At 42.5% G+C, this 115,304-nt stretch overlaps 55 non-coding genes and 8 pseudogenes across 55 annotated transcripts; 24 read left to right on the top strand and 39 right to left on the bottom strand.

Moving 5' to 3' along the window:
- The first annotated feature begins 56,912 nt into the window (after positions 1 to 56,912).
- On the top strand, positions 56,913 to 57,076 carry LOC135040381 (U1 spliceosomal RNA). The gene has a single exon (XR_010234286.1). It is a non-coding gene; the product is annotated as a U1 spliceosomal RNA (small nuclear RNA).
- A 152-nt stretch (positions 57,077 to 57,228) lies between these two features.
- On the top strand, positions 57,229 to 57,391 carry LOC135040284 (U1 spliceosomal RNA). Its single transcript, XR_010234214.1, has one exon. It is a non-coding gene; the product is annotated as a U1 spliceosomal RNA (small nuclear RNA).
- Positions 57,392 to 58,064: 673 nt separating this feature from the next.
- LOC135040391 (U1 spliceosomal RNA) lies at positions 58,065 to 58,228 on the top strand. Its single transcript, XR_010234296.1, has one exon. It is a non-coding gene; the product is annotated as a U1 spliceosomal RNA (small nuclear RNA).
- A 152-nt stretch (positions 58,229 to 58,380) lies between these two features.
- On the top strand, positions 58,381 to 58,543 carry LOC135040290 (U1 spliceosomal RNA). Its single transcript, XR_010234220.1, has one exon. It is a non-coding gene; the product is annotated as a U1 spliceosomal RNA (small nuclear RNA).
- A 674-nt stretch (positions 58,544 to 59,217) lies between these two features.
- On the top strand, positions 59,218 to 59,381 carry LOC135040345 (U1 spliceosomal RNA). The gene has a single exon (XR_010234260.1). It is a non-coding gene; the product is annotated as a U1 spliceosomal RNA (small nuclear RNA).
- Positions 59,382 to 59,533: 152 nt separating this feature from the next.
- On the top strand, positions 59,534 to 59,669 carry LOC135040330 (U1 spliceosomal RNA; annotated as a pseudogene).
- Positions 59,670 to 60,504: 835 nt separating this feature from the next.
- LOC135040325 (U1 spliceosomal RNA) lies at positions 60,505 to 60,668 on the top strand. Its single transcript, XR_010234253.1, has one exon. It is a non-coding gene; the product is annotated as a U1 spliceosomal RNA (small nuclear RNA).
- Positions 60,669 to 61,338: 670 nt separating this feature from the next.
- Positions 61,339 to 61,502, top strand: LOC135040298 (U1 spliceosomal RNA). The gene has a single exon (XR_010234227.1). It is a non-coding gene; the product is annotated as a U1 spliceosomal RNA (small nuclear RNA).
- Positions 61,503 to 61,654: 152 nt separating this feature from the next.
- On the top strand, positions 61,655 to 61,818 carry LOC135040351 (U1 spliceosomal RNA). The gene has a single exon (XR_010234264.1). It is a non-coding gene; the product is annotated as a U1 spliceosomal RNA (small nuclear RNA).
- A 2,424-nt stretch (positions 61,819 to 64,242) lies between these two features.
- LOC135040333 (U1 spliceosomal RNA) lies at positions 64,243 to 64,406 on the top strand. Its single transcript, XR_010234255.1, has one exon. It is a non-coding gene; the product is annotated as a U1 spliceosomal RNA (small nuclear RNA).
- A 152-nt stretch (positions 64,407 to 64,558) lies between these two features.
- LOC135040289 (U1 spliceosomal RNA) lies at positions 64,559 to 64,721 on the top strand. Its single transcript, XR_010234219.1, has one exon. It is a non-coding gene; the product is annotated as a U1 spliceosomal RNA (small nuclear RNA).
- Positions 64,722 to 65,395: 674 nt separating this feature from the next.
- On the top strand, positions 65,396 to 65,559 carry LOC135040321 (U1 spliceosomal RNA). Its single transcript, XR_010234249.1, has one exon. It is a non-coding gene; the product is annotated as a U1 spliceosomal RNA (small nuclear RNA).
- Positions 65,560 to 65,711: 152 nt separating this feature from the next.
- LOC135040329 (U1 spliceosomal RNA) lies at positions 65,712 to 65,847 on the top strand (annotated as a pseudogene).
- A 701-nt stretch (positions 65,848 to 66,548) lies between these two features.
- Positions 66,549 to 66,712, top strand: LOC135040411 (U1 spliceosomal RNA). Its single transcript, XR_010234316.1, has one exon. It is a non-coding gene; the product is annotated as a U1 spliceosomal RNA (small nuclear RNA).
- A 152-nt stretch (positions 66,713 to 66,864) lies between these two features.
- On the top strand, positions 66,865 to 67,027 carry LOC135040324 (U1 spliceosomal RNA). The gene has a single exon (XR_010234252.1). It is a non-coding gene; the product is annotated as a U1 spliceosomal RNA (small nuclear RNA).
- Positions 67,028 to 67,701: 674 nt separating this feature from the next.
- On the top strand, positions 67,702 to 67,865 carry LOC135040404 (U1 spliceosomal RNA). The gene has a single exon (XR_010234309.1). It is a non-coding gene; the product is annotated as a U1 spliceosomal RNA (small nuclear RNA).
- A 151-nt stretch (positions 67,866 to 68,016) lies between these two features.
- LOC135040278 (U1 spliceosomal RNA) lies at positions 68,017 to 68,179 on the top strand. Its single transcript, XR_010234208.1, has one exon. It is a non-coding gene; the product is annotated as a U1 spliceosomal RNA (small nuclear RNA).
- A 674-nt stretch (positions 68,180 to 68,853) lies between these two features.
- Positions 68,854 to 69,017, top strand: LOC135040382 (U1 spliceosomal RNA). The gene has a single exon (XR_010234287.1). It is a non-coding gene; the product is annotated as a U1 spliceosomal RNA (small nuclear RNA).
- Positions 69,018 to 69,169: 152 nt separating this feature from the next.
- LOC135040339 (U1 spliceosomal RNA) lies at positions 69,170 to 69,332 on the top strand. Its single transcript, XR_010234259.1, has one exon. It is a non-coding gene; the product is annotated as a U1 spliceosomal RNA (small nuclear RNA).
- Positions 69,333 to 70,006: 674 nt separating this feature from the next.
- On the top strand, positions 70,007 to 70,170 carry LOC135040375 (U1 spliceosomal RNA). Its single transcript, XR_010234281.1, has one exon. It is a non-coding gene; the product is annotated as a U1 spliceosomal RNA (small nuclear RNA).
- A 152-nt stretch (positions 70,171 to 70,322) lies between these two features.
- On the top strand, positions 70,323 to 70,458 carry LOC135040335 (U1 spliceosomal RNA; annotated as a pseudogene).
- An 855-nt stretch (positions 70,459 to 71,313) lies between these two features.
- On the bottom strand, positions 71,314 to 71,476 carry LOC135040281 (U1 spliceosomal RNA). Its single transcript, XR_010234211.1, has one exon. It is a non-coding gene; the product is annotated as a U1 spliceosomal RNA (small nuclear RNA).
- A 468-nt stretch (positions 71,477 to 71,944) lies between these two features.
- On the top strand, positions 71,945 to 72,107 carry LOC135040305 (U1 spliceosomal RNA). Its single transcript, XR_010234234.1, has one exon. It is a non-coding gene; the product is annotated as a U1 spliceosomal RNA (small nuclear RNA).
- An 828-nt stretch (positions 72,108 to 72,935) lies between these two features.
- On the bottom strand, positions 72,936 to 73,098 carry LOC135040279 (U1 spliceosomal RNA). Its single transcript, XR_010234209.1, has one exon. It is a non-coding gene; the product is annotated as a U1 spliceosomal RNA (small nuclear RNA).
- A 468-nt stretch (positions 73,099 to 73,566) lies between these two features.
- Positions 73,567 to 73,729, top strand: LOC135040304 (U1 spliceosomal RNA). The gene has a single exon (XR_010234233.1). It is a non-coding gene; the product is annotated as a U1 spliceosomal RNA (small nuclear RNA).
- An 828-nt stretch (positions 73,730 to 74,557) lies between these two features.
- Positions 74,558 to 74,720, bottom strand: LOC135040293 (U1 spliceosomal RNA). Its single transcript, XR_010234223.1, has one exon. It is a non-coding gene; the product is annotated as a U1 spliceosomal RNA (small nuclear RNA).
- A 152-nt stretch (positions 74,721 to 74,872) lies between these two features.
- Positions 74,873 to 75,036, bottom strand: LOC135040397 (U1 spliceosomal RNA). Its single transcript, XR_010234302.1, has one exon. It is a non-coding gene; the product is annotated as a U1 spliceosomal RNA (small nuclear RNA).
- Positions 75,037 to 75,710: 674 nt separating this feature from the next.
- LOC135040283 (U1 spliceosomal RNA) lies at positions 75,711 to 75,873 on the bottom strand. Its single transcript, XR_010234213.1, has one exon. It is a non-coding gene; the product is annotated as a U1 spliceosomal RNA (small nuclear RNA).
- Positions 75,874 to 76,015: 142 nt separating this feature from the next.
- On the bottom strand, positions 76,016 to 76,179 carry LOC135040400 (U1 spliceosomal RNA). Its single transcript, XR_010234305.1, has one exon. It is a non-coding gene; the product is annotated as a U1 spliceosomal RNA (small nuclear RNA).
- A 674-nt stretch (positions 76,180 to 76,853) lies between these two features.
- LOC135040334 (U1 spliceosomal RNA) lies at positions 76,854 to 77,016 on the bottom strand. The gene has a single exon (XR_010234256.1). It is a non-coding gene; the product is annotated as a U1 spliceosomal RNA (small nuclear RNA).
- Positions 77,017 to 77,168: 152 nt separating this feature from the next.
- LOC135040273 (U1 spliceosomal RNA) lies at positions 77,169 to 77,332 on the bottom strand. The gene has a single exon (XR_010234203.1). It is a non-coding gene; the product is annotated as a U1 spliceosomal RNA (small nuclear RNA).
- A 674-nt stretch (positions 77,333 to 78,006) lies between these two features.
- On the bottom strand, positions 78,007 to 78,169 carry LOC135040303 (U1 spliceosomal RNA). Its single transcript, XR_010234232.1, has one exon. It is a non-coding gene; the product is annotated as a U1 spliceosomal RNA (small nuclear RNA).
- Positions 78,170 to 78,321: 152 nt separating this feature from the next.
- LOC135040405 (U1 spliceosomal RNA) lies at positions 78,322 to 78,485 on the bottom strand. Its single transcript, XR_010234310.1, has one exon. It is a non-coding gene; the product is annotated as a U1 spliceosomal RNA (small nuclear RNA).
- A 698-nt stretch (positions 78,486 to 79,183) lies between these two features.
- On the bottom strand, positions 79,184 to 79,319 carry LOC135040348 (U1 spliceosomal RNA; annotated as a pseudogene).
- Positions 79,320 to 79,471: 152 nt separating this feature from the next.
- Positions 79,472 to 79,635, bottom strand: LOC135040410 (U1 spliceosomal RNA). The gene has a single exon (XR_010234315.1). It is a non-coding gene; the product is annotated as a U1 spliceosomal RNA (small nuclear RNA).
- Positions 79,636 to 80,309: 674 nt separating this feature from the next.
- On the bottom strand, positions 80,310 to 80,472 carry LOC135040320 (U1 spliceosomal RNA). Its single transcript, XR_010234248.1, has one exon. It is a non-coding gene; the product is annotated as a U1 spliceosomal RNA (small nuclear RNA).
- Positions 80,473 to 80,624: 152 nt separating this feature from the next.
- Positions 80,625 to 80,788, bottom strand: LOC135040372 (U1 spliceosomal RNA). The gene has a single exon (XR_010234278.1). It is a non-coding gene; the product is annotated as a U1 spliceosomal RNA (small nuclear RNA).
- Positions 80,789 to 81,462: 674 nt separating this feature from the next.
- On the bottom strand, positions 81,463 to 81,625 carry LOC135040300 (U1 spliceosomal RNA). Its single transcript, XR_010234229.1, has one exon. It is a non-coding gene; the product is annotated as a U1 spliceosomal RNA (small nuclear RNA).
- A 152-nt stretch (positions 81,626 to 81,777) lies between these two features.
- Positions 81,778 to 81,941, bottom strand: LOC135040387 (U1 spliceosomal RNA). Its single transcript, XR_010234292.1, has one exon. It is a non-coding gene; the product is annotated as a U1 spliceosomal RNA (small nuclear RNA).
- A 698-nt stretch (positions 81,942 to 82,639) lies between these two features.
- On the bottom strand, positions 82,640 to 82,775 carry LOC135040328 (U1 spliceosomal RNA; annotated as a pseudogene).
- Positions 82,776 to 82,927: 152 nt separating this feature from the next.
- LOC135040383 (U1 spliceosomal RNA) lies at positions 82,928 to 83,091 on the bottom strand. The gene has a single exon (XR_010234288.1). It is a non-coding gene; the product is annotated as a U1 spliceosomal RNA (small nuclear RNA).
- Positions 83,092 to 86,330: 3,239 nt separating this feature from the next.
- On the bottom strand, positions 86,331 to 86,494 carry LOC135040269 (U1 spliceosomal RNA). The gene has a single exon (XR_010234199.1). It is a non-coding gene; the product is annotated as a U1 spliceosomal RNA (small nuclear RNA).
- Positions 86,495 to 87,164: 670 nt separating this feature from the next.
- On the bottom strand, positions 87,165 to 87,327 carry LOC135040282 (U1 spliceosomal RNA). Its single transcript, XR_010234212.1, has one exon. It is a non-coding gene; the product is annotated as a U1 spliceosomal RNA (small nuclear RNA).
- A 142-nt stretch (positions 87,328 to 87,469) lies between these two features.
- Positions 87,470 to 87,633, bottom strand: LOC135040399 (U1 spliceosomal RNA). Its single transcript, XR_010234304.1, has one exon. It is a non-coding gene; the product is annotated as a U1 spliceosomal RNA (small nuclear RNA).
- Positions 87,634 to 88,307: 674 nt separating this feature from the next.
- On the bottom strand, positions 88,308 to 88,470 carry LOC135040337 (U1 spliceosomal RNA). The gene has a single exon (XR_010234257.1). It is a non-coding gene; the product is annotated as a U1 spliceosomal RNA (small nuclear RNA).
- A 152-nt stretch (positions 88,471 to 88,622) lies between these two features.
- LOC135040409 (U1 spliceosomal RNA) lies at positions 88,623 to 88,786 on the bottom strand. Its single transcript, XR_010234314.1, has one exon. It is a non-coding gene; the product is annotated as a U1 spliceosomal RNA (small nuclear RNA).
- Positions 88,787 to 89,460: 674 nt separating this feature from the next.
- On the bottom strand, positions 89,461 to 89,623 carry LOC135040313 (U1 spliceosomal RNA). The gene has a single exon (XR_010234241.1). It is a non-coding gene; the product is annotated as a U1 spliceosomal RNA (small nuclear RNA).
- Positions 89,624 to 89,775: 152 nt separating this feature from the next.
- On the bottom strand, positions 89,776 to 89,939 carry LOC135040272 (U1 spliceosomal RNA). The gene has a single exon (XR_010234202.1). It is a non-coding gene; the product is annotated as a U1 spliceosomal RNA (small nuclear RNA).
- Positions 89,940 to 90,637: 698 nt separating this feature from the next.
- LOC135040340 (U1 spliceosomal RNA) lies at positions 90,638 to 90,774 on the bottom strand (annotated as a pseudogene).
- Positions 90,775 to 90,926: 152 nt separating this feature from the next.
- Positions 90,927 to 91,090, bottom strand: LOC135040407 (U1 spliceosomal RNA). Its single transcript, XR_010234312.1, has one exon. It is a non-coding gene; the product is annotated as a U1 spliceosomal RNA (small nuclear RNA).
- Positions 91,091 to 91,764: 674 nt separating this feature from the next.
- Positions 91,765 to 91,927, bottom strand: LOC135040319 (U1 spliceosomal RNA). Its single transcript, XR_010234247.1, has one exon. It is a non-coding gene; the product is annotated as a U1 spliceosomal RNA (small nuclear RNA).
- Positions 91,928 to 92,079: 152 nt separating this feature from the next.
- LOC135040378 (U1 spliceosomal RNA) lies at positions 92,080 to 92,243 on the bottom strand. Its single transcript, XR_010234284.1, has one exon. It is a non-coding gene; the product is annotated as a U1 spliceosomal RNA (small nuclear RNA).
- Positions 92,244 to 92,917: 674 nt separating this feature from the next.
- LOC135040299 (U1 spliceosomal RNA) lies at positions 92,918 to 93,080 on the bottom strand. The gene has a single exon (XR_010234228.1). It is a non-coding gene; the product is annotated as a U1 spliceosomal RNA (small nuclear RNA).
- Positions 93,081 to 93,232: 152 nt separating this feature from the next.
- LOC135040385 (U1 spliceosomal RNA) lies at positions 93,233 to 93,396 on the bottom strand. Its single transcript, XR_010234290.1, has one exon. It is a non-coding gene; the product is annotated as a U1 spliceosomal RNA (small nuclear RNA).
- Positions 93,397 to 94,094: 698 nt separating this feature from the next.
- Positions 94,095 to 94,230, bottom strand: LOC135040344 (U1 spliceosomal RNA; annotated as a pseudogene).
- Positions 94,231 to 94,382: 152 nt separating this feature from the next.
- LOC135040392 (U1 spliceosomal RNA) lies at positions 94,383 to 94,546 on the bottom strand. Its single transcript, XR_010234297.1, has one exon. It is a non-coding gene; the product is annotated as a U1 spliceosomal RNA (small nuclear RNA).
- Positions 94,547 to 97,491: 2,945 nt separating this feature from the next.
- LOC135040350 (U1 spliceosomal RNA) lies at positions 97,492 to 97,655 on the bottom strand. The gene has a single exon (XR_010234263.1). It is a non-coding gene; the product is annotated as a U1 spliceosomal RNA (small nuclear RNA).
- A 151-nt stretch (positions 97,656 to 97,806) lies between these two features.
- LOC135040286 (U1 spliceosomal RNA) lies at positions 97,807 to 97,970 on the bottom strand. Its single transcript, XR_010234216.1, has one exon. It is a non-coding gene; the product is annotated as a U1 spliceosomal RNA (small nuclear RNA).
- Positions 97,971 to 98,634: 664 nt separating this feature from the next.
- On the bottom strand, positions 98,635 to 98,798 carry LOC135040317 (U1 spliceosomal RNA). Its single transcript, XR_010234245.1, has one exon. It is a non-coding gene; the product is annotated as a U1 spliceosomal RNA (small nuclear RNA).
- Positions 98,799 to 98,950: 152 nt separating this feature from the next.
- Positions 98,951 to 99,114, bottom strand: LOC135040398 (U1 spliceosomal RNA). The gene has a single exon (XR_010234303.1). It is a non-coding gene; the product is annotated as a U1 spliceosomal RNA (small nuclear RNA).
- Positions 99,115 to 99,785: 671 nt separating this feature from the next.
- On the bottom strand, positions 99,786 to 99,948 carry LOC135040315 (U1 spliceosomal RNA). The gene has a single exon (XR_010234243.1). It is a non-coding gene; the product is annotated as a U1 spliceosomal RNA (small nuclear RNA).
- Positions 99,949 to 100,100: 152 nt separating this feature from the next.
- LOC135040271 (U1 spliceosomal RNA) lies at positions 100,101 to 100,264 on the bottom strand. Its single transcript, XR_010234201.1, has one exon. It is a non-coding gene; the product is annotated as a U1 spliceosomal RNA (small nuclear RNA).
- Positions 100,265 to 104,025: 3,761 nt separating this feature from the next.
- On the top strand, positions 104,026 to 104,204 carry LOC135040357 (U1 spliceosomal RNA; annotated as a pseudogene).
- Positions 104,205 to 115,304: the final 11,100 nt, after the last annotated feature.

Here is a 115,304-nt window from a genome sequence, read left to right as displayed (position 1 = left end):
AAGGAAAAGCTGTATTGTACCTTTGCATTTTTCTCCCAAACGAAAGACACTAGAATGAAAAATTTTAAAGCCTCCTGTTAGTGCTTCATATACACGTTATAGCCCTGAATTTTCCAATGCCTATCTCTTTGCAAAAGAGAGATATCGGCAAGGAAAAGCTGCATTGTACTTTTACATTTTTCTCCCAAACGAAAGACACTAGAATGAAAATTTTAAAGCCTCCTGTTAGTGCTTCATCTACACGTTATAGCCCTGAATTTTCCAATGCCTATCTCTTTGCAAAAGAGAGATATCGGCAAGGAAAAGCTGCATTGTACTTTTACATTTTTCTCCCAAACGAAAGACACTAGAATGAAAATTTTAAAGCCTCCTGTTAGTGCTTCATCTACACGTTATAGCCCTGAATTTTCCAATGCCTATCTCTTTGCAAAAGAGAGATATCGGCAAGGAAAAGCTGCATTGTACTTTTACATTTTTCTCCCAAACGAAAGACACTAGAATGAAAATTTTAAAGCCTCCTGTTAGTGCTTCATCTACACGTTATAGCCCTGAATTTTCCAATGCCTATCTCTTTGCAAAAGAGAGATATCGGCAAGGAAAAACTGTATTGTACCTTTGCATTTTTCTCCCAAACGAAAGACACTAGAATGTTCCAATGCCTAGCTCTTTGCAAAAGAGAGATATTGGCAAGGAAAAGCTGTATTGTACCTTTGCAGTTTTCTCCCAAACGAAAGACACTAGAATGAAAATTTTAAAGTCTGCTGTTAGTGCTTCATCTACACGTTATAGCCCTGAATTTTCCAATGCCTAGCTCTTTGCAAAAGAGAGATATCGGCAAGGAAAAGCTGTATTGTACCTTTGCATTTTTCTCCCAAACGAAAGACACTAGAATGAAAATTTTAAAGCCTCCTGTTAGTGCTTCATCTACACGTTATAGCCCTGAATTTTCCAATGCCTATCTCTTTGCAAAAGAGAGATATCGGCAAGGAAAAGCTGTATTGTACCTTTGCATTTTTCTCCCAAACGAAGGACACTAGAATGAAAATTTTAAAGCCTCCTATTAGTGCTTCATCTACACGTTATAGCCCTGAATTTTCCAATGCCTATCTCTTTGCAAAAGAGGGATATCGGCAAGGAAAAGCTGTATTGTACCTTTGCATTTTTCTCCCAAACGAAGGACACTAGAATGAAAATTTTAAAGCCTCCTGTTAGTGCTTCATCTACACGTTATAGCCCTGAATTTTCCAATGCCTATCTCTTAGCAAAAGAGAGATATCGGCAAGGAAAAGCTGTATTGTACCTTTGCATTTTTCTCCCAAACGAAAGACACTAGAATGAAAATTTTAAAGCCTCCTGTTAGTGCTTCATATACACGTTATAGCCCTGAATTTTCTCATGCCTATCTCTTTGCAAAAGAGAGATATCGGCAAGGAAATGCTGCATTGTACTTTTACATTTTTCTCCCAAACGAAAGACACTAGAATGAAAATTTTAAAGCATCCTGTTAGTGCTTCATCTACACGTTATAGCCCTGAATTTTCCAATGCCTATCTCTTTGCAAAAGAGAGATATCGGCAAGGAAAAGCTGCATTGTACTTTTACATTTTTCTCCCAAACGAAAGACACTAGAATGAAAATTTTAAAGCCTCCTTTTAGTGCTTCATCTACACGTAATAGCCCTGAATTTTCCAAAGCCTATCTCTTTGCAAAAGAGAGATATCGGCAAGGAAATGCTGTATTGTACCTTTGCATTTTTCTCCCAAACGAAATACACTAGAATGAAAATTTTAAAGCCTCCTGTTAGTGCTTCATCTACACGTTATAGCCCTGAATTTTCCAATGCCTAGCTCTTTGCAAAAGAGAGATATCGGCAAGGAAAAACTGTATTGTACCTTTGCATTTTTCTCCCAAACGAAAGACACTAGAATGAAAATTTTAAAGCCTCCTGTTAGTGCTTCATCTACACGTTATAGCCCTGAATTTTCCAATGCCTATCTCTTTGCAAAAGAGAGATATCGGCAAGGAAAAGCTGTATTGTACCTTTGCATTTTTCTCCCAAACGAAGGACACTAGAATGAAAATTTTAAAGCCTCCTATTAGTGCTTCATCTACACGTTATAGCCCTGAATTTTCCAATGCCTATCTCTTTGCAAAAGAGAGATATCGGCAAGGAAAAGCTGTATTGTACCTTTGCATTTTTCTCCCAAACGAAGGACACTAGAATGAAAATTTTAAAGCCTCCTTTTAGTGCTTCTTCTACACGTTATAGCCCTGAATTTTCCAATGCCTATCTCTTAGCAAAAGAGAGATATCGGCAAGGAAAAGCTGTATTGTACCTTTGCATTTTTCTCCCAAACGAAAGACACTAGAATGAAAATTTAAAAGCCTCCTGTTAGTGCTTCATATACACGTTATAGCCCTGAATTTTCCAATGCCTATCTCTTTGCAAAAGAGAGATATCGGCAAGGAAAAGCTGCATTGTACTTTTACATTTTTCTCCCAAACGAAAGACACTAGAATGAAAATTTTAAAGCCTCCTGTTAGTGCTTCATCTACACGTTATAGCCCTGAATTTTCCAATGCCTATCTCTTTGCAAAAGAGAGATATCGGCAAGGAAAAGCTGCATTGTACTTTTACATTTTTCTCCCAAACGAAAGACACTAGAATGAAAATTTTAAAGCCTCCTTTTAGTGCTTCATCTACACGTAATAGCCCTGAATTTTCCAATGCCTATCTCTTTGCAAAAGAGAGATATCGGCAAGGAAATGCTGTATTGTACCTTTGCATTTTTCTCCCAAACGAAAGACACTAGAATGAAAATTTTAAAGCCTCCTGTTAGTGCTTCATCTACACGTTATAGCCCTGAATTTTCCAATGCCTAGCTCTTTGCAACAGAGAGATATTGGCAAGGAAAAGCTGTATTGTACCTTTGCATTTTTCTCCCAAACGAAGGACACTAGAATGAAAATTTTAAAGCCTCCTGTTAGTGCTTCATCTACACGTTATAGCCCTGAATTTTCCAATGCCTATCTCTTTGCAAAAGAGAGATATCGGCAAGGAAAAGCTGTATTGTACCTTTGCATTTTTCTCCCAAACGAAGGACACTAGAATGAAAATTTTAAAGCCTCCTTTTAGTGCTTCATCTACACGTTATAGCCCTGAATTTTCCAATGCCTATCTCTTAGCAAAAGAGAGATATCGGCAAGGAAAAGCTGTATTGTACCTTTGCATTTTTCTCCCAAACGAAAGACACTAGAATGAAAATTTTAAAGTCTACTGTTAGTGCTTCATCTACACGTTATAGCCCTGAATTTTCAAATGCCTAGCTCTTTGCAAAAGAGAGATATCGGCAAGGAAAAGCTGTATTGTACCTTTGCATTTTTCTCCCAAACGAAAGACACTAGAATGAAAATTTTAAAGCCTCCTGTTAGTGCTTCATCTACACGTTATAGCCCTGAATTTTCCAATGCCTATCTCTTTGCAAAAGAGAGATATCGGCAAGGAAAAGCTGTATTGTACCTTTGCATTTTTCTCCCAAACGAAAGACACTAGAATGAAAAATTTTAAAGCCTCCTGTTAGTGCTTCATATACACGTTATAGCCCTGAATTTTCCAATGCCTATCTCTTTGCAAAAGAGAGATATCGGCAAGGAAAAGCTGCATTGTACTTTTACATTTTTCTCCCAAACGAAAGACACTAGAATGAAAATTTTAAAGCCTCCTGTTAGTGCTTCATCTACACGTTATAGCCCTGAATTTTCCAATGCCTATCTCTTTGCAAAAGAGAGATATCGGCAAGGAAAAGCTGCATTGTACTTTTACATTTTTCTCCCAAACGAAAGACACTAGAATGAAAATTTTAAAGCCTCCTTTTAGTGCTTCATCTACACGTAATACCCCTGAATTTTCCAATGCCTATCTCTTTGCAAAAGAGAGATATCGGCAAGGAAATGCTGTATTGTACCTTTGCATTTTTCTCCCAAACGAAAGACACTAGAATGAAAATTTTAAAGCCTCCTGTTAGTGCTTCATCTACACGTTATAGCCCTGAATTTTCCAATGCCTATCTCTTTGCAAAAGAGAGATATCGGCAAGGAAAAGCTGTATTGTACCTTTGCATTTTTCTCCCAAACGAAGGACACTAGAATGAAAATTTTAAAGCCTCCTTTTAGTGCTTCATCTACACGTTATAGCCCTGAATTTTCCAATGCCTATCTCTTAGCAAAAGAGAGATATCGGCAAGGAAAAGCTGTATTGTACCTTTGCATTTTTCTCCCAAACGAAAGACACTAGAATGAAAATTTTAAAGCCTCCTGTTAGTGCTTCATATACACGTTATAGCCCTGCATTTTCCAATGCCTATCTCTTTGCAAAAGAGAGATATCGGCAAGGAAAAGCTGTATTGTACCTTTGCATTTTTCTCCCAAACGAAGGACACTAGAATGAAAATTTTAAAGCCTCCTTTTAGTGCTTCATCTACACGTTATAGCCCTGAATTTTCCAATGCCTATCTCTTTGCAAAAGAGAGATATCGGCAAGGAAAAGCTGTATTGTACCTTTGCATTTTTCTCCCAAACGAAAGACACTAGAATGAAAATTTTAAAGCCTCCTGTTAGTGCTTCATATACACGTTATAGCCCTGCATTTTCCAATGCCTATCTCTTTGCAAAAGAGAGATATCGGCAAGGAAAAGCAGCATTGTACTTTTGCATTTTTCTCCCAAACGAAAGACACTAGAATGAAAATTTTAAAGCCTCCTGTTAGTGCTTCATCTACACGTTATAGCCCTGAATTTTCCAATGCCTATCTCTTTGCAAAAGAGAGATATCGGCAAGGAAAAACTGTATTGTACCTTTGCATTTTTCTCCCAAACGAAAGACACTAGAATGAAAATGTTAAAGCCTCAAGTTAGTGCTTCATCTACACGTTATAGCCCTGAATTTTCCAATGCCTATCTCTTTGCAAAAGAGAGATATCGGCAAGGAAAAGCTGCATTGTACTTTTACATTTTTCTCCCAAACGAAAGACACTAGAATGAAAATTTTAAAGCCTCCTTTTAGTGCTTCATCTACACGTAATAGCCCTGAATTTTCCAATGCCTATCTCTTTGCAAAAGAGAGATATCGGCAAGGAAATGCTGTGTTTTACCTTTGCATTTTTCTCCCAAACGAAAGACACTAGAATGAAAATTTTAAAGCCTCCTGTTAGTGCTTCATCTACACGTTATAGCCCTGAATTTTCCAATGCCTAGCTCTTTGCAAAAGAGAGATATTGGCAAGGAAAAGCTGTATTGTACCTTTGCATTTTTCTCCCAAACGAAAGACACTAGAATGAAAATTTTAAAGCCTCCTGTTAGTGCTTCATCTACACGTTATAGCCCTGAATTTTCCAATGCCTATCTCTTTGCAAAAGAGAGATATCGGCAAGGAAAAGCTGTAATGTACCTTTGCATTTTTCTCCCAAACGAAGGACACTAGAATGAAAATTTTAAAGCCTCCTGTTAGTGCTTCATCTACACGTTATAGCCCTGAATTTTCAAATGCCTATCTCTTTGCAAAAGAGAGATATCGGCAAGGAAAAACTGTATTGTACCTTTGCATTTTTCTCCCAAACGAAAGACACTAGAATGAAAATTTTAAAGCCTCCTGTTAGTGCTTCATCTACACGTTATAGCCCTGAATTTTCCAATGCCTAGCTCTTTGCAAAAGAGAGATATCGGCAAGGAAAAGCTGCATTGTACTTTTACATTTTTCTCCCAAACGAAAGACACTAGAATGAAAATTTTAAAGCCTCCTTTTAGTGCTTCATCTACACGTAATAGCCCTGAATTTTCCAATGCCTATCTCTTTGCAAAAGAGAGATATCGGCAAGGAAATGCTGTGTTTTACCTTTGCATTTTTCTCCCAAACGAAAGACACTAGAATGAAAATTTTAAAGCCTCCTGTTAGTGCTTCATCTACACGTTATAGCCCTGAATTTTCCAATGCCTAGCTCTTTGCAAAAGAGAGATATTGGCAAGGAAAAGCTGTATTGTACCTTTGCATTTTTCTCCCAAACGAAAGACACTAGAATGAAAATTTTAAAGCCTCCTGTTAGTGCTTCATCTACACGTTATAGCCCTGAATTTTCCAATGCCTATCTCTTTGCAAAAGAGAGATATCGGCAAGGAAAAGCTGTAATGTACCTTTGCATTTTTCTCCCAAACGAAGGACACTAGAATGAAAATTTTAAAGCCTCCTGTTAGTGCTTCATCTACACGTTATAGCCCTGAATTTTCAAATGCCTATCTCTTTGCAAAAGAGAGATATCGGCAAGGAAAAGCGGTATTGTACCTTTGCATTTTTCTCCCAAACGAAAGACACTAGAATGAAAATTTTAAAGCCTCCTGTTAGTGCTTCATCTAAACGTTATAGCCCTGAATTTTCCAATGCCTATCTCTTTGCAAAAGAGAGATATCGGCAAGGAAAAACTGTATTGTACCTTTGCATTTTTCTCCCAAACGAAAGACACTAGAATGAAAATTTTAAAGCCTCCTGTTAGTGCTTCATCTACACGTTATAGCCCTGAATTTTCCAATGCCTAGCTCTTTGCAAAAGAGAGATATTGGCAAGGAAAAGCTGTATTGTACCTTTGCATTTTTCTCCCAAACGAAAGACACTAGAATGAAAATGTTAAAGCCTACTGTTAGTGCTTCATCTACACGTTATAGCCCTGAATTTTCCAATGCCTATCTCTTTGCAAAAGAGAGATATCGGCAAGGAAAAGCTGTATTGTACCTTTGCATTTTTCTCCCAAACGAAGGACACTAGAATGAAAATTTTAAAGCCTCCTATTAGTGCTTCATCTACACGTTATAGCCCTGAATTTTCCAATGCCTATCTCTTTGCAAAAGAGAGATATCGGCAAGGAAAAGCTGTATTGTACCTTTGCATTTTTCTCCCAAACGAAGGACACTAGAATGAAAATTTTAAAGCCTCCTGTTAGTGCTTCATCTACACGTTATAGCCCTGAATTTTCCAATGCCTCTCTTAGCAAAAGAGAGATATCGGCAAGGAAAAGCTGTATTGTACCTTTGCATTTTTCTCCCAAACGAAAGACACTAGAATGAAAATTTTAAAGCCTCCTGTTAGTGCTTCATATACACGTTATAGCCCTGAATTTTCTCATGCCTATCTCTTTGCAAAAGAGAGATATCGGCAAGGAAAAGCTGTATTGTACCTTTGCATTTTTCTCCCAAACGAAAGACACTAGAATGAAAATTTTAAAGCCTCCTGTTAGTGCTTCATCTACACGTTATAGCCCTGAATTTTCCAATGCCTATCTCTTTGCAAAAGAGAGATATCGGCAAGGAAAAGCTGTATTGTACCTTTGCATTTTTCTCCCAAACGAAAGACACTAGAATGAAAATTTTAAAGCCTCCTGTTAGTGCTTCATCTACACGTTATAGCCCTGAATTTTCCAATGCCTATCTTTTTGCAAAAGAGAGATATCGGCAAGGAAAAGCTGTATTGTACCTTTGCATTTTTCTCCCAAACGAAGGACACTAGAATGAAAATTTTAAAGCCTCCTATTAGTGCTTCATCTACACGTTATAGCCCTGAATTTTCCAATGCCTATCTCTTTGCAAAAGAGAGATATCGGCAAGGAAAAACTGTATTGTACCTTTGCATTTTTCTCCCAAACGAAAGACACTAGAATGAAAATTTTAAAGCCTCCTGTTAGTGCTTCATCTACACGTTATAGCCCTGAATTTTCCAATGCCTATCTCTTTGCAAAAGAGAGATATCGGCAAGGAAAAGCTGCATTGTACTTTTACATTTTTCTCCCAAACGAAAGACACTAGAATGAAAATTTTAAAGCCTCCTTTTAGTGCTTCATCTACACGTAATAGCCCTGAATTTTCCAATGCCTATCTCTTTGCAAAAGAGAGATATCGGCAAGGAAATGCTGTATTGTACCTTTGCATTTTTCTCCCAAACGAGAGACACTAGAATGAAAATTTTAAAGCCTCCTGTTAGTGCTTCATCTACACGTTATAGCCCTGAATTTTCCAATGCCTATCTCTTTGCAAAAGAGAGATATCGGCAAGGAAAAGCTGTATTGTACCTTTGCATTTTTCTCCCAAACGAAAGACACTAGAATGAAAATTTTAAAGCCTCCTGTTAGTGCTTCATCTACACGTTATAGCCCTGAATTTTCCAATGCCTATCTTTTTGCAAAAGAGAGATATCGGCAAGGAAAAGCTGTATTGTACCTTTGCATTTTTCTCCCAAACGAAGGACACTAGAATGAAAATTTTAAAGCCTCCTATTAGTGCTTCATCTACACGTTATAGCCCTGAATTTTCCAATGCCTATCTCTTTGCAAAAGAGAGATATCGGCAAGGAAAAACTGTATTGTACCTTTGCATTTTTCTCCCAAACGAAAGACACTAGAATGAAAATTTTAAAGCCTCCTGTTAGTGCTTCATCTACACGTTATAGCCCTGAATTTTCCAATGCCTAGCTCTTTGCAAAAGAGAGATATTGGCAAGGAAAAGCTGTATTGTACCTTTGCATTTTTCTCCCAAACGAAAGACACTAGAATGAAAATTTTAAAGCCTCCTGTTAGTGCTTCATCTACACGTTATAGCCCTGAATTTTCCAATGCCTATCTCTTTGCAAAAGAGAGATATCGGCAAGGAAAAGCTGTATTGTACCTTTGCATGTTTCTCCCAAACGAAGGACACTAGAATGAAAATTTTAAAGCCTCCTATTAGTGCTTCATCTACACGTTATAGCCCTGAATTTTCCAATGCCTATCTCTTTGCAAAAGAGAGATATCGGCAAGGAAAAGCTGTATTGTACCTTTGCATTTTTCTCCCAAACGAAGGACACTAGAATGAAAATTTTAAAGCCTTCTGTTAATGCTTCATCTACACGTTATAGCCCTGAATTTTCAAATGCCTATCTCTTTGCAAAAGAGAGATATCGGCAAGGAAAAGCTGTATTGTACCTTTGCATTTTTCTCCCAAACGAAAGACACTAGAATGAAAATTTTAAAGCCTCCTGTTAGTGCTTCATCTACACGTTATAGCCCTGAATTTTCCAATGCCTAGCTCTTTGCAAAAGAGAGATATTGGCAAGGAAAAGCTGTATTGTACCTTTGCATTTTTCTCCCAAACGAAGGACACTAGAATGAAAATTTTAAAGCCTCCTGTTAGTGCTTCATCTACACGTTATAGCCCTGAATTTTCCAATGCCTATCTCTTTGCAAAAGAGAGATATCGGCAAGGAAAAGCAGCATTGTACTTTTGCATTTTTCTCCCAAACGAAAGACACTAGAATGAAAATTTTAAAGCCTCCTATTAGTGCTTCATCTACACGTTATAGCCCTGAATTTTCCAATGCCTATCTCTTTGCAAAAGAGAGATATCGGCAAGGAAAAGCTGTATTGTACCTTTGCATTTTTCTCCCAAACGAAGGACACTAGAATGAAAATTTTAAAGCCTTCTGTTAGTGCTTCATCTACACGTTATAGCCCTGAATTTTCCAATGCCTATCTCTTTGCAAAAGAGAGATATCGGCAAGGAAAAGCTGTATTGTACCTTTGCATTTTTCTCCCAAACGAAGGACACTAGAATGAAAATTTTAAAGCCTTCTGTTAGTGCTTCATCTACACGTTATAGCCCTGAATTTTCAAATGCCTATCTCTTTGCAAAAGAGAGATATCGGCAAGGAAAAGCTGTATTGTACCTTTGCATTTTTCTCCCAAACGAAAGACACTAGAATGAAAATTTTAAAGCCTCCTGTTAGTGCTTCATCTACACGTTATAGCCCTGAATTTTCCAATGCCTATCTCTTTGCAAAAGAGAGATATCGGCAAGGAAAAGCTGTATTGTACCTTTGCATTTTTCTCCCAAACGAAGGACACTAGAATGAAAATTTTAAAGCCTTCTGTTAGTGCTTCATCTACACGTTATAGCCCTGAATTTTCAAATGCCTATCTCTTTGCAAAAGAGAGATATCGGCAAGGAAAAGCTGTATTGTACCTTTGCATTTTTCTCCCAAACGAAAGACACTAGAATGAAAATTTTAAAGCCTCCTTTTAGTGCTTCATCTACACGTTATAGCCCTGAATTTTCCAATGCCTATCTCTTTGCAAAAGAGAGATATCGGCAAGGAAAAACTGTATTGTACCTTTGCATTTTTCTCCCAAACGAAAGACACTAGAATGAAAATTTTAAAGCCTCCTGTTAGTGCTTCATCTACACGTTATAGCCCTGAATTTTCCAATGCCTAGCTCTTTGCAAAAGAGAGATATCGGCAAGGAAAAACTGTATTGTACCTTTGCATTTTTCTCCCAAACGAAAGACACTAGAATGAAAATTTTAAAGCCTCCTGTTAGTGCTTCATCTACACGTTATAGCCCTGAATTTTCCAATGCCTATCTCTTTGCAAAAGAGAGATATCGGCAAGGAAAAGCTGTAATGTACCTTTGCATTTTTCTCCCAAACGAAGGACACTAGAATGAAAATTTTAAAGCCTCCTGTTAGTGCTTCATCTACACGTTATAGCCCTGAATTTTCAAATGCCTATCTCTTTGCAAAAGAGAGATATCGGCAAGGAAAAGCGGTATTGTACCTTTGCATTTTTCTCCCAAACGAAAGACACTAGAATGAAAATTTTAAAGCCTCCTGTTAGTGCTTCATCTAAACGTTATAGCCCTGAATTTTCCAATGCCTATCTCTTTGCAAAAGAGAGATATCGGCAAGGAAAAACTGTATTGTACCTTTGCATTTTTCTCCCAAACGAAAGACACTAGAATGAAAATTTTAAAGCCTCCTGTTAGTGCTTCATCTACACGTTATAGCCCTGAATTTTCCAATGCCTAGCTCTTTGCAAAAGAGAGATATTGGCAAGGAAAAGCTGTATTGTACCTTTGCATTTTTCTCCCAAACGAAAGACACTAGAATGAAAATGTTAAAGCCTACTGTTAGTGCTTCATCTACACGTTATAGCCCTGAATTTTCCAATGCCTAGCTCTTTGCAAAAGAGAGATATCGGCAAGGAAAAGCTGTATTGTACCTTTGCATTTTTCTCCCAAACGAAAGACACTAGAATGAAAATTTTAAAGCCTCCTGTTAGTGCTTCATCTACACGTTATAGCCCTGAATTTTCCAATGCCTATCTCTTTGCAAAAGAGAGATATCGGCAAGGAAAAGCTGTATTGTACCTTTGCATTTTTCTCCCAAACGAAGGACACTAGAATGAAAATTTTAAAGCCTCCTATTAGTGCTTCATCTACACGTTATAGCCCTGAATTTTCCAATGCCTATCTCTTTGCAAAAGAGAGATATCGGCAAGGAAAAGCTGTATTGTACCTTTGCATTTTTCTCCCAAACGAAGGACACTAGAATGAAAATTTTAAAGCCTCCTGTTAGTGCTTCATCTACACGTTATAGCCCTGAATTTTCCAATGCCTCTCTTAGCAAAAGAGAGATATCGGCAAGGAAAAGCTGTATTGTACCTTTGCATTTTTCTCCCAAACGAAAGACACTAGAATGAAAATTTTAAAGCCTCCTGTTAGTGCTTCATATACACGTTATAGCCCTGAATTTTCTCATGCCTATCTCTTTGCAAAAGAGAGATATCGGCAAGGAAAAGCTGTATTGTACCTTTGCATTTTTCTCCCAAACGAAAGACACTAGAATGAAAATTTTAAAGCCTCCTGTTAGTGCTTCATCTACACGTTATAGCCCTGAATTTTCCAATGCCTATCTCTTTGCAAAAGAGAGATATCGGCAAGGAAAAGCTGTATTGTACCTTTGCATTTTTCTCCCAAACGAAAGACACTAGAATGAAAATTTTAAAGCCTCCTGTTAGTGCTTCATCTACACGTTATAGCCCTGAATTTTCCAATGCCTATCTTTTTGCAAAAGAGAGATATCGGCAAGGAAAAGCTGTATTGTACCTTTGCATTTTTCTCCCAAACGAAGGACACTAGAATGAAAATTTTAAAGCCTCCTATTAGTGCTTCATCTACACGTTATAGCCCTGAATTTTCCAATGCCTATCTCTTTGCAAAAGAGAGATATCGGCAAGGAAAAACTGTATTGTACCTTTGCATTTTTCTCCCAAACGAAAGACACTAGAATGAAAATTTTAAAGCCTCCTGTTAGTGCTTCATCTACACGTTATAGCCCTGAATTTTCCAATGCCTATCTCTTTGCAAAAGAGAGATATCGGCAAGGAAAAGCTGCATTGTACTTTTACATTTTTCTCCCAAACGAAAGACACTAGAATGAAAATTTTAAAGCCTCCTTTTAGTGCTTCATCTACACGTAATAGCCCTGAATTTTCCAATGCCTATCTCTTTGCAAAAGAGAGATATCGGCAAGGAAATGCTGTATTGTACCTTTGCATTTTTCTCCCAAACGAGAGACACTAGAATGAAAATTTTAAAGCCTCCTGTTAGTGCTTCATCTACACGTTATAGCCCTGAATTTTCCAATGCCTATCTCTTTGCAAAAGAGAGATATCGGCAAGGAAAAGCTGTATTGTACCTTTGCATTTTTCTCCCAAACGAAAGACACTAGAATGAAAATTTTAAAGCCTCCTGTTAGTGCTTCATCTACACGTTATAGCCCTGAATTTTCCAATGCCTATCTTTTTGCAAAAGAGAGATATCGGCAAGGAAAAGCTGTATTGTACCTTTGCATTTTTCTCCCAAACGAAGGACACTAGAATGAAAATTTTAAAGCCTCCTATTAGTGCTTCATCTACACGTTATAGCCCTGAATTTTCCAATGCCTATCTCTTTGCAAAAGAGAGATATCGGCAAGGAAAAACTGTATTGTACCTTTGCATTTTTCTCCCAAACGAAAGACACTAGAATGAAAATTTTAAAGCCTCCTGTTAGTGCTTCATCTACACGTTATAGCCCTGAATTTTCCAATGCCTAGCTCTTTGCAAAAGAGAGATATTGGCAAGGAAAAGCTGTATTGTACCTTTGCATTTTTCTCCCAAACGAAAGACACTAGAATGAAAATTTTAAAGCCTCCTGTTAGTGCTTCATCTACACGTTATAGCCCTGAATTTTCCAATGCCTATCTCTTTGCAAAAGAGAGATATCGGCAAGGAAAAGCTGTATTGTACCTTTGCATTTTTCTCCCAAACGAAGGACACTAGAATGAAAATTTTAAAGCCTCCTATTAGTGCTTCATCTACACGTTATAGCCCTGAATTTTCCAATGCCTATCTCTTTGCAAAAGAGAGATATCGGCAAGGAAAAGCTGTATTGTACCTTTGCATTTTTCTCCCAAACGAAGGACACTAGAATGAAAATTTTAAAGCCTCCTGTTAGTGCTTCATCTACACGTTATAGCCCTGAATTTTCCAATGCCTCTCTTAGCAAAAGAGAGATATCGGCAAGGAAAAGCTGTATTGTACCTTTGCATTTTTCTCCCAAACGAAAGACACTAGAATGAAAATTTTAAAGCCTCCTGTTAGTGCTTCATATACACGTTATAGCCCTGAATTTTCTCATGCCTATCTCTTTGCAAAAGAGAGATATCGGCAAGGAAAAGCTGTATTGTACCTTTGCATTTTTCTCCCAAACGAAAGACACTAGAATGAAAATTTTAAAGCCTCCTGTTAGTGCTTCATCTACACGTTATAGCCCTGAATTTTCCAATGCCTATCTCTTTGCAAAAGAGAGATATCGGCAAGGAAAAGCTGTATTGTACCTTTGCATTTTTCTCCCAAACGAAAGACACTAGAATGAAAATTTTAAAGCCTCCTGTTAGTGCTTCATCTACACGTTATAGCCCTGAATTTTCCAATGCCTATCTCTTTGCAAAAGAGAGATATCGGCAAGGAAAAACTGTATTGTACCTTTGCATTTTTCTCCCAAACGAAAGACACTAGAATGAAAATTTTAAAGCCTCCTGTTAGTGCTTCATCTACACGTTATAGCCCTGAATTTTCCAATGCCTATCTCTTTGCAAAAGAGAGATATCGGCAAGGAAAAGCTGCATTGTACTTTTACATTTTTCTCCCAAACGAAAGACACTAGAATGAAAATTTTAAAGCCTCCTTTTAGTGCTTCATCTACACGTAATAGCCCTGAATTTTCCAATGCCTATCTCTTTGCAAAAGAGAGATATCGGCAAGGAAATGCTGTATTGTACCTTTGCATTTTTCTCCCAAACGAGAGACACTAGAATGAAAATTTTAAAGCCTCCTGTTAGTGCTTCATCTACACGTTATAGCCCTGAATTTTCCAATGCCTATCTCTTTGCAAAAGAGAGATATCGGCAAGGAAAAGCTGTATTGTACCTTTGCATTTTTCTCCCAAACGAAAGACACTAGAATGAAAATTTTAAAGCCTCCTGTTAGTGCTTCATCTACACGTTATAGCCCTGAATTTTCCAATGCCTATCTTTTTGCAAAAGAGAGATATCGGCAAGGAAAAGCTGTATTGTACCTTTGCATTTTTCTCCCAAACGAAGGACACTAGAATGAAAATTTTAAAGCCTCCTATTAGTGCTTCATCTACACGTTATAGCCCTGAATTTTCCAATGCCTATCTCTTTGCAAAAGAGAGATATCGGCAAGGAAAAACTGTATTGTACCTTTGCATTTTTCTCCCAAACGAAAGACACTAGAATGAAAATTTTAAAGCCTCCTGTTAGTGCTTCATCTACACGTTATAGCCCTGAATTTTCCAATGCCTAGCTCTTTGCAAAAGAGAGATATTGGCAAGGAAAAGCTGTATTGTACCTTTGCATTTTTCTCCCAAACGAAAGACACTAGAATGAAAATTTTAAAGCCTCCTGTTAGTGCTTCATCTACACGTTATAGCCCTGAATTTTCCAATGCCTATCTCTTTGCAAAAGAGAGATATCGGCAAGGAAAAGCTGTATTGTACCTTTGCATGTTTCTCCCAAACGAAGGACACTAGAATGAAAATTTTAAAGCCTCCTATTAGTGCTTCATCTACACGTTATAGCCCTGAATTTTCCAATGCCTATCTCTTTGCAAAAGAGAGATATCGGCAAGGAAAAGCTGTATTGTACCTTTGCATTTTTCTCCCAAACGAAGGACACTAGAATGAAAATTTTAAAGCCTTCTGTTAATGCTTCATCTACACGTTATAGCCCTGAATTTTCAAATGCCTATCTCTTTGCAAAAGAGAGATATCGGCAAGGAAAAGCTGTATTGTACCTTTGCATTTTTCTCCCAAACGAAAGACACTAGAATGAAAATTTTAAAGCCTCCTGTTAGTGCTTCATCTACACGTTATAGCCCTGAATTTTCCAATGCCTAGCTCTTTGCAAAAGAGAGATATTGGCAAGGAAAAGCTGTATTGTACCTTTGCATTTTTCTCCCAAACGAAGGACACTAGAATGAAAATTTTAAAGCCTCCTGTTAGTGCTTCATCTACACGTTATAGCCCTGAATTTTCCAATGCCTATCTCTTTGCAAAAGAGAGATATCGGCAAGGAAAAGCAGCATTGTACTTTTGCATTTTTCTCCCAAACGAAAGACACTAGAATGAAAATTTTAAAGCCTCCTATTAGTGCTTCATCTACACGTTATAGCCCTGAATTTTCCAATGCCTATCTCTTTGCAAAAGAGAGATATCGGCAAGGAAAAGCTGTATTGTACCTTTGCATTTTTCTCCCAAACGAAGGACACTAGAATGAAAATTTTAAAGCCTTCTGTTAGTGCTTCATCTACACGTTATAGCCCTGAATTTTCCAATGCCTATCTCTTTGCAAAAGAGAGATATCGGCAAGGAAAAGCTGTATTGTACCTTTGCATTTTTCTCCCAAACGAAGGACACTAGAATGAAAATTTTAAAGCCTTCTGTTAGTGCTTCATCTACACGTTATAGCCCTGAATTTTCAAATGCCTATCTCTTTGCAAAAGAGAGATATCGGCAAGGAAAAGCTGTATTGTACCTTTGCATTTTTCTCCCAAACGAAAGACACTAGAATGAAAATTTTAAAGCCTCCTGTTAGTGCTTCATCTACACGTTATAGCCCTGAATTTTCCAATGCCTATCTCTTTGCAAAAGAGAGATATCGGCAAGGAAAAGCTGTATTGTACCTTTGCATTTTTCTCCCAAACGAAGGACACTAGAATGAAAATTTTAAAGCCTTCTGTTAGTGCTTCATCTACACGTTATAGCCCTGAATTTTCAAATGCCTATCTCTTTGCAAAAGAGAGATATCGGCAAGGAAAAGCTGTATTGTACCTTTGCATTTTTCTCCCAAACGAAAGACACTAGAATGAAAATTTTAAAGCCTCCTTTTAGTGCTTCATCTACACGTTATAGCCCTGAATTTTCCAATGCCTATCTCTTTGCAAAAGAGAGATATCGGCAAGGAAAAACTGTATTGTACCTTTGCATTTTTCTCCCAAACGAAAGACACTAGAATGAAAATTTTAAAGCCTCCTGTTAGTGCTTCATCTACACGTTATAGCCCTGAATTTTCCAATGCCTAGCTCTTTGCAAAAGAGAGATATCGGCAAGGAAAAACTGTATTGTACCTTTGCATTTTTCTCCCAAACGAAAGACACTAGAATGAAAATTTTAAAGCCTCCTGTTAGTGCTTCATCTACACGTTATAGCCCTGAATTTTCCAATGCCTATCTCTTTGCAAAAGAGAGATATCGGCAAGGAAAAGCTGTATTGTACCTTTGCATTTTTCTCCCAAACGAAGGACACTAGAATGAAAATTTTAAAGCCTCCTATTAGTGCTTCATCTACACGTTATAGCCCTGAATTTTCCAATGCCTATCTCTTTGCAAAAGAGAGATATCGGCAAGGAAAAGCTGTATTGTACCTTTGCATTTTTCTCCCAAACGAAGGACACTAGAATGAAAATTTTAAAGCCTCCTTTTAGTGCTTCTTCTACACGTTATAGCGCTGAATTTTCCAATGCCTATCTCTTAGCAAAAGAGAGATATCGGCAAGGAAAAGCTGTATTGTACCTTTGCATTTTTCTCCCAAACGAAAGACACTAGAATGAAAATTTTAAAGCCTCCTGTTAGTGCTTCATATACACGTTATAGCCCTGAATTTTCCAATGCCTATCTCTTTGCAAAAGAGAGATATCGGCAAGGAAAAGCTGCATTGTACTTTTACATTTTTCTCCCAAACGAAAGACACTAGAATGAAAATTTTAAAGCCTCCTGTTAGTGCTTCATCTACACGTTATAGCCCTGAATTTTCCAATGCCTATCTCTTTGCAAAAGAGAGATATCGGCAAGGAAAAGCTGCATTGTACTTTTACATTTTTCTCCCAAACGAAAGACACTAGAATGAAAATTTTAAAGCCTCCTTTTAGTGCTTCATCTACACGTAATAGCCCTGAATTTTCCAATGCCTATCTCTTTGCAAAAGAGAGATATCGGCAAGGAAATGCTGTATTGTACCTTTGCATTTTTCTCCCAAACGAAAGACACTAGAATGAAAATTTTAAAGCCTCCTGTTAGTGCTTCATCTACACGTTATAGCCCTGAATTTTCCAATGCCTAGCTCTTTGCAACAGAGAGATATTGGCAAGGAAAAGCTGTATTGTACCTTTGCATTTTTCTCCCAAACGAAGGACACTAGAATGAAAATTTTAAAGCCTCCTGTTAGTGCTTCATCTACACGTTATAGCCCTGAATTTTCCAATGCCTATCTCTTTGCAAAAGAGAGATATCGGCAAGGAAAAGCTGTATTGTACCTTTGCATTTTTCTCCCAAACGAAGGACACTAGAATGAAAATTTTAAAGCCTCCTTTTAGTGCTTCATCTACACGTTATAGCCCTGAATTTTCCAATGCCTATCTCTTAGCAAAAGAGAGATATCGGCAAGGAAAAGCTGTATTGTACCTTTGCATTTTTCTCCCAAACGAAAGACACTAGAATGAAAATTTTAAAGTCTACTGTTAGTGCTTCATCTACACGTTATAGCCCTGAATTTTCAAATGCCTAGCTCTTTGCAAAAGAGAGATATCGGCAAGGAAAAGCTGTATTGTACCTTTGCATTTTTCTCCCAAACGAAAGACACTAGAATGAAAATTTTAAAGCCTCCTGTTAGTGCTTCATCTACACGTTATAGCCCTGAATTTTCCAATGCCTATCTCTTTGCAAAAGAGAGATATCGGCAAGGAAAAGCTGTATTGTACCTTTGCATTTTTCTCCCAAACGAAAGACACTAGAATGAAAAATTTTAAAGCCTCCTGTTAGTGCTTCATATACACGTTATAGCCCTGAATTTTCCAATGCCTATCTCTTTGCAAAAGAGAGATATCGGCAAGGAAAAGCTGCATTGTACTTTTACATTTTTCTCCCAAACGAAAGACACTAGAATGAAAATTTTAAAGCCTCCTGTTAGTGCTTCATCTACACGTTATAGCCCTGAATTTTCCAATGCCTATCTCTTTGCAAAAGAGAGATATCGGCAAGGAAAAGCTGCATTGTACTTTTACATTTTTCTCCCAAACGAAAGACACTAGAATGAAAATTGTAAAGCCTCCTTTTAGTGCTTCATCTACACGTAATACCCCTGAATTTTCCAATGCCTATCTCTTTGCAAAAGAGAGATATCGGCAAGGAAATGCTGTATTGTACCTTTGCATTTTTCTCCCAAACGAAAGACACTAGAATGAAAATTTTAAAGCCTCCTGTTAGTGCTTCATCTACACGTTATAGCCCTGAATTTTCCAATGCCTAGCTCTTTGCAACAGAGAGATATTGGCAAGGAAAAGCTGTATTGTACCTTTGCATTTTTCTCCCAAACGAAGGACACTAGAATGAAAATTTTAAAGCCTCCTGTTAGTGCTTCATCTACACGTTATAGCCCTGAATTTTCCAATGCCTATCTCTTTGCAAAAGAGAGATATCGGCAAGGAAAAGCTGTATTGTACCTTTGCATTTTTCTCCCAAACGAAGGACACTAGAATGAAAATTTTAAAGCCTCCTTTTAGTGCTTCATCTACACGTTATAGCCCTGAATTTTCCAATGCCTATCTCTTAGCAAAAGAGAGATATCGGCAAGGAAAAGCTGTATTGTACCTTTGCATTTTTCTCCCAAACGAAAGACACTAGAATGAAAATTTTAAAGTCTACTGTTAGTGCTTCATCTACACGTTATAGCCCTGAATTTTCAAATGCCTAGCTCTTTGCAAAAGAGAGATATCGGCAAGGAAAAGCTGTATTGTACCTTTGCATTTTTCTCCCAAACGAAAGACACTAGAATGAAAATTTTAAAGCCTCCTGTTAGTGCTTCATCTACACGTTATAGCCCTGAATTTTCCAATGCCTATCTCTTTGCAAAAGAGAGATATCGGCAAGGAAAAGCTGTATTGTACCTTTGCATTTTTCTCCCAAACGAAAGACACTAGAATGAAAAATTTTAAAGCCTCCTGTTAGTGCTTCATATACACGTTATAGCCCTGAATTTTCCAATGCCTATCTCTTTGCAAAAGAGAGATATCGGCAAGGAAAAGCTGCATTGTACTTTTACATTTTTCTCCCAAACGAAAGACACTAGAATGAAAATTTTAAAGCCTCCTGTTAGTGCTTCATCTACACGTTATAGCCCTGAATTTTCCAATGCCTATCTCTTTGCAAAAGAGAGATATCGGCAAGGAAAAGCTGCATTGTACTTTTACATTTTTCTCCCAAACGAAAGACACTAGAATGAAAATTTTAAAGCCTCCTTTTAGTGCTTCATCTACACGTAATACCCCTGAATTTTCCAATGCCTATCTCTTTGCAAAAGAGAGATATCGGCAAGGAAATGCTGTATTGTACCTTTGCATTTTTCTCCCAAACGAAAGACACTAGAATGAAAATTTTAAAGCCTCCTGTTAGTGCTTCATCTACACGTTATAGCCCTGAATTTTCCAATGCCTATCTCTTTGCAAAAGAGAGATATCGGCAAGGAAAAGCTGTATTGTACCTTTGCATTTTTCTCCCAAACGAAGGACACTAGAATGAAAATTTTAAAGCCTCCTTTTAGTGCTTCATCTACACGTTATAGCCCTGAATTTTCCAATGCCTATCTCTTAGCAAAAGAGAGATATCGGCAAGGAAAAGCTGTATTGTACCTTTGCATTTTTCTCCCAAACGAAAGACACTAGAATGAAAATTTTAAAGCCTCCTGTTAGTGCTTCATATACACGTTATAGCCCTGCATTTTCCAATGCCTATCTCTTTGCAAAAGAGAGATATCGGCAAGGAAAAGCTGTATTGTACCTTTGCATTTTTCTCCCAAACGAAGGACACTAGAATGAAAATTTTAAAGCCTCCTTTTAGTGCTTCATCTACACGTTATAGCCCTGAATTTTCCAATGCCTATCTCTTTGCAAAAGAGAGATATCGGCAAGGAAAAGCTGTATTGTACCTTTGCATTTTTCTCCCAAACGAAAGACACTAGAATGAAAATTTTAAAGCCTCCTGTTAGTGCTTCATATACACGTTATAGCCCTGCATTTTCCAATGCCTATCTCTTTGCAAAAGAGAGATATCGGCAAGGAAAAGCAGCATTGTACTTTTGCATTTTTCTCCCAAACGAAAGACACTAGAATGAAAATTTTAAAGCCTCCTGTTAGTGCTTCATCTACACGTTATAGCCCTGAATTTTCCAATGCCTATCTCTTTGCAAAAGAGAGATATCGGCAAGGAAAAACTGTATTGTACCTTTGCATTTTTCTCCCAAACGAAAGACACTAGAATGAAAATGTTAAAGCCTCCTGTTAGTGCTTCATCTACACGTTATAGCCCTGAATTTTCCAATGCCTATCTCTTTGCAAAAGAGAGATATCGGCAAGGAAAAGCTGCATTGTACTTTTACATTTTTCTCCCAAACGAAAGACACTAGAATGAAAATTTTAAAGCCTCCTTTTAGTGCTTCATCTACACGTAATAGCCCTGAATTTTCCAATGCCTATCTCTTTGCAAAAGAGAGATATCGGCAAGGAAATGCTGTGTTGTACCTTTGCATTTTTCTCCCAAACGAAAGACACTAGAATGAAAATTTTAAAGCCTCCTGTTAGTGCTTCATCTACACGTTATAGCCCTGAATTTTCCAATGCCTAGCTCTTTGCAAAAGAGAGATATTGGCAAGGAAAAGCTGTATTGTACCTTTGCATTTTTCTCCCAAACGAAAGACACTAGAATGAAAATTTTAAAGCCTCCTGTTAGTGCTTCATCTACACGTTATAGCCCTGAATTTTCCAATGCCTATCTCTTTGCAAAAGAGAGATATCGGCAAGGAAAAGCGGTATTGTACCTTTGCATTTTTCTCCCAAACGAAAGACACTAGAATGAAAATTTTAAAGCCTCCTGTTAGTGCTTCATCTAAACGTTATAGCCCTGAATTTTCCAATGCCTATCTCTTTGCAAAAGAGAGATATCGGCAAGGAAAAACTGTATTGTACCTTTGCATTTTTCTCCCAAACGAAAGACACTAGAATGAAAATTTTAAAGCCTCCTGTTAGTGCTTCATCTACACGTTATAGCCCTGAATTTTCCAATGCCTAGCTCTTTGCAAAAGAGAGATATTGGCAAGGAAAAGCTGTATTGTACCTTTGCATTTTTCTCCCAAACGAAAGACACTAGAATGAAAATTTTAAAGTCTACTGTTAGTGCTTCATCTACACGTTATAGCCCTGAATTTTCCAATGCCTAGCTCTTTGCAAAAGAGAGATATCGGCAAGGAAAAGCTGTATTGTACCTTTGCATTTTTCTCCCAAACGAAAGACACTAGAATGAAAATTTTAAAGCCTCCTGTTAGTGCTTCATCTACACGTTATAGCCCTGAATTTTCCAATGCCTATCTCTTTGCAAAAGAGAGATATCGGCAAGGAAAAGCTGTATTGTACCTTTGCATTTTTCTCCCAAACGAAGGACACTAGAATGAAAATTTTAAAGCCTCCTATTAGTGCTTCATCTACACGTTATAGCCCTGAATTTTCCAATGCCTATCTCTTTGCAAAAGAGAGATATCGGCAAGGAAAAGCTGTATTGTACCTTTGCATTTTTCTCCCAAACGAAGGACACTAGAATGAAAATTTTAAAGCCTCCTGTTAGTGCTTCATCTACACGTTATAGCCCTGAATTTTCCAATGCCTCTCTTAGCAAAAGAGAGATATCGGCAAGGAAAAGCTGTATTGTACCTTTGCATTTTTCTCCCAAACGAAAGACACTAGAATGAAAATTTTAAAGCCTCCTGTTAGTGCTTCATATACACGTTATAGCCCTGAATTTTCTCATGCCTATCTCTTTGCAAAAGAGAGATATCGGCAAGGAAAAGCTGTATTGTACCTTTGCATTTTTCTCCCAAACGAAAGACACTAGAATGAAAATTTTAAAGCCTCCTGTTAGTGCTTCATCTACACGTTATAGCCCTGAATTTTCCAATGCCTATCTCTTTGCAAAAGAGAGATATCGGCAAGGAAAAGCTGTATTGTACCTTTGCATTTTTCTCCCAAACGAAAGACACTAGAATGAAAATTTTAAAGCCTCCTGTTAGTGCTTCATATACACGTTATAGCCCTGAATTTTCTCATGCCTATCTCTTTGCAAAAGAGAGATATCGGCAAGGAAAAGCTGTATTGTACCTTTGCATTTTTCTCCCAAACGAAAGACACTAGAATGAAAATTTTAAAGCCTCCTGTTAGTGCTTCATCTACACGTTATAGCCCTGAATTTTCCAATGCCTCTCTTAGCAAAAGAGAGATATCGGCAAGGAAAAGCTGTATTGTACCTTTGCATTTTTCTCCCAAACGAAAGACACTAGAATGAAAATTTTAAAGCCTCCTGTTAGTGCTTCATCTACACGTTATAGCCCTGAATTTTCCAATGCCTATCTCTTTGCAAAAGAGAGATATCGGCAAGGAAAAGCTGCATTGTACTTTTACATTTTTCTCCCAAACGAAAGACACTAGAATGAAAATTTTAAAGCCTCCTTTTAGTGCTTCATCTACACGTAATAGCCCTGAATTTTCCAATGCCTATCTCTTTGCAAAAGAGAGATATCGGCAAGGAAATGCTGTATTGTACCTTTGCATTTTTCTCCCAAACGAGAGACACTAGAATGAAAATTTTAAAGCCTCCTGTTAGTGCTTCATCTACACGTTATAGCCCTGAATTTTCCAATGCCTATCTCTTTGCAAAAGAGAGATATCGGCAAGGAAAAGCTGTATTGTACCTTTGCATTTTTCTCCCAAACGAAAGACACTAGAATGAAAATTTTAAAGCCTCCTGTTAGTGCTTCATCTACACGTTATAGCCCTGAATTTTCCAATGCCTATCTTTTTGCAAAAGAGAGATATCGGCAAGGAAAAGCTGTATTGTACCTTTGCATTTTTCTCCCAAACGAAGGACACTAGAATGAAAATTTTAAAGCCTCCTATTAGTGCTTCATCTACACGTTATAGCCCTGAATTTTCCAATGCCTATCTCTTTGCAAAAGAGAGATATCGGCAAGGAAAAACTGTATTGTACCTTTGCATTTTTCTCCCAAACGAAAGACACTAGAATGAAAATTTTAAAGCCTCCTGTTAGTGCTTCATCTACACGTTATAGCCCTGAATTTTCCAATGCCTATCTCTTTGCAAAAGAGAGATATCGGCAAGGAAAAGCTGCATTGTACTTTTACATTTTTCTCCCAAACGAAAGACACTAGAATGAAAATTTTAAAGCCTCCTTTTAGTGCTTCATCTACACGTAATAGCCCTGAATTTTCCAATGCCTATCTCTTTGCAAAAGAGAGATATCGGCAAGGAAATGCTGTATTGTACCTTTGCATTTTTCTCCCAAACGAAAGACACTAGAATGAAAATTTTAAAGCCTCCTGTTAGTGCTTCATCTACACGTTATAGCCCTGAATTTTCCAATGCCTAGCTCTTTGCAAAAGAGAGATATTGGCAAGGAAAAGCTGTATTGTACCTTTGCATTTTTCTCCCAAACGAAAGACACTAGAATGAAAATTTTAAAGCCTCCTGTTAGTGCTTCATCTACACGTTATAGCCCTGAATTTTCCAATGCCTATCTCTTTGCAAAAGAGAGATATCGGCAAGGAAAAGCTGTAATGTACCTTTGCATTTTTCTCCCAAACGAAGGACACTAGAATGAAAATTTTAAAGCCTCCTGTTAGTGCTTCATCTACACGTTATAGCCCTGAATTTTCAAATGCCTATCTCTTTGCAAAAGAGAGATATCGGCAAGGAAAAGCTGTATTGTACCTTTGCATTTTTCTCCCAAACGAAAGACACTAGAATGAAAATTTTAAAGCCTCCTGTCAGTGCTTCATCTAAACGTTATAGCCCTGAATTTTCCAATGCCTATCTCTTTGCAAAAGAGAGATATCGGCAAGGAAAAACTGTATTGTACCTTTGCATTTTTCTCCCAAACGAAAGACACTAGAATGAAAATTTTAAAGCCTCCTGTTAGTGCTTCATCTACACGTTATAGCCCTGAATTTTCCAATGCCTAGCTCTTTGCAAAAGAGAGATATTGGCAAGGAAAAGCTGTATTGTACCTTTGCATTTTTCTCCCAAACGAAAGACACTAGAATGAAAATTTTAAAGCCTCCTGTTAGTGCTTCATCTACACGTTATAGCCCTGAATTTTCCAATGCCTATCTCTTTGCAAAAGAGAGATATCGGCAAGGAAAAGCTGTATTGTACCTTTGCATTTTTCTCCCAAACGAAGGACACTAGAATGAAAATTTTAAAGCCTCCTATTAGTGCTTCATCTACACGTTATAGCCCTGAATTTTCCAATGCCTATCTCTTTGCAAAAGAGAGATATCGGCAAGGAAAAGCTGTATTGTACCTTTGCATTTTTCTCCCAAACGAAGGACACTAGAATGAAAATTTTAAAGCCTCCTGTTAGTGCTTCATCTACACGTTATAGCCCTGAATTTTCCAATGCCTCTCTTAGCAAAAGAGAGATATCGGCAAGGAAAAGCTGTATTGTACCTTTGCATTTTTCTCCCAAACGAAAGACACTAGAATGAAAATTTTAAAGCCTCCTGTTAGTGCTTCATATACACGTTATAGCCCTGAATTTTCTCATGCCTATCTCTTTGCAAAAGAGAGATATCGGCAAGGAAAAGCTGTATTGTACCTTTGCATTTTTCTCCCAAACGAAAGACACTAGAATGAAAATTTTAAAGCCTCCTGTTAGTGCTTCATCTACACGTTATAGCCCTGAATTTTCCAATGCCTATCTCTTTGCAAAAGAGAGATATCGGCAAGGAAAAGCTGTATTGTACCTTTGCATTTTTCTCCCAAACGAAAGACACTAGAATGAAAATTTTAAAGCCTCCTGTTAGTGCTTCATCTACACGTTATAGCCCTGAATTTTCCAATGCCTATCTTTTTGCAAAAGAGAGATATCGGCAAGGAAAAGCTGTATTGTACCTTTGCATTTTTCTCCCAAACGAAGGACACTAGAATGAAAATTTTAAAGCCTCCTATTAGTGCTTCATCTACACGTTATAGCCCTGAATTTTCCAATGCCTATCTCTTTGCAAAAGAGAGATATCGGCAAGGAAAAACTGTATTGTACCTTTGCATTTTTCTCCCAAACGAAAGACACTAGAATGAAAATTTTAAAGCCTCCTGTTAGTGCTTCATCTACACGTTATAGCCCTGAATTTTCCAATGCCTATCTCTTTGCAAAAGAGAGATATCGGCAAGGAAAAGCTGCATTGTACTTTTACATTTTTCTCCCAAACGAAAGACACTAGAATGAAAATTTTAAAGCCTCCTTTTAGTGCTTCATCTACACGTAATAGCCCTGAATTTTCCAATGCCTATCTCTTTGCAAAAGAGAGATATCGGCAAGGAAAAGCTGTAATGTACCTTTGCATTTTTCTCCCAAACGAAGGACACTAGAATGAAAATTTTAAAGCCTCCTGTTAGTGCTTCATCTACACGTTATAGCCCTGAATTTTCAAATGCCTATCTCTTTGCAAAAGAGAGATATCGGCAAGGAAAAGCTGTATTGTACCTTTGCATTTTTCTCCCAAACGAAAGACACTAGAATGAAAATTTTAAAGCCTCCTGTCAGTGCTTCATCTAAACGTTATAGCCCTGAATTTTCCAATGCCTATCTCTTTGCAAAAGAGAGATATCGGCAAGGAAAAACTGTATTGTACCTTTGCATTTTTCTCCCAAACGAAAGACACTAGAATGAAAATTTTAAAGCCTCCTGTTAGTGCTTCATCTACACGTTATAGCCCTGAATTTTCCAATGCCTAGCTCTTTGCAAAAGAGAGATATTGGCAAGGAAAAGCTGTATTGTACCTTTGCATTTTTCTCCCAAACGAAAGACACTAGAATGAAAATTTTAAAGCCTCCTGTTAGTGCTTCATCTACACGTTATAGCCCTGAATTTTCCAATGCCTATCTCTTTGCAAAAGAGAGATATCGGCAAGGAAAAGCTGTATTGTACCTTTGCATTTTTCTCCCAAACGAAGGACACTAGAATGAAAATTTTAAAGCCTCCTATTAGTGCTTCATCTACACGTTATAGCCCTGAATTTTCCAATGCCTATCTCTTTGCAAAAGAGAGATATCGGCAAGGAAAAGCTGTATTGTACCTTTGCATTTTTCTCCCAAACGAAGGACACTAGAATGAAAATTTTAAAGCCTCCTGTTAGTGCTTCATCTACACGTTATAGCCCTGAATTTTCCAATGCCTCTCTTAGCAAAAGAGAGATATCGGCAAGGAAAAGCTGTATTGTACCTTTGCATTTTTCTCCCAAACGAAAGACACTAGAATGAAAATTTTAAAGCCTCCTGTTAGTGCTTCATATACACGTTATAGCCCTGAATTTTCTCATGCCTATCTCTTTGCAAAAGAGAGATATCGGCAAGGAAAAGCTGTATTGTACCTTTGCATTTTTCTTCCAAACGAAAGACACTAGAATGAAAATTTTAAAGCCTCCTGTTAGTGCTTCATCTACACGTTATAGCCCTGAATTTTCCAATGCCTATCTCTTTGCAAAAGAGAGATATCGGCAAGGAAAAGCTGTATTGTACCTTTGCATTTTTCTCCCAAACGAAAGACACTAGAATGAAAATTTTAAAGCCTCCTGTTAGTGCTTCATCTACACGTTATAGCCCTGAATTTTCCAATGCCTATCTTTTTGCAAAAGAGAGATATCGGCAAGGAAAAGCTGTATTGTACCTTTGCATTTTTCTCCCAAACGAAGGACACTAGAATGAAAATTTTAAAGCCTCCTATTAGTGCTTCATCTACACGTTATAGCCCTGAATTTTCCAATGCCTATCTCTTTGCAAAAGAGAGATATCGGCAAGGAAAAACTGTATTGTACCTTTGCATTTTTCTCCCAAACGAAAGACACTAGAATGAAAATTTTAAAGCCTCCTGTTAGTGCTTCATCTACACGTTATAGCCCTGAATTTTCCAATGCCTATCTCTTTGCAAAAGAGAGATATCGGCAAGGAAAAGCTGCATTGTACTTTTACATTTTTCTCCCAAACGAAAGACACTAGAATGAAAATTTTAAAGCCTCCTTTTAGTGCTTCATCTACACGTAATAGCCCTGAATTTTCCAATGCCTATCTCTTTGCAAAAGAGAGATATCGGCAAGGAAATGCTGTATTGTACCTTTGCATTTTTCTCCCAAACGAGAGACACTAGAATGAAAATTTTAAAGCCTCCTGTTAGTGCTTCATCTACACGTTATAGCCCTGAATTTTCCAATGCCTATCTCTTTGCAAAAGAGAGATATCGGCAAGGAAAAGCTGTATTGTACCTTTGCATTTTTCTCCCAAACGAAAGACACTAGAATGAAAATTTTAAAGCCTCCTGTTAGTGCTTCATCTACACGTTATAGCCCTGAATTTTCCAATGCCTATCTTTTTGCAAAAGAGAGATATCGGCAAGGAAAAGCTGTATTGTACCTTTGCATTTTTCTCCCAAACGAAGGACACTAGAATGAAAATTTTAAAGCCTCCTATTAGTGCTTCATCTACACGTTATAGCCCTGAATTTTCCAATGCCTATCTCTTTGCAAAAGAGAGATATCGGCAAGGAAAAACTGTATTGTACCTTTGCATTTTTCTCCCAAACGAAAGACACTAGAATGAAAATTTTAAAGCCTCCTGTTAGTGCTTCATCTACACGTTATAGCCCTGAATTTTCCAATGCCTATCTCTTTGCAAAAGAGAGATATCGGCAAGGAAAAGCTGCATTGTACTTTTACATTTTTCTCCCAAACGAAAGACACTAGAATGAAAATTTTAAAGCCTCCTTTTAGTGCTTCATCTACACGTAATAGCCCTGAATTTTCCAATGCCTATCTCTTTGCAAAAGAGAGATATCGGCAAGGAAATGCTGTATTGTACCTTTGCATTTTTCTCCCAAACGAAAGACACTAGAATGAAAATTTTAAAGCCTCCTGTTAGTGCTTCATCTACACGTTATAGCCCTGAATTTTCCAATGCCTAGCTCTTTGCAAAAGAGAGATATTGGCAAGGAAAAGCTGTATTGTACCTTTGCATTTTTCTCCCAAACGAAAGACACTAGAATGAAAATTTTAAAGCCTCCTGTTAGTGCTTCATCTACACGTTATAGCCCTGAATTTTCCAATGCCTATCTCTTTGCAAAAGAGAGATATCGGCAAGGAAAAGCTGTAATGTACCTTTGCATTTTTCTCCCAAACGAAGGACACTAGAATGAAAATTTTAAAGCCTCCTGTTAGTGCTTCATCTACACGTTATAGCCCTGAATTTTCAAATGCCTATCTCTTTGCAAAAGAGAGATATCGGCAAGGAAAAGCTGTATTGTACCTTTGCATTTTTCTCCCAAACGAAAGACACTAGAATGAAAATTTTAAAGCCTCCTGTCAGTGCTTCATCTAAACGTTATAGCCCTGAATTTTCCAATGCCTATCTCTTTGCAAAAGAGAGATATCGGCAAGGAAAAACTGTATTGTACCTTTGCATTTTTCTCCCAAACGAAAGACACTAGAATGAAAATTTTAAAGCCTCCTGTTAGTGCTTCATCTACACGTTATAGCCCTGAATTTTCCAATGCCTAGCTCTTTGCAAAAGAGAGATATTGGCAAGGAAAAGCTGTATTGTACCTTTGCATTTTTCTCCCAAACGAAAGACACTAGAATGAAAATTTTAAAGTCTACTGTTAGTGCTTCATCTACACGTTATAGCCCTGAATTTTCCAATGCCTAGCTCTTTGCAAAAGAGAGATATCGGCAAGGAAAAGCTGTATTGTACCTTTGCATTTTTCTCCCAAACGAAAGACACTAGAATGAAAATTTTAAAGCCTCCTGTTAGTGCTTCATCTACACGTTATAGCCCTGAATTTTCCAATGCCTATCTCTTTGCAAAAGAGAGATATCGGCAAGGAAAAGCTGTATTGTACCTTTGCATTTTTCTCCCAAACGAAGGACACTAGAATGAAAATTTTAAAGCCTCCTATTAGTGCTTCATCTACACGTTATAGCCCTGAATTTTCCAATGCCTATCTCTTTGCAAAAGAGAGATATCGGCAAGGAAAAGCTGTATTGTACCTTTGCATTTTTCTCCCAAACGAAGGACACTAGAATGAAAATTTTAAAGCCTCCTGTTAGTGCTTCATCTACACGTTATAGCCCTGAATTTTCCAATGCCTATCTCTTAGCAAAAGAGAGATATCGGCAAGGAAAAGCTGTATTGTACCTTTGCATTTTTCTCCCAAACGAAAGACACTAGAATGAAAATTTTAAAGCCTCCTGTTAGTGCTTCATATACACGTTATAGCCCTGAATTTTCTCATGCCTATCTCTTTGCAAAAGAGAGATATCGGCAAGGAAAAGCTGCATTGTACTTTTACATTTTTCTCCCAAACGAAAGACACTAGAATGAAAATTTTAAAGCCTCCTGTTAGTGCTTCATCTACACGTTATAGCCCTGAATTTTCCAATGCCTATCTCTTTGCAAAAGAGAGATATCGGCAAGGAAAAACTGTATTGTACCTTTGCATTTTTCTCCCAAACGAAAGACACTAGAATGAAAATTTTAAAGCCTCCTGTTAGTGCTTCATCTACACGTTATAGCCCTGAATTTTCCAATGCCTATCTCTTTGCAAAAGAGAGATATCGGCAAGGAAAAGCTGCATTGTACTTTTACATTTTTCTCCCAAACGAAAGACAATAGAATGAAAATTTTAAAGCCTCCTTTTAGTGCTTCATCTACACGTAATAGCCCTGAATTTTCCAATGCCTATCTCTTTGCAAAAGAGAGATATCGGCAAGGAAATGCTGTATTGTACCTTTGCATTTTTCTCCCAAACGAAAGACACTAGAATGAAAATTTTAAAGCCTCCTGTTAGTGCTTCATCTACACGTTATAGCCCTGAATTTTCCAATGCCTAGCTCTTTGCAAAAGAGAGATATTGGCAAGGAAAAGCTGTATTGTACCTTTGCATTTTTCTCCCAAACGAAAGACACTAGAATGAAAATTTTAAAGCCTCCTGTTAGTGCTTCATCTACACGTTATAGCCCTGAATTTTCCAATGCCTATCTCTTTGCAAAAGAGAGATATCGGCAAGGAAAAGCTGTAATGTACCTTTGCATTTTTCTCCCAAACGAAGGACACTAGAATGAAAATTTTAAAGCCTCCTGTTAGTGCTTCATCTACACGTTATAGCCCTGAATTTTCAAATGCCTATCTCTTTGCAAAAGAGAGATATCGGCAAGGAAAAGCTGTATTGTACCTTTGCATTTTTCTCCCAAACGAAAGACACTAGAATGAAAATTTTAAAGCATCCTGTTAGTGCTTCATCTAAACGTTATAGCCCTGAATTTTCCAATGCCTATCTCTTTGCAAAAGAGAGATATCGGCAAGGAAAAACTGTATTGTACCTTTGCATTTTTCTCCCAAACGAAAGACACTAGAATGAAAATTTTAAAGCCTCCTGTTAGTGCTTCATCTACACGTTATAGCCCTGAATTTTCCAATGCCTAGCTCTTTGCAAAAGAGAGATATTGGCAAGGAAAAGCTGTATTGTACCTTTGCATTTTTCTCCCAAACGAAAGACACTAGAATGAAAATTTTAAAGTCTACTGTTAGTGCTTCATCTACACGTTATAGCCCTGAATTTTCCAATGCCTAGCTCTTTGCAAAAGAGAGATATCGGCAAGGAAAAGCTGTATTGTACCTTTGCATTTTTCTCCCAAACGAAAGACACTAGAATGAAAATTTTAAAGCCTCCTGTTAGTGCTTCATCTACACGTTATAGCCCTGAATTTTCCAATGCCTATCTCTTTGCAAAAGAGAGATATCGGCAAGGAAAAGCTGTATTGTACCTTTGCATTTTTCTCCCAAACGAAGGACACTAGAATGAAAATTGTAAAGCCTCCTATTAGTGCTTCATCTACACGTTATAGCCCTGAATTTTCCAATGCCTATCTCTTTGCAAAAGAGAGATATCGGCAAGGAAAAGCTGTATTGTACCTTTGCATTTTTCTCCCAAACGAAGGACACTAGAATGAAAATTTTAAAGCCTCCTGTTAGTGCTTCATCTACACGTTATAGACCTGAATTTTCCAATGCCTATCTCTTAGCAAAAGAGAGATATCGGCAAGGAAAAGCTGTATTGTACCTTTGCATTTTTCTCCCAAACGAAAGACACTAGAATGAAAATTTTAAAGCCTCCTGTTAGTGCTTCATATACACGTTATAGCCCTGAATTTTCTCATGCCTATCTCTTTGCAAAAGAGAGATATCGGCAAGGAAAAGCAGCATTGTACTTTTACATTTTTCTCCCAAACGAAAGACACTAGAATGAAAATTTTAAAGCCTCCTGTTAGTGCTTCATCTACACGTTATAGCCCTGAATTTTCCAATGCCTATCTCTTTGCAAAAGAGAGATATCGGCAAGGAAAAGCTGCATTGTACTTTTACATTTTTCTCCCAAACGAAAGACACTAGAATGAAAATTTTAAAGCCTCCTTTTAGTGCTTCATCTACACGTAATAGCCCTGAATTTTCCAATGCCTATCTCTTTGCAAAAGAGAGATATCGGCAAGGAAATGCTGTATTGTACCTTTGCATTTTTCTCCCAAACGAAAGACACTAGAATGAAAATTTTAAAGCCTCCTGTTAGTGCTTCATCTACACGTAATAGCCCTGAATTTTCCAATGCCTAGCTCTTTGCAAAAGAGAGATATTGGCAAGGAAAAGCTGTATTGTACCTTTGCATTTTTCTCCCAAACGAAGGACACTAGAATGAAAATTTTAAAGCCTCCTGTTAGTGCTTCATCTACACGTAATAGCCCTGAATTTTCCAATGCCTATCTCTTTGCAAAAGAGAGATATCGGCAAGGAAAAGCAGCATTGTACTTTTGCATTTTTCTCCCAAACGAAAGACACTAGAATGAAAATTTTAAAGCCTCCTATTAGTGCTTCATCTACACGTTATAGCCCTGAATTTTCCAATGCCTAGCTCTTTGCAAAAGAGAGATATCGGCAAGGAAAAGCTGTATTGTACCTTTGCATTTTTCTCCCAAACGAAAGACACTAGAATGAAAATGTTAAAGCCTCCTGTTAGTGCTTCATCTACACGTTATAGCCCTGAATTTTCCAATGCCTATCTCTTTGCAAAAGAGAGATATCGGCAAGGAAAAGCTGTATTGTACCTTTGCATGTTTCTCCCAAACGAAGGACACTAGAATGAAAATTTTAAAGCCTCCTATTAGTGCTTCATCTACACGTTATAGCCCTGAATTTTCCAATGCCTATCTCTTTGCAAAAGAGAGATATCGGCAAGGAAAAGCTGTATTGTACCTTTGCATTTTTCTCCCAAACGAAGGACACTAGAATGAAAATTTTAAAGCCTTCTGTTAGTGCTTCATCTACACGTTATAGCCCTGAATTTTCAAATGCCTATCTCTTTGCAAAAGAGAGATATCGGCAAGGAAAAGCTGTATTGTACCTTTGCATTTTTCTCCCAAACGAAAGACACTAGAATGAAAATTTTAAAGCCTCCTGTTAGTGCTTCATCTACACGTTATAGCCCTGAATTTTCCAATGCCTACCTCTTTGCAAAAGAGAGATATCGGCAAGGAAAAACTGTATTGTACCTTTGCATTTTTCTCCCAAACGAAAGACACTAGAATGAAAATTTTAAAGCCTCCTGTTAGTGCTTCATCTACACGTTATAGCCCTGAATTTTCCAATGCCTAGCTCTTTGCAAAAGAGAGATATTGGCAAGGAAAAGCTGTATTGTACCTTTGCATTTTTCTCCCAAACGAAAGACACTAGAATGAAAATTTTAAAGTCTACTGTTAGTGCTTCATCTACACGTTATAGCCCTGAATTTTCCAATGCCTAGCTCTTTGCAAAAGAGAGATATCGGCAAGGAAAAGCTGTATTGTACCTTTGCATTTTTCTCCCAAACGAAAGACACTAGAATGAAAATTTTAAAGCCTCCTGTTAGTGCTTCATCTACACGTTATAGCCCTGAATTTTCCAATGCCTATCTCTTTGCAAAAGAGAGATATCGGCAAGGAAAAGCTGTATTGTACCTTTGCATTTTTCTCCCAAACGAAGGACACTAGAATGAAAATTGTAAAGCCTCCTATTAGTGCTTCATCTACACGTTATAGCCCTGAATTTTCCAATGCCTATCTCTTTGCAAAAGAGAGATATCGGCAAGGAAAAGCTGTATTGTACCTTTGCATTTTTCTCCCAAACGAAGGACACTAGAATGAAAATTTTAAAGCCTCCTGTTAGTGCTTCATCTACACGTTATAGACCTGAATTTTCCAATGCCTATCTCTTAGCAAAAGAGAGATATCGGCAAGGAAAAGCTGTATTGTACCTTTGCATTTTTCTCCCAAACGAAAGACACTAGAATGAAAATTTTAAAGCCTCCTGTTAGTGCTTCATATACACGTTATAGCCCTGAATTTTCTCATGCCTATCTCTTTGCAAAAGAGAGATATCGGCAAGGAAAAGCAGCATTGTACTTTTACATTTTTCTCCCAAACGAAAGACACTAGAATGAAAATTTTAAAGCCTCCTGTTAGTGCTTCATCTACACGTTATAGCCCTGAATTTTCCAATGCCTATCTCTTTGCAAAAGAGAGATATCGGCAAGGAAAAGCTGCATTGTACTTTTACATTTTTCTCCCAAACGAAAGACACTAGAATGAAAATTTTAAAGCCTCCTTTTAGTGCTTCATCTACACGTAATAGCCCTGAATTTTCCAATGCCTATCTCTTTGCAAAAGAGAGATATCGGCAAGGAAATGCTGTATTGTACCTTTGCATTTTTCTCCCAAACGAAAGACACTAGAATGAAAATTTTAAAGCCTCCTGTTAGTGCTTCATCTACACGTAATAGCCCTGAATTTTCCAATGCCTAGCTCTTTGCAAAAGAGAGATATTGGCAAGGAAAAGCTGTATTGTACCTTTGCATTTTTCTCCCAAACGAAGGACACTAGAATGAAAATTTTAAAGCCTCCTGTTAGTGCTTCATCTACACGTAATAGCCCTGAATTTTCCAATGCCTATCTCTTTGCAAAAGAGAGATATCGGCAAGGAAAAGCAGCATTGTACTTTTGCATTTTTCTCCCAAACGAAAGACACTAGAATGAAAATTTTAAAGCCTCCTATTAGTGCTTCATCTACACGTTATAGCCCTGAATTTTCCAATGCCTAGCTCTTTGCAAAAGAGAGATATCGGCAAGGAAAAGCTGTATTGTACCTTTGCATTTTTCTCCCAAACGAAAGACACTAGAATGAAAATGTTAAAGCCTCCTGTTAGTGCTTCATCTACACGTTATAGCCCTGAATTTTCCAATGCCTATCTCTTTGCAAAAGAGAGATATCGGCAAGGAAAAGCTGTATTGTACCTTTGCATGTTTCTCCCAAACGAAGGACACTAGAATGAAAATTTTAAAGCCTCCTATTAGTGCTTCATCTACACGTTATAGCCCTGAATTTTCCAATGCCTATCTCTTTGCAAAAGAGAGATATCGGCAAGGAAAAGCTGTATTGTACCTTTGCATTTTTCTCCCAAACGAAGGACACTAGAATGAAAATTTTAAAGCCTTCTGTTAGTGCTTCATCTACACGTTATAGCCCTGAATTTTCAAATGCCTATCTCTTTGCAAAAGAGAGATATCGGCAAGGAAAAGCTGTATTGTACCTTTGCATTTTTCTCCCAAACGAAAGACACTAGAATGAAAATTTTAAAGCCTCCTGTTAGTGCTTCATCTACACGTTATAGCCCTGAATTTTCCAATGCCTAGCTCTTTGCAAAAGAGAGATATTGGCAAGGAAAAGCTGTATTGTACCTTTGCATTTTTCTCCCAAACGAAAGACACTAGAATGAAAATTTTAAAGCCTCCTGTTAGTGCTTCATCTACACGTTATAGCCCTGAATTTTCCAATGCCTATCTCTTTGCAAAAGAGAGATATCGGCAAGGAAAAGCTGTAATGTACCTTTGCATTTTTCTCCCAAACGAAGGACACTAGAATGAAAATTTTAAAGCCTCCTGTTAGTGCTTCATCTACACGTTATAGCCCTGAATTTTCAAATGCCTATCTCTTTGCAAAAGAGAGATATCGGCAAGGAAAAGCTGTATTGTACCTTTGCATTTTTCTCCCAAACGAAAGACACTAGAATGAAAATTTTAAAGCATCCTGTTAGTGCTTCATCTAAACGTTATAGCCCTGAATTTTCCAATGCCTATCTCTTTGCAAAAGAGAGATATCGGCAAGGAAAAACTGTATTGTACCTTTGCATTTTTCTCCCAAACGAAAGACACTAGAATGAAAATTTTAAAGCCTCCTGTTAGTGCTTCATCTACACGTTATAGCCCTGAATTTTCCAATGCCTAGCTCTTTGCAAAAGAGAGATATTGGCAAGGAAAAGCTGTATTGTACCTTTGCATTTTTCTCCCAAACGAAAGACACTAGAATGAAAATTTTAAAGTCTACTGTTAGTGCTTCATCTACACGTTATAGCCCTGAATTTTCCAATGCCTAGCTCTTTGCAAAAGAGAGATATCGGCAAGGAAAAGCTGTATTGTACCTTTGCATGTTTCTCCCAAACGAAGGACACTAGAATGAAAATTTTAAAGCCTCCTATTAGTGCTTCATCTACACGTTATAGCCCTGAATTTTCCAATGCCTATCTCTTTGCAAAAGAGAGATATCGGCAAGGAAAAGCTGTATTGTACCTTTGCATTTTTCTCCCAAACGAAGGACACTAGAATGAAAATTTTAAAGCCTTCTGTTAGTGCTTCATCTACACGTTATAGCCCTGAATTTTCAAATGCCTATCTCTTTGCAAAAGAGAGATATCGGCAAGGAAAAGCTGTATTGTACCTTTGCATTTTTCTCCCAAACGAAAGACACTAGAATGAAAATTTTAAAGCCTCCTGTTAGTGCTTCATCTACACGTTATAGCCCTGAATTTTCCAATGCCTACCTCTTTGCAAAAGAGAGATATCGGCAAGGAAAAACTGTATTGTACCTTTGCATTTTTCTCCCAAACGAAAGACACTAGAATGAAAATTTTAAAGCCTCCTGTTAGTGCTTCATCTACACGTTATAGCCCTGAATTTTCCAATGCCTAGCTCTTTGCAAAAGAGAGATATTGGCAAGGAAAAGCTGTATTGTACCTTTGCATTTTTCTCCCAAACGAAAGACACTAGAATGAAAATTTTAAAGTCTACTGTTAGTGCTTCATCTACACGTTATAGCCCTGAATTTTCCAATGCCTAGCTCTTTGCAAAAGAGAGATATCGGCAAGGAAAAGCTGTATTGTACCTTTGCATTTTTCTCCCAAACGAAAGACACTAGAATGAAAATTTTAAAGCCTCCTGTTAGTGCTTCATCTACACGTTATAGCCCTGAATTTTCCAATGCCTATCTCTTTGCAAAAGAGAGATATCGGCAAGGAAAAGCTGTATTGTACCTTTGCATTTTTCTCCCAAACGAAGGACACTAGAATGAAAATTGTAAAGCCTCCTATTAGTGCTTCATCTACACGTTATAGCCCTGAATTTTCCAATGCCTATCTCTTTGCAAAAGAGAGATATCGGCAAGGAAAAGCTGTATTGTACCTTTGCATTTTTCTCCCAAACGAAGGACACTAGAATGAAAATTTTAAAGCCTCCTGTTAGTGCTTCATCTACACGTTATAGACCTGAATTTTCCAATGCCTATCTCTTAGCAAAAGAGAGATATCGGCAAGGAAAAGCTGTATTGTACCTTTGCATTTTTCTCCCAAACGAAAGACACTAGAATGAAAATTTTAAAGCCTCCTGTTAGTGCTTCATATACACGTTATAGCCCTGAATTTTCTCATGCCTATCTCTTTGCAAAAGAGAGATATCGGCAAGGAAAAGCAGCATTGTACTTTTACATTTTTCTCCCAAACGAAAGACACTAGAATGAAAATTTTAAAGCCTCCTGTTAGTGCTTCATCTACACGTTATAGCCCTGAATTTTCCAATGCCTATCTCTTTGCAAAAGAGAGATATCGGCAAGGAAAAGCTGCATTGTACTTTTACATTTTTCTCCCAAACGAAAGACACTAGAATGAAAATTTTAAAGCCTCCTTTTAGTGCTTCATCTACACGTTATAGCCCTGAATTTTCCAATGCCTAGCTCTTTGCAAAAGAGAGATATCGGCAAGGAAAAGCTGTATTGTACCTTTGCATTTTTCTCCCAAACGAAAGACACTAGAATGAAAATGTTAAAGCCTCCTGTTAGTGCTTCATCTACACGTTATAGCCCTGAATTTTCCAATGCCTATCTCTTTGCAAAAGAGAGCTATCGGCAAGGAAAAGCTGTATTGTACCTTTGCATGTTTCTCCCAAACGAAGGACACTAGAATGAAAATTTTAAAGCCTCCTATTAGTGCTTCATCTACACGTTATAGCCCTGAATTTTCCAATGCCTATCTCTTTGCAAAAGAGAGATATCGGCAAGGAAAAGCTGTATTGTACCTTTGCATTTTTCTCCCAAACGAAGGACACTAGAATGAAAATTTTAAAGCCTTCTGTTAGTGCTTCATCTACACGTTATAGCCCTGAATTTTCAAATGCCTATCTCTTTGCAAAAGAGAGATATCGGCAAGGAAAAGCTGTATTGTACCTTTGCATTTTTCTCCCAAACGAAAGACACTAGAATGAAAATTTTAAAGCCTCCTGTTAGTGCTTCATCTACACGTTATAGCCCTGAATTTTCCAATGCCTAGCTCTTTGCAAAAGAGAGATATTGGCAAGGAAAAGCTGTATTGTACCTTTGCATTTTTCTCCCAAACGAAAGACACTAGAATGAAAATTTTAAAGCCTCCTGTTAGTGCTTCATCTACACGTTATAGCCCTGAATTTTCCAATGCCTATCTCTTTGCAAAAGAGAGATATCGGCAAGGAAAAGCTGTAATGTACCTTTGCATTTTTCTCCCAAACGAAGGACACTAGAATGAAAATTTTAAAGCCTCCTGTTAGTGCTTCATCTACACGTTATAGCCCTGAATTTTCAAATGCCTATCTCTTTGCAAAAGAGAGATATCGGCAAGGAAAAGCTGTATTGTACCTTTGCATTTTTCTCCCAAACGAAAGACACTAGAATGAAAATTTTAAAGCATCCTGTTAGTGCTTCATCTAAACGTTATAGCCCTGAATTTTCCAATGCCTATCTCTTTGCAAAAGAGAGATATCGGCAAGGAAAAACTGTATTGTACCTTTGCATTTTTCTCCCAAACGAAAGACACTAGAATGAAAATTTTAAAGCCTCCTGTTAGTGCTTCATCTACACGTTATAGCCCTGAATTTTCCAATGCCTAGCTCTTTGCAAAAGAGAGATATTGGCAAGGAAAAGCTGTATTGTACCTTTGCATTTTTCTCCCAAACGAAAGACACTAGAATGAAAATTTTAAAGTCTACTGTTAGTGCTTCATCTACACGTTATAGCCCTGAATTTTCCAATGCCTAGCTCTTTGCAAAAGAGAGATATCGGCAAGGAAAAGCTGTATTGTACCTTTGCATTTTTCTCCCAAACGAAAGACACTAGAATGAAAATTTTAAAGCCTCCTGTTAGTGCTTCATCTACACGTTATAGCCCTGAATTTTCCAATGCCTATCTCTTTGCAAAAGAGAGATATCGGCAAGGAAAAGCTGTATTGTACCTTTGCATTTTTCTCCCAAACGAAGGACACTAGAATGAAAATTGTAAAGCCTCCTATTAGTGCTTCATCTACACGTTATAGCCCTGAATTTTCCAATGCCTATCTCTTTGCAAAAGAGAGATATCGGCAAGGAAAAGCTGTATTGTACCTTTGCATTTTTCTCCCAAACGAAGGACACTAGAATGAAAATTTTAAAGCCTCCTGTTAGTGCTTCATCTACACGTTATAGACCTGAATTTTCCAATGCCTATCTCTTAGCAAAAGAGAGATATCGGCAAGGAAAAGCTGTATTGTACCTTTGCATTTTTCTCCCAAACGAAAGACACTAGAATGAAAATTTTAAAGCCTCCTGTTAGTGCTTCATATACACGTTATAGCCCTGAATTTTCTCATGCCTATCTCTTTGCAAAAGAGAGATATCGGCAAGGAAAAGCAGCATTGTACTTTTACATTTTTCTCCCAAACGAAAGACACTAGAATGAAAATTTTAAAGCCTCCTGTTAGTGCTTCATCTACACGTTATAGCCCTGAATTTTCCAATGCCTATCTCTTTGCAAAAGAGAGATATCGGCAAGGAAAAGCTGCATTGTACTTTTACATTTTTCTCCCAAACGAAAGACACTAGAATGAAAATTTTAAAGCCTCCTTTTAGTGCTTCATCTACACGTAATAGCCCTGAATTTTCCAATGCCTATCTCTTTGCAAAAGAGAGATATCGGCAAGGAAATGCTGTATTGTACCTTTGCATTTTTCTCCCAAACGAAAGACACTAGAATGAAAATTTTAAAGCCTCCTGTTAGTGCTTCATCTACACGTAATAGCCCTGAATTTTCCAATGCCTAGCTCTTTGCAAAAGAGAGATATTGGCAAGGAAAAGCTGTATTGTACCTTTGCATTTTTCTCCCAAACGAAGGACACTAGAATGAAAATTTTAAAGCCTCCTGTTAGTGCTTCATCTACACGTAATAGCCCTGAATTTTCCAATGCCTATCTCTTTGCAAAAGAGAGATATCGGCAAGGAAAAGCAGCATTGTACTTTTGCATTTTTCTCCCAAACGAAAGACACTAGAATGAAAATTTTAAAGCCTCCTATTAGTGCTTCATCTACACGTTATAGCCCTGAATTTTCCAATGCCTAGCTCTTTGCAAAAGAGAGATATCGGCAAGGAAAAGCTGTATTGTACCTTTGCATTTTTCTCCCAAACGAAAGACACTAGAATGAAAATGTTAAAGCCTCCTGTTAGTGCTTCATCTACACGTTATAGCCCTGAATTTTCCAATGCCTATCTCTTTGCAAAAGAGAGATATCGGCAAGGAAAAGCTGTATTGTACCTTTGCATGTTTCTCCCAAACGAAGGACACTAGAATGAAAATTTTAAAGCCTCCTATTAGTGCTTCATCTACACGTTATAGCCCTGAATTTTCCAATGCCTATCTCTTTGCAAAAGAGAGATATCGGCAAGGAAAAGCTGTATTGTACCTTTGCATTTTTCTCCCAAACGAAGGACACTAGAATGAAAATTTTAAAGCCTTCTGTTAGTGCTTCATCTACACGTTATAGCCCTGAATTTTCAAATGCCTATCTCTTTGCAAAAGAGAGATATCGGCAAGGAAAAGCTGTATTGTACCTTTGCATTTTTCTCCCAAACGAAAGACACTAGAATGAAAATTTTAAAGCCTCCTGTTAGTGCTTCATCTACACGTTATAGCCCTGAATTTTCCAATGCCTACCTCTTTGCAAAAGAGAGATATCGGCAAGGAAAAACTGTATTGTACCTTTGCATTTTTCTCCCAAACGAAAGACACTAGAATGAAAATTTTAAAGCCTCCTGTTAGTGCTTCATCTACACGTTATAGCCCTGAATTTTCCAATGCCTAGCTCTTTGCAAAAGAGAGATATTGGCAAGGAAAAGCTGTATTGTACCTTTGCATTTTTCTCCCAAACGAAAGACACTAGAATGAAAATTTTAAAGTCTACTGTTAGTGCTTCATCTACACGTTATAGCCCTGAATTTTCCAATGCCTAGCTCTTTGCAAAAGAGAGATATCGGCAAGGAAAAGCTGTATTGTACCTTTGCATTTTTCTCCCAAACGAAAGACACTAGAATGAAAATTTTAAAGCCTCCTGTTAGTGCTTCATCTACACGTTATAGCCCTGAATTTTCCAATGCCTATCTCTTTGCAAAAGAGAGATATCGGCAAGGAAAAGCTGTATTGTACCTTTGCATTTTTCTCCCAAACGAAGGACACTAGAATGAAAATTTTAAAGCCTCCTATTAGTGCTTCATCTACACGTTATAGCCCTGAATTTTCCAATGCCTATCTCTTTGCAAAAGAGAGATATCGGCAAGGAAAAGCTGTATTGTACCTTTGCATTTTTCTCCCAAACGAAGGACACTAGAGTGAAAATTTTAAAGCCTCCTTTTAGTGCTTCATCTACACGTTATAGCCCTGAATTTTCCAATGCCTATCTCTTAGCAAAAGAGAGATATCGGCAAGGAAAAGCTGTATTGTACCTTTGCATTTTTCTCCCAAACGAAAGACACTAGAATGAAAATTTTAAAGCCTCCTGTTAGTGCTTCATCTACACGTTATAGCCCTGAATTTTCCAATGCCTATCTCTTTGCAAAAGAGAGATATCGGCAAGGAAAAGCTGCATTGTACTTTTACATTTTTCTCCCAAACGAAAGACACTAGAATTAAAATTTTAAAGCCTCCTGTTAGTGCTTCATCTACACGTTATAGCCCTGAATTTTCCAATGCCTATCTCTTTGCAAAAGAGAGATATCGGCAAGGAAAAGCTGCATTGTACTTTTACATTTTTCTCCCAAACGAAAGACACTAGAATGAAAATTTTAAAGCCTCCTTTTAGTGCTTCATCTACACGTAATAGCCCTGAATTTTCCAATGCCTATCTCTTTGCAAAAGAGAGATATCGGCAAGGAAAAGCTGTATTGTACCTTTGCATTTTTCTCCCAAACGAAGGACACTAGAATGAAAATTTTAAAGCCTCCTTTTAGTGCTTCATCTACAGGTTATAGCCCTGAATTTTCCAATGCCTATCTCTTAGCAAAAGAGAGATATCGGCAAGGAAAAGCTGTATTGTACCTTTGCATTTTTCTCCCAAACGAAAGACACTAGAATGAAAATTTTAAAGTCTACTGTTAGTGCTTCATCTACACGTTATAGCCCTGAATTTTCAAATGCCTAGCTCTTTGCAAAAGAGAGATATCGGCAAGGAAAAGCTGTATTGTACCTTTGCATTTTTCTCCCAAACGAAAGACACTAGAATGAAAATTTTAAAGCCTCCTGTTAGTGCTTCATCTACACGTTATAGCCCTGAATTTTCCAATGCCTATCTCTTTGCAAAAGAGAGATATCGGCAAGGAAAAGCTGTATTGTACCTTTGCATTTTTCTCCCAAACGAAAGACACTAGAATGAAAATTTTAAAGCCTCCTGTTAGTGCTTCATCTACACGTTATAGCCCTGAATTTTCCAATGCCTATCTCTTTGCAAAAGAGAGATATCGGCAAGGAAAAGCTGCATTGTACTTTTACATTTTTCTCCCAAACGAAAGACACTAGAATGAAAATTTTAAAGCCTCCTTTTAGTGCTTCATCTACCCGTAATACCCCTGAATTTTCCAATGCCTATCTCTTTGCAAAAGAGAGATATCGGCAAGGAAATGCTGTATTGTACCTTTGCATTTTTCTCCCAAACGAAAGACACTAGAATGAAAATTTTAAAGCCTCCTGTTAGTGCTTCATCTACACGTTATAGCCCTGAATTTTCCAATGCCTATCTCTTTGCAAAAGAGAGATATCGGCAAGGAAAAGCTGTATTGTACCTTTGCATTTTTCTCCCAAACGAAGGACACTAGAATGAAAATTTTAAAGCCTCCTTTTAGTGCTTCATCTACACGTTATAGCCCTGAATTTTCCAATGCCTATCTCTTAACAAAAGAGAGATATCGGCAAGGAAAAGCTGTATTGTACCTTTGCATTTTTCTCCCAAACGAAAGACACTAGAATGAAAATTTTAAAGCCTCCTGTTAGTGCTTCATATACACGTTATAGCCCTGAATTTTCCAATGCCTATCTCTTTGCAAAAGAGAGATATCGGCAAGGAAAAGCTGCATTGTACTTTTACATTTTTCTCCCAAACGAAAGACACTAGAATGAAAATTTTAAAGCCTCCTGTTAGTGCTTCATCTACACGTTATAGCCCTGAATTTTCCAATGCCTATCTCTTTGCAAAAGAGAGATATCGGCAAGGAAAAGCTGCATTGTACTTTTACATTTTTCTCCCAAACGAAAGACACTAGAATGAAAATTTTAAAGCCTCCTTTTAGTGCTTCATCTACACGTAATAGCCCTGAATTTTCCAATGCCTATCTCTTTGCAAAAGAGAGATATCGGCAAGGAAATGCTGTATTGTACCTTTGCATTTTTCTCCCAAACGAAAGACACTAGAATGAAAATTTTAAAGCCTCCTGTTAGTGCTTCATCTACACGTTATAGCCCTGAATTTTCCAATGCCTAGCTCTTTGCAAAAGAGAGATATTGGCAAGGAAAAGCTGTATTGTACCTTTGCATTTTTCTCCCAAACGAAGGACACTAGAATGAAAATTTTAAAGCCTCCTGTTAGTGCTTCATCTACACGTTATAGCCCTGAATTTTCCAATGCCTATCTCTTTGCAAAAGAGAGATATCGGCAAGGAAAAGCTGTATTGTACCTTTGCATTTTTCTCCCAAACGAAAGACACTAGAATGAAAATTTTAAAGCCTCCTGTTAGTGCTTCATCTACACGTTATAGCCCTGAATTTTCCAATGCCTAGCTCTTTGCAAAAGAGAGATATCGGCAAGGAAAAGCTGTATTGTACCTTTGCATTTTTCTCCCAAACGAAAGACACTAGAATGAAAATTTTAAAGCCTCCTGTTAGTGCTTCATCTACACGTTATAGCCCTGAATTTTCCAATGCCTATCTCTGCAAAAGAGAGATATCGGCAAGGAAAAGCTGTATTGTACCTTTGCATTTTTCTCCCAAACGAAGGACACTAGAATGAAAATTTTAAAGCCTCCTATTAGTGCTTCATCTACACGTTATAGCCCTGAATTTTCCAATGCCTATCTCTTTGCAAAAGAGAGATATCGGCAAGGAAAAGCTGTATTGTACCTTTGCATTTTTCTCCCAAACGAAGGACACTAGAATGAAAATTTTAAAGCCTCCTGTTAGTGCTTCATCTACACGTTATAGCCCTGAATTTTCCAATGCCTATCTCTTAGCAAAAGAGAGATATCAGCAAGGAAAAGCTGTATTGTACCTTTGCATTTTTCTCCCAAACGAAAGACACTAGAATGAAAATTTTAAAGCCTCCTGTTAGTGCTTCATATACACTTTATAGCCCTGAATTTTCTCATGCCTATCTCTTTGCAAAAGAGAGATATCGGCAAGGAAAAGCTGCATTGTACTTTTACATTTTTCTCCCAAACGAAAGACACTAGAATGAAAATTTTAAAGCCTCCTGTTAGTGCTTCATCTACACGTTATAGCCCTGAATTTTCCAATGCCTATCTCTTTGCAAAAGAGAGATATCGGCAAGGAAAAGCGGCATTGTACTTTTACATTTTTCTCCCAAACGAAAGACACTAGAATGAAAATTTTAAAGCCTCCTTTTAGTGCTTCATCTACACGTAATAGCCCTGAATTTTCCAATGCCTATCTCTTTGCAAAAGAGAGATATCGGCAAGGAAATGCTGTATTGTACCTTTGCATTTTTCTCCCAAACGAAAGACACTAGAATGAAAATTTTAAAGCCTCCTGTTAGTGCTTCATCTACACGTTATAGCCCTGAATTTTCCAATGCCTAGCTCTTTGCAAAAGAGAGATATTGGCAAGGAAAAGCTGTAATGTACCTTTGCATTTTTCTCCCAAACGAAGGACACTAGAATGAAAATTTTAAAGCCTCCTGTTAGTGCTTCATCTACACGTTATAGCCCTGAATTTTCCAATGCCTATCTCTTTGCAAAAGAGAGATATCGGCAAGGAAAAGCAGCATTGTACTTTTGCATTTTTCTCCCAAACGAAAGACACTAGAATGAAAATTTTAAAGCCTCCTATTAGTGCTTCATCTACACGTTATAGCCCTGAATTTTCCAATGCCTAGCTCTTTGCAAAAGAGAGATATCGGCAAGGAAAAGCTGTATTGTACCTTTGCATTTTTCTCCCAAACGAAAGACACTAGAATGAAAATTTTAAAGCCTCCTGTTAGTGCTTCATCTACACGTTATAGCCCTGAATTTTCCAATGCCTATCTCTTTGCAAAAGAGAGATATCGGCAAGGAAAAGCTGTATTGTACCTTTGCATGTTTCTCCCAAACGAAGGACACTAGAATGAAAATTTTAAAGCCTCCTATTAGTGCTTCATCTACACGTTATAGCCCTGAATTTTCCAATGCCTATCTCTTTGCAAAAGAGAGATATCGGCAAGGAAAAGCTGTATTGTACCTTTGCATTTTTCTCCCAAACGAAGGACACTAGAATGAAAATTTTAAAGCCTCCTGTTAGTGCTTCATCTACACGTTATAGCCCTGAATTTTCAAATGCCTATCTCTTTGCAAAAGAGAGATATCGGCAAGGAAAAGCTGTATTGTACCTTTGCATTTTTCTCCCAAACGAAAGACACTAGAATGAAAATTTTAAAGCCTCCTGTTAGTGCTTCATCTACACGTTATAGCCCTGAATTTTCCAATGCCTATCTCTTTGCAAAAGAGAGATATCGGCAAGGAAAAACTGTATTGTACCTTTGCATTTTTCTCCCAAACGAAAGACACTAGAATGAAAATTTTAAAGCCTCCTGTTAGTGCTTCATCTACACGTTATAGCCCTGAATTTTCCAATGCCTAGCTCTTTGCAAAAGAGAGATATTGGCAAGGAAAAGCTGTATTGTACCTTTGCATTTTTCTCCCAAACGAAAGACACTAGAATGAAAATTTTAAAGTCTACTGTTAGTGCTTCATCTACACGTTATAGCCCTGAATTTTCCAATGCCTAGCTCTTTGCAAAAGAGAGATATCGGCAAGGAAAAGCTGTATTGTACCTTTGCATTTTTCTCCCAAACGAAAGACACTAGAATGAAAATTTTAAAGCCTCCTGTTAGTGCTTCATCTACACGTTATAGCCCTGAATTTTCCAATGCCTATCTCTTTGCAAAAGAGAGATATCGGCAAGGAAAAGCTGTATTGTACCTTTGCATTTTTCTCCCAAACGAAGGACAGTAGAATGAAAATTTTAAAGCCTCCTGTTAGTGCTTCATCTACACGTTATAGCCCTGAATTTTCCAATGCCTAGCTCTTTGCAAAAGAGAGATATTGGCAAGGAAAAGCTGTAATGTACCTTTGCATTTTTCTCCCAAACGAAGGACACTGGAATGAAAATTTTAAAGCCTCCTGTTAGTGCTTCATCTACACGTTATAGCCCTGAATTTTCCAATGCCTATCTCTTTGCAAAAGAGAGATATCGGCAAGGAAAAGCAGCATTGTACTTTTGCATTTTTCTCCCAAACGAAAGACACTAGAATGAAAATTTTAAAGCCTCCTATTAGTGCTTCATCTACACGTTATAGCCCTGAATTTTCCAATGCCTAGCTCTTTGCAAAAGAGAGATATCGGCAAGGAAAAGCTGTATTGTACCTTTGCATTTTTCTCCCAAACGAAAGACACTAGAATGAAAATTTTAAAGCCTCCTGTTAGTGCTTCATCTACACGTTATAGCCCTGAATTTTCCAATGCCTATCTCTTTGCAAAAGAGAGATATCGGCAAGGAAAAGCTGTATTGTACCTTTGCATGTTTCTCCCAAACGAAGGACACTAGAATGAAAATTTTAAAGCCTCCTATTAGTGCTTCATCTACACGTTATAGCCCTGAATTTTCCAATGCCTATCTCTTTGCAAAAGAGAGATATCGGCAAGGAAAAGCTGTATTGTACCTTTGCATTTTTCTCCCAAACGAAGGACACTAGAATGAAAATTTTAAAGCCTCCTGTTAGTGCTTCATCTACACGTTATAGCCCTGAATTTTCAAATGCCTATCTCTTTGCAAAAGAGAGATATCGGCAAGGAAAAGCTGTATTGTACCTTTGCATTTTTCTCCCAAACGAAAGACACTAGAATGAAAATTTTAAAGCCTCCTGTTAGTGCTTCATCTACACGTTATAGCCCTGAATTTTCCAATGCCTATCTCTTTGCAAAAGAGAGATATCGGCAAGGAAAAACTGTATTGTACCTTTGCATTTTTCTCCCAAACGAAAGACACTAGAATGAAAATTTTAAAGCCTCCTGTTAGTGCTTCATCTACACGTTATAGCCCTGAATTTTCCAATGCCTAGCTCTTTGCAAAAGAGAGATATTGGCAAGGAAAAGCTGTATTGTACCTTTGCATTTTTCTCCCAAACGAAAGACACTAGAATGAAAATTTTAAAGTCTACTGTTAGTGCTTCATCTACACGTTATAGCCCTGAATTTTCCAATGCCTAGCTCTTTGCAAAAGAGAGATATCGGCAAGGAAAAGCTGTATTGTACCTTTGCATTTTTCTCCCAAACGAAAGACACTAGAATGAAAATTTTAAAGCCTCCTGTTAGTGCTTCATCTACACGTTATAGCCCTGAATTTTCCAATGCCTATCTCTTTGCAAAAGAGAGATATCGGCAAGGAAAAGCTGTATTGTACCTTTGCATTTTTCTCCCAAACGAAGGACACTAGAATGAAAATTTTAAAGCCTCCTATTAGTGCTTCATCTACACGTTATAGCCCTGAATTTTCCAATGCCTATCTCTTTGCAAAAGAGAGATATCGGCAAGGAAAAGCTGTATTGTACCTTTGCATTTTTCTCCCAAACGAAGGACACTAGAATGAAAATTTTAAAGCCTCCTTTTAGTGCTTCATCTACACGTTATAGCCCTGAATTTTCCAATGCCTATCTCTTAGCAAAAGAGAGATATCGGCAAGGAAAAGCTGTATTGTACCTTTGCATTTTTCTCCCAAACGAAAGACACTAGAATGAAAATTTTAAAGCCTCCTGTTAGTGCTTCATATACACGTTATAGCCATGAATTTTCCAATGCCTATCTCTTTGCAAAAGAGAGATATCGGCAAGGAAAAGCTGCATTGTACTTTTACATTTTTCTCCCAAACGAAAGACACTAGAATGAAAATTTTAAAGCCTCCTGTTAGTGCTTCATCTACACGTTATAGCCCTGAATTTTCCAATGGCTATCTCTTTGCAAAAGAGAGATATCGGCAAGGAAAAGCTGCATTGTACTTTTACATTTTTCTCCCAAACGAAAGAAACTAGAATGAAAATTTTAAAGCCTCCTTTTAGTGCTTCATCTACACGTTATAGCCCTGAATTTTCCAATGCCTAGCTCTTTGCAAAAGAGAGATATTGGCAAGGAAAAGCTGTATTGTACCTTTGCATTTTTCTCCCAAACGAAGGACACTAGAATGAAAATTTTAAAGCCTCCTGTTAGTGCTTCATCTACACGTTATAGCCCTGAATTTTCCAATGCCTATCTCTTTGCAAAAGAGAGATATCGGCAAGGAAAAACTGTATTGTACCTTTGCATTTTTCTCCCGAACGAAAGACACTAGAATGAAAATTTTAAAGCCTCCTGTTAGTGCTTCATCTACACGTTATAGCCCTGAATTTTCCAATGCCTATCTCTTTGCAAAAGAGAGATATTGGCAAGGAAAAGCTGTATTGTACCTTTGCATTTTTCTCCCAAACGAAAGACACTAGAATGAAAATTTTAAAGCCTCCTGTTAGTGCTTCATATACACGTTATAGCCCTGAATTTTCCAATGCCTATCTCTTTGCAAAAGAGAGATATCGGCAAGGAAAAGCTGTATTGTACCTTTGCATTTTTCTCCCAAACGAAAGACACTAGAATGAAAATTTTAAAGCCTCCTGTTAGTGCTTCATCTACACGTTATAGCCCTGAATTTTCCAATGCCTAGCTCTTTGCAAAAGAGAGATATCGGCAAGGAAAAGCTGTATTGTACCTTTGCATTTTTCTCCCAAACGAAAGACACTAGAATGAAAATTTTAAAGCCTCCTGTTAGTGCTTCATCTACACGTTATAGCCCTGAATTTTCCAATGCCTATCTCTTTGCAAAAGAGAGATATCGGCAAGGAAAAGCTGTATTGTACCTTTGCATTTTTCTCCCAAACGAAGTACACTAGAATGAAAATGTTAAAGCCTCCTGTTAGTGCTTCATCTACACGTTATAGCCCTGAATTTTCCAATGCCAATCTCTTTGCAAAAGAGAGATATCGGCAAGGAAAAGCTGTATTGTACCTTTGCATTTTTCTCCCAAACGAAAGACACTAGAATGAAAATTTTAAAGCCTCCTGTTAGTGCTTCATCTACACGTTATAGCCCTGCATTTTCCAATGCCTATCTCTTTGCAAAAGAGAGATATCGGCAAGGAAAAGCTGCATTGTACTTTTGCATTTTTCTCCCAAACGAAAGACACTAGAATGAAAATTTTAAAGCCTCCTGTTAGTGCTTCATCTATACGTTATAGCCCTGAATTTTCCAATGCCTATCTCTTTGCAAAAGAGAGATATCGGCAAGGAAAAGCTGTATTGTACCTTTGCATTTTTCTCCCAAACGAAGGACACTAGAATGAAAAATTTAAAGCCTCCTGTTAGTGCTTCATCTACACGTTATAACCCTGAATTTTCCAATGCCTATCTCTTTGCAAAAGAGAGATATCGGCAAGGAAAAGCTGTATTGTACCTTTGCATTTTTCTCCCAAACGAAAGACACTAGAATGAAAATTTTAAAGCCTACTGTTAGTGCTTCATCTACACGTTATAGCCCTGAATTTTCCAATGCCTAGCTCTTTGCAAAAGAGAGATATCGGCAAGGAAATGCTGTATTGTACCTTTGCATTTTTCTCCCAAACGAAAGACACTAGAATGAAAATGTTAAAGCCTACTGTTAGTGCTTCATCTACACGTTATAGCCCTGAATTTTCCAATGCCTAGCTCTTTGCAAAAGAGAGATATCGGCAAGGAAAAGCTGTATTGTACCTTTGCATTTTTCTCCCAAACGAAAGACACTAGAATGAAAATTTTAAAGCCTCCTGTTAGTGCTTCATCTACACGTTATAGCCCTGAATTTTCCAATGCCTATCTCTTTGCAAAAGAGAGATATCAGCAAGGAAAAGCTGTATTGTACCTTTGCATTTTTCTCCCAAACGAAGGACACTAGAATGAAAATTTTAAAGCCTCCTATTAGTGCTTCATCTACACGTTATAGCCCTGAATTTTCCAATGCCTATCTCTTTGCAAAAGAGAGATATCGGCAAGGAAAAACTGTATTGTACCTTTGCATTTTTCTCCCAAACGAAAGACACTAAAATGAAAATTTTAAAGCCTCCTGTTAGTGCTTCATCTACACGTTATAGCCCTGAATTTTCCAATGCCTATCTCTTTGCAAAAGAGAGATATCGGCAAGGAAAAGCTGTATTGTACCTTTGCATTTTTCTCCCAAACGAAAGATACTAGAATGAAAATTTTAAATCCTACTGTTAGTGCTTCATCTGCACGTTATAGCCCTGAATTTTCCAATGCCTAGCTCTTTGCAAAAGAGAGATATCGGCAAGGAAAAGCTGTATTGTACCTTTGCATTTTTCTCCCAAACGAAAGACACTAGAATGAAAATTTTAAAGCCTACTGTTAGTGCTTCATCTACACGTTATAGCCCTGAATTTTCCAATGCCTAGCTCTTTGCAAAAGAGAGATATCGGCAAGGAAAAGCTGTATTGTACCTTTGCATTTTTCTCCCAAACGAAAGACACTAGAATGAAAATTTTAAAGCCTCCTGTTAGTGCTTCATCTACACGTTATAGCCCTGAATTTTCCAATGCCTATCTCTTTTCAAAAGAGAGATATCGGCAAGGAAAAGATGTATTGTACATTTGCATTTTTCTCCCAAACGAAGGATACTAGAATGAAAATGTTAAAGCCTCCTATTAGTGCTTCATCTACACGTTATAGCCCTGAATTTTCCAATGCCTATCTCTTTGCAAAAGAGAGATATCGGCAAGGAAAAGTGTATTGTACTTTTGCATTTTTCTCCCAAACGAAAGACACTAGAATGATAATTTTAAAGCCTCCTGTTAGTGCTTCATCTACACGTTATAGCCCTGAATTTTCCAATGCCTATCTCTTTGCAAAAGAGAGATATCGGCAAGGAAAAGCTGTATTGTGCCTTTGCATTTTTCTCCCAAACGAAAGACACTAGAATGAAAATGTTAAAGCCTACTGTTAGTGCTTCATCTACACGTTATAGCCCTGAATTTTCCAATGCCTATCTCTTTGCAAAAGAGAGATATCGGCAAGGAAAAGCTGTATTGTGCCTTTGCATTTTTCTCCCAAACGAAAGACACTAGAATGAAAATGTTAAAGCCTACTGTTAGTGCTTCATCTACACGTTATAGCCCTGAATTTTCCAATGCCTAGCTCTTTGCAAAAGAGAGATATCGACAAGGAAAAGCTGTATTGTACCTTTGCATTTTTCTCCCAAACGAAAGACACTAGAATGAAAATTTTAAAGCCTCCTGTTAGTGCTTCATCTACACGTTATAGCCCTGAATTTTCCAATGCCTATCTCTTTGCAAAAGAGAGATATCGGCAAGGAAAAGCTGTATTGTACCTTTGCATTTTTCTCCCAAACGAAGGACACTAGAATGAAAATTTTAAAGCCTCCTGTTAGTGCTTCATCTACACGTAATAGCCCTGAATTTTCCAATGCCTATCTCTTTGCAAAAGAGAGATATCGGCAAGGAAATGCTGTATTGTACCTTTGCATTTTTCTCCCAAACGAAAGACACTAGAATGAAAATTTTAAAGCCTCCTGTTAGTGCTTCATCTACACGTTATAGCCCTGCATTTTCCAATGCCTATCTCTTTGCAAAAGAGAGATATCGGCAAGGAAAAGTTGCATTGTACTTTTGCATTTTTCTCCCAAACGAAAGACACTAGAATGAAAATTGTAAAGCCTCCTGTTAGTGCTTCATCTACACGTTATAGCCCTGCATTTTCCAATGCCTATCTCTTTGCAAAAGAGAGATATCGGCAAGGAAAAGCTGTATTGTACCTTTGCATTTTTCTCCCAAACGAAAGACACTAGAATGAAAATGTTAAAGCCTACTGTTAGTGCTTCATCTACACGTTATAGCCCTGAATTTTCCAATGCCTATCTCTTTGCAAAAGAGAGATATCGGCAAGGAAAAGCTGTATTGTACCTTTGCATTTTTCTCCCAAACGAAAGACACTAGAATGAAAATTTTAAAGCCTCCTGTTAGTGCTTCATCTACACGTTATAGCCCTGAATTTTCCAATGCCTAGCTCTTTGCAAAAGAGAGATATCGGCAAGGAAAAGCTGTATTGTACCTTTGCATTTTTCTCCCAAACGAAAGACACTAGAATGAAAATTTTAAAGCCTCCTGTTAGTGCTTCATCTACACGTTATAGCCCTGAATTTTCCAATGCCTATCTCTTTGCAAAAGAGAGATATCGGCAAGGAAAAGCTGTATTGTACCTTTGCATTTTTCTCCCAAACGAAGGACACTAGAATGAAAATTTTAAAGCCTCCTATTAGTGCTTCATCTACACGTTATAGCCCTGAATTTTCCAATGCCTATCTCTTTGCAAAAGAGAGATATCGGCAAGGAAAAGCTGTATTGTACCTTTGCATTTTTCTCCCAAACGAAGTACACTAGAATGAAAATTTTAAAGCCTCCTGTTAGTGCTTCATCTACACGTTATAGCCCTGAATTTTCCAATGCCTATCTCTTTGCAAAAGAGAGATATCGGCAAGGAAATGCTGTATTGTACCTTTGCATTTTTCTCCCAAACGAAAGACACTAGAATGAAAATTTTAAAGCCTCCTGTTAGTGCTTCATCTACACGTTATAGCCCTGCATTTTCCAATGCCTATCTCTTTGCAAAAGAGAGATATCGGCAAGGAAAAGCTGCATTGTACTTTTGCATTTTTCTCCCAAACGAAAGACACTAGAATGAAAATTTTAAAGCCTCCTGTTAGTGCTTCATCTACACGTTATAGCCCTGAATTTTCCAATGCCTAGCTCTTTGCAAAAGAGAGATATTGGCAAGGAAAAGCTGTATTGTACCTTTGCATTTTTCTCCCAAACGAAAGACACTAGAATGAAAATTTTAAAGCCTCCTGTTAGTGCTTCATCTACACGATATAGCCCTGAATTTTCCAATGCCTATCTCTTTGCAAAAGAGAGATATCGGCAAGGAAAAGCTGTATTGTACCTTTGCATTTTTCTCCCAAACGAAGGACACTAGAATGAAAATTTTAAAGCCTCCTGTTAGTGCTTCATCTACACGTTATAGCCCTGAATTTTCCAATGCCTATTTCTTTGCAAAAGAGAGATATCGGCATGGAAAAGCTGTATTGTACCTTTGCATTTTTCTCCCAAACGAAAGACACTAGAATGAAAATTTTAAAGCCTACTGTTAGTGCTTCATCTACACGTTATAGCCCTGAATTTTCCAATGCCTAGCTCTTTGCAAAAGAGAGATATCGGCAAGGAAAAGCTGTATTGTACCTTTGCATTTTTCTCCCAAACGAAAGACACTAGAATGAAAATTTTAAAGCCTCCTGTTAGTGCTTCATCTACACGTTATAGCCCTGAATTTTCCAATGCCTATCTCTTTGCAAAAGAGAGATATCGGCAAGGAAAAGCTGTATTGTACCTTTGCTTTTTTCTCCCAAACGAAAGACACTAGAATGAAAATTTTAAAGCCTCCTATTAGTGCTTCATCTACACGTTATAGCCCTGAATTTTCCAATGCCTATCTCTTTGCAAAAGAGAGATATCGGCAAGGAAAAGCTGCATTGTACTTTTGCATTTTTCTCCCAAACGAAAGACACTAGAATGAAAATTTAAAAGCCTCCTGTTAGTGCTTCATGTACGCGGTATAGCCCTGAATTTTCCAATGCCTAGCTCTTTGCAAAAGAGAGATATCGGCAAGGAAAAGCTGTATTGTACCTTTGCATTTTTCTCCCAAACGAAAGACACTAGAATGAAAATTTTAAAGCCTCCTGTTAGTGCTTCATCTACACGTTATAGCCCTGAATTTTCCAATGCCTATCTCTTTGCAAAAGAGAGATATCGGCAAGGAAATGCTGTATTGTACCTTTGCATTTTTCTCCCAAACGAAAGACACTAGAATGAAAATTTTAAAGCCTCCTGTTAGTGCTTCATCTACACGTTATAGCCCTGCATTTTCCAATGCCTATCTCTTTGCAAAAGAGAGATATCGGCAAGGAAAAGCTGCATTGTACTTTTGCATTTTTCTCCCAAACGAAAGACACTAGAATGAAAATTTTAAAGCCTCCTGTTAGTGCTTCATCTACACGTTATTGCCCTGAATTTTCCAATGCCTAGCTCTTTGCAAAAGAGAGATATTGGCAAGGAAAAGCTGTATTGTACCTTTGCATTTTTCTCCCAAACGAAAGACACTAGAATGAAAATTTTAAAGCCTCCTGTTAGTGCTTCATCTACACGTTATAGCCCTGAATTTTCCAATGCCTATCTCTTTGCAAAAGAGAGATATCGGCAAGGAAAAACTGTATTGTACCTTTGCATTTTTCTCCCAAACGAAAGACACTAGAATGAAAATTTTAAAGCCTCCTGTTAGTGCTTCATCTACACGTTATAGCCCTGAATTTTCCAATGCCTATCTCTTTGCAAAAGAGAGATATCGGCAAGGAAAAGCTGTATTGTACCTTTGCATTTTTCTCCCAAACGAAGGACACTAGAATGAAAATTTTAAAGCCTCCTATTAGTGCTTCATCTACACGTTATAGCCCTGAATTTTCCAATGCCTATCTCTTTGCAAAAGAGAGATATCGGCAAGGAAAAGCTGTATTGTACCTTTGCATTTTTCTCCCAAACGAAGTACACTAGAATGAAAATGTTAAAGCCTCCTGTTAGTGCTTCATCTACACGTTATAGCCCTGAATTTTCCAATGCCTATCTCTTTGCAAAAGAGAGATATCGGCAAGGAAAAGCTGTATTGTACCTTTGCATTTTTCTCCCAAACGAAAGACACTAGAATGAAAATTTTAAAGCCTCCTGTTAGTGCTTCATCTACACGTTATAGCCCTGAATTTTCCAATGCCTATCTCTTTGCAAAAGAGAGATATCGGCAAGGAAATGCTGTATTGTACCTTTGCATTTTTCTCCCAAACGAAAGACACTAGAATGAAAATTTTAAAGCCTCCTGTTAGTGCTTCATCTACACGTTATAGCCCTGAATTTTCCAATGCCTATCTCTTTGCAAAAGAGAGATATCGGCAAGGAAAAGCTGCATTGTACTTTTGCATTTTTCTCCCAAACGAAAGACACTAGAATGAAAATTTTAAAGCCTCCTGTTAGTGCTTCATCTACACGTTATAGCCCTGAATTTTCCAATGCCTAGCTCTTTGCAAAAGAGAGATATCGGCAAGGAAATGCTGTATTGTACCTTTGCATTTTTCTCCCAAACGAAAGACACTAGAATGAAAATTTTAAAGCCTCCTGTTAGTGCTTCATCTACACGTTATAGCCCTGAATTTTCCAATGCCTAGCTCTTTGCAAAAGAGAGATATCGGCAAGGAAAAGCTGTATTGTACCTTTGCATTTTTCTCCCAAACGAAAGACACTAGAATGAAAATTTTAAAGCCTCCTGTTAGTGCTTCATCTACACGTTATAGCCCTGAATTTTCCAATGCCTATCTCTTTGCAAAAGAGAGATATCGGCAAGGAAAAGCTGCATTGTACTTTTGCATTTTTCTCCCAAACGAAAGACACTAGAATGAAAATTTTAAAGCCTCCTGTTAGTGCTTCATCTACACGTTATAGCCCTGAATTTTCCAATGCCTAGCTCTTTGCAAAAGAGAGATATTGGCAAGGAAAAGCTGTATTGTACCTTTGCATTTTTCTCCCAAACGAAAGACACTAGAATGAAAATTTAAAAGCCTCCTGTTAGTGCTTCATCTACACGGTATAGCCCTGAATTTTCCAATGCCTAGCTCTTTGCAAAAGAGAGATATCGGCAAGGAAAAGCTGTATTGTACCTTTGCATTTTTCTCCCAAACGAAAGACACTAGAATGCAAACTACAGGTAGTGCTGCAGGGCCCACACCCTTTTACTTGCCTTACAGAGCAGCTCTGGAGCTGTTACAGTGCCCAGCTGCTGCAAGAAATCAGCTTGAATGCTTCAGGGGATGGGGCATGGCCAACATGAGCCCCACACCAAAGGAGGGGGGAGGTGTTTAATGCGAACTAGGGGTCATCCAAGCACTGCAAAAGGCCGCCATGCCCTGCATGCCCCTTTTCTCTTTTCATATGCAGATGAGGGTTCCAGTCAACTTTGGCCCACTGCTTGGATAACATCACCGTATGCAAATCCGTCTGCTGCAGACCTTCCCCCAGGAGTGCTTGTACTAGTTGTTGCATATGGTTTGATATTTGATGGTGCTTCAGTATTAGGCAGCCTTCCGCCCTCCCATGTTCATCTGAAAAGATGTGGTCTCCCTGCAGTTGTTGTCCCCAGATGAGAATTCACTTGTGCTGCCTCAGTTGAATCTCCTTTACTTGACAGAGATGTGCCTGAGCAGCTGCCCTCACCAGCCCTATCCCAAATCATACTTATTTTGCATAGGAGATACCATGGTCATGAAGATTGTTCTCCAAGGGTGAGGTTCATTCATTGCATTCTGGGTATGCTGACCCCTGTGATTTTCCCAAATGTGGGAAACTCGACTGCATTATTTGTGGTAGTGGGGGACTGTGTTTGTGCTTTCCTCTGGTCAGCTCTGGTAAAAGTCAGATTTCTTTGTCTCAGATCTTCCTCTAGCCTTGTTCTTCTTTCGAGAGTTCCCTTGTGCTGCCTCAGTTGGATCTCTTTCACTTGACAGGGGGGTGCCCGAACAGCGACCCTCCCCAGCTCTAGCCCAACTCCTACTTACCTGCCAGGTGAGATACTATGATCATGAAGGTGCTTCTCCCAGGGCAAGGCTCACCCATTGCACTCTGGGTGTGCTGCCCCTGCGATTTCCCCAAATGTGGGAAACTTGACTGCATAATTTGTGTTTCCCCTGGTCGGCTCTCGTATAATTCAGATCTCTTTGTCTCAGGTCTCTCTCCAGCCTAGTTTGCTGTCTGTTTCCACTTCTCTTTTCTTCAACCGCTCCCTTCTATACCCTTGTGCACTATCCTGACTTCTCCTCCCGTCTGCTAACTTTGTGCCTTCCAATGCACAATGCAAACTACAGGTAGTGCTGCAGGGCCCACACCCTTTTACTTGCCTTACAGAGCAGCTCTGGAGCTGTTACAGTGCCCAGCTGCTGCAAGAAATCAGCTTGAATGCTTCAGGGGATGGGGCATGGCCAACATGAGCCCCACACCAAAGGAGGGTGGAGGTGTTTAATGCGAACTAGGGGTCATCCAAGCACCGCAAAAGGCCGCCATCCCTGCACGCCCCTTTTCTCTTTTCATATGCAGATGAGGGTTGAAGCCAACTTTGACCCACTGCTTGGATGACATCACCGTATGCAAATCCGTCTTCTGCAGAACTTCCCCCAGGAATGCTTGCACTAGTTGTTGCATTTGGTTTGTTGTTTGGGGGTGCTTCAGTATTAGGCAGCCTTCTGCCCTCCCATGTTCATCTGAAAATATGTGTTCTCCCTGCAGTTGTTGTCCCCAGATGAGAGTTCCCTTGTGCTGCCTCAGTTGAATCTCCTTTACTTGACAGAGATGTGCATGAGCAGCGGCCCTCCCCAGCCCTATTCCAAATCATACTTATTTTGCATAGGAGATACCATGGTCATGAAGATTGTTCTCCCAGGGTGAGGTTCATTCATTGCATTTTGGGTATGCTGACCCCTGTGATTTCCCCAAATGTGGGAAACTTGACTGTATTATTTGTGGTAGTGGGGGACTGTGTTTGTGCTTTCCTCTGGTCATCTCTGGTAAAAGTCAGATTTCTTTGTCTCAGATTTTCCTCTAGCCTTGTTCTTCTTTCGAGAGTTCCATTGTGCTGCCTCAGTTGGATCTCCTTCACTTGACAGGGGGGTACCCGAGCAGCGACCCTCCCCAGCTCTAGCCCAACTCCTACTTACCTGCCAGGTGAGATACTATGATCATGAAGGTGCTTCTCCCAGGGCAAGGCTCACCCATTGCACTCTGGGTGTGCTGCCCCTGCGATTTCCCCAAATGTGGGAAACTTGACTGCATAATTTGTGTTTCCCCTGGTCGGCTCTCGTATAATTCAGATCTATTTGTCTCAGGTCTCTCTCCAGCCTAGTTTGCTGTCTGTTTCCACTTCTCTTTTCTTCAGCCGCTCCCTTCTATACCCTTGTGCACTATCCTGACTTCTCCTCCCGTCTGCTTACTTTGTGCCTTCCAATGCACAATGCAAACTACAGGTAGTGCTGCAGGGCCCACACCCTTTTACTTGCCTTACAGAGCAGCTCTGGAGCTGTTACAGTGCCCAGCTGCTGCAAGAAATCAGCTTGAATGCTTCAGGGGATGGGGCATGGCCAACATGAGCCCCACACCAAAGGAGGGGGGAGGTGTTTAATGCGAACTAGGGGTCATCCAAGCACTGCAAAAGGCCGCCATGCCCTGCATGCCCCTTTTCTCTTTTCATATGCAGATGAGGGTTCCAGTCAACTTTGGCCCACTGCTTGGATAACATCACCGTATGCAAATCCGTCTGCTGCAGACCTTCCCCCAGGAGTGCTTGTACTAGTTGTTGCATATGGTTTGATATTTGATGGTGCTTCAGTATTAGGCAGCCTTCCGCCCTCCCATGTTCATCTGAAAAGATGTGGTCTCCCTGCAGTTGTTGTCCCCAGATGAGAGTTCACTTGTGCTGCCTCAGTTGAATCTCCTTTACTTGACAGAGATGTGCCTGAGCAGCTGCCCTCACCAGCCCTATCCCAAATCATACTTATTTTGCATAGGAGATACCATGGTCATGAAGATTGTTCTCCCAGGGTGAGGTTCATTCATTGCATTCTGGGTATGCTGACCCCTGTGATTTTCCCAAATGTGGGAAACTCGACTGCATTATTTGTGGTAGTGGGGGACTGTGTTTGTGCTTTCCTCTGGTCAGCTCTGGTAAAAGTCAGATTTCTTTGTCTCAGATCTTCCTCTAGCCTTGTTCTTCTTTCGAGAGTTCCCTGGTGCTGCCTCAGTTGGATCTCCTTCACTTCACAGGGGGGAACACGAGCAGCGACCCTCCCCAGCACTAGCCCAACTCCTACTTACCTGCCAGGTGAGATACTATGATCATGAAGGTGCTTCTCCCAGGGCAAGGCTCAACCATTGCACTCTGGGTGTGCTGCTCCTGCGATTTCCCCAAATGTGGGAAACTTGACTGCATAATTTGTGTTTCCCCTCGTCGGCTCTCGTATAATTCAGATCTCTTTGTCTCAGGTCTCTCTCCAGCCTAGTTTGCTGTCTGTTTCCACTTCTCTTTTCTTCAGCCGCTCCCTTCTATACCCTTGTGCACTATTCTGACTTCTCCTCCCGTCTGCTTACTTTGTGCCTTCCAATGCACAATGCAAACTACAGGTAGTGCTGCAGGGCCCACACCCTTTTACTTGCCTTACAGAGCAGCTCTGGAGCTGTTACAGTGCCCAGCTGCTGCAAGAAATCAGCTTGAATGCTTCAGGGGCTGGGGCATAGCCAACATGAGCCCCACACCAAAGGAGGGTGGAGGTGTTTAATGCAAACTAGGGGTCAGCCAAGCGCCGCAAAAGGCCACCATGCCCTGCACGCCCCTTTTCTCTTTTCATATGCAGACGAGGGTTGAAGCCAACTTTGACCCACTGCTTGGATGACATCACCATATGCAAATCCATCTGCGGCAGGCCTTCCCCCAGGAATGCTTGCACTAGTTGTTGCATTTGGTTTGTTGTTTGGGGGTGCTTCAGTATTAGGCAGCCTTCTGCCCTCCCATGTTCATCTTCAGGGGATGGGGCATGGCCAACATGAGCCCCACACCAAAGGAGGGTGGAGGTGTTTAATGCGAACTAGGGGTCATCCAAGCACCGCAAAAGGCCGCCATGCCCTGCACGCCCCTTTTCTCTTTTCATATGCAGATGAGGGTTGAAGCCAACTTTGACCCACTGCTTGGATGACATCACCGTATGCAAATCCGTCTTCTGCAGAACTTCACTTGACAGGGGGGTGCCCGAGCAGCGACCCTCCCCATCTCTAGCCCAACTCCTACTTACCTGCCAGGTGAGATACTATGATCAGGAAGGTGCTTCTCCCAGGGCAAGGCTCACCCATTGCACTCTGGGTGTGCTGCTCCTACGATTTCCCCAAATGTGGGACACTTGACTGCATAATTTGTGTTTCCTCTAGTCGGCTACTCGTATAATTCAGATCTCTTTGTCTCAGGTCTCTCTCCAGCCTAGTTTGCTGTCTGTTTCCACTTCTCTTTTCTTGAGCCGCTGCCTTCTATGCCCTTGTGCACTCTCCTGACTTCTCCTGTCTGCTTACTTTGTGCCTTCCAACGCACAATGCAAACTACAGGTAGTGCTGCAGGGCCCACACCCTTTTACTTGCCTTTCAGAGCAGCTCTGGAGCTGTTACAGTGCCCAGCTGCTGCAAGAAATCAGCTTGAATGCTTCAGGGGCTGGGGCATAGCCAACATGAGCCCCACACCGACGGAGGGTGGAGGTGTTTAATGCGAACTAAGGGTCATCCAAGCGCCGCAAAAGGCCGCCATGCCCTGCATACCCCTTTTCTCTTTTCATATGCAGATGAGGGTTCCAGCCAACTTTGGCCCACTGCTTGGATGACATCACCGTATGCAAATCCGTCTTCTGCAGACCTTCCCCCAGGAATGCTTGTACTAGTTGTTGCATTTGGTTTGTTGTTTGGGGTGCTTCAGTATTAGGCAGCCTTCAGCTCTCCCATGTTCATCTGAAAATATGTGTTCTCCCTGCAGTTGTTGTCCCCAGATGAGAGTTCCCTTGTGCTGCCTCAGTTGAATCTCCTTTACTTGAAAGAGATGTGCCTGAGCAGCGGCCCTCCCCAGCCCTATCCCAAATCATACTTATTTTGCATAGGAGATACCATGGTCATGAAGATTGTTCTCCCAGGGTGAGGTTCATTCATTGCATTCTGGGTATGCTGACCCCTGTGATTTCCCCAAATGTGGGAAACTCGACTGCATTATTTGTGGTAGTGGGGGACTGTGTTTGTGCTTTCCTCTGGTCAGCTCTGGTAAAAGTCAGATTTCTTTGTCTCAGATCTTCCTCTAGCCTTGTTCTTTTTTTGAGAGTTTCCTTGTGCTGCCTCAGTTGGATCTCCTTCACTTGACAGGGGGGTGCCCGAGCAGCGACCCTCCCCAGCTCAAGCCCAACTCCTACTTACCTGCCAAGTGAGATACTATGATCAGGAAGGTGCTTCTACCAGGGCAAGGCTCACCCATTGCACTCTGGGTGTGCTGCTCCTACGATTTCCCCAAATGTGGGACACTTGACTGCATAATTTGTGTTTCCTCTGGTCGGCTACTCGTATAATTCAGATCTCTTTGTCTCAGGTCTCTCTCCAGCCTAGTTTGCTGTCTGTTTCCACTTCTCTTTTCTTGAGCCCCTGCCTTCTATGCCCTTGTGCACTCTCCTGACTTCTCCTGTCTGCTTACTTTGTGCCTTCCAACGCACAATGCAAACTACAGGTAGTGCTGCAGGGCCAACACCCTTTTACTTGCCTTACAGAGCAGCTCTGGAGCTGTTACAGTGCCCAGCTGCTGCAAGAAATCAGCTTGAATGCTTCAGGGGCTGGGGCATAGCCAACATGAGCAGCAAGATGCAGCACTGGACTATTAGTAATGTACTGTTGTATGCTGAGCACCACAATGCAGCACAAGACAATGAGCAGTGATACTGAGCACTGATGAGGATACTACTGAGAACTGACACTGAGCAGGAGAGACACACTACTAGTATTACTGAGCAGCAATAAGTAACCACTGATACTGGGCACTGATATTGAGATTTCCACTGAGAGAACATAGCCACGTCCTCTCCGCTCTCTCTTCAATGCACGAGTAAAAATGGCGGCAACGCGCAGCTCTTTATATGGAATCCGAATCTCGCGAGAATCCGACAGCGGGATGATGACATTTTCCCTTGTTCAGGTTTTCCGAGTCAGGCGGGAACAACCGAGCCTGCCACGGACCAGTGTAAACCACGTGGAGTTCGTCGGGAATTCGGTTCTCGGAGAACCGAACCCGCTCCTCTATATATACTATATTACTATGTTACTGTAGTATACAGAACACCACAATGCAATGAGCAGTGATAGTGAGCACTGATGAGGATACTAGAACTGACACTGAGCAGCAAGATGCAGCACTGGACTATTAGTAATGTACTGTAGTATGCTGAGCACCACAATGCAGCACAAGACAATGAGCAGTGATACTGAGCACTGATGAGGATACTACTGAGAACTGACACTGAGCAGGAGAGACACACTACTAGTATTACTGAGCAGCAATAAGTAACCACTGATACTGAGCACTGATATTGAGATTTCCACTGAGAGAACATAGCCACGTCCTCTCCGCTCTCTCTTCAATGCACGAGTAAAAATGGCAGCAACGCGCAGCTCTTTATATGGAATCCGAATCTCGCAAGAATCCGACAGCGGGATGATGACATTTTCCCTTGTTCAGGTTTTCCGAGTCAGGCGGGAACAACCGAGCCTGCCTCGGACCAGTGTAAACCACGTGGAGTTCGTGGGGAATTCGGTTCTCGGAGAACCGAACCCGCTCCTCTCTACCTTATACCCATCAATTTTTTTATTTTCAATCTAAGCCCCTGCAGTTTTCTGTAAGCATCTGCTTCGCTATGATGATCAACAAGTCACAAGGGCAAACACTCAGGGCTTGAGGCGTAGATCTTAGGACCAGCTGCTACAAGCATGGCAGAGGTGTCACTATCACTGGTGACACCCAGAAAGGTGGCGAGGGAGATTGTAATGCAGTGCGCGCAGATAAACAGCGCAATGGTAAAAAGGAGGCATGGTTTCATAGGTAGGGGCGTGGCCTGGTGGCCTGAATCTACATTTTGTTGCTCCGGGTGTCCCGGGGGTTGGGGGCTGCACCCGGGGACTAGTGTGTGAGCTGTGCTGGCTCCTGCACAGTGACAGGGCATGGCCACCCAGCATGACGCCTCCCTTCTTGACCATGCTGTAATTGCAGTCGCACTGCAGTTCAGCGTGATCATAAAAAATGGTGTAGGCTCCTGCTGGTGCAGGCTGTAGAGAAAAGCTGCTGTGACCACGCCCCCTGTGTCTCCTCCGTTGCAGACCCCATTTTGAAGCCTTGCCCCCGGACTAAGAGAAAAGTATGCCCTTGCGCACTATCCTGACTTCTCCTCCCGTCTGCTTAATTTGTGCCTTCCAACGCACAATGCGAACAACAGGTGGTGCTGCAGGGCCCACACCCTTTTACTTGCCTTACAGAACAGCTCTGGAGCTGTTACAGTGCCCAGCTGCTGCAAGAAATCAGCTTGAATGCTTCAGGGGATGGGGCATGGCCAACATGAGCCCCACACCAAAGGAGGGTGGGGGTGTTTAATGCGAACTAGGGGTCATCCAAGCACTGCAAAAGGCCGCCATGCCCTGCATGCCCCTTTTCTCTTTTCATATGCAGATGAGGGTTCCAGTCAACTTTGGCCCACTGCTTGGATAACATCACCGTATGCAAATCCGTCTGCTGCAGACCTTCCCCAAGGAGTGCTTGTACTAGTTGTTGCATATGGTTTGATATTTGATGGTGCTTCAGTATTAGGCAGCCTTCCGCCCTCCCATGTTCATCTGAAAAGATGTGGTCTCCCTGCAGTTGTTGTCCCCAGATGAGAGTTCCCTTGTGCTGCCTCAGTTGAATCTCCTTTACTTGACAGAGATGTGCCTGAGCAGCGGCCCTCACCAGCCCTATCCCAAATCATACTTATTTTGCATAGGAGATACCATGGTCATGAAGATTGTTCTCCCAGGGTGAGGTTCATTCATTGCATTCTGGGTATGCTGACCCCTGTGATTTTCCCAAATGTGGGAAACTCGACTGCATTATTTGTGGTAGTGGGGGACTGTGTTTGTGCTTTCCTCTGGTCAGCTCTGGTAAAAGTCAGATTTCTTTGTCTCAGATCTTCCTCTAGCCTTGTTCTTCTTTCGAGAGTTCCCTTGTGCTGCCTCAGTTGGATCTCTTTCACTTGACAGGGGGGTGCCCGAACAGCGACCCTCCCCAGCTCTAGCCCAACTCCTACTTACCTGCCAGGTGAGATACTATGATCATGAAGGTGCTTCTCCCAGGGCAAGGCTCACCCATTGCACTCTGGGTGTGCTGCCCCTGCGATTTCCCCAAATGTGGGAAACTTGACTGCATAATTTGTGTTTCCCCTGGTCGGCTCTCGTATAATTCAGATCTATTTGTCTCAGGTCTCTCTCCAGCCTAGTTTGCTGTCTGTTTCCACTTCTCTTTTCTTCAGCCGCTCCCTTCTATACCCTTGTGCACTATCCTGACTTCTCCTCCCGTCTGCTTACTTTGTGCCTTCCAATGCACAATGCAAACTACAGGTAGTGCTGCAGGGCCCACACCCTTTTACTTGCCTTACAGAGCAGCTCTGGAGCTGTTACAGTGCCCAGCTGCTGCAAGAAATCAGCTTGAATGCTTCAGGGGATGGGGCATGGCCAACATGAGCCCCACACCAAAGGAGGGGGGAGGTGTTTAATGCGAACTAGGGGTCATCCAAGCACTGCAAAAGGCCGCCATGCCCTGCATGCCCCTTTTCTCTTTTCATATGCAGATGAGGGTTCCAGTCAACTTTGGCCCACTGCTTGGATAACATCACCGTATGCAAATCCGTCTGCTGCAGACCTTCCCCCAGGAGTGCTTGTACTAGTTGTTGCATATGGTTTGATATTTGATGGTGCTTCAGTATTAGGCAGCCTTCCGCCCTCCCATGTTCATCTGAAAAGATGTGGTCTCCCTGCAGTTGTTGTCCCCAGATGAGAGTTCACTTGTGCTGCCTCAGTTGAATCTCCTTTACTTGACAGAGATGTGCCTGAGCAGCTGCCCTCACAAGCCCTATCCCAAATCATACTTATTTTGCATAGGAGATACCATGGTCATGAAGATTGTTCTCCCAGGGTGAGGTTCATTCATTGCATTCTGGGTATGCTGACCCCTGTGATTTTCCCAAATGTGGGAAACTCGACTGCATTATTTGTGGTAGTGGGGGACTGTGTTTGTGCTTTCCTCTGGTCAGCTCTGGTAAAAGTCAGATTTCTTTGTCTCAGATCTTCCTCTAGCCTTGTTCTTCTTTCGAGAGTTCCCTGGTGCTGCCTCAGTTGGATCTCCTTCACTTCACAGGGGGGAACCCGAGCAGCGACCCTCCCCAGCTCTAGCCCAACTCCTACTTACCTGCCAGGTGAGATACTATGATCATGAAGGTGCTTCTCCCAGGGCAAGGCTCAACCATTGCACTCTGGGTGTGCTGCTCCTGCGATTTCCCCAAATGTGGGAAACTTGACTGCATAATTTGTGTTTCCCCTCGTCGGCTCTCGTATAATTCAGATCTCTTTGTCTCAGGTCTCTCTCCAGCCTAGTTTGCTGTCTGTTTCCACTTCTCTTTTCTTCAGCCGCTCCCTTCTATACCCTTGTGCACTATCCTGACTTCTCCTCCCGTCTGCTTACTTTGTGCCTTCCAATGCACAATGCAAACTACAGGTAGTGCTGCAGGGCCCACACCCTTTTACTTGCCTTACAGAGCAGCTCTGGAGCTGTTACAGTGCCCAGCTGCTGCAAGAAATCAGCTTGAATGCTTCAGGGGCTGGGGCATAGCCAACATGAGCCCCACACCAAAGGAGGGTGGAGGTGTTTAATGCAAACTAGGGGTCAGCCAAGCGCCGCAAAAGGCCACCATGCCCTGCACGCCCCTTTTCTCTTTTCATATGCAGACGAGGGTTGAAGCCAACTTTGACCCACTGCTTGGATGACATCACCATATGCAAATCCATCTGCGGCAGGCCTTCCCCCAGGAATGCTTGCACTAGTTGTTGCATTTGGTTTGTTGTTTGGGGGTGCTTCAGTATTAGGCAGCCTTCTGCCCTCCCATGTTCATCTGAAAATATATGTTCTCCCTGCAGTTGTTGTCCCAAGATGAGAGTTCCCTTGTGCTGCCTCAGTTGAATCTCCTTTACTTGACAGAGATGTGCATGAGCAGCGGCCCTCCCCAGCCCTATTCCAAATCATACTTATTTTGCATAGGAGATACCATGGTCATGAAGATTTTTCTCCCAGGGTGAGGTTCATTCATTGCATTTTGGGTATGCTGACCCCTGTGATTTCCCCAAATGTGGGAAACTTGACTGCATTATTTGTGGTAGTGGGAGACTGTGTTTGTGCTTTCCTCTGGTCAGCTCTGGTAAAAGTCAGATTTCTTTGTCTCAGATTTTCCTTTAGCCTTGTTCTTTTTTCGAGAGTTCCCTTGTGCTGCCTCAGTTGGATCTCCTTCACTTTACAGGGGGGTACCCGAGCAGCGACCCTCCCCAGCTCTAGCCCAACTCCTACTTACCTGCCAGGTGAGATACTATGATCATGAAGGTGCTTCTCCCAGGGCAAGGCTCACCCATTGTACTCTGGGTGTGCTGCTCCTGTGATTTCCCCAAATGTGGGAAACTTGACTGCATAATTTGTGTTTCCCCTGGTCGGCTCTCGTATAATTCAGATCTCTTTGTCTCAGGTCTCTCTCCAGCCTAGTTTGCTGTCTGTTTCCACTTCTCTTTTCTTCAGCCGCTCCCTTCTATACCCTTGTGCACTATCCTGACTTCTCCTCCCGTCTGCTTACTTTGTGCCTTCCAATGCACAATGCAAACTACAGGTAGTGCTGCAGGGCCCACACCCTTTTACTTGCCTTACAGAGCAGCTCTGGAGCTGTTACAGTGCCCAGCTGCTGCAAGAAATCAGCTTGAATGCTTCAGGGGATGGGGCATGGCCAACATGAGCCCCACACCAAAGGAGGGTGGAGGTGTTTAATGCGAACTAGGGGTCATCCAAGCACCGCAAAAGGCCGCCATGCCCTGCACGCCCCTTTTCTCTTTTCATATGCAGATGAGGGTTGAAGCCAACTTTGACCCACTGCTTGGATGACATCACCGTATGCAAATCCGTCTTCTGCAGAACTTCCCCCAGGAATGCTTGCACTAGTTGTTGCATTTGGTTTGTTGTTTGGGGGTGCTTCAGTATTAGGCAGCCTTCTGCCCTCCCATGTTCATCTGAAAATATGTGTTCTCCCTGCAGTTGTTGTCCCCAGATGAGAGTTCCCTTGTGCTGCCTCAGTTGAATCTCCTTTACTTGACAGAGATGTGCCTGAGCAGCGGCCCTCCCCAGCTCTATCCCAAATCATACTTATTTTGCATAGGAGATACCATGGTCATGAAGATTATTCTCCCAGGGTGAGGTTCATTCATTGCATTATGGGTATGCTGACCCCTGTGATTTCCCCAAATGTGGGAAACTCGACTGCTTTATTTGTGGTAGTGGGGGACTGTGTTTGTGTTTTCCTCTGGTCAGCTCTGGTAAAAGTCAGATTTCTTTGTTCAGATCTTCCTCTAGCCTTGTTCTTCTTTCGAGAGTTCCCTTGTGCTGCCTCAGTTGGATCTCCTTCACTTGACAGGGGGGTGCCCAAGCAGAGACCCTCCCCAGCTCTAGCCCAACTCCTACTTACCTGCCAGGTGAGATACTATGATCATGAAGGTGCTTCTCCCAGGGCAAGGCTCACCCATTGCACTCTGGGTGTGCTGCCCCTGCGATTTCCCCAAATGTGGGAAACTTGACTGCATAATTTGTGTTTCCCCTGGTCGGCTCTCGTGTAATTCAGATCTCTTTGTCTCAGGTCTCTCTCCAACCTAGTTTGCTGTCTGTTTCCACTTCTCTTTTCTTCAGCCGCTCCCTTCTATACCCTTGTGCACTATCCTGACTTCTCCTCCCGTCTGCTTACTTTGTGCCTTCCAATGCACAATGCAAACTACAGGTAGTGCTGCAGGGCCCACACCCTTTTACTTGCCTTACAGAGCAGCTCTGGAGATGTTACAGTGCCCAGCTGCTGCAAGAAATCAGCTTGAATGCTTCAGGGGATGGGGCATGGCCAACATGAGCCCCACACCAAAGGAGGGTGGAGGTGTTTAATGCGAACTAGGGGTCATCCAAGCACCGCAAAAGGCCGCCATGCCCTGCACGCTCCTTTTCTCTTTTCATATGCAGATGAGGGTTGAAGCCAACTTTGACCCACTGCTTGGATGACATCACCGTATGCAAATCCGTCTTCTGCAGAACTTCCCCCAGGAATGCTTGCACTAGTTGTTGCATTTGGTTTGTTGTTTGGGGGTGCTTCAGTATTAGGCAGCCTTCTGCCCTCCCATGTTCATCTGAAAATATGTGTTCTCCCTGCAGTTGTTGTCCCCAGATGAGAGTTCCCTTGTGCTGCCTCAGTTGAATCTCCTTTACTTGACAGAGATGTGCATGAGCAGCGGCCCTCCCCAGCCCTATTCCAAATCATACTTATTTTGCATAGGAGATACCATGGTCATGAAGATTGTTCTCCCAGGGTGAGGTTCATTCATTGCATTTTGGGTATGCTGACCCCTGTGATTTCCCCAAATGTGGGAAACTTGACTGCATTATTTGTGGTAGTGGGGGACTGTGTTTGTGCTTTCCTCTGGTCAGCTCTGGTAAAAGTCAGATTTCTTTGTCTCAGATTTTCCTCTAGCCTTGTTCTTCTTTCGAGAGTTCCCTTGTGCTGCCTCAGTTGGATCTCCTTCAGTTTACAGGGGGGTACCCGAGCAGCGATCCTCCCCAGCTCTAGCCCAACTCCTACTTACCTGCCAGGTGAGATACTATGATCATGAAGGTGCTTCTCCCAGGGCAAGGCTCACCCATTGCACTCTAGGTGTGCTGCTCCTGCGATTTCCCCAAATGTGGGAAACTTGACTGCATAATTTGTGTTTCCCCTGGTCGGCTCTCGTATAATTCAGATCTCTTTGTCTCAGGTCTCTCTCCAGCCTAGTTTGCTGTCTGTTTCCACTTCTCTTTTCTTGAGCCGCTCCCTTCTATGCCCTTGCGCACTATCCTGACTTCTCCTCCTGTCTGCTTACTTTGTGCCTTCCAACGCACAATGCGAACTACAGGTAGTGCTGCAGGGCCCACACCCTTTTACTTGCCTTACAGAGCAGCTCTGGAGCTGTTACAGTGCCCAGCTGCTGCAAGAAATCAGCTTGAATGCTTCAGGGGCTGGGGCATAGCCAACATGAGCCCCACACCAAAGGAGGGTGGAGGTGTTTAATGCAAACTAGGGGTCAGCCAAGTGCCGCAAAAGGCCACCATGCCCTGCACGCCCCTTTTCTCTTTTCATATGCAGACGAGGGTTGAAGCCAACTTTGACCCACTGCTTGGATGACATCACCATATGCAAATCCATCTGCGGCAGGCCTTCCCCCAGGAATGCTTGCACTAGTTGTTGCATTTGGTTTGTTGTTTGGGGGTGCTTCAGTATTAGGCAGCTTTCTGCCCTCCCATGTTCATCTGAAAATATATGTTCTCCCTGCAGTTGTTGTCCCCAGATGAGAGTTCCCTTGTGCTGCCTCAGTTGAATCTCCTTTACTTGACAGAGATGTGCACGAGCAGCGGCCCTCCCCAGCCCTATTCCAAATCATACTTATTTTGCATAGGAGATACCATGGTCATGAAGATTTTTCTCCCAGGGTGAGGTTCATTCATTGCATTTTGGGTATGCTGACCCCTGTGATTTCCCCAAATGTGGGAAACTCAACTGCATTATTTGTGGTAGTGGGGGACTGTGTTTGTGCTTTCCTCTGGTCAGCTCTAGTAAAAGTCAGATTTCTTTGTCTCACATTTTCCTCTAGCCTTGTTCTTCTTTCGAGAGTTCCCTTGTGCTGCCTTTGTTGGATCTCCTTCACTTTACAGGGGGGTACCCGAGCAGCGACCCTCCCCAGCTCTAGCCCAACTCCTACTTACCTGCCAGGTGAGATACTATGATCATTAAGGTGCTTCTCCCAGGGCAAGGCTCACCCATTGTACTCTGGGTGTGCTGCTCCTGCGATTTCCCCAAATGTGGGAAACTTGACTGCATAATTTGTGTTTCCCCTCGTCGGCTCTCGTATAATTCAGATCTCTTTGTCTCAGGTCTCTCTCCAGCCTAGTTTGCTGTCTGTTTCCACTTCTCTTTTCTTCAGCCGCTCCCTTCTATACCCTTGTGCACTATCCTGACTTCTCCTCCCGTCTGCTTACTTTGTGCCTTCCAATGCACAATGCAAACTACAGGTAGTGCTGCAGGGCCCACACCCTTTTACTTGCCTTACAGAGCAGCTCTGGAGCTGTTACAGTGCCCAGCTGCTGCAAGAAATCAGCTTGAATGCTTCAGGGGCTGGGGCATAGCCAACATCAGCCCCACACCGAAGGAGGGTGGAGGTGTTTAATGCAAACTAGGGGTCAGTCAAGCGCCGCAAAAGGCCACCATGCCCTGCACGCCCCTTTTCTGTTTTCATATGCAGATGAGGGTTGAAGCCAACTTTGACCCACTGCTTGGATGACATCACCATATGCAAATCCATCTGCGGCAGGCCTTCCCCCAGGAATGCTTGCACTAGTTGTTGCATTTGGTTTGTTGTTTGGGGGTGCTTCAGTATTAGGCAGCCTTCTGCTGCACCCTGCTTTGGTGTGGGGCTCATGTTGGCCATGCCCCATCCCCTGAAGCTTTCAAGCAGATTTCTTGCAGCAGCTGGGCACTGTAACAGCTCAAGAGCTGCTCTGTAAGGCAAGTAAAAGGGTGTGGGCCCTGCAGCACTACCTGTAGTTTGCATTGTGCATTGGAAGGCACAAAGTAAGCAGACGGGAGGAGAAGTCAGGATAGTGCACAAGGGTATAGAAGGGAGCGGCTGAAGAAAAGAGAAGTGGAAACAGACAGCAAACTAGGCTGGAGAGAGATCTGAGACAAAGAGATCTGAATTATACGATAGCCGACCAGGGGAAACACAAATTATGCAGTCAAGTTTCCCACATTTTGGGAAATCGCAGGGGCAGCACACCCAGAGTGCAATGGGTGAGCCTTGCCCTGGGAGAAGCACCTTCATGATCATAGTATCTCACCTGGCAGGTAAGTATGAGTTGGGCTAGAGCTGGGGAGGGTCGCTGCTCGGGCACCCCCCTGTTAAGTGAAGGAGATCCAACTGAGGCAGCACAAGGGAACTCTCAAAAGAAGAACAAGGCTAGAGGAAGATCTGAAACAAAGAAATCTGACTTTTACCAGAGCTGACCAGAAGAAAACACAAACACAGTCCCCCACTACCACAAATAAAGCAGTCGAGGTGAGGTTCATTCATTGCATTTTGGGTATGCTGACCCCTGTGATTTCCCCAAATGTGGGAAACTCGACTGCTTTATTTGTGGTAGTGGGGGACTGTGTTTGTGTTTTCTTCTGGTCAGCTCTGGTAAAAGTCAGATTTCTTTGTTTCAGATCTTCCTCTAGCCTTGTTCTTCTTTTGAGAGTTCCCTTGTGCTGCCTCAGTTGGATCTCCTTCACTTAACAGGGGGGTGCCCGAGCAGCGACCCTCCCCAGCTCTAGCCCAACTCCTACTTACCTGCCAGGTGAGATACTATGATCATGAAGGTGCTTCTCCCAGGGCAAGGCTCACCCATTGCACTCTGGGTGTGCAGCCCCTGCGATTTCCCCAAATGTGGGAAACTTGACTGCATAATTTGTGTTTCCCCTGGTCGGCTCTCGTATAATTCAGATCTCTTTGTCTCAGATCTCTCTCCAGCCTAGTTTGCTGTCTGTTTCCACTTCTCTTTTCTTCAGCCGCTCCCTTCTATACCCTTGTGCACTATCCTGACTTCTCCTCCCGTCTGCTTACTTTGTGCCTTCCAATGCACAATGCAAACTACAGGTAGTGCTGCAGGGCCCACACCCTTTTACTTGCCTTACAGAGCAGCTCTGGAGCTGTTACAGTGCCCAGCTGCTGCAAGAAATCTGCTTGAATGCTTCAGGGGATGGGACATGGCCAACATGAGCCCCACACCAAAGGAGGGTGGAGCAGAAGGCTGACTAATACTGAAGCACCCCCAAACAACAAACCAAATGCAACAACTAGTGCAAGCATTCCTGGGGGAAGGCCTGCCGCAGATGGATTTGCATATGGTGATGTCATCCAAGCAGTGGGTCAAAGTTGGCTTCAACCCTCGTCTGCATATGAAAACAGAAAAGGGGCGTGCAGGGCATGGTGGCCTTTTGCGGCGCTTGACCGACCCCTAGTTTGCATTAAACACCTCCACCCTCCTTCGGTGTGGGGCTCATGTTGGCTATGCCCCAGCCCCTGAAGCATTCAAGCTGATTTCTTGCAGCAGCTGGGCACTTTAACAGCTCCAGAGCTGCTCTGTAAGGCAAGTAAAAGGGTGTGGGCCCTGCAGCACTACCTGTAGTTTGCATTGTGCATTGGAAGGCACAAAGTAAGCAGACGGGAGGAGAAGTCAGGATAGTGCACAAGGGTATAGAAGGGAGCGGCTGAAGAAAAGAGAAGTGGAAACAGACAGCAAACTAGGCTGGAGAGAGATCTGAGACAAAGAGATCTGAATTATACGATAGCCGACCAGGGGAAACACAAATTATGCAGTCAAGTTTCCCACATTTGGGGAAATCGCAGGGGCAGCACACCCAGAGTGCAATGGGTGAGCCTTGCCCTGGGAGAAGCACCTTCATGATCATAGTATCTCACCTGGCAGGTAAGTATGAGTTGGGCTAGAGCTGGGGAGGGTCGCTGCTCGGGCTCCCCCCTGTTAAGTGAAGGAGATCCAACTGAGGCAGCACAAGGGAACTCTCAAAAGAAGAACAAGGCTAGAGGAAGATCTGAAACAAAGAAATCTGACTTTTACCAGAGCTGACCAGAAGAAAACACAAACACAGTCCCCCACTACCACAAATAAAGCAGTCGAGGTGAGGTTCATTCATTGCATTTTGGGTATGCTGACCCCTGTGATTTCCCCAAATGTGGGAAACTCGACTGCTTTATTTGTGGTAGTGGGGGACTGTGTTTGTGTTTTCTTCTGGTCAGCTCTGGTAAAAGTCAGATTTCTTTGTTTCAGATCTTCCTCTAGCCTTGTTCTTCTTTTGAGAGTTCCCTTGTGCTGCCTCAGTTGGATCTCCTTCACTTAACAGGGGGGTGCCCGAGCAGCGACCCTCCCCAGCTCTAGCCCAACTCCTACTTACCTGCCAGGTGAGATACTATGATCATGAAGGTGCTTCTCCCAGGGCAAGGCTCACCCATTGCACTCTGGGTGTGCAGCCCCTGCGATTTCCCCAAATGTGGGAAACTTGACTGCATAATTTGTGTTTCCCCTGGTCGGCTCTCGTATAATTCAGATCTCTTTGTCTCAGATCTCTCTCCAGCCTAGTTTGCTGTCTGTTTCCACTTCTCTTTTCTTCAGCCGCTCCCTTCTATACCCTTGTGCACTATCCTGACTTCTCCTCCCGTCTGCTTACTTTGTGCCTTCCAATGCACAATGCAAACTACAGGTAGTGCTGCAGGGCCCACACCCTTTTACTTGCCTTACAGAGCAGCTCTGGAGCTGTTACAGTGCCCAGCTGCTGCAAGAAATCTGCTTGAATGCTTCAGGGGATGGGACATGGCCAACATGAGCCCCACACCAAAGGAGGGTGGAGCAGAAGGCTGACTAATACTGAAGCACCCCCAAACAACAAACCAAATGCAACAACTAGTGCAAGCATTCCTGGGGGAAGGCCTGCCGCAGATGGATTTGCATATGGTGATGTCATCCAAGCAGTGGGTCAAAGTTGGCTTCAACCCTCGTCTGCATATGAAAACAGAAAAGGGGCGTGCAGGGCATGGTGGCCTTTTGCGGCGCTTGACCGACCCCTAGTTTGCATTAAACACCTCCACCCTCCTTCGGTGTGGGGCTCATGTTGGCTATGCCCCAGCCCCTGAAGCATTCAAGCTGATTTCTTGCAGCAGCTGGGCACTTTAACAGCTCCAGAGCTGCTCTGTAAGGCAAGTAAAAGGGTGTGGGCCCTGCAGCACTACCTGTAGTTTGCATTGTGCATTGGAAGGCACAAAGTAAGCAGACGGGAGGAGAAGTCAGGATAGTGCACAAGGGTATAGAAGGGAGCGGCTGAAGAAAAGAGAAGTGGAAACAGACAGCAAACTAGGCTGGAGAGAGACCTGAGACAAAGAGATCTGAATTATACGAGAGCCGACCAGGGGAAACACAAATTATGCAGTCAAGTTTCCCACATTTGGGGAAATCGCAGGAGCAGCACACCCAGAGTGCAATGGGTGAGCCTTGCCCTGGGAGAAGCACCTTCATGATCATAGTATCTCACCTGGCAGGTAAGTAGGAGTTGGGCTAGAGCTGGGGAGGGTCGCTGCTCGGGTACCCCCCTGTCAAGTGAAGGAGATCCAACTGAGGCAGCACAAGGGAACTCTCGAAAGAAGAACAAGGCAAGAGGAAAATCTGAGACAAAGAAATCTGACTTTTACCAGAGCTGACCAGAGGAAAGCACAAACACAGTCCCCCACTACCACAAATAATGCAGTTGAGTTTCCCACATTTGGGGAAATCACAGGGGTCAGCATACCCAAAATGCAATGAATGAACCTCACCCTGGGAGAACAATCTTCATGACCATGGTATCTCCTATGCAAAATAAGTATGATTTGGAATAGGGCTGGGGAGGGCCGCTGCTCATGCACATCTCTGTCAAGTAAAGGAGATTCAACTGAGGCAGCACAAGGGAACTCTCATCTGGGGACAACAACTGCAGGGAGAACACATATTTTCAGATGAACATGGGAGGGCAGAAGGCTGCCTAATACTGAAGCACCCCCAAACAACAAACCAAATGCAACAACTAGTGCAAGCATTCCTGGGGGAAGTTCTGCAGAAGACGGATTTGCATACGGTGATGTCATACAAGCAGTGGGTCAAAGTTGGCTTCAACCCTCATCTGCATATGAAAAGAGAAAAGGGGCGTGCAGGGCATGGCGGCCTTTTGCGGTGCTTGGATGACCCCTAGTTCGCATTAAACACCTCCACCCTCCTTTGGTGTGGGGCTCATGTTGGCCATGCCCCATCCCCTGAAGCATTCAAGCAGATTTCTTGCAGCAGCTGGGCACTGTAACAGCTCCAGAGCTGCTCTGTAAGGCAAGTAAAAGGGTGTGGGCCCTGCAGCACTACCTGTAGTTTGCATTGTGCATTGGAAGGCACAAAGTAAGCAGACGGGAGGAGAAGTCAGGATAGTGCACAAGGGTATAGAAGGGAGCGGCTGAAGAAAAGAGAAGTGGAAACAGACAGCAAACTAGGCTGGAGAGAGACCTGAGACAAAGAGATCTGAATTATACGAGAGCCGACCAGGGGAAACACAAATTATGCAGTCAAGTTTCCCACATTTGGGGAAATCGCAGGGGCAGCACACCCAGAGTGCAATGGGTGAGCCTTGCCCTGGGAGAAGCACCTTCATGATCATAGTATCTCACCTGGCAGGTAAGTAGGAGTTGGGCTAGAGCTGGGGAGGGTCTCTGCTCGGGCACCCCCCTGTCAAGTGAAGGAGATCCAACTGAGGCAGCACAAGGGAACTCTCAAAAGAAGAACAAGGCTCTGAAACAAAGAAATCTGACTTTTACCAGAGCTGACCAGAGGAAAACACAAACACAGTCCCCCACTACCACAAATAAAGCAGTCGAGTTTCCCACATTTGGGGAAATCACAGGGGTCAGCATACCCAGAATGCAATGAATGAACCTCACCCTGGGAGAATAATCTTCATGACCATGGTATCTCCTATGCAAAATAAGTATGATTTGGGATAGAGCTGGGGAGGGCCGCTGCTCAGGCACATCTCTGTCAAGTTAAGGAGATTCAACTGAGGCAGCACAAGGGAACTCTCATCTAGGGACAACAACTGCAGGGAGAACACATATTTTCAGATGAACATGGGAGGGCAGACGGCTGCCTAATACTGAAGCACCCCCAAACAACAAACCAAATGCAACAACTAGTGCAAGCATTCCTGGGGGAAGGCCTGCCGCAGAGGGATTTGCATATGGTGATGTCATCCAAGCAGTGGGTCAAAGTTGGCTTCAACCCTCGTCTGCATATGAAAAGAGAAAAGGGGCGTGCAGGGCATGGTGGCCTTTTGCGGCGCTTGGCTGACCCCTAGTTTGCATTAAACACCTCCACCCTCCTTTGGTGTGGGGCTCATGTTGGCTATGCCCCAGCCCCTGAAGCATTCAAGCTGATTTCTTGCAGCAGCTGGGCACTGTAACAGCTCCAGAGCTGCTCTGTAAGGCAAGTAAAAGGGTCTGGGCCCTGCAGCACTACCTGTAGATCGCATTGTGCGTTGGAAGGCACAAAGTAAGCAGACAGGAGGAGAAGTCAGGATAGTGCGCAAGGGCATAGAAGGGAGCGGCTCAAGAAAAGAGAAGTGGAAACAGACAGCAAACTAGGCTGGAGAGAGACCTGAGACAAAGAGATCTGAATTATACGAGAGCCGACCAGGGGAAACACAAATTATGCAGTCAAGTTTCCCACATTTAGGGAAATCGCAGGGGCAGCACACCCAGAGTGCAATGGGTGAGCCTTGCCCTGGGAGAAGCACCTTCATAATCATAGTATCTCACCTGGCAGGTAAGTAGGAGTTGGGCTAGAGCTGGGGAGGGTCGCTGTTCGGGCACCCCCCTGTCAAGTGAAAGAGATCCAACTGAGGTAGCACAAGGGAACTCTCGAAAGAAGAACAAGGCTAGAGGAAGATCTGAGACAAAGAAATCTGACTTTTTCCAGAGCTGACCAGAGGAAAGCACAAACACAGTCCCCCACTACCACAAATAATGCTGTCGAGTTTCCCACATTTGGGGAAATCACAGGGGTCAGCATACCCAGAATGCAATGAATGAACCTCACCTTGGGAGAACAATCTTCATGACCATGGTATCGCCTATGCAAAATAAGTATGATTTGGGATAGGGCTGGGGAGGGCCGCTGCTCAGGCACATCTCTGTCAAGTAAAGGAGATTCAACTGAGGCAGCACAAGGGAACTCTCATCTTGGGACAACAACTGCAGGGAGAACATATATTTTCAGATGAACATGGGAGGGCAGAAGGCTGCCTAATACTGAAGCACCCCCAAACAACAAACCAAATGCAACAACTAGTGCAAGCATTCCTGGGGGAAGGCCTGCCGCAGATGGATTTGCATATGGTGATGTCATCCAAGCAGTGGGTCAAAGTTGGCTTCAACCCTCGTCTGCATATGAAAAGAGAAAAGGGGCGTGCAGGGCATGGTGGCCTTTTGCGGCGCTTGGCTGACCCCTAGTTTGCATTAAACACCTCCACCCTCCTTTGGTGTGGGGCTCATGTTGGCTATGCCCCAGCCCCTGAAGCATTCAAGCTGATTTCTTGCAGCAGCTGGGCACTGTAACAGCTCCAGAGCTGCTCTGTAAGGCAAGTAAAAGGGTCTGGGCCCTGCAGCACTACCTGTAGATCGCATTGTGCGTTGGAAGGCACAAAGTAAGCAGACAGGAGGAGAAGTCAGGATAGTGCGCAAGGGCATAGAAGGGAGCGGCTCAAGAAAAGAGAAGTGGAAACAGACAGCAAACTAGGCTGGAGAGAGACCTGAGACAAAGAGATCTGAATTATACGAGAGCCGACCAGGGGAAACACAAATTATGCAGTCAAGTTTCCCACATTTAGGGAAATCGCAGGGGCAGCACACCCAGAGTGCAATGGGTGAGCCTTGCCCTGGGAGAAGCACCTTCATGATCATAGTATCTCACCTGGCAGGTAAGTAGGAGTTGGGCTAGAGCTGGGGAGGGTCGCTGTTCGGGCACCCCCCTGTCAAGTGAAAGAGATCCAACTGAGGCAGCACAAGGGAACTCTCGAAAGAAGAACAAGGCTAGAGGAAGATCTGAGACAAAGAAATCTGACTTTTTCCAGAGCTGACCAGAGGAAAGCACAAACACAGTCCCCCACTACCACAAATAATGCAGTCGAGTTTCCCACATTTGGGGAAATCACAGGGGTCAGCATACCCAGAATGCAATGAATGAACCTCACCTTGGGAGAACAATCTTCATGACCATGGTATCGCCTATGCAAAATAAGTATGATTTGGGATAGGGCTGGGGAGGGCCGCTGCTCAGGCACATCTCTGTCAAGTAAAGGAGATTCAACTGAGGCAGCACAAGGGAACTCTCATCTGGGGACAACAACTGCAGGGAGAACACATATTTTCAGATGAACATGTGAGGGCAGAAGGCTGCCTAATACTGAAGCACCCCCAAACAACAAACCAAATGCAACAACTAGTGCAAGCATTCCTGGGGGAAGGCCTGCAGCAGATGGATTTGCATATGGTGATGTCATCCAAGCAGTGGGTCAAAGTTGGCTTCAACCCTCGTCTGCATATGAAAAGAGAAAAGGGGCGTGCAGGGCATGGCGGCCTTTTGCAGCGCTTGGATGACCCCTAGTTCGCATTACACACCTCCACCCTCCTTCGGTGTGGGGCTCATGTTGGCTATGCCCCAGCCCCTGAAGCATTCAAGCTGATTTCTTGCAGCAGCTGGGCACTGTAACTGCTCCAGAGCTACTCTGTAAGGCAAGTAAAAGGGTGTGGGCCCTGCAGCACTACCTGTAGTTCGCATTGTGCGTTGGAAGGCACGAAGTAAGCAGACGGGAGAAGTCAGGATAGTGCGCAAGGGCATAGAAGGGAGCGGCTCAAGAAAAGAGAAGTGGAAACAGACAGCAAACTAGGCTGGAGAGAGACCTGAGACAAAGAGATCTGAATTATACGAGAGCCGACGAGGGGAAACACAAATTATGCAGTCACGTTTCCCACATTTGGGGAAATCGCAGGAGCAGCACACCCAGAGTGCAATGGTTGAGCCTTGCCCTGGGAGAAGCACCTTCATGATCATAGTATCTCACCTGGCAGGTAAGTAGGAGTTGGGCTAGAGCTGGGGAGGGTCGCTGCTCGGGTTCCCCCCTGTGAAGTGAAGGAGATCCAACTGAGGCAGCACCAGGGAACTCTCGAAAGAAGAACAAGGCTAGAGGAAGATCTGAGACAAAGAAATCTGACTTTTACCAGAGCTGACCAGAGGAAAGCACAAACACAGTCTCCCACTACCACAAATAATGCAGTCAAGTTTCCCACATTTGGGGAAATCACAGGGGTCAGCATACCCAAAATGCAATGAATGAACCTCACCCTGGGAGAAAAATCTTCATGACCATGGTATCTCCTATGCAAAATAAGTATGATTTGGAATAGGGCTGGGGAGGGCCGCTGCTCATGCACATCTCTGTCAAGTAAAGGAGATTCAACTGAGGCAGCACAAGGGAACTCTCATCTTGGGACAACAACTGCAGGGAGAACATATATTTTCAGATGAACATGGGAGGGCAGAGGACTGCCTAATACTGAAGCACCCCCAAACAACAAACCAAATGCAACAACTAGTGCAAGCATTCCTGGGGGAAGGCCTGCCGCAGATGGATTTGCATATGGTGATGTCATCCAAGCAGTGGGTCAAAGTTGGCTTCAACCCTCGTCTGCATATGAAAAGAGAAAAGGGGCGTGCAGGGCATGGTGGCCTTTTGCGGCGCTTGGCTGACCCCTAGTTTGCATTAAACACCTCCACCCTCCTTTGGTGTGGGGCTCATGTTGGCTATGCCCCAGCCCCTGAAGCATTCAAGCTGATTTCTTGCAGCAGCTGGGCACTGTAACAGCTCCAGAGCTGCTCTGTAAGGCAAGTAAAAGGGTGTGGGCCCTGCAGCACTACCTGTAGTTCGCATTGTGCGTTGGAAGGCACAAAGTAAGCAGACAGGAGGAGAAGTCAGGATAGTGCGCAAGGGCATAGAAGTAAGCGGCTCAAGAAAAGAGAAGTGGAAACAGACAGCAAACTAGGCTGGAGAGAGACCTGAGACAAAGAGATCTGAATTATACGAGAGCCGACCAGGGGAAACACAAATTATACAGTCAAGTTTCCCACATTTGGGGAAATCGCAGGAGCAGCACACCCAGAGTGCAATGGGTTAGCCTTGCCCTGGGAGAAGCACCTTCATGATCATAGTATCTCACCTGGCAGGTAAGTAGGAGTTGGGCTAGAGCTGGGGAGGGTCGCTGCTAGGGTACCCCCCTGTAAAGTGAAGGAGATCCAATTAAGGCAGCACAAGGGAACTCTCGAAAGAAGAACAAGGCTAGAGGAAAATCTGAGACAAAGAAATCTGACTTTTACCAGAGCTGACCAGAGGAAAGCACAAACACAGTCCCCCACTACCACAAATAATGCAGTTGAGTTTCCCACATTTGGGGAAATCACAGGGGTCAGCATACCCAAAATGCAATGAATGAACCTCACCCTGGGAGAAAAATCTTCATGACCATGGTATCTCCTATGCAAAATAAGTATGATTTGGAATAGGGCTGGGGAGGGCCGCTGCTCATGCACATCCCTGTCAAGTAAAGGAGATTTAACTGAGGCAGCACAAGGGAACTCTCATCTGGGGACAACAACTGCAGGGAGAACACATATTTTCAGATGAACATGGGAGGGCAGAAGGCTGCCTAATACTGAAGCACCCCCAAACAACAAACCAAATGCAACAACTAGTGCAAGCATTCCTGGGGGAAGTTCTGCAGAAGACGGATTTGCATACGGTGATGTCATCCAAGCAGTGGGTCAAAGTTGGCTTCAACCCTCATCTGCATATGAAAAGAGAAAAGGGGCGTGCAGGGCATGGCGGCCTTTTGCGGTGCTTGGATGACCCCTAGTTCGCATTAAACACCTCCACCCTCCTTTGGTGTGGGGCTCATGTTGGCCATGCCCCATCCCCTGGAGCATTCAAGCTGATTTCTTGCAGCAGCTGGGCACTGTAACAGCTCCAGAGCTGCTCTGTAAGGCAAGTAAAAGGGTGTGGGCCCTGCAGCACTACCTGTAGTTTGCATTGTGCATTGGAAGGCACAAAGTAAGCAGACGGGAGGAGAAGTCAGGATAGTGCACAAGGGTATAGAAGGGAGCGGCTGAAGAAAAGAGAAGTGGAAACAGACAGCAAACTAGGCTGGAGAGAGACCTGAGACAAAGAGATCTGAATTATACGAGAGCCGACCAAGGGAAACACAAATTATGCAGTCAAGTTTCCCACATTTGGGGAAATCGCAGGGGCAGCACACCCAGAGTGCAATGGGTGAGCCTTGCCCTGGGAGAAGCACCTTCATGATCATAGTATCTCACCTGGCAGGTAAGTAGGAGTTGGGCTAGAGCTGGGGAGGGTCGCTGTTCGGGCACCCCCCTGTCAAGTGAAAGAGATCCAACTGAGGCAGCACAAGGGAACTCTCGAAAGAAGAACAAGGCTAGAGGAAGATCTGAGACAAAGAAATCTGACTTTTTCCAGAGCTGGCCAGAGGAAAGCACAAACACAGTCCCCCACTACCACAAATAATGCAGTCGAGTTTCCCACATTTGGGGAAATCACAGGGGTCAGCATACCCAGAATGCAATGAATGAACCTCACCCTGGGAGAACAATCTTCATGACCATGGTATCGCCTATGCAAAATAAGTATGATTTGGGATAGGGCTGGGGAGGGCCGCTGCTCAGGCACATCTCTGTCAAGTAAAGGAGATTCAACTGAGGCAGCACAAGGGAACTCTCATCTGGGGACAACAACTGCAGGGAGAACACATATTTTCAGATGAACATGTGAGGGCAGAAGGCTGCCTAATACTGAAGCACCCCCAAACAACAAACCAAATGCAACAACTAGTGCAAGCATTCCTGGGGGAAGGCCTGCAGCAGATGGATTTGCATATGGTGATGTCATCCAAGCAGTGGGTCAAAGTTGGCTTCAACCCTCGTCTGCATATGAAAAGAGAAAAGGGGCGTGCAGGGCATGGCGGCCTTTTGCAGCGCTTGGATGACCCCTAGTTTGCATTACACACCTCCTCCCTCCTTCGGTGTGGGGCTCATGTTGGCTATGCCCCAGCCCCTGAAGCATTAAAGCTGATTTCTTGCAGCAGCTGGGCACTGTAACTGCTCCAGAGCTACTCTGTAAGGCAAGTAAAAGGGTGTGGGCCCTGCAGCACTACCTGTAGTTCGCATTGTGCGTTGGAAGGCACGAAGTAAGCAGACGGGAGAAGTCAGGATTGTGCGCAAGGGCATAGAAGGGAGCGGCTCAAGAAAAGAGAAGTGGAAACAGACAGCAAACTAGGCTGGAGAGAGACCTGAGACAAAGAGATCTGAATTATACGAGAGCCGACGAGGGGAAACACAAATTATGCAGTCAAGTTTCCCACATTTGGGGAAATCGCAGGAGCAGCACACCCAGAGTGCAATGGTTGAGCCTTGCCCTGGGAGAAGCACCTTCATGATCATAGTATCTCACCTGGCAGGTAAGTAGGAGTTGGGCTAGAGCTGGGGAGGGTCGCTGCTCGGGTTCCCCCCTGTGAAGTGAAGGAGATCCAACTGAAGCAGCACCAGGGAACTCTCGAAAGAAGAACAAGGCTAGAGGAAGATCTGAGACAAAGAAATCTGACTTTTACCAGAGCTGACCAGAGGAAAGCACAAACACAGTCCCCCACTACCACAAATAATGCAGTCGAGTTTCCCACATTTGGGAAAATCACAGGGGTCAGCATACCCAGAATGCAATGAATGAACCTAACCCTGGGAGAACAATCTTCATGACCATGGTATCTCCTATGCAAAATAAGTATGATTTGGGATAGGGCTGGTGAGGGCCGCTGCTCAGGCACATCTCTGTCAAGTAAAGGAGATTCAACTGAGGCAGCACAAGGGAACTCTCATCTGGGGACAACAACTGCAGGGAGACCACATCTTTTCAGATGAACATGGGAGGGCGAAGGCTGCCTAATACTGAAGCACCATCAAATATCAAACCATGGCCCTCATTCCGAGTTGATCGCTCGCAAGGCGATTTTAGCAGAGTTACACACGCTAAGCCGCCGCCTACTGGGAGTGAATCTTAGCTTCTTAAAATTGCGACCGATGTATTCGCAATATTGCGATTACAAACTACTTAGCAGTTTCAGAGTAGCTTCAGACTTACTCTGCATCTGCGATCAGTTCAGTGCTTGTCGTTCCTGGTTTGACGTCACAAACACTCCCAGAGTTCGCCCAGACACTCCCCCGTTTCTCCGGCCACTCCTGCGTTTTTTCCGGAAACTGTAGCGTTTTTTCCCACACGCCCATAAAACGGCCTTTTTCCGCCCAGTAACACCCATTTCCTGTCAATCACATTACGATCGCCGGAGCGAAGAAAAATCCGTGAGTAAAAATACTTTCTTCATTGTAAAATTACTTGGCGCAGTCGCAGTGCGAATATTGCGCATGCGTACTAAGCAGAATTTCACTGCGATGCGATGAAATTTACAGAGCGAACGACTCGGAATGAGGGCCCATATGCAACAACTAGTACAAGCACTCCTGGGGGAAGGTCTGCAGCAGACGGATTTGCATACGGTGATGTAAATCCAAGCAGTGGGCCAAAGTTGACTGGAACCCTCATCTGCATATGAAAAGAGAAAAGGGGCATGCAGGGCATGGCGGCCTTTTGCAGTGCTTGGATGACCCCTAGTTCGCATTAAACACCCCCACCCTCCTTTGGTGTGGGGCTCATGTTGGCCATGCCCCATCCCCTGATGCATTCAAGCTGATTTCTTGCAGCAGCTGGGCACTGTAACAGCTCCAGAGCTGTTCTGTAAGGCAAGTAAAAGTGTGTGGGCCCTGCAGCACCACCTGTTGTTCGCATTGTGCGTTGGAAGGCACAAATTAAGCAGACGGGAGGAGAAGTCAGGATAGTGCGCAAGGGCATTCTTTTCTCTTAGTCCGGGGGCAAGGCTTCAAAATGGGGTCTGCAACGGAGGAGACACAGGGGGCGTGGTCACAGCAGCTTTTCTCTACAGTCTGCACCAGCAGGAGCCTACACCATTTTTTATGATCACGCTGAACTGCAGTGCGACTGCAATTACAGCATGGTCAAGAAGGGAGGCGTCATGCTGGGTGGCCATGCCCTGTCACTGTGCAGGAGCCAGCACCGCTCACACACTAGTCCCCGGGTGCAGCCCCCAACCCCCGGGACACCCGGAGCAACAAAATGTAGATTCAGGCCACCAGGCCACGCCCCTACCTATGAAACCATGCCTCCTTTTTACCATTGCGCTGTTTATCTGCGCGCACTGCATTACAATCTCCCTCGCCACCTCTCTGGGTGTCACCAGTGATAGTGACACCTCTGCCATGCTTGTAGCAGCTGGTCCTAAGATCTACGCCTCAAGCCCTGAGTGTTTGCCCTTGTGACTTGTTGATCATCATAGCGAAGCAGATGCTTACAGAAAACTGCAGGGGCTTAGATTGAAAATAAAAACAATTGATGGGTATAAGGTAGAGAGGAGTGGGTACGGTTCTCCGAGAACCGAATTCCCCACGAACTCCACGTGGTTTACATTGGTCCGAGGCAGGCTCGGTTGTTCCTGCCTGACTCGGAAAACCTGAACAAGGGAAAATGTCATCATCCCGCTGTCAGATTCTCGTGAGATTCGGATTCCATATAAAGAGCTGCGCGTTGCTGCCATTTTTACTCGTGCATTGAAGAGAGAGCGGAGAGGACGTGGCTATGTTCTCTCAGTGGAAATCTCAATATCAGTGCTCAGTATCAGTGGTTACTTATTGCTGCTCAGTAATACTAGTAGTGTGTCTCTCCTGCTCAGTGTCAGTTCTCAGTAGTATCCTCATCAGTGCTCAGTATCACTGCTCATTGTCTTGTGCTGCATTGTGGTGCTCAGCATACTACAGTACATTACTAATAGTCCAGTGCTGCATCTTGCTGCTCAGTGTCAGTTCTAGTATCCTCATCAGTGCTCACTATCACTGCTCATTGCATTGTGGTGTTCTGTATACTACAGTAACATAGTAATATAGTATATATAGAGGAGCGGGTTCGGTTCTCCGAGAACCGAATTCCCGACGAACTCCACGTGGTTTACACTGGTCCGAGGCAGGCTCGGTTGTTCCTGCCTGACTCGGAAAACCTGAACAAGGGAAAATGTCATCATCCCGCTGTCGGATTCTCGCGAGATTCGGATTCCATATAAAGAGCTGCGCGTTGCCGCCATTTTTACTCGTGCATTGAAGAGAGAGCGGAGAGGACGTGGCTATGTTCTCTCAGTGGAAATCTCAATATCAGTGCTCAGTATCAGTGGTTACTTATTGCTGCTCAGTAATACTAGTAGTGTGTCTCTCCTGCTCAGTGTCAGTTCTCAGTAGTATCCTCATCAGTGCTCAGTATCACTGCTCATTGTCTTGTGCTGCATTGTGGTGCTCAGCATACTACAGTACATTACTAATAGTCCAGTGCTGCATCTTGCTGCTCAGTGTCAGTTCTAGTATCCTCATCAGTGCTCACTATCACTGCTCATTACATTGTGGTGTTCTGTATACTACAGTAACATAGTAATATAGTAACATATGGTAACATAGTTTTTGAGGTTGAATAGAGGCAAATTGCCCATCGTGTTCAACCTGTTTTAAGTTGTGATGATTCTACATACTTGCTGAATAATGTTTTATGACTAGTTAGCTACTATAACTCATGTTACCCCCGGATTAACCATGTTGATATTTTAAGTATTATAACCTTGGATAGCTTTTTCATTCAGAAATGTATCCATTCCTTTTTTAAATCCAATTACAGAGTCCGCCATTACCACCTTCCCTGGCAGGGAATTCCACATCCTGATTGCCCTAACAGTGAAGATCATAGTATCTCACCTGGCAGGTAAGTAGGAGTTGGGCTAGAGCTGTGGAGGATTGCTGCTCGGGCACCCCCTGTCAAGTGAAGGAGATCCAACTGAGGCAGCACAAGGGAACTCTCGAAAGAAGAACAAGGCTAGAGGAAGATCTGAGACAAAGAAATCTGACTTTTACCAGAGCTGACCAGAGGAAAGCACAAACACAGTCCCCCACTACCACAAATAATGCAGTCGAGTTTCCCACATTTGGGGAAATCACAGGGGTCAGCATACCCAGAGTGCAATGAATGAACCTCACCCTGGGAGAACAATCTTCATGACCATGGTATCTCCTATGCAAAATAAGTATGATTTGGGATAGGGCTGGGGAGGGCCGCTGCTCAGGCACATCTCTGTCAAGTAAAGGAGATTCAACTGAGGCAGCACAAGGGAACTCTCATCTGGGGACAACAACTGCAGGGAGAACACATATTTTCAGATGAACATGGGAGGGCAGAAGGCTGCCTAATACTGAAGCACCCCCAAACAACAAACCAAATGCAACTACTAGTGCAAGCATTCCTGGGGGAAGGCCTGCAGCAGACGGATTTGCATATGGTGATGTCATCCAAGCAGTGGGTCAAAGTTGGCTTCAACCCTCGTCTGCATATGAAAATAAAAAAGGGGTGTGCAGGGCATGGCTGCCTTTTGCGGCGCTTGGATGACCCCTAGTTCGCATTAAACACCTCCACCCTCCTTCGGTGTGGGGCTCATGTTGGCTATGCCCCAGCCCCTGAAGCATTCAAGCTGATTTCTTGCAGCAGCTGGGCACTGTAACAGCTCCAGAGCTGCTCTGTAAAGCAAGTAAAAGGGTGTGGGCCCTGCAGCACTACCTGTAGTTTGCATTGTGCGTTGGAAGGCACAAAGTAAGCAGACGGGGAAGTCAGGATAGTGCACAAGGGCATAGAAGGGAGCGGCTGAAGAAAAGAGAAGTGGAAACAGACAGCAAACTAGGCTGGAGAGAGACCTGAGACAAAGAGATCTGAATTATACGAGAGCCGACCAGGGGAAACACAAATTATGCAGTCAAGTTTCCCACATTTGGGGAAATCGCAGGGGCAGCACACCCAGAGTGCAATGGGTGAGCCTTGCCCTGGGAGAAGCACCTTCATGATCATAGTATCTCACCTGGCAGGTAAGTAGGAGTTGGGCTAGAGCTGGGGAGGGTCTCTGCTCGGGCACCCCCCTGTCAAGTGAAGGAGATCCAACTGAGGCAGCACAAGGGAACTCTCAAAAGAAGAACAAGGCTCTGAAACAAAGAAATCTGACTTTTACCAGAGCTGACCAGAGGAAAACACAAACACAGTCCCCCACTACCACAAATAAAGCAGTCGAGTTTCCCACATTTGGGGAAATCACAGGGGTCAGCATACCCAGAATGCAATGAATGAACCTCACCCTGGGAGAATAATCTTCATGACCATGGTATCTCCTATGCAAAATAAGTATGATTTGGGATAGAGCTGGGGAGGGCCGCTGCTCAGGCACATCTCTGTCAAGTTAAGGAGATTCAACTGAGGCAGCACAAGGGAACTCTCATCTAGGGACAACAACTGCAGGGAGAACACATATTTTCAGATGAACATGGGAGGGCAGAAGGCTGCCTAATACTGAAGCACCCCCAAACAACAAACCAAATGCAACAACTAGTGCAAGCATTCCTGGGGGAAGGCCTGCCGCAGATGGATTTGCATATGGTGATGTCATCCAAGCAGTGGGTCAAAGTTGGCTTCAACCCTCGTCTGCATATGAAAACAGAAAAGGGGCGTGCAGGGCATGGTGGCCTTTTGCTGCGCTTGTCTGACCCCTAGTTTGCATTAAACACCTCCACCCTCCTTCGGTGTGGGGCTCATGTTGGCTATGCCCCAGCCCCTGAAGCATTCAAGCTGATTTCTTGCAGCAGCTTGGCACTGCAACAGCTCCAGAGCTGCTCTGTAAGGCAAGTAAAAGGGTGTGGGCCCTGCAGCACTACCTGTAGTTTGCATTGTGCATTGGAAGGCACAAAGTAAGCAGACGGGAGGAGAAGTCAGGATAGTGCACAAGGGTATAGAAGGGAGCGGCTGAAGAAAAGAGAAGTGGAAACAGACAGCAAACTAGGCTGGAGAGAGACCTGAGACAAAGAGATCTGAATTATACGAGAGCCGACCAGGGGAAACACAAATTATGCAGTCAAGTTTCCCACATTTGGGGAAATCGCAGGAGCAGCACACCCAGAGTACAATGGGTGAGCCTTGCCCTTGGAGAAGCACCTTCATGATCATAGTATCTCACCTGGCAGGTAAGTAGGAGTTGGGCTAGAGCTGGGGAGGGTCGCTGCTCGGGCACCCCCCTGTAAAGTGAAGGAGATCCAACTGAGGCAGCACAAGGGAACTCTCGAAAGAAGAACAAGGCTAAAGGAAAATCTGAGACAAAGAAATCTGACTTTTACCAGAGCTGACCAGAGGAAAGCACAAACACAGTCTCCCACTACCACAAATAATGCAGTCAAGTTTCCCACATTTGGGGAAATCACAGGGGTCAGCATACCCAAAATGCAATGAATGAACCTCACCCTGGGAGAAAAATCTTCATGACCATGGTATCTCCTATGCAAAATAAGTATGATTTGGAATAGGGCTGGGGAGGGCCGCTGCTCATGCACATCTCTGTCAAGTAAAGGAGATTCAACTGAGGCAGCACAAGGGAACTCTCATCTTGGGACAACAACTGCAGGGAGAACATATATTTTCAGATGAACATGGGAGGGCAGAAGGCTGCCTAATACTGAAGCACCCCCAAACAACAAACCAAATGCAACAACTAGTGCAAGCATTCCTGGGGGAAGGCCTTCCGCAGAGGGATTTGCATATGGTGATGTCATCCAAGCAGTGGGTCAAAGTTGGCTTCAACCCTCGTCTGCATATGAAAAGAGAAAAGGGGCGTGCAGGGCATGGTGGCCTTTTGCGGCGCTTGGCTGACCCCTAGTTTGCATTAAACACCTCCACCCTCCTTTGGTGTGGGGCTCATGTTGGCTATGCCCCAGCCCCTGAAGCATTCAAGCTGATTTCTTGCAGCAGCTGGGCACTGTAACAGCTCCAGAGCTGCTCTGTAAGGCAAGTAAAAGGGTCTGGGCCCTGCAGCACTACCTGTAGATCGCATTGTGCGTTGTAAGGCACAAAGTAAGCAGACAGGAGGAGAAGTCAGGATAGTGCGCAAGGGCATAGAAGGGAGCGGCTCAAGAAAAGAGAAGTGGAAACAGACAGCAAACTAGGCTGGAGAGAGACCTGAGACAAAGAGATCTGAATTATACGAGAGCCGACCAGGGGAAACACAAATTATGCAGTCAAGTTTCCCACATTTGGGGAAATCGCAGGGGCAGCACACCCAGAGTGCAATGGGTGAGCCTTGCCCTGGGAGAAGCACCTTCATAATCATAGTATCTCACCTGGCAGGTAAGTAGGAGTTGGGCTAGAGCTGGGGAGGGTCGCTGTTCGGGCACCCCCCTGTCAAGTGAAAGAGATCCAACTGAGGTAGCACAAGGGAACTCTCGAAAGAAGAACAAGGCTAGAGGAAGATCTGAGACAAAGAAATCTGACTTTTTCCAGAGCTGACCAGAGGAAAGCACAAACACAGTCCCCCACTACCACAAATAATGCTGTCGAGTTTCCCACATTTGGGGAAATCACAGGGGTCAGCATACCCAGAATGCAATGAATGAACCTCACCTTGGGAGAACAATCTTCATGACCATGGTATCGCCTATGCAAAATAAGTATGATTTGGGATAGGGCTGGGGAGGGCCGCTGCTCAGGCACATCTCTGTCAAGTAAAGGAGATTCAACTGAGGCAGCACAAGGGAACTCTCATCTGGGGACAACAACTGCAGGGAGAACACATATTTTCTGATGAACATGTGAGGGCAGAAGGCTGCCTAATACTGAAGCACCCCCAAACAACAAACCAAATGCAACAACTAGTGCAAGCATTCCTGGGGGAAGGCCTGCAGCAGATGGATTTGCATATGGTGATGTCATCCAAGCAGTGGGTCAAAGTTGGCTTCAACCCTCGTCTGCATATGAAAAGAGAAAAGGGGCGTGCAGGGCATGGCGGCCTTTTGCAGCGCTTGGATGACTCCTAGTTCGCATTACACACCTCCACCCTCCTTCGGTGTGGGGCTCATGTTGGCTATGCCCCAGCCCCTGAAGCATTCAAGCTGATTTCTTGCAGCAGCTGGGCACTGTAACTGCTCCAGAGCTACTCTGTAAGGCAAGTAAAAGGGTGTGGACCCTGCAGCACTACCTGTAGTTCGCATTGTGCGTTGGAAGGCACGAAGTAAGCAGACGGGAGAAGTCAGGATAGTGCGCAAGGGCATAGAAGGGAGCGGCTCAAGAAAAGAGAAGTGGAAACAGACAGCAAACTAGGCTGGAGAGAGACCTGAGACAAAGAGATCTGAATTATACGAGAGCCGACGAGGGGAAACACAAATTATGCAGTCAAGTTTCCCACATTTTGGGGAAATCGCAGGAGCAGCACACCCAGAGTGCAATGGTTGAGCCTTGCCCTGGGAGAAGCACCTTCATGATCATAGTATCTCACCTGGCAGGTAAGTAGGAGTTGGGCTAGAGCTGGGGAGGGTCGCTGCTCGGGTTCCCCCCTGTGAAGTGAAGGAGATCCAACTGAGGCAGCACCAGGGAACTCTTGAAAGAAGAACAAGGCTAGAGGAAGATCTGAGACAAAGAAATCTGACTTTTACCAGAGCTGACCAGAGGAAAGCACAAACACAGTCTCCCACTACCACAAATAATGCAGTCAAGTTTCCCACATTTGGGGAAATCACAGGGGTCAGCATACCCAAAATGCAATGAATGAACCTCACCCTGGGAGAAAAATCTTCATGACCATGGTATCTCCTATGCAAAATAAGTATGATTTGGAATAGGGCTGGGGAGGGCTGCTGCTCATGCACATCTCTGTCAAGTAAAGGAGATTCAACTGAGGCAGCACAAGGGAACTCTCATCTTGGGACAACAACTGCAGGGAGAACATATATTTTCAGATGAACATGGGAGGGCAGAAGACTGCCTAATACTGAAGCACCCCCAAACAACAAACCAAATGCAACAACTAGTGCAAGCATTCCTGGGGGAAGGCCTGCCGCAGATGGATTTGCATATGGTGATGTCATCCAAGCAGTTGGTCAAAGTTGGCTTCAACCCTCGTCTGCATATGAAAAGAGAAAAGGGGCGTGCAGGGCATGGTGGCCTTTTGCGGCGCTTGGCTGACCCCTAGTTTGCATTAAACACCTCCACCCTCCTTTGGTGTGGGGCTCATGTTGGCTATGCCCCAGCCCCTGAAGCATTCAAGCTGATTTCTTGCAGCAGCTGGGCACTGTAACAGCTCCAGAGCTGCTCTGTAAGGCAAGTAAAAGGGTGTGGGCCCTGCAGCACTACCTGTAGTTCGCATTGTGCGTTGGAAGGCACAAAGTAAGCAGACAGGAGGAGAAGTCAGGATAGTGCGCAAGGGCATAGAAGGGAGCGGCTCAAGAAAAGAGAAGTGGAAACAGACAGCAAACTAGGCTGGAGAGAGACCTGAGACAAAGAGATCTGAATTATACGAGAGCCGACCAGGGGAAACACAAATTATACAGTCAAGTTTCCCACATTTGGGGAAATCGCAGGAGCAGCACACCCAGAGTGCAATGGGTTAGCCTTGCCCTGGGAGAAGCACCTTCATGATCATAGTATCTCACCTGGCAGGTAAGTAGGAGTTGGGCTAGAGCTGGGGAGGGTCGCTGCTCGGGTACCCCCCTGTCAAGTGAAGGAGATCCAACTAAGGCAGCACAAGGGAACTCTCGAAAGAAGAACAAGGCTAGAGGAAAATCTGAGACAAAGAAATCTGACTTTTACCAGAGCTGACCAGAGGAAAGCACAAACACAGTCCCCCACTACCACAAATAATGCAGCTGAGTTTCCCACATTTGGGGAAATCACAGGGGTCAGCATACCCAAAATGCAATGAATGAACCTCACCCTGGGAGAAAAATCTTCATGACCATGGTATCTCCTATGCAAAATAAGTATGATTTGGAATAGGGCTGGGGAGGGCCGCTGCTCATGCACATCTCTGTCAAGTAAAGGAGATTTAACTGAGGCAGCACAAGGGAACTCTCATCTGGGGACAACAACTGCAGGGAGAACACATATTTTCAGATGAACATGGGAGGGCAGAAGGCTGCCTAATACTGAAGCACCCCCAAACAACAAACCAAATGCAACAACTAGTGCAAGCATTCCTGGGGGAAGTTCTGCAGAAGACGGATTTGCATACGGTGATGTCATCCAAGCAGTGGGTCAAAGTTGGCTTCAACCCTCATCTGCATATGAAAAGAGAAAAGGGGCGTGCAGGGCATGGCGGCCTTTTGCGCTGCTTGGATGACCCCTAGTTCGCATTAAACACCTCCACCCTCCTTTGGTGTGGGGCTCATGTTGGCCATGCCCCATCCCCTGAAGCATTCAAGCTGATTTCTTGCAGCAGCTGGGCACTGTAACAGCTCCAGAGCTGCTCTGTAAGGCAAGTAAAAGGGTGTGGGCCCTGCAGCACTACCTGTAGTTTGCATTGTGCATTGGAAGGCACAAAGTAAGCAGACGGGAGGAGAAGTCAGGATAGTGCACAAGGGTATAGAAGGGAGCGGCTGAAGAAAAGAGAAGTGGAAACAGACAGCAAACTAGGCTGGAGAGAGACCTGAGACAAAGAGATCTGAATTATACGAGAGCCGACCAAGGGAAACACAAATTATGCAGTCAAGTTTCCCACATTTGGGGAAATCGCAGGGGCAGCACACCCAGAGTGCAATGGGTGAGCCTTGCCCTGGGAGAAGCACCTTCATGATCATAGTATCTCACCTGGCAGGTAAGTAGGAGTTGGGCTAGAGCTGGGGAGGGTCGCTGTTCGGGCACCCCCCTGTCAAGTGAAAGAGATCCAACTGAGGCAGCACAAGGGAACTCTCGAAAGAAGAACAAGGCTAGAGGAAGATCTGAGACAAAGAAATCTGACTTTTTCCAGAGCTGGCCAGAGGAAAGCACAAACACAGTCCCCCACTACCACAAATAATGCAGTCGAGTTTCCCACATTTGGGGAAATCACAGGGGTCAGCATACCCAGAATGCAATGAATGAACCTCACCCTGGGAGAACAATCTTCATGACCATGGTATCGCCTATGCAAAATAAGTATGATTTGGGATAGGGCTGGGGAGGGCCGCTTCTCAGGCACATCTCTGTCAAGTAAAGGAGATTCAACTGAGGCAGCACAAGGGAACTCTCATCTGGGGACAACAACTGCAGGGAGAACACATATTTTCAGATGAACATGTGAGGGCAGAAGGCTGCCTAATACTGAAGCACCCCCAAACAACAAACCAAATGCAACAACTAGTGCAAGCATTCCTGGGGGAAGGCCTGCAGCAGATGGATTTGCATATGGTGATGTCATCCAAGCAGTGGGTCAAAGTTGGCTTCAACCCTCGTCTGCATATGAAAAGAGAAAAGGGGCGTGCAGGGCATGGCGGCCTTTTGCAGCGCTTGGATGACCCCTAGTTTGCATTACACACCTCCTCCCTCCTTCGGTGTGGGGCTCATGTTGGCTATGCCCCAGCCCCTGAAGCATTCAAGCTGATTTCTTGCAGCAGCTGGGCACTGTAACTGCTCCAGAGCTACTCTGTAAGGCAAGTAAAAGGGTGTGGGCCCTGCAGCACTACCTGTAGTTCGCATTGTGCGTTGGAAGGCACGAAGTAAGCAGACGGGAGAAGTCAGGATAGTGCGCAAGGGCATAGAAGGGAGCGGCTCAAGAAAAGAGAAGTGGAAACAGACAGCAAACTAGGCTGGAGAGAGACCTGAGACAAAGAGATCTGAATTATACGAGAGCCGACGAGGGGAAACACAAATTATGCAGTCAAGTTTCCCACATTTGGGGAAATCGCAAGAGCAGCACACCCAGAGTGCAATGGTTGAGCCTTGCCCTGGGAGAAGCACCTTCATGATCATAGTATCTCACCTGGCAGGTAAGTAGGAGTTGGGCTAGAGCTGGGGAGGGTCGCTGCTCGGGTTCCCCCCTGTGAAGTGAAGGAGATCCAACTGAAGCAGCACCAGGGAACTCTCGAAAGAAGAACAAGGCTAGAGGAAGATCTGAGACAAAGAAATCTGACTTTTACCAGAGCTGACCAGAGGAAAGCACAAACACAGTCCGCCACTACCACAAATAATGCAGTCGAGTTTCCCACATTTGGGAAAATCACAGGGGTCAGCATACCCAGAATGCAATGAATGAACCTCACCCTGGGAGAACAATCTTCATGACCATGGTATCTCCTATGCAAAATAAGTATGATTTGGGATAGGGCTGGTGAGGGCCGCTGCTCAGGCACATCTCTGTCAAGTAAAGGAGATTCAACTGAGGCAGCACAAGGGAACTCTCATCTTGGGACAACAACTGCAGGGAGACCACATCTTTTCAGATGAACATGGGAGGGCGGAAGGCAGCCTAATACTGAAGCACCATCAAATATCAAACCATGGCCCTCATTCCGAGTTGATCGCTCGCAAGGCGATTTTAGCAGAGTTACACACGCTAAGCCGCCGCCTACTGGGAGTGAATCTTAGCTTCTTAAAATTGCGACCGATGTATTCGCAATATTGCGATTACAAACTACTTAGCAGTTTCAGAGTAGCTTCAGACTTACACGGCATCTGCGATCAGTTCAGTGCTTGTCGTTCCTGGTTTGACGTCACAAACACTCCCAGAGTTCGCCCAGACACTCCCCCGTTTCTCCGGCCACTCCTGCGTTTTTTCCGGAAACTGTAGCGTTTTTTCCCACACGCCCATAAAACGGCCTGTTTCCGCCCAGTAACACCCATTTCCTGTCAATCACATTACGATCGCCGGAGCGAAGAAAAAGCCGTGAGTAAAAATACTTTCTTCATTGTAAAATTACTTGGCGCAGTCGCAGTGCGAATATTGCGCATGCGTACTAAGCAGAATTTCACTGCGATGCGATGAAATTTACAGAGCGAACGACTCGGAATGAGGGCCCATATGCAACAACTAGTACAAGCACTCCTGGGGGAAGGTCTGCAGCAGACGGATTTGCATACGGTGATGTAAATCCAAGCAGTGGGCCAAAGTTGACTGGAACCCTCATCTGCATATGAAAAGAGAAAAGGGGCATGCAGGGCATGGCGGCCTTTTGCAGTGCTTGGATGACCCCTAGTTCGCATTAAACACCTCCACCCTCCTTTGGTGTGGGGCTCATGTTGGCCATGCCCCATCCCCTGATGCATTCAAGCTGATTTCTTGCAGCAGCTGGGCACTGTAACAGCTCCAGAGCTGTTCTGTAAGGCAAGTAAAAGGGTGTGGGCCCTGCAGCACCACCTCTTGTTCGCATTGTGCGTTGGAAGGCACAAATTAAGCAGACGGGAGGAGAAGTCAGGATAGTGCGCAAGGGCATTCTTTTCTCTTAGTCCGGGGGCAAGGCTTCAAAATGGGGTCTGCAACGGAGGAGACACAGGGGGCGTGGTCACAGCAGCTTTTCTCTACAGTCTGCACCAGCAGGAGCCTACACCATTTTTTATGATCACGCTGAACTGCAGTGCGACTGCAATTACAGCATGGTCAAGAAGGGAGGCGTCATGCTGGGTGGCCATGCCCTGTCACTGTGCAGGAGCCAGCACCGCTCACACACTAGTCCCCGGGTGCAGCCCCCAACCCCCGGGACACCCGGAGCAACAAAATGTAGATTCAGGCCACCAGGCCACGCCCCTACCTATGAAACCATGCCTCCTTTTTACCATTGCGCTGTTTATCTGCGCGCACTGCATTACAATCTCCCTCGCCACCTCTCTGGGTGTCACCAGTGATAGTGACACCTCTGCCATGCTTGTAGCAGCTGGTCCTAAGATCTACGCCTCAAGCCCTGAGTGTTTGCCCTTGTGACTTGTTGATCATCATAGCGAAGCAGATGCTTACAGAAAACTGCAGGGGCTTAGATTGAAAATAAAAACAATTGATGGGTATAAGGTAGAGAGGAGCGGGTTCGGTTCTCCGAGAACCGAATTCCCCACGAACTCCACGTGGTTTACATTGGTCCGAGGCAGGCTCGGTTGTTCCTGCCTGACTCGGAAAACCTGAACAAGGGAAAATGTCATCATCCCGCTGTCAGATTCTCGTGAGATTCGGATTCCATATAAAGAGCTGCGCGTTGCTGCCATTTTTACTCGTGCATTGAAGAGAGAGCGGAGAGGACGTGGCTATGTTCTCTCAGTGGAAATCTCAATATCAGTGCTCAGTATCAGTGGTTACTTATTGCTGCTCAGTAATACTAGTAGTGTGTCTCTCCTGCTCAGTGTCAGTTCTCAGTAGTATCCTCATCAGTGCTCAGTATCACTGCTCATTGTCTTGTGCTGCATTGTGGTGCTCAGCATACTACAGTACATTACTAATAGTCCAGTGCTGCATCTTGCTGCTCAGTGTCAGTTCTAGTATCCTCATCAGTGCTCACTATCACTGCTCATTGCATTGTGGTGTTCTGTATACTACAGTAACATAGTAATATAGTATATATAGAGGAGCGGGTTCGGTTCTCCGAGAACCGAATTCCCGACGAACTCCACGTGGTTTACACTGGTCCGAGGCAGGCTCGGTTGTTCCCGCCTGACTCGGAAAACCTGAACAAGGGAAAATGTCATCATCCCGCTGTCGGATTCTCGCGAGATTCGGATTCCATATAAAGAGCTGCGCGTTGCCGCCATTTTTACTCGTGCATTGAAGAGAGAGCGGAGAGGACGTGGCTATGTTCTCTCAGTGGAAATCTCAATATCAGTGCCCAGTATCAGTGGTTACTTATTGCTGCTCAGTAATACTAGTAGTGTGTCTCTCCTGCTCAGTGTCAGTTCTCTGTAGTATCCTCATCAGTGCTCAGTATCACTGCTCATTGTCTTGTGCTGCATTGTGGTGCTCAGCATACAACAGTACATTACTAATAGTCCAGTGCTGCATCTTGCTGCTCATGTTGGCTATGCCCCAGCCCCTGAAGCATTCAAGCTGATTTCTTGCAGCAGCTGGGCACTGTAACAGCTCCAGAGCTGCTCTGTAAGGCAAGTAAAAGGGTGTTGGCCCTGCAGCACTACCTGTAGTTTGCATTGTGCGTTGGAAGGCACAAAGTAAGCAGACAGGAGAAGTCAGGAGAGTGCACAAGGGCATAGAAGGCAGGGGCTCAAGAAAAGAGAAGTGGAAACAGACAGCAAACTAGGCTGGAGAGAGACCTGAGACAAAGAGATCTGAATTATACGAGTAGCCGACCAGAGGAAACACAAATTATGCAGTCAAGTGTCCCACATTTGGGGAAATCGTAGGAGCAGCACACCCAGAGTGCAATGGGTGAGCCTTGCCCTGGTAGAAGCACCTTCCTGATCATAGTATCTCACTTGGCAGGTAAGTAGGAGTTGGGCTTGAGCTGGGGAGGGTCGCTGCTCGGATACCCCCCTGTCAAGTGAAGGAGATCCAACTGAGGCAGCACAAGGAAACTCTCGAAAAAAAACAAGGCTAGAGGAAGATCTGAGACAAAGAAATCTGACTTTTACCAGAGCTGACCAGAGGAAAGCACAAACACAGTCCCCCACTACCACAAATAATGCAGTCGAGTTTCCCACATTTGGGGAAATCACAGGGGTCAGCATACCCAGAATGCAATGAATGAACCTCACCCTGGGAGAACAATCTTCATGACCATGGTATCTCCTATGCAAAATAAGTATGATTTGGGATAGGGCTGGGGAGGGCCGCTGCTCAGGCACATCTCTGTCAAGTAAAGGAGATTCAACTGAGGCAGCACAAGGGAACTCTCATCTGGGGACAACAACTGCAGGGAGAACACATATTTTCAGATGAACATGGGAGAGCAGAAGGCTGCCTAATGCACCCCAAACAACAAACCAAATGCAACAACTAGTACAAGCATTCCTGGGGGAAGGTCTGCAGAAGACGGATTTGCATACGGTGATGTCATCCAAGCAGTGGGCCAAAGTTGGCTGGAACCCTCATCTGCATATGAAAAGAGAAAAGGGGTATGCAGGGCATGGCGGCCTTTTGCGGCGCTTGGATGACCCTTAGTTCGCATTAAACATCTTCCCCCCCTGTCGGTGTGGGGCTCATGTTGGCTATGCCCCAGCCCCTGAAGCATTCAAGCTGATTTCTTGCAGCAGCTGGGCACTGTAACAGCTCCAGAGCTGCTCTGAAAGGCAAGTAAAAGGGTGTGGGCCCTGCAGCACTACCTGTAGTTTGCATTGTGCGTTGGAAGGCACAAAGTAAGCAGACAGGAGAAGTCAGGAGAGTGCACAAGGGCATAGAAGGCAGCGGCTCAAGAAAAGAGAAGTGGAAACAGACAGCAAACTAGGCTGGAGAGAGACCTGAGACAAAGAGATCTGAATTATACGAGTAGCCGACTAGAGGAAACACAAATTATGCAGTCAAGTGTCCCACATTTGGGGAAATCGTAGGAGCAGCACACCCAGAGTGCAATGGGTGAGCCTTGCCCTGGGAGAAGCACCTTCATGATCATAGTATCTCACCTGGCAGGTAAGTAGGAGTTGGGCTAGAGATGGGGAGGGTCGCTGCTCGGGCACCCCCCTGTCAAGTGAAGGAGATCCAACTGAGGCAGCACAAGGAAACTCTCGAAAAAAGAACAAGGCTAGAGGAAGATCTGAGACAAAGAAATCTGTCTTTTACCAGAGCTGACCAGAGGAAAGCACAAACACAGTCCCCCACTACCACAATTAATGCAGTCGAGTTTCCCACATTTGGGGAAATCACAGGGGTCAGCATACCCAGAATGCAATGAATGAACCTCACCCTGGGAGAACAATCTTCATGACCATGGAAACTCCTATGCAAAATAAGTATGATTTGGGATAGGGCTGGGGAGGGCCGCTGCTCAGGCACATCTCTGTCAAGTAAAGGAGATTCAACTGAGGCAGCACAAGGGAACTCTCATCTGGGGACAACAACTGCAGGGAGAACACATATTTTCAGATGAACATGGGAGGGCAGAAGGCTGCCTAATACTGAAGCACCCCCAAACAACAAACCAAATGTAACAACTAGTAAAAGCATTCCTGGGAGAAGGTCTGCAGAAGACGGATTTGCATATGGTGATGTCATCCAAGCAGTGGGCCAAAGTTGGCTGGAACCCTCATCTGCATATGAAAAGAGAAAAGGGTTATGCAGGGCATGGCGGCCTTTTGCGGTGCTTGGATGACCCCTAGTTCGCATTAAATACCTCCACCCTCCTTCGGTGTGGGGCTCATGTTGGCTATGCCCCAGCCCCTGAAGCATTCAAGCTGATTTCTTGCAGCAGCTGGGCACTGTAACAGCTCCAGAGCTGCTCTGTACGGCAAGTAAAAGGGTGTGGGCCCTGCAGCACTACCTGTAGTTCGCATTGTGCGTTGGAAGGCACAAAGTAAGCAGACGGGAGAAGTCAGGATAGTGCGCAAGGGCATAGAAGGGAGCGGCTCAAGAAAACAGAAGTGGAAACAGACAGCAAACTAGGCTGGAGAGAGACCTGAGACAAAGAGATCTGAATTATACGAGAGCCGACCAGGGGAAACACAAATTATGCAGTCAAGTTTCCCACATTTGGGGAAATCGCAGGAGCAGCACACCCAGAGTGCAATGGGTGAGCCTTGCCCTGGGAGAAGCACCTTCATGATCATAGTATCTCACCTGGCAGGTATGTAGGAGTTGGGCTAGAGCTGGGGAGGGTCGCTGCTCGGGTACCCCCCTGTCAAGTGAAGGAGATCAAACTGAGGCAGCACAATGGAACTCTCGAAAGAAGAACAAGGCTAGAGGAAGATCTGAGACAAAGAAATCTGACTTTTACCAGAGCTGACAAGAGGAAAACACAAACACAGTGCCCCACTACCACAAATAATGCAGTTGAGTTTAACACATTTGGGGAAATCACAGGGGTCAGCATACCCAGAATGCAATGAATGAACCTCACCCTGGGAGAACAATCTTTATGACCATGGTATCTCCTATGCAAAATAAGTATGATTTGAGATAGGGCTGGGGAGGGCCGCTGCTCAGGCACATCTCTGTCAAGTAAAGGAGATTCAACTGAGGCAGCACAAGGGAACTCTCATCTGGGGACAACAACTGCCGGGAGAACACATATTTTCAGATGAACATGGGAGGGCAGAAGGCTGCCTAATACTGAAGCACGCCCAAACAACAAACCAAATGCAACAACTAGTACAAGCATTCCTGGGAGAAGGTCTGCAGAAGACGGATTTACATACGGTGATGTCATCCAAGCAGTGGGCCAAAGTTGGCTGGAACCCTCATCTGCATATGTTGAAGATACAATTTGTGAATTGCATTTAACACTATCTCCCTTTCCTGGGGAGAAGATGGTAGGGCCGATTTGAAAAACCGGCGAGGAGGCACCTCTTCGAATTTCAGCTTGTAACCCTGAGAAACAATTTCTATTGCCTAGGGATCCACCTGCGAATGAACCCAGATGTGGCTGAAAACTCGAAGACGTGCCCTCAACTGGGCGGACTCCTTTAGCGGAGCCCCAGCGTCATGCGGTGGATTTTGTAGAGGCCGGGGAGGACTTCTGTTCCTGGGAACTAGCTGTGTTGTGCAGCTTCTTCCCTCTGCCCTTACCTCTGGCAAGAAAGGACGCACCTCGTACTTTCTTGTTTCTCTGTGATCGAAAGGACTGCATTTGATAATGTGGTGCTTTCTTAGGCTGTGAGGGAATATAAGGCAAAAAATTTGATTTACCAGCTGTAGCTGTGGAGACTAGGTCCGAGAGACCTTTCCCAAACAATTCCTCACCCCTGTAAGGTAAAACCTCCATATGCCTTTTTGAGTCGGCATCACCTGTCCATTGCCGGGTCCATAGGACTCGTCTAGCAGAAATCGACATAGCGTTTATTCTAGAACCCAGTAGACTAATGTCACTTTGAGCATCTCTCATATATAGGACAGCATCTTTTATATGCCCTATGGTCAATAACATAGCATCCTTATCTAGGGACTCAATCTCTGCTGATAAGGTATCTGTCCATGCTGCCACCGCGCTACAACCCCGGCCGACGCAATTGCCGGTCTGAGTAAGGTACCAGAATGTGTGTAAATGGACTTTAGGGTAACCTCCTGCTTGCGGTCAGCAGGGTCCCTGATGGTAGCCGTATCCTGGGATGGCAGCGCTACCTTTTTGGATAAGCGTGTCAATGCTTTATCCACCCTAGGGGAGGATTCCCACCGTATCCTGTCCATTGGCGGGAAAGGATACGCCATAAGAATCCTTTTGGGAATCTGCAGCTTTTTGTCTGGAGATTCCCAAGCTTTTTCACATAATTCGTTCAACTCATGTGAGGGGGGAAAGGTTATCTCAGGTTTCTTTCCCTTATACATGTGTACCCTCGTGTCAGGGACAGGGGACTCTGTGATGTGCAAAACATCTTTTATTGCAATAATCATATATCGAATACATTTAGCCAATTTTGGCTGTAACTTTGCATCATCGTAGTCGACACTGGAGTCAGAATCTGTGTCGGTATCTGTGTCAACTATTTGGGATAGTGGGCGCTTTTGAGACCCCGAAGGTCCCTGCGACATAGGGACAGGCATGGGTTGACTCCCTGACTGTTCCCTAGCTTCAGCTTTGTCTAATCTCTTGTGTAATAAGTTTACATTAGCACTTAAAACATTCCACATAGCCATCCAGTCAGGTGTCGGCGTTGTCGATGGAGACACCACATTAATTTGCTCCTGCTCCTCTCTAGGAGAGCCTTCTACCTCAGACATGTCGACACACGTGTACCGACACACCATACACTCAGGGAATCCTCTTATCTGAGGACAGTTCCCCAACAAGGCCCTTTGGAGAGACAGAGAGAGAGAGTATGCCAGCACACACCCCAGCGCTATATGACCCAGGAAAAAAACACAATAATTTTATGTTTACCCAGTAGCGCTGTATTTCCATATATATATGCGCCTAATTATGTGCCCCCCTCTTCTTTAAGACCCTCTTTCTACCGTGGTATAAGCAGGGGAGAGTCCGTGGAGCTTCCCCTCAGCGGTGCTGTGGAGAAAATGGCGCTGGTGAGTGCTGAGGGAGAAGCCCCACCCCCTCAGCGACGGGCTTCTGTCCCGCTCAAATATAGTAAAAAAATGGCGGGGGCTCTTATATATATATACAGTGCCTAGCTGCATATATATTTATTTTGCCAAAGAGAGGTCTATATTGCTGCCCAGGGCGTCCCCCCTGCGCCCTTCACCCTTACACTGACTGCCGTGTGTGAGGTGTATTGGAGCAATGGAGCACAGCTTTACTGCTGTGCGTTACCTCAGTGAAGATCATGAAGTCTTCCGCCGCCTCTGAAGTCTTCTTTTCTTCTCATACTCACCCGGCTTCTATCTTCCGGCTCTGCGAGGGGGACGGCGGCGCGGCTCTGGGACGGACGGCGAGGGTGAGACCTGCGTACCGATCCCTCTGGAGCTAATGCTGTACAGTAGCCTAAGAAGCAGAGCCTATCAACTCACAGAAGTAGGTGTGCATCTCTCCCCTCCGCCCCTCGATGCAGGGAGTCTGTTGCCAGCAGGCTCCCTGAAAATAAAAAAATCTAACAAATATACTTTCTGTCAGGAAACTCAGGAGAGCTCCCTGAAAAGCACCCAGTCTCCTCTGGGCACAGTAGTAAACTGAGGTCTGGAGGAGGGGCATAGAGGGAGGAGCCAGTGCACACCCAGATCTAAAGTCTTTCTTAAAGTGCCCATGTCTCCTGCGGAGCCCGTCTATCCTTACGGAGTCCCCAGCATCCTCTAGGACGTAAGAGAAAAATTATGCTGGCAGAAAAATCCAATTGAGTGATTAAACAGCTCCAGAGCTGCTCTGTAAGGCAAGTAAAAGGGTGTGGGCCCTGCAGCACTACCTGTAGTTTGCATTGTGCATTGGAAGCCTAGTTTGCTGTCTGTTTCCACTTCTTTTTTCTTGAGCCCCTCCCGTCTATACCCTTGTGCACTATCCTGACTTCTCCTCCCGTCTGCTTACTTTGTGCCTTCCAATGCACAATGCAAACTACAGGTAGTGCTGCAGGGCCCACACCCTTTTACTTGCCTTATAGAGCAGCTCTTGAGCTGTTACAGTGCCCAGCTGCTGCAAGAAATCAGCGTGAATGCTTCAGGGGCTGGGGCATGGCCAACATGAGCCCCACACCGAAGGAGGGTGGGGGTGTTTAATGCGAACTAGGGGTCTCGCACAATGCGAACTACAGGTAGTGCTGCAGGGCCCACACCCTTTTACTTGCCTTACAGAGCAGCTCTGGAGCTGTTACAGTGCCCAGCTGCTGCAAGAAATCAGCTTGAATCCTTCAGGGGCTGGGGCATAGCCAACATGAGCCCCACACCGACGGAGGGTGGAGGTGTTTAATGCGAACTAGGGGTCATTCAAGTGCCGCAAAAGGCCGCCATGCCCTGCACGCCCCTTTTCTCTTTTCATATGCAGACGAGGGTTGAAGCCAACTTTGACCCACTGCTTGGATGACATCGCCATATGCAAATCCATCTGCTGCAGGCCTTCCCCCAGGAATGCTTGCACTAGTTGTTGCATTTGGTTTGTTGTTTGGGGGTGCTTCAGTATTAGGCAGCCTTCTGCCCTCCCATGTTCATCTGAAAATATGTGTTCTCCCTGCAGTTGTTGTCCCCAGATGAGAGTTCCCTTGTGCTGCCTCAGTTGAATCTCCTTTACTTGACAGAGATGTGCCTGAGCAGCGGCCCTCCCCAGCCCTATCCCAAATCATACTTATTTTGCATAGGAGATACCATGGTCATGAAGACTGTTCTCCCAGGGTGCGGTTCATTCATTGCATTCTGGGTATGCTCACCCCTGTGATTTCCCCAAATGTGGGAAACTCGACTGCATTATTTAATGCGAACTAGGGGTCATCCAAGCACCGCAAAAGGCCGCCATGCCCTGCATACCCCTTTTCTCTTTTCATAAGCAGACGAGGTTTGAAGCCAACTTTGACCCACTGCTTGGATGACATCACTTGCTGCCTTTCCAATGAAGCAAGTTTAATTTAATAATAGGTGAAAAACCATCCCTACAAAGGTGTTAATCAGATACTTGGCTTTGTGGACACTTTTCAGAGCACAAATTTGTTAGCATAAAAATAAAGCCAGAAAATGAAGAGCTGTTTAATCACTCAATTGGATTTTTCTGCCAGCATATTTCTTTTTCTCTGCAACCCACTGCTAAATTGTGCTTCCTAGCTGTTTTTATAAAATCACTGAATCAAATCTAACTCTGATTACATCAGAGAAGGCCAGGTACCCTACACCATAACAGGGGGTTTGAAATTTTGACTTGTCTACTTAAAGATCACCAAAATCTGATAACAAGGTCAATTAAGTCCCTGGGTGGGATTGAACCACCAACCTTTTGGTTAATAGCCTTACACACTAACTGATTGCGCCACAGCGACACTTTGCAAAAGTACATACTGACAAAGGCTAATAAGCATTCATCTAGAACGATTCCTAGAAACATTTTAAAAAGTCAATAATGTGGAGAGTTTTTGTAAGATGTTTCTTCCATCAACCAATGAAGAAACACATTGGTACTTTCCCATGATGAGTGAGTGCTTCAGGATCTTTTGCACTTACATGTGCAGCAGAGTACTGTAATGGAAGCATGCTGGGTCCATAACCCAGAGGTAGGCAGATTGAAACTATCCTCTGCTATATGCATTTTTTTTTGTTAATTAAAGTAATCCAAAACTGGGATTGATATTTTTGCTCTTTTATTTTTACTTAAAGTACAATAACTTTTACCATTTTAATTTGTTTTAATAGTATATTGACAGTATTGTTTTCTTTCAAAAATCCAATTAATTTTCTTTACCCGATTATTAAAATGGTAATTGACAAAAACAAACTACATTGTCACCAGAAGAGCAATACAAAATGTACAAGTGATATATTAAAATCATCTTTCCAGCTTGAATTTCAATGATGCATTGGGGCAACGATTTTGTGAGAAACATCTTCACCCTTAAATAAAGATTTTCTTAATTCCTTACCTGTGTGCTAATTAGATATCACCTTGTTTTCACATTAAACAGACTTCCACATGAGAAAACAGCAAATATGCAGTGGCGTTAATGTTTCCTGGTGTCAACCTGTATTATTTCCGTAGATATTGAAATGAGGATGCATCTTGCTGCCTTTCCAATGAAACAAGTTTAATTTAGTAATAGGTGAAAAACCATCCCTACAAAGATGTTAATCAGATACTTGGCTTTGTGGACACTTTTCAGAGAACAAATTTGTAATCATAAAAATAAAGCCAGAAAATGAAGAGCTGTTTAATCACTCAATTGGATTTTTCTGCCAGCATTTTTCTTTTTCTCTGCAACCCACTGCTAAATTGTGCTTCCTAGCTGTTTTTTTATAAAATCACTTAATCAAATCTAACTCTGATTACATCAGAGAAGGCCAGGTACCCTATACCATAAGAGGGGGTTTGCAATTTTGACTTGTCTACTTAAATATCACCAAAATCTGATCACAAGGTCAATTACGTCCCTGGGTGGGATTGAACCACCAACCTTTTGATAAATAGCTGAACACACTAACCGATTGCGCCACAGAGACACTTTGCAAAAAGCACATACTGACAAAGACTAATAAGCATTCATCTAGAACGTTTCCTAGAAAAACTTTAAAAAGTCAATAATCTGGAGAGTTTTTGTAAGATGTTTCTTCCAGCAACCAATGAAGAAACACATTGGTACTTTCGCATGATGAGTGAGTGCTTCAGGATCTCTTGCACTTACATGTGCAGCAGAGTACTGCAATGGAAGCATGCTGGGCCCATAACCCAGAGGTAGGCAGATTGAAACTATCCTTTGCTATATGATTTTTTTTTTTTGTTCATTAAAGTAATCCAAAACTGGGATTGATATTTTAGCTTTTATTTTTACTTAAAGTACAATAACTTTTACCATTTTAATTTGTTTTAATAGTATATTGACAGTATTGTTTTCTTTCAAAAATCCACTTAATTTTCTTTACCCTATTATTAAAATGGTAATTGACAAAAACAAACTACATTGTCACCATAAGAGCAATACAAAATGTACAAGTGATATATTAAAATCATCTTTCCAGCTTGAATTTCAATGATGCATTGGGGCAACGATTTTGTGAGAAACATCTTCACCCTTAAATAAAGATTTTCTTAATTCCTTACCTGTGTGCTAATTAGATATCACCTTGTTTTCACATTAAACAGACTTCCACATGAGAAAGCAGCAAGGATGCAGTGGCGTTAATGTTTCCTGGTGTCAACCTGTATTATTTCAGTAGATATTGAAATGAGGATGCATCTTGCTGCCTTTCCAATGAAGCAAGTTTAATTTAGTAATAGGTGAAAAACCATCCCTACAAATATGTTAATCAGATACTTGGCTTTGTGGACACTTTTCAGAGAACAAATTAGTTAGCATAAAAATAAAGCCAGAAAATGAAGAGCTGTTTAATCACTCAATTGGATTTTTCTGCCAGCATATTTCTTTTTCTCTGCAACCCACTGCCAAATTGAGCTTCCTAGCTGTTTTTATAAAATCACTGAATCAAATCTAACTCTGATTACATCAGAGAAGGCCAGGTACCCTACACCATAACAGGGGGTTTGAAATTTTGACTTGTCTACTTAAAGATCACCAAAATCTGATAACAAGGTCAATTAAGTCCCTGGGTGGGATTGAACAACCAACCTTTTGGTTAATAGCCTTACACACTAACTGATTGCGCCACAGCTACACTTTGCAAAAGTACATACTGACAAAGGCTAATAAGCATTCATCTAGAACGATTCCTAGAAACATTTTAAAAAGTCAATAATGTGGAGAGTTTTTGTAAGATGTTTCTTCCATCAACCAATGAAGAAACACATTGGTACTTTCCCATGATAAGTGAGTGCTTCAGGACCTCTTGCACTTACATGTGCAGCAGAGTACTGTAATGGAAGCATGCTGGGTCCATAACCCAGAGGTAGGCAGATTGAAACTATCCTCTGCTATATGCATTTTTTTTTTGTTAATTAAAGTAATCCAAAACTGGGATTGATATTTTTGCTCTTTTATTTTTACTTAAAGTACAATAACTTTTACCATTTTAATTTGTTTTAATAGTATATTGACAGTATTGTTTTCTTTCAAAAATCCACTTAATTTTCTTTACCCGATTATTAAAATGGTAATTGACAAAAACAAACTACATTGTCACCAGAAGAGCAATACAAAATGTACAAGTGATATATTAAAATCATCTTTCCAGCTTGAATTTCAATGATGCATTGGGGCAACGATTTTGTGAGAAACATCTTCACCCTTAAATAAAGATTTTCTTAATTCCTTACCTGTGTGCTAATTAGATATCACCTTGTTTTCACATTAAACAGACTTCCACATGCGAAAGCAGCAAGGATGCAGTGGCGTTAATGTTTCCTGGTGTCAACCTGTATTATTTCAGTAGACATTGAAATGAAGATGCATCTTGCTGCCTTTCCAATGAAGCAAGTTTAATTTAGTAATAGGTGAAAAACCATCCCTACAAAGGTGTTAATCAGAGACTTGGCTTTGTGGACACTTTTCAGAGAACAAATTTGTTAGTATAAAAATAAAGCCAGAAAATGAAGAGCTGTTTAATCACTCAATTGGATTTTTCTGCCAGCATATTTCTTTTTCTCTGCAACCCACTGCTAAATTGTTCTTCCTAGCTGTTTTTATAAAATCACTGAATCAAATCTAACTCTGATTACATTAGAGAAGGCCAGGTACCCTACACCATAACAGGGGGTTTGAAATTTTGACTTGTCTACTTAAAGATCACCAAAATCTGATAACAAGGTCAATTAAGTCCCTTGGTGGGATTGAACCACCAACCTTTTGGTTAATAGCCTTACACACTAACTGATTGCGCCACAGCGACACTTTTCAAAAGAACATACTGACAAAGGCTAATAAGCATTCATCTAGAACGATTCCTAGAAACATTTTAAAAAGTCAATAATGTGGAGAGTTTTTGTAAGATGTTTCTTCCATCAACCAATGAAGAAACACATTGGTACTTTCCCATGATGAGTGAGTGCTTCAGGATCTCTTGCACTTACATGTGCAGCAGAGTACTGTAATGGAAGCATGCTGGGTCCATAACCCAGAGGTAGGCAGATTGAAACTATCCTCTGCTATATGCATTTTTTTTGTTAATTAAAGTAATCCAAAACTGGGATTGATATTTTTGCTCTTTTATTTTTACTTAAAGTACAATAACTTTTACCATTTTAATTTGTTTTAATAGTATATTGACAGTATTGTTTTCTTTCAAAAATCCTATTAATTTTCTTTACCCGATTATTAAAATGGTAATTGACAAAAACAAACTACATTGTCACCAGAAGAGCAATACAAAATGTACAAGTGATATATTAAAATCATCTTTCCAGCTTGAATTTCAATGATGCATTGGGGCAACGATTTTGTGAGAAACATCTTCACCCTTAAATAAAGATGTTCTTAATTCCTTACCTGTGTGCTAATTAGATATCACCTTGTTTTCACATTAAACAGACTTCCACATGAGAAAACAGCAAAGATGCAGTGGCGTTAATGTTTCATGGTGTCAACCTGTATTATTTCCGTAGATATTGAAATGAGGATGCATCTTGCTGCCTTTCCAATGAAGCAAGTTTAATTTAGTAATAGGTGAAAAACCATCCCTACAAAGATGTTAATCAGATACTTGGCTTTGTGGACACTTTTCAGAGAACAAATTTGTTATCATAAAAATAAAGCCAGAAAATGAAGAGCTGTTTAATCACTCAATTGGATTTTTCTGCCAGCATTTTTCTTTTTCTCTGCAACCCACTGCTAAATTGTGCTTCCTAGCTGTTTTTTTATAAAATCACTTAATCAAATCTAACTCTGATTACATCAGAGAAGGCCAGGTACCCTACACCATAAGAGGGGGTTTGCAATTTTGACTTGTCTACTTAAATATTACCAAAATCTGATCACAAGGTCAATTACGTCCCTGGATGGGATTGAACCACCAACCTTTTGATTAATAGCTGAACACACTAACCGATTGCGCCACAGAGACACTTTGCGAAAAGTCCATACTGACAAAGACTAATAAGCATTCATCTAGAACGTTTCCTAGAAAAACTTTAAAAAGTCAATAATCTGGAGAGTTTTTGTAAGATGTTTCTTCCAGCAACCAATGAAGAAACACATTGGTACTTTCGCATGATGAGTGAGTGCTTCAGGATCTCTTGCACTTACATGTGCAGCAGAGTACTGCAATGGAAGCATGCTGGGCCCATAACCCAGAGGTAGGCAGATTGAAACTATCCTTTGCTATATGCATTTTTTTTTTTGTTCATTAAAGTAATCCAAAACTGGGATTGATATTTTAGCTTTTATTTTTACTTAAAGTACAATAACTTTTACCATTTTAATTTGTTTTAATAGTATATTGACAGTATTGTTTTCTTTCAAAAATCCAATTAATTTTCTTTACCCGATTATTAAAATGGTAATTGACAAAAACAAACTACATTGTCACCAGAAGAGCAATACAAAATGTACAAGGGATATATTAAAATCATCTTTCCAGCTTGAATTTCAATGATGCATTGGGGCAACGATTTTGTGAGAAACATCTTCACCCTTAAATAAAGATTTTCTTAATTCCTTACCTGTGTGCTAATTAGATATCACCTTGTTTTCACATTAAACAGACTTCCACATGAGAAAGCAGCAAGGATGCAGTGGCGTTAATGTTTCCTGGTGTCAACCTGTATTATTTCAGTAGATATTGAAATGAGGATGCATCTTGCTGCCTTTCCAATGAAGCAAGTTTAATTTAGTAATAGGTGAAAAACCATCCCTACAAATATGTTAATCAGATACTTGGCTTTGTGGACACTTTTCAGAGAACAAATTCGTTAGCATAAAAATAAAGCCAGAAAATGAAGAGCTGTTTAATCACTCAATTGGATTTTTCTGCCAGCATATTTCTTTTTCTCTGCAACCCACTGCTAAATTGTGCTTCCTAGCTGTTTTTTTTATAAAATCACTTATTCAAATCTAACTCTGATTACATCAGAGTAGGCCAGGTACCCTACACCATAAGAAGGGGGTTTGAAATTTTGACTTGTCTACTTAAAGATCACCAAAATCTGATAACAAGGTCAATTACATCCCTGTGTGGGATTGAACCACCAACCCTTTGATTAATAACCAAACACACTAACAGATTGCGCCACAGAGACACTTTACAAACGTACATACTGACAAAGGCTAATAAGCATTCATCTAGAACGTTTCCTAGAAAAACTTTAAAAAGTCAATAATCTGGAGAGTTTTTGTAAGATGTTTCTTCCATCAACCAACGAAGAAACACATTGGTACTTTCCCATGATGAGTGAGTGCTTCAGGAGCTCTTGCACTTACATGTGCAGCAGAGTACTGCAATGGAAAAATGCTGGGCCCATAACCCAGAGGTAGGCAGATTGAAACTATCCTCTGCTATATGCATTTTTTTTTGTTAATTAAAGTAATCCAAAACTGGGATTGATATTTTTGCTCTTTTATTTTTACTTAAAGTACAATAACTTTTACCATTTTAATTTGTTTTAATAGTATATTGACAGTATTGTTTTCTTTCAAAAATCCACTTAATTTTCTTTACCCTATTATTAAAATGGTAATTGACAAAAACAAACTACATTGTCACCAGAAGAGCAATACAAAATGTACAAGTGATATATTAAAATCATCTTTCCAGCTTGAATTTCAATGATGCATTGGGGCAACGATTTTGTGAGAAACACCTTCACCCTTAAATAAAGATTTTCTTAATTCCTTACCTGTGTGCTAATTAGATATCACCTTGTTTTCACATTAAACAGACTTTCACATGCGAAAACAGCAAATATGCAGTGGCGTTAATGTTTCCTGGTGTCAACCTGTATTATTTCCGTAGATATTGAAATGAGGATGCATCTTGCTGCCTTTCCAATGAAGCAAGTTTAATTTAGTAATAGGTGAAAAACCATCCCTACAAAGATGTTAATCAGATACTTGGCTTTGTGGACACTTTTCAGAGAACAAATTTGTAATCATAAAAATAAAGCCAGAAAATGAAGAGCTGTTTAATCACTCAATTGGATTTTTCTGCCAGCATTTTTCTTTTTCTCTGCAACCCACTGCTAAATTGTGCTTCCTAGCTGTTTTTTTTATAAAATCACTTAATCAAATCTAACTCTGATTACATCAGAGAAGGCCAGGTACCCTATACCATAAGAGGGGGTTTGCAATTTTGACTTGTCTACTTAAATATCACCAAAATCTGATCACAAGGTCAATTACGTCCCTGGGTGGGATTGAACCACCAACCTTTTGATAAATAGCTGAACACACTAACCGATTGCGCCACAGAGACACTTTGCAAAAAGCACATACTGACAAAGACTAATAAGCATTCATCTAGAACGTTTCCTAGAAAAACTTTAAAAAGTCAATAATCTGGAGAGTTTTTGTAAGATGTTTCTTCCAGCAACCAATGAAGAAACACATTGGTACTTTCGCATGATGAGTGAGTGCTTCAGGATCTCTTGCACTTACATGTGCAGCAGAGTACTGCAATGGAAGCATGCTGGGCCCATAACCCAGAGGTAGGCAGATTGAAACTATCCTTTGCTATATGAATTTTTTTTTTGTTCATTAAAGTAATCCAAAACTGGGATTGATATTTTAGCTTTTATTTTTACTTAAAGTACAATAACTTTTACCATTTTAATTTGTTTTAATAGTATATTGACAGTATTGTTTTCTTTCAAAAATCCACTTAATTTTCTTTACCCTATTATTAAAATGGTAATTGACAAAAACAAACTACATTGTCACCATAAGAGCAATACAAAATGTACAAGTGATATATTAAAATCATCTTTCCAGCTTGAATTTCAATGATGCATTGGGGCAACGATTTTGTGAGAAACATCTTCACCCTTAAATAAAGATTTTCTTAATTCCTTACCTGTGTGCTAATTAGATATCACCTTGTTTTCACATTAAACAGACTTCCACATGAGAAAGCAGCAAGGATGCAGTGGCGTTAATGTTTCCTGGTGTCAACCTGTATTATTTCAGTAGATATTGAAATGAGGATGCATCTTGCTGCCTTTCCAATGAAGCAAGTTTAATTTAGTAATAGGTGAAAAACCATCCCTACAAATATGTTAATCAGATACTTGGCTTTGTGGACACTTTTCAGAGAACAAATTAGTTAGCATAAAAATAAAGCCAGAAAATGAAGAGCTGTTTAATCACTCAATTGGATTTTTCTGCCAGCATATTTCTTTTTCTCTGCAACCCACTGCCAAATTGTGCTTCCTAGCTGTTTTTATAAAATCACTGAATCAAATCTAACTCTGATTACATCAGAGAAGGCCAGGTACCCTACACCATAACAGGGGGTTTGAAATTTTGACTTGTCTACTTAAAGATCACCAAAATCTGATAACAAGGTCAATTAAGTCCCTGGGTGGGATTGAATAACCAACCTTTTGGTTAATAGCCTTACACACTAACTGATTGCGCCACAGCTACACTTTGCAAAAGTACATACTGACAAAGGCTAATAAGCATTCATCTAGAACGATTCCTAGAAACATTTTAAAAAGTCAATAATGTGGAGAGTTTTTGTAAGATGTTTCTTCCATCAACCAATGAAGAAACACATTGGTACTTTCCCATGATAAGTGAGTGCTTCAGGACCTCTTGCACTTACATGTGCAGCAGAGTACTGTAATGGAAGCATGCTGGGTCCATAACCCAGAGGTAGGCAGATTGAAACTATCCTCTGCTATATGCATTTTTTTTTGTTAATTAAAGTAATCCAAAACTGGGATTGATATTTTTGCTCTTTTATTTTTACTTAAAGTACAATAACTTTTACCATTTTAATTTGTTTTAATAGTATATTGACAGTATTGTTTTCTTTCAAAAATCCACTTAATTTTCTTTACCCGATTATTAAAATGGTAATTGACAAAAACAAACTACATTGTCACCAGAAGAGCAATACAAAATGTACAAGTGATATATTAAAATCATCTTTCCAGCTTGAATTTCAATGATGCATTGGGGCAACGATTTTGTGAGAAACATCTTCACCCTTAAATAAAGATTTTCTTAATTCCTTACCTGTGTGCTAATTAGATATCACCTTGTTTTCATATTAAACAGACTTCCACATGCGAAAGCAGCAAGGATGCAGTGGCGTTGTTTCCTGGTGTCAACCTGTATTATTTCAGTAGACATTGAAATGAAGATGCATCTTGCTGCCTTTCCAATGAAGCAAGTTTAATTTAGTAATAGGTGAAAAACCATCCCTACAAAGGTGTTAATCAGAGACTTGGCTTTGTGGACACTTTTCAGAGAACAAATTTGTTAGTATAAAAATAAAGCCAGAAAATGAAGAGCTGTTTAATCACTCAATTGGATTTTTCTGCCAGCATATTTCTTTTTCTCTGCAACCCACTGCTAAATTGTTCTTCCTAGCTGTTTTTATAAAATCACTGAATCAAATCTAACTCTGATTACATCAGAGAAGGCCAGGTACCCTACACCATAATAGGGGGTTTGAAATTTTGACTTGTCTACTTAAAGATCACCAAAATCTGATAACAAGGTCAATTAAGTCCCTTGGTGGGATTGAATCACCAACCTTTTGGTTAATAGCCTTACACACTAACTGATTGCGCCACAGCGACACTTTGCAAAAGAACATACTGACAAAGGCTAATAAGCATTCATCTAGAACGATTCCTAGAAACATTTTAAAAAGTCAATAATGTGGAGAGTTTTTGTAAGATGTTTCTTCCATCAACCAATGAAGAAACACATTGGTACTTTCCCATGATGAGTGAGTGCTTCAGGATCTCTTGCACTTACATGTGCAGCAGAGTACTGTAATGGAAGCATGCTGGGTCCATAACCCAGAGGTAGGCAGATTGAAACTATCCTCTGCTATATGCATTTTTTTTGTTAATTAAAGTAATCCAAAACTGGGATTGATATTTTTGCTCTTTTATTTTTACTTAAAGTACAATAACTTTTACCATTTTAATTTATTTTAATAGTATATTGACAGTATTGTTTTCTTTCAAAAATCCTATTAATTTTCTTTACCCGATTATTAAAATGGTAATTGACAAAAACAAACTACATTGTCACCAGAAGAGCAATACAAAATGTACAAGTGATATATTAAAATCATCTTTCCAGCTTGAATTTCAATGATGCATTGGGGCAACGATTTTGTGAGAAACATCTTCACCCTTAAATAAAGATGTTCTTAATTCCTTACCTGTGTGCTAATTAGATATCACCTTGTTTTCACATTAAACAGACTTCCACATGAGAAAACAGCAAAGATGCAGTGGCGTTAATGTTTCCTGGTGTCAACCTGTATTATTTCCGTAGATATTGAAATGAGGATGCATCTTGCTGCCTTTCCAATGAAGCAAGTTTAATTTAGTAATAGGTGAAAAACCATCCCTACAAAGATGTTAATCAGATACTTGGCTTTGTGGACACTTTTCAGAGAACAAATTTGTTATCATAAAAATAAAGCCAGAAAATGAAGAGCTGTTTAATCACTCAATTGGATTTTTCTGCCAGCATTTTTCTTTTTCTCTGCAACCCACTGCTAAATTGTGCTTCCTAGCTGTTTTTTTATAAAATCACTTAATGAAATCTAACTCTGATTACATCAGAGAAGGCCAGGTACCCTACACCATAAGAGGGGGTTTGCAATTTTGACTTGTCTACTTAAATATTACCAAAATCTGATCACAAGGTCAATTACGTCCCTGGATGGGATTGAACCACCAACCTTTTGATTAATAGCTGAACACACTAACCGATTGCGCCACAGAGACACTTTGCGAAAAGTACATACTGACAAAGACTAATAAGCATTCATCTAGAACGTTTCCTAGA

The sequence above is a fragment of the Pseudophryne corroboree genome, unplaced genomic scaffold, assembly GCF_028390025.1.
Source record: "Pseudophryne corroboree isolate aPseCor3 unplaced genomic scaffold, aPseCor3.hap2 scaffold_739, whole genome shotgun sequence".
Taxonomy (NCBI): domain Eukaryota; kingdom Metazoa; phylum Chordata; class Amphibia; order Anura; family Myobatrachidae; genus Pseudophryne; species Pseudophryne corroboree.
This window is presented reverse-complemented; position numbering and strand designations above follow the sequence as displayed.